At 38.2% G+C, this 130070-nt stretch overlaps 1 protein-coding gene and 1 long non-coding RNA gene across 4 annotated transcripts; one reads left to right on the top strand and one right to left on the bottom strand.

The window, feature by feature from the left end:
* Window positions 1-61434: 61434 nt before the first annotated feature.
* On the bottom strand, window positions 61435-112461 carry ADAMTS5 (ADAM metallopeptidase with thrombospondin type 1 motif 5). 3 transcript variants are annotated; one of them, XM_028845389.2, is made up of 9 exons: window positions 111950-112461; window positions 109793-111641; window positions 99065-99197; window positions 87702-87869; window positions 78388-78671; window positions 76800-76983; window positions 75927-76102; window positions 73874-74049; window positions 61435-68421 (listed from the first exon to the last, which is right to left on the bottom strand). In XM_028845389.2, the coding sequence occupies exons 2-9, from the start codon at window positions 110894-110896 to the stop codon at window positions 67854-67856; spliced, it is 2793 nt and encodes a 930-aa protein (XP_028701222.1). In that variant the 5' UTR covers window positions 110897-111641; window positions 111950-112461; the 3' UTR covers window positions 61435-67853. The 3 variants fall into 3 exon arrangements, with proteins under 3 accessions (XP_028701222.1, XP_028701223.1, XP_077854051.1); XM_028845390.2 differs by having other exon boundaries at window positions 109793-111591; window positions 111950-112126; XM_077997925.1 differs by lacking the exon at window positions 111950-112461 and having other exon boundaries at window positions 109793-111855.
* Window positions 112462-115069: 2608 nt separating this feature from the next.
* LOC144340134 (uncharacterized) lies at window positions 115070-118310 on the top strand. Its single transcript, XR_013415856.1, has 3 exons — window positions 115070-115208; window positions 116265-116369; window positions 116707-118310. It is a non-coding gene; the product is annotated as an uncharacterized LOC144340134 (long non-coding RNA).
* Window positions 118311-130070: the final 11760 nt, after the last annotated feature.

The following is a 130070-nucleotide window of genomic DNA, read 5'->3' as shown; positions in this document are numbered from 1 at the left end:
CTGACTCAAAAGATTACCTACACCCTCTCTGAAACGAATTTGCATAAGAACTGTTGGTTATGGGAATGCATCTTGATGGGGCAGCTGGATTGTTATGAAATACTCAGGAACCCAGCCCAGCTCTAGGACTCACCCCTGAGCACAAAGGCAATGTTGGGCATGCTGGTAAAGGATCACTAGAATCCAGCAGCCCCGACACCTTTCTTTGTGGCCAAGAAAGGCAGGAAAACAGGTGCAGGACTGCTACATTGGTGAGCGTAACTAACCTAATAAGCAGAGGTCCATGGGTGGTTATGCACCCTGGAAAAGAATAAGCATTAGGCCCTTAGAGGATGCTCTAGGACTAATGCTCATTAGAAAATGACTAGGGGTGCTGGCATCCCTATGTTCTTTTTTCAGATAGGAAATGTTCCCCCCACCCCAAGGCAAAAACACCCTAAGATGTATTCTGGAGAATTGGGACCAATTTGACCTTCAGATGCTAAGAAAGAAATGACTTGTATTCTTCTGCATTACTGCCTGCCCACGATATCCTCTTCAAGGGGGACAAAGCTGGCCTCCTGAGGGAAGTATAAATTATAACACCATCTTACAGCTAGACCTCTTTTGTAGAAAAGAAGGCAAATGGAGTGAAGTGCCATATGTACAAACTTTCTTTTCATTAAGAGACAACTTACAATTATGTAAAATGTGTGATTTATGCCCTACAGGAAGCCCTCAGAGTCTACCTCCCTACCCCGCGATCCCCTGACTCCTTCCCCAACTAATAAGGACCCCCGTTCAGCCCAAATGATCCAAAACAAGATAGACAAAGGGGTAAACAATGAACCAAAGAGTGCCAATAATCCCCAGTTTTGCCCCCTCCAAGCAGTGGGAGGAGGAGAATTCGGCCCAGCCAGAGTGCATGTACCATTTTCTCTCTGACTTAAAGCAAAGTAAAATAGGCCTAGGTAAATTCTCAGATAACCCTGATGGCTATATTGATGTTTTACAAGGGTTGGGACAATCCTTTGATCTGACATGGAGAGATACAATGTTACTGCTAGATCAGACACTAACCCCAAATGAGAGAAGTGCCGCCATTGCAGCCCGAGACTTTGGTGATCTCTGGTATCTCAGTCAGGTCAATGATAGGATGACAACAGAGGAAAGAGAACGATTCCCCACAGTGCAGCAGGCAGTTCCCAGTGCAGACCCTCACTGGGACACAGAATCAGAACATGGAGATGGGTGCCACAGACATGTGCTAACTTGCGTGCTAGAAGGACTAAGGAACACTAGGAAAAAGCCTATGAATTATTCAATGATGTCCACTATAACACAGGGAAGGGAAGAAAATCCTACTGCCTTTCTGGAGAGACTAAGGGAGGCAGTGAGGAAGCATACTTCCCTGTCACCTGACTCTATTGAAGGCCAACTAATCTTGAAGGATAAGTTTATCACTCAGTCAGCTGCAGACGTTAGGAAAAAACTTCAAAAGTCCACCTTAGGCCTGGAGCAAAACTTAGAAACCCGATTGAACTTGGCAACCTCGGTTTTTCATAATAGAGATCAGGAGGAGCAGGCGGAACAGGACAAATGGGATTAAAAAAAGGCCACCACTTTAGTCATGGCCCTCAGGCAAGTGGACTTTGGAGGCTCTGGAACAGGGAAAAACTGGGCAACTTGCTTCCAGTGTGGTCTACAAAGACACTTTAAAAAAGATTGTCCAAGTAGAAATAAGCTGCCCCCTTGTCCATGCCCCTTATGTCAACGGAATCACTGGAAGGCCCACTGCCCCAGAGGACGAAGGTCCTCTGAGTCAGAAGCCTCTAACCAGATGATCCAGTGGCAGGACTGAGGGTGCCCGGGGCAAGCGCCAGCCTATGCCATCACCCTCACAGAGCCCCAGGTATGCTTGGCCATTGAGGGCCAGGAGGTTAACAGTCTCCTGGACACTGGCGCAACCTTTTCAGTCTTACTCTCCTGTCCCGGACAACTGTCCTCCAGATCTGTCACTATCCAAGGGGTCCTAGGACAGCCAGTCACTAGATACTTCTCCCAGCCACTAAGTTGTGACTGGGAAACTTTACTCTTTTCACATATTTTTCTAATGATGCCTGAAAGCCCCACTCCCTTGTTAAGGAGTGACATTCTAGCAAAAGCAGGGGCCATTATACACCTGAACACAGGAGAAGGAACACCCGTTTGTTGTCCTCTGCTTGAGGAAGCAATTAATCCTGAAGTCTGGACAACAGAAGGACAATATGGACGAGCTAAGAATGCCCGTCCTGTTCAATTTAAACTAAAGGATTCCGCCCCTTTCCCTACCAAAGGCAGTACCACGTTAGACCCGAGGCCCAACAAGGACTCCAAAAGATTGTTAAGGACCTAAAATCCCAAGGCCTAGTAAAGCCATGCAATAGCTCCTGCAATACTCCAATTTTAGGAGTACAGAAACCCAATGGACAGTGGAGGTTAGTGCGAGATCTCAGGATTATCAATGAGGCTGCTGTTCCTCTATACCCAGCTGTACCTAACCCTTATACTCTGCTTTCCCAAACACTCAGAGGAAGCAGAGTGGTTTACAGTCCAGGACCTCAAGGATGCCTTTTTCTGCATCTCTGTACATCCTGACTCTCAATTCTTGTTTGCCTTTGAAGATCCTTCAAACCCAATGTCTCAACTCACCTGGACTGTTTCACCCCAAGGGTTCAGGGATAGCCCCCATCTATTTGACCAGGCATTAGCCCAAGACTTGAGCCAATTCTTATACCTGGACACTCTTGTCCTTTGGTACGTGGATGATTTACTTTTAGCCACCTGTTCAGAAACCTTGTGCCATCAAGCCACCCAAGCACTCTTTAATTTCCTCACCACCTGTGGCTACAGGTTTCCAAACCAAAGGCTCAGCTCTGCTCACAGCAGGTTAAATACTTAGGGCTAAAATTATCCAAAGGCACCAGGGCCCTCAGTGAGGAATGTATCCAGCCTATACTGGTTTATTCTCATCCCAAAACCCTAAAGCAACTAAGAGGGTTCCTCGGCATAACAGGTTTCTGCCGAATAGGGATTCCCAGATACGGCGAAATAGCCAGACCATTATATACACTAATTAAGGAGACTCAGAAAGCCAATACCTATTTAGTAAGATGGACACCTGAACAGAAGCGGCCACTATACTCAGCTAATTTTTTTTTTTTTCAGACAGGGTTTCACTGTGTTAGCCTGGATGGTCTCGATCTCTTGACCTCATGATCCGCCTGCCTTGGCCTCCCAAAGTGCTGAGATTACAGGCGTGAACCACTGCACCAGGCTGCATAAGTTCCATGTTAAGGAACTGGAGGAAAAGAAGTTTTCTTATCAATCAAAATAAATTTTAAAAGATTGTATAATTTTTTTTTTCAATACTCATTTGTGATTTTTAATTATAGCAAATTAGAGCTAAAAGAGGGCTTTTAAATTGAATATAAATATTCAAGTATAAAAATTTAGAACACATAGTCCAATTCTTCTTTTTTTTAAAATTATTATTATTATACTTTAAGTTATAGGGTACATGTGCACGACGTGCAGGTTTGTTACATATGTATACTTGTGCCATGTTGGTGTGCTGCACCCATCAACTCGTCAGCACCCATCAACTCATCATTTACATCAGGTATAACTCCCAATGCAATCCTTCCCTCCTCCCCCTCCCCATGATAGGCCCCAGTGTGTGATGCTCCCCTTCCCGAGTCCAAGTGATCTCATTGTTCAGTTCCCACCTATGAGTGAGAACATGCGGTGTTTGGTTTTCTGTTCTTGTGATAGTTTGCTAAGAATGATGGTTTCCAGCTGCATCCATGTCCCTACAAAGGACACAAACTCATCCTTTTTTATGGCTGCATAGTATTCCATGGTGTATATGTGCCACATTTTCTTAATCCAGTCTGCCACTGATGGACATTTGGGTTGATTCCAAGTCTTTGCTATTGTGAATAGTGCTGCAATAAACATACATGTGCATGTGTCTTTATAGCAGCATGATTTATAATCCTTTGGGTATATACCCAGTAATGGGATGGCTGGGTCATATGGTACTTCTAGTTCTAGATCCTTGAGGAATCGCCATACTGTTTTCCATAATGGTTGAACTAGTTTACAATTCCACCAACAGTGTAAAAGTGTTCTTATTTCTCCACATCCTCTCCAGCACCTGTTGTTTCCTGACTTTTTAATGATTGCCATTCTAACTGGTGTGAGATGGTATCTCATTGTGGTTTTGATTTGCATATCTCTGATGGCCAGTGATGATGAGCATTTTTTCATGTGTCTGTTGGCTGTATGAATGTCTTCTTTTGAGAAATGTCTGTTCATATCCTTTGCCCACTTTTTGATGGGGTTGTTTGTTTTTTTCTTGTAAATTTGTTTGAGTTCTTTGTAGGTTCTGGATATTAGCCCTTTGTCAGATGAGTAGATTGCAAAAATTTTCTCCCATTCTGTAGGTTGCCTGTTCACTCTGATGGTAGTTTCTTGTGCTGTGCAGAAGCTCTTTAGTTTAATTAGATCCCATTTGTCAATTTTGGCTTATGTTGCTGTTGCTTTTGGTGTTTTAGACATGAAGTCCTTGCCCATGCCTATGTCCTGAATGGTATTACCTAGGTTTTCTTCTAGGGTTTTTATGGTATTAGGTCTAACATTTAAGTCTCTAATCCATCTTGAATTAATTTTTGTATAAGGAGTAAGGAAAGGATCCAGTTTCAGCTTTCTACTTATGGCTAGCCAATTTTCCCAGCACCATTTATTAAATAGGGAATCCTTTCCCCATTTCTTGTTTTTGTCAGGTTTGTCAAAGATCAGATGGCTGTAGATGTGTGGTATTATTTCTGAGGACTCTGTTCTGTTCCATCGGTCTATATCTCTGTTTTGGTAGCAGTACCATGCTGTTTTGGTTACTGTAGCCTTGTAGTATAGTTTGAAGTCAGGTAGCGTGATGCCTCCAGCTTTGTTCTTTTGACTTAGGATTGTCTTGGCAATGCGGGCTCTTTTTTGGTTCCATATGAACTTTAAAGCAGTTTTTTCCAATTCTGTGAAGAAAGTCATTGGTAGCTTGATGGGGGTGGCATTGAATCTATAAATTACCTTGGGTAGTATGGCCATTTTCACAATATTGATTCTTCCTATCCATGAGCATGGTATGTTCTTCCCTTTGTTTGTGTCCTCTTTTATTTCACTGAGCAGTGGTTTGTAGTTCTCCTTGAAGAGGTCCTTTACATCCCTTGTAAGTTGGATTCCTAGGTATTTTATTCTCTTTGAAGCAATTGTGAATGGAAGTTCATTCATGATTTGTCTCTCTGTTTGTCTGATTGTATAATTTTTATGTGACTTCGTCGATTTTATTTTCTCTCCCACTTTTCTTTTCTTTTTTTTTTTGAAACGGAGTCTCGCTCTGTCGCCTAGGCTGGAGTGCAGTGGCCGGATCTCAGCTCACTGCAAGCTCTGCCTCCCGAGTTCCCGCCATTCTCCTGCCTCAGCCTCCGAGTAGATGGGACTACAAGCGACCGCCACCACGCCCGGCTAGTTTTTTGTTTCACGGTGTTAGCCAGGATGGTCTCCATCTCCTGACCTCATGATCCGCCCATCTCGGCCTCCCAAAGTGCTGAGATTACAGGCTTGAGCCACCGCACCCGGCCTCTCTCCCTCTTTTCTTCCCTCCTCTCCTCCTTCAGTCCTCTCTTTTTACATTTTTAAAAATTAATTAATTTATTTATTTTTCTGTGTACTGTGCTTAACACAGATTTTTAAATGTTTATTAAATTCCTACTTTGTGTCAGGTGCTGTACTGGGCACTAATGGTATATTCTTTGCACCCAAAGACTTCACAGTCTTATCAAGAATTGTTAGAATACTCGCTCTTTAGTGTAGCTAGTTATCTACAGGGAAAACAGGCAGAATAGAGAGGTTGGGACCATTAACTTCCTTCAAGGGCATGAGGAGGGAGCAGAGACATTTTACAAAGGGAGAGTTATTGATCTGATTTTCTTCGTTATATTATTTTGAGACTTGATAGATCTATCTTGTATGTGAATAATATTTCCATTTCTGTTCCTTCTCTAAAAAGTTAAGAATATGGAACACTTCACTTCTTTTGGAAAGTTCATGTTTTCTAGAAAAGATTTTTCATTTGAGGTTCTACTGATTTACATTAGCACATTTTATTCTGTGTAGCTTAGTTTCTACATTTTAAATTGTCCTTATTAATTTTTCTTCTGTTTTAAAGCAATATAAAATCTATATGACCATGCACAGATATTCACACATGAAAAGACTTTGTTATTGAAAAACAGCTTAGTAACTTCAGGAAATAACAAAGAAAATTATGCTAAATCTAATTTTAAAATCTAAATCTAAAGGATGCTAAAATCTAATTTTAAAAGCATAGCGAATAGCTATTATTGTTTAACTCTTTCTGCTTATCTGTAAAACTTTTCTTTAGCATCATTTAAGAAGTTTATCAATGCCTCTTTGTTCTCTGAAAAAAAGAAAAATATGAGAGCTTATAAAACTCAAACTCTAAAGTGTCATTCACTACTTAGTGTACTTAGGCATTTTTTCATTGTAAAGAAAAACTTTAAACTTGGAGTCTTCAATTTAATATTAAAATATTTTAAATGTTTTGCATTACTATTTTCTCCTTTACATATGGTTTACTTATTCTCTTTAAAATGATTGTGTATGAGTAATAAGAAAGGCTTTTTGACTTCTTGTATTTTTTGCCTACTTTTCTAATTATTTCTGTTAAGGATGGTATATAATAGTGAAACGATTGATGAGGAGAATCTTATCTTCCTAAGAAAAAACTTGTTTTCACTTTGTTTTTCTTAGAGAAGAGGGAAATGCATATACTAAGAAGTAAAAATTGCAAATGAAAAATAATTTAGTTTTTGTCCTATACTTATTTTTTGTAGACTACATTATATATCTATATTTATATGTATACACACAAACATTCATACATTAGAGCAATCAATATATGCCTTTACTTATATTTTTGCAAATTGTGATAGTCTTACAACCTTGAATGTATTATCTGAATTGGCACTTTGAATAATATATCATTTTTAATGTGTATCATTTTTAATGTGAATCATTTGAGGAGTTGAAAAGTGCCATTTGAATGCAATATGTTTTCAACCTGAAAGGTCTTTTTTCCTCATTCATTCTCTGGTAGATATTAATGTAAATGTTAACATATAGGCTCAATGGTTCCCCGAGAAACCTAAAAGAGTAAAGAAAATAATCACAATGAAAAAAGGAACTTTTCTGTTTAATAAATGGTTCAAAGACAAAAATCATTCACAAAATATTGGACAATCCAAGACAAACATATATAAAATATTTTTAACAATACTTAAGTAAAATTGATTTAGCTATAACTCACAAAAATGATGATGATAGTGGTGGTGGTATAAAAACTCACATTTACTCACTACTGGGGTTTTCAGACACTAAATACTTCCCATGTATTAGTTTATTTCCTCAGAAGAGCCCTATGAAATATTTTCTATTAATTGTTGGAAGCTTAGAAATGTTAATTGAACTACCTAAGGTCCCATAGCTAAGAAGCAGTTTATGTAGTCATTATCAACTGTCTACCAAATATTTCTGGTTCTCTTTCCAAGCACATGTTAGTATTGTACTTCCCCACCCACTTGAAATTAGGTGTGTCTGTGTGACTTGCTCTAGTAAACTGTGAGCCAAGTGACTTAAATTGGCCAATAAAATGAAAGCAGAATATGACTTCCAGTTGGAAACTCTGAAGCCACTGAGTGATTTGCCATGCTCCCTTTATTTTCCTCTGTAATGACAAAGCTTATGTCAAAATCACTGGCTGCTCTATAAGCCTGAGTCTTGGAAGAATGACAATGACAACAGAGCTCACAACCATAATGGACAAGCAGATTCGAGGTGCTGGCACGTTCAGTGTCTGGGGAAGATAGCTCTTCAGTTCACAGATAATTGTCTTCTAGCTGTGTCCTCACATGTTTGAAGGGGCTGGGGGTCTCTCTTGGGCCTCTTTTGTAAAAGCACCAGTCCCACTAATTAGGGCTCTTCCCTCAATGACCTAATCATTTTCCATAGGTGGCTCTTCCTAATGCCATCATCTCGGTGAGGCAGGAGACTAGAGTCTGCAGGCAGGAAACCTAAGACCAATTTATGCTGACTTCCTAGAACTAAATCAAAAAGAATCCCCAACTTTCCATGCCCAAATAACAAAAGGATCAAAGGCTACTCCTTTTACAGCCCTCCCCTTTTGTACTTTGGAGATAAAAAATGGAAAGTACCTCTGATAGGTCCCCTCCTGTAACCAGTCAGAATGGTGGTGGGCCTAGTCTAAATTTGCAGAGGGATGTAACTTTGTAACTTCACTTCAGCCTCTGATTGGTTGCCTTCCATAACCAATCAGACTGGTTGGGGGCCACTCCTTCATTTACATACAATGTATACCAAGTAACCAATGGGAAACCTCTAGAGGGTATTAAAATCCCAGAAATTTCTGTGACCAGCACTCTGGAACCGCTTGCTTGAGTCTGCTCCCACTCCGTGGAGTGTACTTTCTTTTCAATAAATCTCTGCTTTCATTGCTTTATTCTTTGATTGCTTTGTCTGTGTATTTTGTCCAATTTTTTGTTCAAAATGCCAAGAACCTGCACAATTGGTAGTCAAAACCCTCCATCTGTAACGTTAGGGGTTAGGATTTAACATACAAATTTTGGAAGGGACACAAACATTAAGCACATAGCACTATTTTACTGAAAACTAAGAAAATCAAGTAAAAACTATGTACAATATAACAGCATCGTCATAACTTTCACATATATAAAAAGCAAGCAGTTTAAAGATATAATGTGCCGGGCGCGGTGGCTCAAGCCTGTAATCCCAGCACTTTGGGAGGCCGAGGCGGGTGGATCACGAGGTCGGGAGATCGAGACTATCCTGGCTAACATGGTGAAACCCCGTCTCTACTAAAAATACAAAAAACTAGCCAGGTGAGGTGGCGGGCGCCTGTAGTCCCAGCTACTTGGGAGGCTGAGGCAGGAGAATGGCGTGAACCCGGGAGGCGGAGCTTGCAGTGAGCCGAGATCGCGCCACTACACTCCACACTCCAGCCTGGGCGACAGAGCGAGACTCCGTCTCAAAAAAAAAAAGATATAATGTAAGCAAAGCTCCCTTCACAACAATAAAAAATTATTAAAATCTTAAAAAGGAGCATGAAAAAATCTATTAAAGATGTGCTGAAAAATAATAAAGTTAAAACAAACAACTTGTGAGGGATGCAAAATGATTTGATCAAATGATGTTATACCTTACTGTGAAAGGTTGAGTACGTGGAAGACTCAACATTATAAAAATATTAGTTCTCCATAACTTATACACTTAACATAATCACAGTAAAAATATTAACAGAATATTTTTCAGAGGGAACCCAGAATAGCAAGTTTACAATTTATATGGAAGAACTAATTCAAAGGAGTTCAGCTTTTGCTAAGGATGTATAAAACTGTCAGAGAACACTGTTAGAAAAATCTGGATGATAAACAAAATCATAACTCTTCTTGAACTGTTCATAAAGCTGTAGTCATAAGGAACTAACTACACTAAATTCCAAAGTGTAACAAACCCTTCCAAGGTGAGAACACACAATTTTTTTTTCACCATTAGTAGAGCACTAAGAAGAGTTACCTACTGCAAAGGTGAGTAAGAAAAAAAATAAAAAACCAAGTATTAACCAGCATGTCAGGGAGTCCAAACATGAGAAAGTTCTGCACTCACTCACAAGCTGGACGTTTTCCTCCCCTTGGTGATGCTATGTACAAAGCTCTACCTACTTTCTAGAATTATCCCTTATTTGGAGCCAGAGTTGAAGGGGAAGAATCCAGTAACTCTGGGGGTGGAAACTAAAACAAAACTATCTTCCTTGAACAGGGAAAGGGAAAACAAAGTGAAATAAAACATTCCACTCCTGGAGGAAGAGGGAAGAGACCCAGGAAGAGGTGAAATTTCAGTTTGATTCCAAAGGCAGGAAAAAGCCAATGTCTTAGTTCAAAAGTAGCTAGATAGGAAGAATTCTTTCTTACTAGGGAGAGGGCCCACCTTTTGTTCTATTTAAGCCTCTGATTGATTAGACAAGGCCCAGTCACATCATGGAGTTCCATCTGCTTTACTCACTCCATTGATTTAAATGTTAATCTCATGCAAAACATCCTCCCAGAAACACTATGTTTGAGCCCAAATCTGGGCACCCTGTGACCCAATCAAGTTCACAGATAAAATTAACTATCACTATGTGCTTTTGTGTGTGTGTGTGTGTGTGTGTGTGTGTGTGTGTGAGAGAGAGAGAGAGAGACAGGGTCTTGCTCTGTCACCCAGACTGGAGTGCAGTGGTGTGAACATGGCTCACTGCAACCTCAACCTCCTGGGCTCAAACAATACTTCCACCTCAGGCTCCAGTGTTGCTGGGACCACGGGTGTCAGACTTCATGCCCCACCAGCTTTTTATAATATCAAAGAATCAAAGAATGTTCAAACATAAGCAATTTCAGATAAATTAGAATACAGGCATATGATTTAGTGCTATGCTGCATAAAAATGCTCTGAGAAGAAAATTTAAAGTCCTGGTAAATTTTTATGATATACTTTTAACTTATTAAAATGTTTACAGAGGATTATGTTTTATGTGCCCTTTAAAACTATGTAAAAATGCATGAAAGAGACATAGATATGTGTATGTAAATGAATGCATGTATAATATATGTATTATGTGTATATATATGTCAAACAAACCAATTTTCTTGTTATACTGGTAAGATGGCATATTTCCACTAAAATGATAATTATATTTAATAGAAATGCATAGAAAATGCTATAGAAAATGCTAAGTCAAAAGACAGAGATACAATAAAGAATAAAGAAACATATGCATGTTTCATGTAGTCCATCTTCCACAAATTTCAAAAATGACATTTTTGTTGTATGAGTTTGTTTGCCCCTTTGGTACTTGAAACAAAGCTTCCTGGTCATTTAGAAGACAAAATCCAAACTCCTGTCTTTACCCTGGGACAACCTTTCTAGTGTCAACTCATCAGAAGCCCTTCTTGCACTGTGAATTCTCATGGTACCAAACTCTGTTGTTTTCTGCACACACAATGCTGCTTTATATCTCTGTTCTTTTACCTAGTCTGTATTCCCTTCCTAGATCTTGAAACATCCTTTACACTCTCATGAGCCTGAAAAATATTTATTATTTTTAATACTCTGCTCTTCTGGTGATGTCATGTTGAAGAAATCCCACATAGTATCAGTTTTCTCCTGAGAAACAAACAGGCTGAAGTAGGAATATCTTCCTTTCTTCTATTTTTATTGCTATATATACTGCTATTTTATTACCTTTTATATGTATAAAATTGCTGTAATTGTTTAGTTACTGATACAGTTTTCCCACTGGGGTGTAAACTTCCCAAGGACAGTAGTTGTGTCTTATCACCACCTATAACTCAAAAAAAAAATTTTCAGGCACTCAACCAACAAATGTTTATTTCAAACTAATTGAAGTGAAAACTATTAAGATCAATATGGAAATGATGTTTGTCTATGATAGGATTCAGAGGAGAGCATACTTTCTTAAGTAAATGTTATGGTGAAGGAATTATTAGGAGGCAGATTTCTTAACGTCCTTTGTGTTTCTTAGTTTGAAGTAGCAATTGTTAAGCCATATAATTGTTTTAGGTAAGAACCGTTAATACAAGACTTGGCTAACTGGAGGTTTTTATTTAAATTTACAATACAGAATTCAAAAATTAGTACACTTTTCTTTCCATTTCAGGCGGTATTTTGGACTAGATTGCCTTAAGATTCCTCCTATGGAAAAGAGCTAAAAGAGACAGAGAAAATGTAACAATAAACTCTTTATGAGTGCATCTTGTAAATACACAAGAAAGTAAGGAATTTTTAGAGGGCAAAGAATCAACAGAGGAAAACAAAACTCAGATGTAAATTCTCCTTAAGGAAATTTTCTGTAGGGAGAAAGTTTGTTTACAGGGACTGTCCATAAGTGGGGAACACGGGATCAACTCCATGTCTATACAAGACGGATATTCACAGGGAATCACTTCTCTACATCCCATATATTTACCTCTCAGAAGAAGACAAGAAAAATAGTTCTTCTTGGAATTTGATGCTGTATAGAGGAAAAAGAAAAATTTTCTTTCAGACTTTGTAACCATAAGCCATCTGATTTCAGTTTTATAGACAGAATTCATACTTCCTGGGTGGTCTCAGTTCTCAGCATACACTCAGCGTAATGTGGTCCTGGTTACTGGTGTCCCTGGGACCCGCCAGGTCCAGACAAAAGCCCTCTGCCATGAAAACTATCACAGCTTGGAGCTCAAATAATATCCATAGAAATATGAGCTCACAGTAAAAACAAAAGTGAAACAAAGCAAAATAAAGTAAGCAAGACTTGATGAATGAGAGCCAGCAGAAAAAAACAAATCACAGAATCAAATCTGAAAAAAAAAAAAAAAGTTAAATGTTGGAATTATCAGACACAACATATAAAACAATGATTTGAAAATAAGTTACAAGTGAGAGTCTGTAAAAATGACTGAATATAAAATCCAAATATGATGGGTTTATTAGCAGATTAGACAAAGATGAAGAGGAAATTAGTGAACTGGAAAGAGATATGGAGAAATTTTAAAGAATGTAAGAAAGTCCATGGGATGAAAGATAGAGAAGACATGTTAAGTAAAATGAAAGATGGAGTCAGGTTAAAAACAAGAAATTAATATATAAACAGTAAATTTATCATAACAGTAAAAATTTAGGTGAGCAAAGATAAATCGAAGATTTAACCCTTTTCCAGTTTAGAAAAAAAAGTGCAACTCACTGCCAGCACAATTTTACATAAATATGCTCTTTGAGGCTAAAGCAAATCTGACTGATTTTCAAAGTGAAAATAAAATACATAAACTGTTCTCAGAGTTATTTCTAAGCAGAACTAACATCAGAATTGTCTGAATCATGAGAGTCATCTATTTTGGAAAAATCAGATTCATCAAATGAATCTTTGACCAGCAACTCTTCAAGAAAAATGTTAACATCATGTATAGGAATGCTGGCTGGGCACGGTGGCTCACACCTGTAATCCCAGCACTTTGGGAGGCCAAGGTGGGTGGATCACAAGGTCAGGAGATCAAGACCATCCTGGCTGACATGGTGAGACCCCATCTCTACTAAAAACTATAAAAAAATTAGCCGGGCGTGGTGGCAGATGCCTGTAGTCCCAGCTACTTGAGAGGCTGAGGCAGGAGAATGGTGTGAACCAGGGAGGCAGAGCTTGCGATGAGCCAAGATCATGCCACTGCACTCCAGCCTGGGTGACAGAGCGAAACTCCGTCTCAAAAAAAAAAAAAAAAAAAAAAAAAAAAAAAAAAAAAAAAAAAAATCATGTATAGGAATGCTATGTTTTCTAGGATTCGATATTTTTAGCAATAGAGAATTACTATATTTTGTAAATGGAAATACCACTACTAAAAACAGAATGATGTAAATAGAATGCTGTAAATAGAATGCTGTAAATAGAATGATGTTTTCTGTTTCTGAAGTTGATATACAAGAACAATGTGAAAATAATAATACAAGCAAGATATTTTGTGGCAAATTTATCTCGGGGTAAATGCTGCAGCTGCAAGCACTGCTGGCGAGTATTCTCAGAGCAAATGGGAGAAGTGTTACAACCTTACCCAGAAGTATAGACAGCTATGTTCAGTTGGATTATAATTATTCTGAGAAATGATTTCTCCACAGCATCAGTGAAAGCTTGAAGAAAGTGAAATGATGTGTTTAATATCCTGAGAGCAAGTAACTGTCATTGCAGAATTGTATACTAGAAAAATCACGAGAATTAGGGCAAAATAATGACAGTTTCAGATAAAACCTAACAGTTTGTCCACAATAAAGTAAGGAAAACCTAAAATACACATTTCAATGTAGGGTCCAGCCCTACTGGGCCTGTGGATTTTTCTCTTAATGTGTGGAGACGAGAGATCGCAGAAACAAAGACACAAGACAAAGAGATAGAAGAAAAGACAACTGGGACTGGGGGACCACTACCACCAAGGCTTGGAGACCAGTAGTGGCTCTGAATGCCTGGCCACACTGTTATTTATTGTATGCAAGGCAAGAGGGCAGGGTAAGGAGTGTGAGTCATCTCCAATGATAGGTAAGGTCATGCAAGTCATGTGTCCACTGGACAGGGGACCCTTCCCTATTTGGTAGCCAAGGCAGAGAGAGAGGGGACAGCTTACGTCATTATCTCTTTTATGTATTTCTCGGAGAGATCAAATACTTTAATACTTTCACTAATTCTGCTACTGCTATCTAGAAGGCGGAGCCAGGTGTACAGGGTGGAGCATGAAAGTGGACCAGGAGCGTGACCCCTGAAACACAGCATCACAGGGAGATGTTTAGGCCTCTGGATGGCTGCAGGCGGGCACGACTGATGTCAGTCCTTCCTCAAGAGGTGGTGGAGCAGAGTCTCCTCTAACTCCCCTGGGGAAAGGGAGTCTCCCTTTCCCGATCTGCTAAGTAACGGGTGCCTTCCCAGGCACTGGCGCTACCGCTAGACCAAGGAGCCCTCCAGTGGCCCTGTCCGGTTGAGACAGAGGGCTCACACACTTGTCTTCTGGTCACTTCTCACCGTGTCCCTTCAGCTCCTATCTCTGTATGGCCTGGGTTTTTCTAGGTTAGAGTTGTAGAACAAAGATTATTATAATATTGGAATAAAGAGTAATGTTACTAGCTAATGACAGATAATATTCATATATAATCATATCTATAATCTATTTCTAGTATAACTATTCTTATTGTCTATATTTTCTTTTTTATCCTGGAACAGCTTGTGCCTTCGGTCTCTTTCGTCGGCATCGGGGTGGCTTGCGCCCACATTTCAGGAAGAAAGAATATTATCTTAGATGGAAGTTTTTGTCAGGGGGTCAAGCAACAACTTGATTGTTTGTATAATGATTCCAGAGTATATAAAAAGAAAGAAAAAATCAGCTCTTTATATGAAAATAGCATAAGTTTGTTAGCAAAAGCCCCCCCAAAAATGAATGAGGAAGGAGATATCAGGTCATCTCATTGTGACATTGATGCAAAAATGTTTAGCCAAATATTAGCAAGCATAACTGAGCAATGTACAATAAAGAATATAAATACTCTGTAATCCCAGCACTTTGGGAGGCCACGACGGGTGGATCACGAGGTCGGGAGATCGAGACCACCCTGGCTAACATGGTGAAACCCCGTCTCTACTAAAAATACAAAAATTAGCTGGGCGCAGTGGCGGCGCCTGTAGTCCCGGCTACTCCAGAGGCTGAGTCAGGAGAATGGTGTGAACCCGGGAGGCGGAGCTTGCAGTGAGTGGAGATCGCGCCACTGCACTCCAGCCTCGGCGGCAGAGCGAGACTCCGTCTCAAAAAAAAAAAAAAAAAAAAAAGAATATAAATACTTTTTGACCAAGTGGTTTAACTCAGAAGTGCAACAGAGGTTCAACATAAAATCAGGCCAGGTGCAGTGGCTCATGCCTTTGATCCCAGCATTTGAGGAGGCCAAGGTAGGAAAATCGCTTGAGGCCAGAAGTATGAGACCAGCCTGGGACAAGATAGCAAGACTGAGTCTTTATTTAAAAAGAAAAAAGAAAAGAAAATCAATAAATGCAAAAAATGCATTAATAATGTCAAGAGAAAAACTTGGCAATTGTATGAAAAGATACCTAAAATTAGTAAGTCAAGAAAAAGAAATAACAAGATGGCACAAACAGAAAACAAAGCTAATCACTGTGAGTAGGTACATCAAAGGCAACTATACTGAATATTCCAAAGACAAAGATTAAAGATTGTTAGATCAAAGTAATAATAATAAAGAACCACTTGTATAACTCTTACATGGGACATAACTTTTTAAGAAGGATAAAATATAGATAGGTTGAAAATAGACCCTGGAAAGGATATACGTATTAGGCTATTCTTGAATTGATATAAAGAAATACCCAAGACTGGGTAATTTATAAGAATAGAGGTTTGATTGGGCTCACAGTTCTACAGGAAGAATACTACTGGCATTTGCTTCTGGGGAGGCCTCAGGAAGCTTTTACTCAGGGCAGAAGGTGAAGCTGGAGCTTGCATGTCCCATGGCAAAAGCAGGTGTGATAAAAAATTAGAGAGAGTGGGAGGACGTGCTACACACTCTTAAATGACCAGATCTTGTGTGAACTCAGAGTGGTGAAAGCTTGCTCATTACCAAGGGTATGGCCCAAGCCATTCATGAAGGATCTATATCCCTTTGACTCAAACACCTCCCTTCAGGCCCCACCTCCAACACTGGAGATTACAGTTCCACTTGAGACTTGGGAGGGGACAAATATCTAAACTATATTAACATGCAATAAAACCTTAAGCAAATATATGTATTGTGAATGTCTTGTCCCAATCTATGCAAACTTTTTGAAATGCTACATGATATCTTCCAAAAATCAGAAGTTTTCAGTTCTATTGCAGTATAATTTATCAACTTTTCCTTTTAGGCTTAGTATTTTCTGAACTTTGTTTAAGGATTTTTGCCTAATTCCAAGTTATAAAGATTCTCTCTCTTTTTTATTTAGATGTTTATAATTTTACCTTTTACATTTAGAGCAATAATCCATTTCAAATTAATATTTGGGTATGGGAAGTGAAGTAGAGGTCAAATTGTATTTTATTTTTTATATGGATATATAGTTGTTTCAGTACTGTTCTAGTGATCAATTTCTGCCAAAAACCAACCAAACAAAAACAAACAAAACTATCCCAAAACTTAAAAGTTTAAAATAAATAAAGTGAATAAATAAAATAAAATGGGTAAAACGCTCATTTTATTTTTTTCCATGATTATTTGGATCAGGAATTATGGAAAGGCTTGGCAAGGTGGCTCATCTCTGTTCTCTATTATCTGCTAGGACGCCTAGCTTTGAAGGATCTACTTCCACAATGGCTTCTTCTCTTCTATGTGTGGTGCCTGGGTTTCTTGGCCCCTCTCTATTTCTTAATCTTCACATGGTGTCTCATCCACTAGGGCTTCTCAATGTGGCTTGGGATTTTCATAGAACAGTGACCTCAGAGTAGTTGAACATTTTACATAGCAGCTCACGGTTTCAACAGACCAAGGTGGAAGCTACCAGCCCACTTATGACAAGGTCCAGAAATAGCATTATAACCAATTCCACTATGCTATGTTGGTGAAAACACTCACAAAACAGCTCAGATTCAAGGGAAGGGAAACTGACCACATCTCAATGGAAAAAAAAGTGAACAAATTTGTGGCCATCTTTTTTATTATTATTATGCTTTACGTTCTGGGGTCCATGTGCAGAACATGCATGTTTGTTACATAGGTATACACATGCCATGGTGGTTTGCTGCACCCATCAATCTGCTATCTGCATTAGGTATTTCTCGTAATGCTATCCCTCCCCTATTCCCCCACCACCCGACAGGCCGCGGTGTGTGATGTTCCCCTCCCTATGTCCGTGTGTTCTCATTGTTCAACTCCCACTTATGAGTGAGAACATGTGTTCTTTAATTGGCCACAGCATCATATAGAGAAGACCATTCTTTCCCCCATTCAACTGCATCATAGTTATCATAATTTAAAGAAATACTTGCACATGAATCTATTTCTAAATTCTTTATTCTATTATAAAATTAAACATGTACTTACCATAGGACCTAGTAATCCTACTCCTCAGTATTTACACAATATAAATGAAAAGCTATATTAACATAAAAACCACCCCATGAATATTTACAGCAGTTTTATGCATAATTATCCCAAACTGGAAATGATTCTAACGTTCTTCCGTCAGTGAATGGATAAAGAAACTGTAATGCAGTGATACAGTGAAACTTATTTAGCAAATAAAGGAAATAACTATTAATTTACACAACAACATAGATGAATCTTAAATACATTTTGCTAAGCAGAGGAAACCAAATTCAAAATGTCACATATTACTTGATTCCATTCATAAAGTATTATATACAAAGCAAAATTATAGGATGTATACTTGTCAGAGTTCTGCCAAGAAACAGAAGCAATAACATATGTATAGAGATATATAAGATATTTATTATGGGAATTGGCTCATATGAGTTTTGAGGCTGAAATCTACCCTGGTACTCTATCTACAAACTGGAGACTAGAAAGCCAGTGGTGTAATTCAGCCAGAATCCTAAGGCCCGAGAACCAGGGGAGTTGAGAACAGGGAGGGTGGTTCCACTGGTGAGAACTGAACGTTCCACCTCCGAGAGAGAGAGAGAGAGAGAGAGCGAGAGAGAGAGAGAGAGAGAGAGAGAGAGAGAGAATTCACTTTTCTTCTGCCTTTTTGTTCTATCTGAGCCCTCAGCTGATTTGATGGATGCCCGCCCATATGGGTGAGGGTGGATCTTCTTCACTGGGTCCACTGATTCGAATGATAATCTCTTCTAGAAACACCCTCGTTAACAAACCCAGAAATAATGTTTCATCACGGAAACATCTGGGCATCCCTCACCCCAGTCACGTTCACACATAAAATTAGCCAGCGCAGGATGAAAAAGAAGTCTGTAGTTGCTAGGTGTTAGGGTGAGGGGAGATGTTGACAGCAAAAAGTCACCATAAAGGAATGTGGGGGCTGATGAAACTTTTCAAATCACAACTATAGAGGTAGGCCCATGACTCCATTCGTTTTTCAAAACCAGTAGAACTGTATACCACAAAGAATGGGTAATTTAAAGCTACATTTACAAAGAGCATCACATACATACCACATTGCAGTTAGTAGCTTTGTTTCTTATAGAGACATGGATTAGTTATTCTGAAACTAATTTATGTGGACACTATGGTTGAAAACACAAATAGATATATGTAGAAAATAAAAGCCGGGTTTCTTTCTTATTGTTTGAGAACAAAAGTTTCAAAGAAGTAAAGGAGGAAGGTTAGAATGAACTCTGTGCTGCTGGACTGGAGTTGGAAATATCTGTATAAAGTTGTGTGTGTGTGTGTGTGTGTGTGCGCGCGCACAGAAATAAATATACAGTGTGTATGTATGTATGTATGAGGTAGTATACAAACACATTTCTTCACACTCTGTCTGCTGAGAGAGTTTAAAAGCAATGACAACCCAGTAGCAATAAGAACACTTGAAGCCCAGATTTTGATTTTCAAGTACCATTCTCCAAAGAAAGAAACCACGCTCCTTGGTAAAGAGGTTGCTTGGACAAGGAAAATAGAAGATGTGCTTGAAATATCTTGTGGTACCAGAAAATAAAGTAGTTATAAAAATAAATTACTTGTATTAAACATAATTTTTGGCAAGCAAAAGTATATTGCAGAATATATGCAATGTCATTCTATTTGTGTGACATCTAGAAATATCCCAAAGTAGACATATTGTTAAAGGATGCAAACATACATGGCGATAATCTAAAGAAAATTGAGGACATGCAATTCAGAATGCTGGTTTTCTTCTTTGCTAAAAACAAAAACACTGTGGAACTTTCAACAGCTTAATGGCTTCCACAGTCAGAAAAACTTTCACTTCCTTTATCTCACATATATCTTTGTATTGTTACAATTGCTTCCATCTGTTTGAGGTTCAGTAGATCTAGTGATTGCATCCTCTGGGTAGTAGCCAAGCTTAAAATTGAAGATTGATTTTAGCTGTCTTTCTCTAGGGTAAACAATTTTTATATCTTAATGCTCGTGTTCTCTAATCATTTAACCATATTTGCATTATTTCTTTGGTCTGCTCTGAGTTTTCCTCATGCTTTGGCTTGTAAACCTTGTAATGCTGTGGAATTGACTACTCCTAAACATAATGAGTGGATGGCCTCTTAATTCCTTCATGCTGTGCGCTCTACGGTATCAGTGAGCAAATCCAAAATATATTGGCTCTAAATGCAATTTCCAAAAAGGCTTTAATAAGGTAGCTTTCTATTCCACAGTTCCCCAGAAAAACACCCAAGCCTTGAGTTGTTAAAATTATCTGTCCCCGCTCTCTCTAGTTTCTTAGGATTTGAGAGTAGCAACTCTATGCAAATAGTCTATTTATCTAACCCAGATAGTTTTTAGTCATAGAAATACCTCTATAAACAGTACAAATAATACTGTAATGAATATATGAAAATATAAATTTTACTTTCTCAGATTGTGTGAATTTATTATTTCAATATTTTCATATCATTTAATGCTTACACAATACACTAAATGTAAACAAATGCACCATGAGAGCAAGATGAAAAGGATAATTTTACTAGAAGTTATGAAACTCATTAGATACACTTCAAAGTTTTCTCTAAGGTTCATACAACCTCTTGGCAAATAAATGTATTAGATTTATTCTTACATCACATATTTTAATAATAATCAAGTAATATTTATTATATTAATTATACTTAGATATTTATCCAAAATAAATGTAAACATGTTTTTAGAAAAAAGTGATCTAACTAAACGCAATGTGATATCCTGTATTAACTTCTGAAACAGAAAAAGAATTAGAGGAAAAACTGGTGAAATCAGAGTAAAGTCTGTAGTTTAATTTATCAATGTATTGATATTAATTTTTTAGTTTTGACAATTAAGCCATGGTTATGTAAGAGGGTTATATTAGGGAAATCAGACTGAAGAGTACATGGAGCCTCTATGTTCTTGCAACTAAAACTATTCAAAATAAAAAGTTTATTTAAAATATTTTATATTATTTTTAAGTAAACATTTTATTTCACTTAATGTGTATCCTAAATCTTTTGACATTTTTTACTTAAAAGAATAACTTGCACAAAAATCTAAAAATGTAGTTTTTAGGCCAATTATTTAAAAATATAGATTAAAATTAATGGTGGTCTTTATTTAGAATTTTCCTATCACGTAAACTTATATAAGATAATAAACATGCATTTTTGTTTTGAATTAATGCTTTGAAACTGTATTTCCCAGAAATTGGGTGACATTTATTGTCATTTTGTAATTAGAGGTTATATAACTTAAATGTCTTTTATTTGTGCAATATAGAATTTATAATTGCCTGTAGAAAATATCATTCTATCTTTTATGAACAATATTTCTTTTAGATGAATTCAGTTATATATTTAGTATAAAAGTCCTTAAGTACCAAATAGACCTTCTATTACATACATTTTCTGTTAGGAGTCACATGAGCAGTACAGATAACTATTGACATTCTTCAGTAGTTTAAAATATAAATATGTACAAGACAAAAGTAGTACACAATTTTAGTGTGAAGTCTAATGAGGAAATCAGACCAATGAACTTGGGGGAAAACCTCAACTCATTTCTGATGCTGCATTTCCCAATTTGTGAAAGAAGAAAAACCAAATATATTGTACTTCTTAAATATGCTATGAAGACAAATCCGTGGAGGCATTTAGCGATTCTGGAGGATTCTATTTAGGTATAAACAACAAATTAACTAATTTGCCGCATTTCGTGGACAACAAAGAAATAGTACTTTATTATGGATGATGCATTTTTTCTCCATTATTGAAAGTGATGGTTTCTTGACATACTAACAAAATAGAGAAAGTAATAATATTTGCATGGTTTAAATATGTGTTTATTTTTCAATTAATACTAATAATGACTGAGAAGTTGTGAAGTACAGTTTTTCCTGTTTGTGGACATTTATGTTGATTCCCAAACAGAGCTGGCTTCCACTCTATGGAGAGCAGTACACAACATTGATTGGCTTTAAATTATTGTCAGTGTACACACTATAAAGTGGGCACAGTATACTTTCAGAGGACACGACCTTTAAAACAAATTTGCATTTCATCATACCATGTGGCAGACAGTAAAGAATCTTTTATTTATTTATTTTTTTTTTGAGACAGAGTCTTGCCCTGTTGCCCAGGCTGGAGTGCAATGGTACGATCTCGGCTCACTTTAACTTCTGCCTCCTGGGTTAAAGCGATTCTCCTGTCTCAGCTTCCCAAGTAGCTAGGATTACAGGCATGCACCACCACACCCAGCTAATTTTTTTGGTATCTTTAGTAGCGATGGGGTTTCACCACCTTGGCCAGGCTGGTCTCGAACTTCTGACCTCAGGTGATCTGCCCGCCTCGGCCTCTCAACGTGCTGGGATTACAGGCGTCAGCCACCACGCCCGGCCAGTAAATAATCTTAAAGGTTAAGTAAACTCAGTGAACATGTTGTGGTATTGTGTGGAATGTATTCATTTATATAATTGATGAATTCTAGATTTGTACAGCTTCTTTTCTCCAGTTACTCCTTTCTCACACTGAGGCAGAGTTTCTCAAAATGGGTGGGTTCAGGAGGGAAGCACTGAACCACTGGTCAACCATGGGGTGAACTCAGTAGGTGGGTTCAGAAGGAAGTATAGGTACCATTTCTCAAAAAGTATCCTTGCCTTTAGTGGATTACTATCTGTAATTCACTGTCATAAATTCTTAAGTACATGACCAGAATGGTTTTGCTTCCAGTAAGACCACCTGACTGCTACATGGTAAACTCCTGCTAACCCAGCTCTTCAATCAGACCCAGTGGGCTTCATAAGCTTTCTCTTGAGAATCTTTAGCCATGGCTCTGTCTGATTACAAGTCTTCATGCCGGCTGTCTCAACATGTTTGATACATTCTTTTCTCAATTTATCTTGCATTCACTCTCATTGTCTTTTGCTTTACCTCTCCATTGGCCTTAGCTATGACCCGTGAAATCTTGGAAGGCTCTTCCACCCTACTCTTGTCTGATGCTAGCTGCAGCAACCACCTCTTTCCTGGAATCCTTGAATTAACCCCTTTCATTTTGGCACTTGTGCCACATCCAACAAGATTTAAGATAATTTGGAAAAGCAAACATAACAAAAGGCAGAGCAATTTGGAATGAAAACAAAAACAGAACAGAGGTCACCAGCAAAGAGTAGAAAGAGTAAACATGAACAAATACCTGAGATTATTTAATTATCATAATTGGGCATGGAGTTTGATTTGCCTGGAAGCAAAGACATTTTTTAGTTACAAAATTTAAATGATACAAATTCACTTAACAACTTTTTTTTTTTGCAGGAATTGAATGTAAAAGAGGTGCTTTTATAAGGTATATAAAAAATCAATGAAAAACGACTATGGTTTTACCAAAAAGAGATCTAAAATTGTGTTTAAAGAGATGACGTCTTTACTGACCCAATAGCTGAATATTATATTATAAACTTTTCTTATGGATACTGCATTAATATTTTTTAGATTTATTGCTCAATGATCTACTTAATTATCAGAATGGGACTTTGAGAATCTAGGTGAATGGGTGGATAATATGCCAAATAGACTCTTTAATGAATGACCTCTCAATGGCAGATCTTGGGTGACAGTCAATAATATTTTACATTTCTAACCTAAAGCACAAAGATCTTTGTTCTTGGTCAAATTCAAAACTATAGTTTAAAAAACCCCAGATGTTAGTGTAAGTAAGTAATTTTATTATTTTGCTGTAGAATTTTGAGAGGGGATTTTATACCTCACCTGGATTTCAAGCCACTTTATCATGATATGAGTAAGCAAAGCAGAGGACATTTGTTAGAGTTACTATATATATTTTTCAGAATGCGTAAACGTAATTGATGGAGTTACATTGATAAGACCTAGGTTTGATTTCAGCTCCACTACTTGCGAATCATGAGGCATTAGAAAAGCAATTCAATCTTTTCCGGTTGTGTCAATCAATGATACAGATCCTCTAAGCAACCGTAGGGGTCTGCTTATTTTTAAGTTTTTTAAAAGGGAAAGAGTAGGTATAATTCAAAGTCAAACTTTGTATGAATGTAAGTTCCGGGGGTTATATTGAGGGAGCAGGATATAAAGGATGAGATTGGCGGGGGCTGAATCCCACGATTCAAAAAACTCTACTAAGGAAACTTCACAGTTTCTGTTTTATTACAGAAGACAAGTGAAAAATATCTCTATCTAAATAAACTGTGCAGTTAATGTGGACAACTAAGAGAATAAACTTAATATGCTAAAGTTCAATTATAACACACACACTGAATTTCCAGCATTTCAATTTTAATGTTATGTAATAACAAGACCACCCAAAAGGTGGCACTAAAAAAACAGATATGTGACCTCCAAGTAAGTAGAATTTGGTGACATAAAAGAGAGATGGTAGAGAAGCTTTAGTCTTCTTTTATGTTTAAATACTTAAATTGCTTCTTAGCAACTTGTAAATATTAAGCTGTCAATATTTTGAAGAAAAGCTTCTATTTCAGTCCAACTTAAAGCATTTGAAATTCATTTGTCTTGTAGCTGTATATATTTAATTTAATATCTTTCAGCCTACAAAACTAGTGATTTTTTGTGTGTGTAATCATCAGAGACATTGTCATATGCAGGCTAATCTGATTTTCTTTGGAGTCATGCTTGTACCATAAGTTTTGAAAGAACAGATGCTCTCATCTGAATCCAACTTCACACTATTGTGTGCCTCAGGGTTATAGAAAATAGACTCTTTAATGAATGACCTGTCAATGGCAGATCCTGGGTGAGAGTCAATAATATTTTCCATTTCTAACCTAAAGCAGAGAGATCCTCGTTGTTGGTCAAATTCAAAACTGTAGTTTTAAAAATACCAGATGTTAGTGTAAGTGGATAATTTTGCTATTTTGTTGTGGAATTTTGAGATCAGATTTTGTACCTCACCTAGAATTCAAGCCACTTTATCAAGATGTAAGTAAGCAAAGCAAAGGACATTGTTAGAGCTATTTTTCTTTTTTCAGAACGGGTAAATGTAATGGATGGAATTAGCATTCCTTTTGAAAACTGGCACAAGACAAGGATGCCCTCTCTCACCACTCCTATTCAACATAGTGTTGGAAGTTCTAGCCAGGGCAATCCAGCAGGAGAAAGAAATAAAGGGTATTCAGTTAGGAAAAGAGGAAGTCAAATTGTCCCTGTTTGCAGATGACATGATTGTGTATTTAGAAAACCCCATCGTCTCAGCCCAAAATTTCCTTAAGCTGATAAGCAACTTCAGCAAAGTCTCAGGATACAAAATTAATCTGCAAAAATCACAAGCGTTATTATACACCAGTAACAGACAAACAGAGAGCCAAATCATGAGTGAATTCCCACAATTGCTTCAAAGAGAATAAAATACCCAGGAATCCAACTTACAAGGGATGTGAGGGACCTCTTCAAGGAGAACTACAAACCACTGCTCAATGAAATAAAAGAGGACACATATAAATGGAAGAACATTCCATGCTCATGGATAGGAAGAATCAATTCATGAAAATGGCCATACTGCCCAAGCTAATTTATAGATTCAATGCCATCCCCATCAAGCTACCAATGACTTTCTTCACAGAAGTAGAAAAAACTACTTTAAAGTTCATATGGAACCAAAAAAGAGCCTGCATTGCCAAGTCAATCCTAAGCCAAAAGAACAAAGCTGGAGGCATCACACTACCTGACTTCAAACTATACTAGAAGGCTACAGTAACCAAAACAGCATGGTACTGCTACCAAAACAGAGATATAGACCAATGGAACAGAACAGAGCCCTCAGAAATAATACCACACATCTACAACCATCTGATCTTTGACAAACCTGACAAAAACAAGAAATGGGGAAAAGATTCCCTATTTAATAAATGGTGCTGGGGAAACTGGCTAATCATATGTAGAAAGCTGAAACTGGATCCCTTCCTCACACCTTATACAAAAATTAATTCAAGATGGATCAAAGACTTAAATGTTAGACCTAAAACCATAAAAACCCCAGAAGAAAACCTAGGCAATACCATTCAGGACATAGGCATGGGCAAGGACTTCATGTCTAAAACACCAAAAGTAATGGCAACAAAAGCCAAAATTGACAAATGGGATCTAATTAAACTAAAGAGCTTCTGCACAGCACAAGAAACTACCATTACAGTGAACAGGCAACCTACAGAATGGGAGAAAAATTTTGCAATCTACTAATCTGACAAAAGGCTAATATCCAGAATCTACAAATAAGTCAAACAAATTTACAAGAAAAAAACAACCCCATCAAAAAGTGGGAGAAGGATATGAATAGACACTTCACAAAAGAAGACATTTATGCAGCCAACAGACACATGAAAAAATGTTCATCATCACTGGCCATCAGAGGTATGCAGATCAAAACCACAATGAGATAACATCTCACACCAGTTAGAATGACGATCATTAAAAAGTCAGGTGCTGGAGAGGATGTGGAGAAATAGGAACACTTTTACACTGTTGGTGAACTGTAAACTAGTTCAACCATTGTGGAAGACAGTGTGGCAATTCCTCAAGGATCTAGAACTAGAAATACCATTTGATCCAGCCATCCCATTACTGGGTATATACCCAAAGGATTATAAATCATGCTGCTATAAAGACACATGCACACGTATGTTTATTGCAGCACTGTTCACAATAGCAAAGACTTGGAACCAACTCAAATGTCCATCAATGATAGACTGGATTAAGAAAATGTGGCACATATACACCATGGAATACTATGCAGCCATAAAAAAGGATGAGTTTGTGTCCTTTGTAGGGACATGGATGCAGCTGGAAACCATCATTCTCAGCAAACTATCGCAAGGACAGAAAACCAAACACTGCATGTTCTCACTCATAGGTGGGAATTGAATAATGAGAACACTTGGACACAGGAAGGGGAACATCACACACCAGGGCCTGTCATGGGGTGGGGGAAGTGGGGAGGGATTGCATTAGGAGATACATCTAATGTAAATGACGAGTTAACGGGTGCAGCACACCAACATGGCACATGTATACATATGTAACAAACCTGCACATTGTGCACATGCACCCTAGAACTTAAAGTATAATAATAATAAAAAAGAAAATTTAAAAAAAAGAATTATGAGACCTAAGTTTGATTTGAATAGAAGCTGTGAAGTTTCCTTATTAGAGTTTTTTGAATCATGGGATTCAACCCCTGCCAACCTCATCCATTATATCCTCCTCCCCTACTATAAAACCCAGCACTCACATTCATATAAAGTTTGACTTTGAATTGTATATACTCTTTCCTGTTTAAAAACTTAAAAATCAGTAGGCTCCTATGGCTGCTTAGAGGACCTGTCATTGACTGACACAACCAGAAAAGATTGAACTACTTTTCTAATGCCTTAGCATTTTCTAATGCTAGTAGAGAATGTCATGTTCAAACCGATTTTTTTTTTTTTTTGGCCTCTGTGAGCAAGTCACAATAGAGGTAGATTAAAAATAAAATGCATGTCAGGTGCAGTGGCTACTGCCTGCAATCCCAGCACTTTAGGAGGCTGATGGGGGTGGATCACTTGAGCTCAGGAGTTGGAGATCAGCTTGGGCAACATTTCGAAACCCGTATCTACAAAAAAATACAAAAACTAGCTCCACGTGGTGGCACACACCTGTAATCCCAGCTACTTGCTAGACTGAGGCAGGAGAATCGCTTGAATCTGGGAGGTGGAGGTTGCAGTGAGCAGAGACTGCTTCACTGCACTCCAGGCTGGGCAACAGAGCAAGACTCCATCTCAAAACAAAAACAAAAAGTATTTGGGTCTGGTGGCTTGTGCCTATGTTCCCAGCTACTCCAGCAGCTGAGGCCAGAGGATGGCTTGAGCCCTTGGGAGGCAGAGGTTGCAGTGAGCTGGGATCATGCCACTCCAGCTGGGTGACAGAGTGAAAATATGTCTCGGAAAAAAAAAAAGATTATAATGCATTTATATTGACATATTTTACTTCAAACTGGTAACATTTTCTATGAAAAGTTTTGCAGTGGCTACACATTCTAATAATGTATTAATATCACTGAATATCAGGTCTAAAGTAGTAGTTGTTTTACAGTCACAGTAAAAAAAAGAATCGTACTGTAAAGGTTAACAATGAATGTATTTAAGTAAATAAAACAATATGCTACCTTTTTGAGGTTGTTTGGGAGATGCAACAAATTGTGCTCCATTTACCCTTTCAGCTTCAATTAGGAAATATAATAAATTACTTCACATACAGAGAATAAAATATAATCACCCTTATTCAGTCAAAATTGAAATTGGAGAATGTGTTTTGTATCTGGGAGCAGTGGACTTCTGCACTGAAGGCTTGATTTATATAGCCTTATTCACCTTGTCACAGGAGTGCTTGACTGGGCAGGCTCCACCTATGAAAGCAGAAGTCACCCACAGAGAAGTAAAGCAGAACATGGGGGCAACTGTTCTCAAGAGAAACAGTGAAGGAAGACGTGGGTTCCACTTGCCCAGGTCTTCCTTCCAACATCACCTGCGAGATAAGCCCCTCCCAGGTATATAAACTATTTGGAAATGAGTGAGAAAGCAAGGGAGGCTGGGGGTATGATGGAATATTTTCCACAAAGAGGAAAACACAAGGAATAAAGAAGGACTTCCTACCCATGCACACATGGTCTTTCTAATGAAGAGGCTCTTGGCCATTATGAAACAGCCTTGAGTATTCCCTGATGACACAGTGCTGGAGCGCAAGGGAAGTTTATCTTGCACAACGCCTGTTATTTTAGAATTCTCTCTAGGAGAATGAATAGACACTTGAAGCAGTGAAACAGCAAAACAAGTGCTATGGTCTGAATGTTTTCTTTTTTTTCCTACTGCCCTAAATTCATAGATTGAAATATAATTTCCAACATGAAAGCATTAGACAGTGAGGCCTTTGGGATGTGATTTAGGTCATGAGGGCTCCACCTTCATGAATGGGATTAGCACCCTTATAAAAGAGACCCCAGAGAGCTAGCTAGCCCCTTTCACCATGTGAGGTTACAATGAAAAGATGTCTGTCTATGCAGAAGAGAGTCCTCACCAGATACTGAGTCTGCCAGTGCCTTGATCTTGGACTTCCCAGTCTCTAGAACTGTGAGAAATAAATTTATGTTGTTTATATGCTCCTCAGACTTAGGTATTTTTGTTATAGCAGCCTAAATGGATGAAGAGAATAAGACAGCTGCTAGCCTCCACCTTTCAAAGCTCTTCTGGACATTCGAGACAATTTGACCTTATTACATCAGGTGCAATTCTAGACCGTCTTTATTGGTCAGCTTAGCTCACAACCATGAGTGGCAGACTTTTATCTGTGCTAAGGAGAGAATCTCCTAATATACCTGGGCTTTTGGCCTTCAGATTCTAAGATCATGCTCCTATTCATGCTGCTTTCCATCTGGTCTGACAGCAGGCGACATAAGTGGGTCTGCTAGGACAGGCAGGTACTGTCCTCAATTTTTCTCTATAGGTAATAATGTTCTGATGTGAAAAACTGCAGTTCTAGACTTAAGAACTCTACTTTCTGCATAAGCTTAGCTGAAACTATTAATACAAATTTACAGTGATGGCAATTGTAGTGTTAAGTATTCTGTTCACTCCTCTACATTTTATGGCCCACTTGCAAGGTGAGACTGTGTGAGCTGAAATGAATTTTGTCTTCTGATTAGAGGCAATAAAAATTCCTTGAACATTTCTCTAGTTTTTCTCTTCCCTTGCCATTGCAACTGAGCATAATGGAGCACCAAATATGAGAACCTTTGTTTACTGAATATCTGAGTGACAGCACAGTAAAGCTACATGATGGCTCATGTGGGACATTTAGTGTAAGAAAAAAACTTCTGTGAAGTCATTGAAATTCATGGATTTTTTGTTAGTACGGCACAAATTAGCCTATCTTGACTAGTATAGTTACACAGCGCTTTTGTATGCAACATGTGTGTGTTTCATTGGAGGCACTATTAGGAGAAATTGTGCAAATCCTCACAAACATGAGACTGGAACAAGCTTTTAGAGGACAGTAAGATTATAGGATAGGTTGAGAAAGCCATGAAGGCATATTGAGCAGGGAACTCTAGCAAAGGAGTGGGAAGAGAAGTGTGTATGTACAGGAAAGCTGGCTTGAAGAGGACAAGGTGTTTAAGTCATAGAGCTATATAAGATGAACTTTCACGGATGTGGAGAATCCAGAGTGAGAAAACAGCTTGGGAGTTCCCATGCTGTTTTTAAGGAAGATGAGGAGCAAAAGGGGCCAGATGGAAGCAGTAGGCAATAGCTTAGGAAGATGATGTTGGTGATGTTGCTCACAATACCCAGATAAGATGATATTTCACCTGATTAGTTAGTATCAGAGAAAGGTTGGCATGTGCTGGATAATTTGTAACTATAATAATTGATTTATTGGAGCATTCAGTTATAAAGAATAAGAGGAAGAGATAGAGAGGAAACTAAAAAATTTTTTTTAAAAAGGAGTTAATGAAGAATGGCCATGCCTCTACAGAAATAGAAGGTGAAGGAGAACTAACTAGAGTGAAGATAACTCACTTATGATTGAATACATTTTGTTTACAATAAGGGCAAGCTCTCTGGACAGTTGTATATAAGGAAATAAAACAATTAGAAGTAAGAACAGGAGTTACATATTTGGGATTAATGCTAGGTGATGATAATTTGCCTTTAGATTATAATCATAGAGAGAGAGAATTATCTATCTGTACAAAGATGTGCAAAGTGCTAATGAGTGAGACTTGTTCATGGCAGAAAAAGGAAAACAAGTTCTTGAAGAACTGCATCAAGTATCTTTTGTAAACAGCATGTTGAGCTCATTACCATATACATGGTGCCTTTTTTTTTTTTTTTTTTTTTTTTTTTGTTACAAGTGTGATATGGTTAAGCTTGTGTCCCCACCCAAATCTCATCTTGAATTATAATCCCCAGGTATTAAGGAGGGAACCTGGTGAGAGGCGACTGGATCATGGGGGCAGTTTTCCCCATGTTGTTCTCATGATGCTGACTGAGTTCTCATGAGATATGATGGTTTTATAAGCTTCTGGCACTTCCCCTGCTTGCTCTTCTCTCTCCTGCTGCCATTGGAAGAAGGTCCCTTCTTCCCCTTCACCTTCCACCATGATTGTAAGTTTCCTGAGACCTCCCTAGCCATGCAGAACTCTGAGTCAATTAAACCTCCTTTGTTTATAAATTACCCAGTCTGGGGTAGTATCTTTATAGCATGTGAAAACAGATGAATATAAAGTGCCTATGAAACCACATTTATGTTTTTACAACTTTTATTCCATTTGACTCCATCCTAGGAGAATATATGCAGCAATAGTCCACTCATTCTCTGGTTTCTTGTACAACTTTCCATTATTTTTGTCTATATTTATTCGGAGAAGATTGTCCAAAAAAAGGTTGCATATTCTTCTTGGGCTGCAATGACAATCTTAGCTCATTCTTAAATGTTATAAAACCAATTATCTCAGGCTGGATCATGCATCAATATGCATCAGTGTTATCCCACAAAATGAAGAGCTTTACGAACATCTATATTGTTTTGAAATGTCCATGCTTGAGTCAACAGAAGCTTTACATGAATCTGTAAAGTTTGTTTCCTCTACTGTAATACATTTTTTTGTAATTTAGAGTTGGCATTTTGGAGAGACCTCAAACTCTCTAGGTATTAAGATGTTTCTCATGCTTATAAGGAGAATGCCTTAAAATATATTCTCTGGTCTTTTCTATTATTTGGGTCTGTAGAAAAGATACTGCATACATTGCTTCTGAACATATTTTATATGTGTTCAATTAGTCAATAAACATGTATTGGATGATTTCATGTGCTAGGTGTCCTACTAAGTGTGGAGAATACAAAGATGAAGCAGGCACAGTTTCCAAAATCAAATAACAGCATCTGCCTTCTAGAAAGAAAGGCAAACAAAGGAAAATTAGAGTATAAAGTGATAAATATTGTGTTAGAGATAGGCACAGAGGGACTAGCACAGCAATGCAAAGGAGAAGTAGATTTCTTAGACCTGGATTTGGGAAAGTCGGAGCTTGTCAGGTGAAATGGGGGCAGTGAGCAGGAAGGGCATTCCAGCCAGAGAAGCAGCCAGTGCCCAGGCCAGATGAGAGAGCTGTAAGTAGCTCAATATGCTTGTAGCACAGAGTGGTGAGAGATGAAGCCGGAGAGATAAGCAAGTGCCAAATCATGACAGACCTTGCTTCTTCAATTGTTTGTTTAGTTACAGCTCACTCTGTTCCAGAAGAGTTTTTAAGTGCCTTAAAGGGCCGTGAATACCATACTAAGACATTTGGAGCCCTTCCTAAAATGTTGGCAAGCCCCAGGAAGAAAGCAACATGATCAGATTTGCATTTTAGAAGGATAATTCTATCTTCTTAGAGGAGAAGGAATTGTAAGGAACAAAGACAGAAGCAGAGAGGCCATTTAGGAAATTGCTGCAGTCGGTCAGATGAGAAATGCACCATGAGGGGCTAAATTAAAGCAGTGGCTTTGGGGATGGAAAGAAAGAAGAGATATAGAATAAGAACAATGAACATGGTTTGCTAATAAATATTTTCTCAATGAATGAATTGTGACTAATTAGATGTATGGGGTGAGAACAAGAGGTAATTCAAAAATGAATTTCAGGTTTAGACTTGGGAAATAAGATGGGTGACAAGAAAACTCATTGCTTGGATACTGAATGCATTCCTTCTGGGTTCTTTGTATGCCTGGGAACTGTAATTGTTGTGTGTGGATTAATCTTAACTGTGTGGCAAATGCCCTAAGCATAAGTACTGTCTTCCTTTTTTCATATTATTTTTCTAGCACTGAGAATGTTAGAGTTACGTTCACTGAACTGACTATAATTCAATGAACCTGGCTCAGGTCGTTATCTATTTAAGAATGAGTGACAGGTCTTAACTCTGAATTCATTAGTATTCTTTGGTTGTGTGCAAAAGAAACGGACCCTGACTAACATGAACCAAAGAAAACTGTGGTGAGTTATTGGGGATTTTCAGACTTGATATATAGTCTGGAGAAGTAGGCTTGGAAATAGGCAAGCAGAAAAGTACATGCAGCAAACTGATCAAGAACCACAGAAAGTCTCCTGTAACATGAAGAATCCAGTCAGGAAGCCACTGTGGAAAAGGAGAAACCACAACTTTCAGTCTCTTTGTCCCTCTACTCAAGAATCAAATTCCAGAGAGCTCTGAATTATTGCCTATCTTGAGGAACATTTTCACTGCCTAGCCTACAAGAGGTCTGGGCCCATAATTATAGTCCTGACAGAAAGGAAGGAGGTAATTCCTCAAATATTTAGAAATCATGGTGCACTTAGGAAGAGAAAAAGGATGCTAGCCAGTCAAATAATTACAAATGTCTACTTCCAGCTGATTCTAGCTTTTATTATTTTCTGTTTAGAAAGATTCTTAAAAACAAAATTGAAGCCTTATGAAGAATGGGTATGAGATTTATTTTCTGACTAAAAAGAACTTGGAACTTTTTCAACTAAGCTACTTTTTTTGACAAAAAATTCTATTCTGTAGCTTCTAGAAAGTAAAATGAATATTTTTTTAAAGAGTAGGACATAGGCACTGAACTAATGAAATATAATAGAACATTTATACTTGGAAGTAAATATTATTTAGGTTCTGAAGGAAAAAAAAATTGAATAGGTGGGGTAAGAGGAAGAAAATATGTGAGTAAAAGGAGGAACACACACAGAAGAAAAATCCAGCGTTATTTGGATAAGCTTCTGAACAACATTCAAACTAAATCCAACTCTTTAGCATCCGGAGGGAACACTCGCCACTAATTACAGGACTAAGATATACAAGAAGCCACTTCAGGACCATGGGGCCCAAATCAGCCATCCGATTGTAGTTTTTAAGATGTGGCTGTGGTTGTTTGTTTGGTGGTAGGAGAAAGTTTAGATTTGCTTTCACTGGCTTTGGTAGATGTTGATATTTCTTCCATCTCTAATCTCATTCCAGAGCTAAGGAGATACCTGTGCCAACTCTGGCTTTGTTTGCTCTGCCAGACAATCCTGATGCTGCAAAGTCAAATCATTGTGAAGGATGTTTATGCAAATGTGGGAAACAGGACTATAATCCTGCTTGAAGTTTGCTTAGATTCCTGGGAAGGCTCCCTATTCCAACCCTTTTTGGGAAAGTAAGTAAAATAACTGCTTTTATGATTGATTGTAAAAAACTATGGAAGGGTTTAAGTTGGTCTCTGTTTGAAACCACAATTTTGGTGATATTTCTATTTTCTTTCATTTCTAATTTTTTTCCTAGATAACAATCTCTCTCTCTCTCTCTCTCTGTCTGTCTGTCTCTGGGTGTGTGTGTGTGTGTGTGTGTGTGTGTGTGTGTTCAATGAAGAGCTCAACCTTGAGAAAGTCCACATTTCTGCGTAGGACAAGATAGAGATGAGACATTAGACATAATGGGTGAAAAGTACTTTTTGAAAACTGAATGAGTATTTTCTATGAACAATCTGATTCTGTTATTACAAATATTAGACATGTTATAGGATGACTTTATAAACCTATACAGTTGATGTTTACAGCTTACCTTAGAATTTATCAGTTTTTCTTTTCCCAAGCTAGACAGATACCCTAGAAAATAAAATAATGATTATAGCGCTTTTACTTCATTTATTATGGGAAGGGGTAATTCCTCAAATTGGAACTAAAATTGGAAATCAGATAGCGGAGCTGCTTAAGGAGTAACTAAACTATTTGAATTTGTCACACAGAATAAAGATTTGACACATTCCTTTAGCTTCAGAAATGTTTTTCTGTCCTTACTGCTAGAAGAATTGATACACTGTCGGGAATATTGAACACATTAAATACTGGCTTTTGAGTTAGGCAAGACAATTTCTTAAATTCTTTCCAAAAATGAGTTTCTATGTTATCATTGTGACCAGGGATATAGCCAAGGATGTGAGACAAACTGCCTGGGCTTGCATCCTAGCTCTCACCTATGGCATCAGCTGCCATTCATAAATTCAAAAAATGCAAAGAAAAGTGGTCTTTGCAGAGCTATAGCTATATATACTAGTTGATAAAGAAAAACCTGGAAATTTTTTTTTATTAATTACTTTTTCATTTGATGGTTCTAAAGAGAGTTATAAGAGTGCGAGTGCATATGTGTGTGCTTACATATCTATGTATACATATAAGTGCATGTATATATGTGTAAGTGGAAATATTTATTTACTGTATTTTATGTATGTATCTTGTGTGTGTGTGTGTGTGTGTGTGTGTGTGTGTGAGAGAGACAGAGTCTCACTCTGTTGCCCCAGCTGGAGTGCAGTGGTGCAATCATGAGTCACAGCAGCCCTGACATCCCCAGGCTCAGGTCATCCTCCCAAGTAGCCTCAGCCTCCCAAGTAGCTGAGACTGCAGATGTGTGCCACCAGACCTGGCTAATTTTTGTATTTTTAAAAAATAAAGATGACACTTGTAATGAATTGAGTGAATACTCATAATATTATCTAGCTATCCTGAGAGGAAAATCTCAGTTGAGTATCATAATGTTGCTACTCCAATCCATTTCACATGGAATACAGTTATAGCAGGTTTAGACCACTTTGTTTTAACTCCTTTGCCTAGCGTTGTCACTTTTTGTAGTAGAGTTGAGGTGATTAAGTAGGTAGAACCCAACAGAACCCAAGACTGACCCTTATTTACGATGGAGGTGAGTGTTGAGATGCTGCCCCGTAACTGCCATCAAGACTAACTGCTGAGATGGAATATGGAATGGCATGCTGGTGATGAATGCTTAGTAATTCCATTTTTAGAAAGATTTGTTTTAGCATTTCCTTAGTCATCTCTACCTTCTTTCTAGCCTGTCATTTGTTCAAGATGATGGAGGGTATAAGATGATGGAGGGTATGTGATAACTTGGAGAAATTGTTTGAAATGAATTAATCAGACCACTATTGGCAGTAATATTGTGTGGCTCTTTGTGTGTTTTTTAGATTATTTCAGGAGATGTTTGAAATGAAACTTCCTGGCCCTGAAGCCATTTTGAATTACCTACCAAATTAAGAAACGGTATTCCCTGAGAAATGGACATAAAATCACACCGCATTCCTGATTATATTTTCTGATAAATTTTCGCGGAAAGTAGGTGTCCTTGGATTTTATAACAGATGAATAAATTCCCAACTACAAAATGTCATTTCCAGCTTTATTCCAGTTTCCAATACGATGACTGTGATGATTAATACTGACTGTCAACTTGATTGGATTGAAGTGTAAAGTATTATTCCTGGGTGTGTCTGTGAGGGTGTTGCCAAAGGAGATTAACATTTGAGTCAGTGGAATTGGTGAGGCAGACACACCCTCAATCTGGGTGGGCACCATCGAATCAGCTGCCAGTGTGGCTGAATAAAGCAGGCAAGAGAAGACAGAAGAGAAGACTTGCTGAGTCTTCAGCCTTCATCTTTCTCTCAAGCTGATGCTTCCTGCCTTCGAACATGGGACTCCAACTTCTTCAGCTTTTGGACTCTTGGATTTATACCAGTGGTTTGCTAGGGGCTCTTGAGCCTTTTGCCATAGACTGAAGGCTGCACTGTCGGCTTCCCTACTTTGAGTTTTTGGGACTCAGACAGATTCACCACTGGCTTTCTTGGTCCCCAACTTGCAGACAACCTATTGTGGGACTTTACCTTGTGATCGTGTGAGTCATTTTTCTTTAATAAATGCCCTTTCATGTATACATATATTCTATTAGTTCTGTCCCTCTAGAGAACCCTAATGAAATGACCTTGTATGATTTTTATTATTTCAGGGAAAGAAGAGAGAGCAGAAAAAGGAATTGTGGTAAGTAACCACGAGAAAGTTTTAAAATCATACCTTCTTTTTAGCATTTACAGTTCCTGTGTTGCTGTGTCCTGATTTAGGGAGGAAAATACCAGTGATACTACTTGGAGTCTGAGAGGTTTACAGTGGATTTTTCACATATATACATATATGTGTGTGTGTGTGCACGCGCGCGTGCGTGTGTGTATATCTGAGTGATATATATCTGATAGATAGATAGATAGATAGATAGATAGATAGATAGATAGATAGATAGAATCTAGAAGATTTAGAAGAATCTCTAAATTCTTCTCATGGGTTCATCATCTATTCATGCCACAGTGAGAACATCATTCATATATGGCAGCACATCTGGAACTGGGTGGCAAGGTCAGATTGAAGTCATGGAACATTCCAGGGAGGCCAAACATTCTAAATAGAAGCAGCTTAACTCAGAACGTTCTTCAATAAGTGATGATTATTTTGGCTTCTGCAGTAGCCTCGTTGATAGTCTGCCATTAAGAAGCTTTCAAAAGCAAATTTTTCAGAAACTTGACCTTCTGAAAGGAGGGTAAGAATTTCATTAACTGCAAGCATTAGACCATGAGAACATTATACATTAAATTCAATATTTCTCAGAAAGTCTCACATCATCATTATTCTTTGGTTCTAGCATGACTTTGTCGTATAAAGTAGCCATTAGCCACATGTGACTATCGAACACTTGAAATGTATGTAACTAGTGAGACTGAGGAACTGGATTTTTAATTTTTTAAAAATTTTATTCCATTCGATTAAAAAATTGAATATAATATATATCATTAATATTTTTATATTGATCATATGTTAAAATGGTAGTATTTTGAATACATTGGGTTAAATAATATGTATTACTATTAATAATTGTACCTGTTACTTTACACTTTTTTGTTAATGTGACCACCACAAAATTTAAAATTACATATGTGCCTTGTATTATATTTCTCTTAGGCAGGTTCTGCCTTGTACTTGTTGGAGACTCAAAAATGTCTAATTTACTTAGACACATAATCTGTCTTCCTTTTTCCACCTCTAGAGTGATGGTATAGAACTGTTTTCAGTAATTGATTTAATAGCTGGTTGCAGGAGAAATGACTCTGATTCTTCCATCTAATCATCCTATTCTGAGAATATCTCACTTTTTCTGAGAACAAATTCACTAGTATCAAATAGTCAAGGTCACCTAATGCTCTGTTATTTCTTATTCCCTTAGCCCCCTTTAATTCTTAAGGCTAACCCATGCAACAGTCATAGGCATGGCATTAAAAAATATTTTTGTTCATAGTTTTGATTCAATAATACATCCAGGATGTCTTAATTATATCTGCGCTAGTCCAGTTAGTATATTGCTTCCTCCGGATTTCTGATATTCTTGACCTTAAACTTCTTGTCTCATCTCACATGTACTTGTTGATCTTGATCTAAATTACTTCCCATGTCTTTTCTCAGAATTCTGCTTTCTAAGTAATATCCTCTCAATTCCACATCTTGATTGTTGGAACCCAGAGTGGTGCAAAGCTGGATGCAAAGGTGTTGTTGACATTCTACACTATTGTTGGTGCTCAATACAGCTCCATAGGAAGACATGGCATCTGGCCTTATGTGACCCACAGCCTACTCGGGGAAACACAAAGTAAACATGTGTGTTTCTTTTCCAGGATGCTAGAATCTGCCTTTCCTGTAAGCTCGGAGAGGAGAAGTAGCTGGGCATTTTTTTCTCCCTGGGAATAGCCCTTGGCTAATAACTGAAACATGAAGGAATAGAAATATTCCATCCCCTAATCAGGACACCTGTAAGCTGAGAACAACATGGAATGCAAAGTGCCCCTGGATTATTGAGCCTAAGATACATTCTGCTGGGCTATGCTTGCTATCACAGCCTTCCTTGGTCTCCTTCCTCTTCAGGTCCAAACTCCTTCCTCCTTTACTTCTGTCCTAGGAATACTTCAAGCAAGTCACTTTCCCCCAAAATCCTCATCTCAGTATGGTGCTTCTGGGGAATCCAACCCTACGTCAATAATTTTAGGTACTGAAATTGGTTCTAGGAAGCCAACTCTTAGGATGAGACTCAGAATTAAATCACTCAATGCCCAGATGGCAACAGAGAAGCTGTTGTTTGTGGTGAGTGAAGGGGTGATATCCTCTGGCCTGCTGTAGCATTAAGTTGTTGATATTTTTACCTGTGGCGAGTTGGGATGGAATACAAGTGAAAAGGGATGCACTGGACTGCACAGCAGCTATGAAATTTAATACTTTTGTAATTTGATAGTAATTATAAGAAGGATGGGGTTGTTTAGTGGCTGCTAATTGATGTACTGCAGAAAAAAAACACTATGCTTTGGTTAGTCAATTGCCAGTTCATGGGGAAGAAGGAGATCAAGAATTCTGTTTCACAGATATTTAGTTTGTATCTGAGGGTGATTTTAAGGAGAGTTCATCTATCTGCAGATGGGGTCAAAGCGGAAAAATAAATTTTCAAATCATCCCTCTTTACATGGTATTTAAGACAATTTTTATTAATCCGAGTTATTATTAGCAAACAACACTAAAAGGGATCATCTCAATAAGAAAAGAATATTGAATGGATGTTGGGTCATTCAAAGAATTGCCAGGATAGCTCAGGGAATTGTCAGGAACAAAGAAGGCTGGTAAAAGCCAGAATTGCACAGATCATGATAATGGCACAGATTCTCTCCAAAAAGGACACTGCTACTGCCAGCATGACACAACAGAGTATCTCAGCTTATACAATCTCTACTTCTAGCTCTGATTCCTGGATGCCGCCATAGATAGGCATCTCAGCTACTGGTGCCCTGGATGATTAGTGTAGCTGAAGCTGACATTAGAAAGAATTCCCTGTGGCCTGATTGTTCTATCTCACAAGTTCCAAATTTGAAGATTGGTGGATTTTTGTGATTAGACAAGCCAAGGCCATGCTGCCTTGTGTCCCACACAAGTCACCAGTGCAGCGTGTCCTCTTTGAAACTTAGGATAACGTTTTTGAGCTTCAGCCAAATTGTTGCACATATCGTGCAAATTCATTATTTTCTATTGCTGAGTAGTATTCCATTGTGTAGGGACACAACAGTTTGTTTATATCCTAATATATCCTTGCCTTCATTGAGTTCTCAAAGTTTTTATTTTTTCATAGTTCTCTTTTGGAAGCTTAACAGCTTTAGCTTTAACATTTAGGTTTATGATCCAGTCTGAGAAAATTTTCTGTATATTTAATAGTATGAAATATTGAAGGTTTTTTTCCACATAGATATCCAGTTGCTTCACTACTATTTGTTGAAAAAACTATCCTTTTCCCATTGTATTTCTGTAGCACATTTATTGAAACCTCACACCGTGCCCCACAAATACGTACAATTATTATGTGTCAGTCAAGAATAAAATTAAAATAAAAAATAAAATAAAACGACCATATATGTGCACATGTACTTCTAAAGTTTCTATTCTGTTCCATTGAGTTATACGTTGATACAATTGAAGTTATCACCTTATTGATTACTGCAGCTTTGTGGTGAGTCTTAAATTACATTAGTATACTACCTCCAACTTTGTCCTTTCAAAAAATTATCTTGTCTGCTCTGATCATTTGAATTTCAAAATAAATATTTGAATCAGCTTGTTAGTTAGAAAGAAAAAACCCTGCGAAATTATGATCAGAATGATCAATATATCAACTTGGGAAAATTGACTTTTTAATACTGTGTTCTAATGAATATAATACATCTCTTCACTTAATTTTTCATAATTCCTCTCAGCAATGTTTTATCATTTTTACAATAGAAGTCATGCATTATTTATATTCTGTACTGAATATTTTATGCTATTGAAATGGTATTTTTAAACATTTCAATATGCCATTGTTAGTTGCTAATCTATATAATTAAAATTAATTTTTAAAATATTAATCTTCTATCCTATGTCCTTACATTATTTTAAATCTATAGGATATTCTGATTAGATATTTTGTCGCTTCTTTAATTTTCACTATCATACTGTCTTCCAGTAAAGAAAGTTTTATTTTATTACCAATTTGCTATGAGCATTTATGATGAATAGCTACTGAATGTTGTCAAATAGTTTTTTCTCCATTTAGTGAGATAGCATATTATTTCTTTCTTTCCTCTGTTAATATCACAAATTACCTTGATTTGCTATTCAACTATTAGCCAAACTTGAAATCTTGTGATAAACCCAAATTGGTCATGTGGCATTAAATTTTTGTTTTGCTGGATTTTACTTGCTAATCTTTGGTAAAGATTTTTGGGTTTATATCTATAAGGTATATTGGTAGTTTTCTTGTAATCTCTCTTTCTGTTTTTGGTATTTCACCAAAGCCAGTCTCATAAAATGAGTTGGAAATTATTCCCCCCTCTAATTCTAATTAATGAGTTCATGTAAAACTATTGTTTTCTTTCTTCAATGTTTAATAGAATTAAGCAGTGAAAGACATTCTTCCTGCCCCATGCTTCTCTTTTTTCAGTAATATTCAATAATATGATTAAAATATGGCTTCTGTGGTTTTCTTTGTCTTTATTCTCTTTGTTGAGTTTCTTAGAACTGCAGATTTATAGTTGTATTAGTCCATTTTCACATTACTATAAGGAAATACACAATACTGGGGAATTTACAAAGGAAAGAGGTTTAACTGACTCACAGTGGGGCACGGCTGAGAAGGCCTGAGGAAACTTACAATCATGGTGGAAGGCGAAGGGGAGGCAGGCACCTTCTGGAGAAAGAAGCACCGAACTGAAGGGGGGAAGAATCATTTATGAGACCATCAGATCTCATGAGAACTCACTGTCACAAGAACAGCATGAGGGAAACTACCCCCATGATTCAATTATCTCCATGTGATCTCTCTCTTGATACACGGGGATTATGGGGATTACAATTCAAGATGAAATTTGGGTGGGGACACAAAGACTAACGGTATCAATAGTTTTCATCAAAGTTGGAGAAAGTTTCACTATTATTGCTTAATCTGACCTTTCCTCCTCTTTTTTAATCTGACCTTTCCTCCTCTTTGTCTGGAAGTCCAGTTGTCCCACAGGAAACTGAGACTATATTGATTTTTCAAGATTTTTCCTTTCAGTATTTGCGTTTGCATCCTTTCATTGCTATGTCTTCAAGTTCATTGGTCTTCTATTATACAGTCTTTTATCCACTACTAAGTCCATCCATTTATTTTTTTCTCTCAGATATTATGCTTGTCAACTCTAGAAAGTACATTCATTTTCTCAAGGCTTCCACTGCTCTAGTACCTTGTTTTCTCTTAAATCCTTAAGACTATTTATAATGTTTTAATGTATTTGTTTGTTACTTCTACCATCTCTGTAATTTCTGTTTGTTTCTATCATGTTTCTCATGATTATGAGCCATAAATTCCTGCTTCATGTTCAGTAGTTTTTATATGATATTGGACATCGTGAATATTATGGTGATAAGTGTGTGGATCTTGCTGTCTTCATGTAACGAGTATTGAAGTATATTTTGGCAGAAAATTTAATCACTTATGGATTATTTTGAACTTTATCTTTCATCTTTTTAAGGATGGCATAGAGTAGCCCTACTATGAAGTACCCTCTGAATTTTCTTTTAAATGCCTCAGACTTTCAACAAGGTATCCCCTTTTGGCTTGATCGGTGTGAAGTTGTCTCCCATTCCTGTGTGATCTTTGGGAATCATTCAGGTTCCAGCTCGCCAGTAGCTTTTCATTTTTGTCCAGGCTCATGGAGTTTCACCCTATTCATTACTTAGCTTTACCCCATGCATATATTGCATAGTGTTCAACCAAGCTATCAAGGTGCTCCGTACAGATTTCTAGAGCTATTTACTCTTTCTTGCAAGTGCAGCTGCTTCAGCCTCTCTGAACTCTAATTGCTGCTCCATCAACTAGGTGGGACTGTCATGCCTAGCTTGGGCTCCCCTTATCTATAAGCTCTGAAATTAAGAAAGGTGATTCAAGGAAGAAAGTGCAGTGATTATATAGTTCACCTCTTTTGTTTCCCTTTTTAAAATCAATGCAGTCCTATACTTCCAGTTGTCCAATGCCTGAAAATAGCAGTTTTACATATTTTGTCAGTTTTCTGGTTGTTTTTAGTGGGAAGGCAAGTTCAGTTTCTGTGACTGTGTCATGAGCTGAAATAGCTGTCCTTTCTGAACTTTTAAATCTCTATCTTGAAATTTAAAACCGTGTCGGCCGGGCCTGGTGGCTCACGCCTGTAATCCCAGCACTTTGGGAGGCCGAGGTGGGCGGATCACAAGGTCAGGAGATCGAGACTATGGTGAAACCCCGTCTCTACTAAGAATAGAAAAAATTAGCCGGGCGCAGGGGCGGGCGCCTGTGGTCCCAGCTACTCGGGAGGCTGAGGCAGGAGAATGGCGTGAACCCGGGAGGCGGAGCTTGCAGTGAGCCGAGATTGCGCCACTGCACTCCAGCCTGGGCGACAGGGCGAGACTCCGTCTCAAAAAAAAAAAAAAAAAAAAAAAAAACACCGTGTCAAAATAATAATTGGTAATATTATACTTTCAAAATCCACACGGTCATCAAATATGCTGGTCTTAAGGGAAGTTAGTAATCTAGCATTTTATTTTGGGAATGCCTAGATACCTCTGACTGTCAAAATAATAATATGGCTTCAATTTTTTTTTTTTTTTTTTTTTTTTTTTTTTTTTTTTTGAGACGGAGTCTTGCTGTGTCTCCCAGGCTGGAGTGCAGTGGCGTGATCTCGGCTCACTGCAAGCTCCGCCTCCCGGGTTCACGCCATTCTCCCGCCTCAGCCTCCCCAGTAGCTGGGACTACAGGCGCCCGCCACCACGCCCGGCTAGTTTTTTGTATTTTTAGTAGAGACGGGGTTTCACCATGTTAGCCAGGATAGTCTCGATCTCCTGACCTCGTGATCCACCCGCCTCGGCCTCCCAAAGTGCTGGGATTACAGGCTTGAGCCACCGCGCCCGGCCTATGGCTTCAATTTTTGATAGTGACATCAAAAAAATAAAACCTTGTATCAAATAAATCTCCCAAATCAGAATAATAAGGTCTTCCGTATTTCCTCAAATCAGTCAAAGGTGTTTTGTTTTAGTTTTTCATTTATAGTTTCAGAGTAAAATTTATGTTCTTTAGAATATATTTGTAGTAGTTGGTGTTTTCATTTCTTTTTCTTATTTTACATACTAGAATCATACTCTTGCATCAAACTCAAAAGCAAATATACCAAAAGACAGAATAAAAATAGAACATCAGCCAAAACAAACAAACAAACAACAACAACAAAAAACTCCCGGATTTAATCTAACCTCCTTTGCTCGTTTTTCTTGAATTATTTTGCCATACAAGTAAATGAACACAGAAGAGACAACCAAGTATTCCCTGGCATATAGTGTATACAGATGAATTTCAATGCTTCTCTTTGGAAGCTTTAAATAATGTTCAGTCCTGAAAAAGGACTTTAAAGAGATCCCTTTTCATTCACAGTCACATAGAGTCAATGATTTTAACTTTGGCTGTAATCTCATTTTGATCCCTTTGTCTGGTCTCTTACTCCTAAAGTTATGTCTGCTCCCATTCTAAATCAGACCACATATCACAAAGGCAGCACAGGGATTTGTGGGTGGAACAATCTCAAGTTTCCAACTAAGGACTAGCAGTCCTGTGTGCTCGCTGAGTCCCTGAAGCTCAGAGAGGGATTAGTTTTAGTCAGTGTTTGCAGTGGGAAGGGAGGTGACAGGTTGGGCATGGTACCATGCTCACCACGGTAAGGCATGGAGAAGTGTCACATGGAAATGTGAAGCGTTGTGAGGACATCAGTGTGAACTTGGTCTTTTTGAACCAATAGATGAAAGGGTGCTGTTGACAGCGTTGGCAAGTAATTTGACTTCTGGTCATGAATTATTGATCTCGTCCCATAAAAATGCAACGGGGCAGGTGACCACACATTTTTAAATTAGTTTTGGCATCATCAACTTCTGGTCATCTCTTTATGTAAGTGTTTTCATTTTTTAATTAGATTTGGCATCATCAGCTTCTGGCCATCTCTTTGTGTAAGCGTTTTCTCCCACAGGTAAATAAACTGATTCTAGCTGTCTGGCGTGTCAACTCTTCCAACAAGCCTGACACTTAGCTCTGATTTAGCGGCATACAAACCAAGCACTGTCTCCAACCAACACTTATTTTGGCTTCCCATTTCCTAGGTCCATGGTATACATGAAACTTTCTCACGTGATTTTAATATAGTTTTATCCAATAGAGCAAGAATTGAATCAGCACCTACATTGAGTCAGACAAAGTATGATGCAGTATTTGAATGCATTTATAAAAATACATGCTACTATCTTATGTATAAGAAAGGATTATCATTTTTCTGGGGATTTGAGGTTTTAGAAGTGTGTATCTTGAGTGACTGATAACATTTTGTTAGAATTATCTAAGGTCGGGGCATACACTGTGATCATCTTCTCAAGTCTCCTAAGATTCTTGAGACTAAATTTAGTGAAGTGAACAATACATGGTAATAGGTTAAGCCATGATGTGAAACTGATTTAGAGGATGAAGATGTGACCATTTTTCAAGGTATTTATGCTTTCAACACATTTTTTTCTGTTTGGTTTATGTTCCCCACCTCATTTTCCTATTGCTAGTCGGTTATTCATCTTAGTTCAAAGCTAATACTTTGGCACTTTTGGAAAAGGACATAGAGAATAAAGGAATGGTTATCAGAAGCTGGGAAGGATAGTGGGGGGTTGAGGGGCAGGTGGGTATGGTTAATGGGTACAAAAATAGGGAGAAAAGATGAATAAGGCCTACTATTTGATAGTGTAAAAGGTGACTATAACCAATAATAATTGTATATTTTTAAATAACTTAAAGAATGTAATTGGATTGTTTGTAACTCAAAGGATAAATGCTTGAGGGGATCAATACCCCGTTCTCCATGATGTGCTTATTTCACATTGCATGCTTGTATCAAGACATCTCATGTACCCCATAAATATATACACCTATTGTGTGCCCACAAGAATTTTAAGAAAATAACGAAAAATATTAAAAAATACAGAGAAATTAAGAAAATCAAAATGAAAGTATATAGTATGGAACTAAAAACTAAAGGAGTGACTATAATTAAGGCCAAAGGGCTTCTCAGAGGCAAGAAAGTCTAGATCCCATTTGGTTTGATGTTTTGGTTAAGGCTTTGTCATTGTTTGCTTCTTGACTCACCTAGATAGGCCTAGTTAGTATTTAAATTCCAAATTCCAAATCACAAAGTGATCTCACGTTCACTTTGTGACTTTTAACGCTTACATAGTAATAGGTTTATCAACATTTTGATGTCAGTAAAAGGGACCAATAGTTATTGAGTAGATCTAATGGAAATAAAATAAGGGTTTAACTTATTTAGTTGATTCTCTCAGATGTTCAGACATTCATATTTAGCCTAGGGAAAATACATTGGCTAAGTTTTTGTTATAGGAGCCACAGAAATAAACATTTATTCTCTCTCCCAAAGTTTTCTTCTCACATTCTTTCTGTTTTACTCAGTGACTCTCTGTCTCTCTCTATTTTTATTCATGTCTTGATTTTGTTGGTATATTCAGTTTGTCATTCATTCATTAAATGTGAGTGGAAGTGAAGTTCCATTAGAAGTTTAGCACAAACATGACTGGTTTATTTCAGGGTAAGCCCATCAACCAAAGGTGGAAAAAATTCCAAAAAATTCTATTTGCTGGAAAATTTGCTAAGAAGCTTGGATACTCAAAAGACTTGCTCACAATGTGGGATTTGAGGGTGGGGGCCTGGGTGGAGAAAATGCAAAATATAATAAACACAACAGACACTCACTGGCATAAAACTGATTGGAGTGCTTCAGGAAAACAAGTTATGAGAGAACTATGAAAACAGCTTTGTACTTTGTGAAGTGGAACATTTTAGAGATGCAGATTATAAAGACTGGAACTAATAGCAAAGCTCCAAAGTGAGGTTTTTGTTTCAGGTCTGCACATGCACAATTTATTCTTCATTCAGAAAGAAATTTTAGTTTGCAAACAGGATGTATACCAGACCCCTTAACAATCGAAGTATTTCATCTACACAGAGGATTAGTATAAACACTCGCCCTTTTATAGTGAAAAAAGGTTAAGCTAAAATGAAACAAATTGCATTTAACTTATCTTTTTTAAATTAGAAGAAAAAATATAAATGAAGCATTAGGTTTTTTATTAAAAACATATTTTAGAATGTTTCTTTTTTCAGGTATATTTATTTTCTTCTTTCATTTGTTAACTTCACCGTGAACTTAAATAAGTTCTTGGCATGTTCTTGGTTTATTTGACTTTTGACTTAAAAAGGCAAGGGATCAATCTGAGTCTCTAAATTTGGAAGAAGTTCTTTGAAGTGAAGTCCTCGTAGCTTTCTGGAGGAAGCAACAATTAAATTGGCCCTTCGGGAAGGACACAATTTCAGTAACAAAAGGATGGGGTAGAGTACCCATACAGAGGGGATGGGCTCCTAGAATGCAAGGATGTGGGTGACAGCCAAGTCATGTCAGGTGGTTGAGAGTAACCTCAGGGTGAAGGACATAGGCAAAGTGGAAGGTAAAGCAGGAAAGTTAGGCTTGCACACACCCTATCATGTCAGGATCCAGATTTTATTTTAATAATTGACACCTGGTAGCCTTTAACAACTTTAAGTAGAGTTCCATGAAAAAGAGTGAATAAGAAAGAAAGAATCTCTGAAAAAAGGAGACCAAATATTTATGGAGCTATTCCTCTGTGCTATATAGTATACAGTTATGCTATATGCCCTACCATGCAGCTGGGGAAACTAAAGCTCAGAGGTGTTTAAAAACTTGCTAAGATTTATAGATTGAGAATTTTGATCCATATTTATTGATTTAACAAAACCTAAGCTTCAAGAGGATTCAGGATTCAAGAGAGGCTTCAAGATGGGAGATCTGGCCTTAAGCATAAGAGACTGAGAGTGGGGATACTAGATAGTTGTGAGCCACTAGCCTGCATCCAGATGAAACTCATAAACTGTATCTAATGTTCCAGAACATAGGACAAACACCAGAATTTTTAGTTTTATTATTTTTTCTTTCTGGTTATAAAAGTATATGGGAGGCTGGGCATGGTGGCTCATGCCTGTAATCCCAGCATTTTGGGAGGTTGAGGCAGGTGGATCACCTGAGGTCAGGAGTTCGAGACGAGCCTGGCCAACGTGGTTAAACCCCATCTCTACTAAAAATACAAAAATTAGCTGGGCATGGTGGCAGAGACCTATAATCTCAGCTACTCGGGAGGCTGAGGCAGGAGAATCATTTGAACCTGGGAGGTGGAGGTTGCAGTGAGCCGAGATCGCACCACTGCACTCCAGCCTGGGTGACAGAATGAGACTCTGTCTCAAAAAAAAAAAAAAAAGATATATAGGATTTCTGAGTTGGAATACTAGGCATGCTTAATAGTATACCTCCTCTTAACTTCCTATTCAAATTCCCATAATAATGCACAGACAGTGGCAGCAGCACTATAAATTAAATACAAGAGGTGAACAAGGGCAGAATTTTCTCTAATTTCATCTCTGGTGTGACAGATATGAAAAGCATATTCTTGGGTTCCACATTCTAGGTTCCAATCTCTGAGCTTGGACAAGAAAGAAGCCACCAAGCCAGGGCCTGAGGGTGGAGCGAGGTGGCTCACGCCTGTAATCCCAGCTCTTTGGGAGGCCGAGGTTGATGGATGGCCTGAGCTCAGCTGTTTGAGACCAGGCTGGGCAACCTGGTGAAACCCTGTCTTCACCAAAAACACAAAAAATTAGCCAGGCGAGGTGACGCACCTCTTTTTGGCTTTTAGATTATGACTGGAAAACTCCCCTAAATGAAGTGAAACTTGATGGAGCCTAGCTCCTCTCGTTATTGCAAAAATCATCGTCTGGATTGACAATCTTTTTCCACTCAAAAATGAGCAACTAAACACCAAACCAAAGCATATAGTCTATTAAAAAAATTCTAGAACAAGGAATGAGAACATTGTCATAAAGATGTACAGAAATAATTTGTTTCACTGCTTCATTTTGGAAATCTCCTGAGGAGAAAACACCACCACCACCACCACCACCACCACCACCATCTGTGCCTCAACCCAGAGCTTCTGATTTAATTGGTCTGGAGTGAGACCTGGATGTTGTTTTTTGTTTGTTTTTAATAGCTTTGTTTTTTAGAGCATTTACAGGTTCATAGCAAAATTGAAAGGAAGGTAGAGAGACTTCCCATATACACCCTTCTCCCACATATGCACAGCCTCCCTTGTTCCCAGCATCCCCCACCAGAGTGGTATGTTTGTTGCAATTGATGAACCTACAGTGACACATTATTATCACCCTGAGTCCATGCTTTAGGGTTCACTCTTGGTGTTGTACATTCTATGAGTTTGGACAAATGTATAATGACATGTATCCACCATTACAATATCACACAGAGCAGTTTCACTGCCTAATATGGTTTGGTTCTGTGTCCCCACCCAAATTTCACCTTGTAACTCCCATAATTCCCATGTGTTGTGTGAGGGACCCGGTAGGAGATGGTCGAATTATGGGGGTGGGTCTTACCGTTGCTGTTCTTGTGATGGTGAATGGGTCTCACAAGATTTGATGGCTTTAAAAACGGGAGTTGCCCTGCACAGCCTCTCTTTGCCTCCTGCCATCCATGTATGATGTGACTTGCTCCTCCTTGCCTTCCACCATGATTGTGAGGTCTCTCCAGCCATGTGGAATAGTGAGTCCAATTAAACCTCTTTTTTTTTGTAAATTGCCCAGTCTCAGGCATGTTTTCATGAGAAGGTGAAAACAGACTAATACGCTGCCCTAAACATCTCCTTTGCTCTGCATATTTATTCCTCCCTATCCCCAAACCCTGGCAACTAGTAATCTTTTTACTGTCTCCATAGTTTTGCCCTTTCCAGAATGTCAAACATTTGGAATCACAAAGTATGCAGGCTTTCCATATTGGCTTCTTTCACTTAGTATCGCGCATTTCAGTTTTTGCCATGCTTTTTTATGGTTTTATAGCTCATTTATTTTAGCACTTGATAATATCCCAATGTCTGGATGTACCACAACATATTTATTCATTCATCTGCTGAAGGACATCTTCGTTGTTTCCAGGTTTTAGCAATTATGAATAAGGCTGCTATAAACATCTTTGTGTGGACAGAAGTTTCAGTCTTTCTGGGTAAATACCAAGAAGTACAATTGCTGGATTATATGGTAATAGCATATTTAGTTTTGTAGGAATCTGCCAAAATGTCTTCCAAAGTGCCTGTATTATTTTTCATTCTCACCAGCAATGAATGAGAGTTCCTGTTGCTCCACAGGTATTTTTAAAAAGTGCCACAGGTGACTTTAATGCAGCCAAGATTCAGAAACCACTGACTTAGGGCAAGAACATCTGTCAGCAAACATTTCCTCTCACTTAGTATTAGTTTCCTTATCTGGTAGAAGAGAAACCTTCAGTAAGACAATATATCATTGCTTCTCTCTGACTTTCTTGAAAATGCTGTTACTTTAGTGTTTTTATTATAAAATCCTTCAAGGAAGTACATGTTCATGCCAAAATATGAGAGCCAATTGGCAAATGGAATAAGCCAGAATTACCAAGGATCTAAGATTACTTCTTTGTGCTTTTTAAATTTTAAAATATATTGTCATCTAAGATACATTGACTACAGAATGATAGAGAACAGTACCAACAAAGCCGAGATCTTGAACTGGTGCCCATGCATAGGAAAGTTTACTGGGCTCTGTTCATGGCCACAGACCTCTAACCTGATGAAGGCCTCACATTACTGACAAAAAAAGAAGAAAAAGGATGTTCCTAGACTACTTTCTCCTAAACTCCTGGCCCTTAGGTGCTTGCTTTATCTTTAAAATGAGGGGAGTGGATGATATGATTTTTAAGCTTCCTTAATTCTCTAATCTATGCATTACATTATTTTTCTTCAGTAACAGAATTTTATTAGCATTGACAGCAAGTTAAAAAGTATGTTCTACTAACTTTTCATCAGCTACATAAGATGTAATAAACATTCTGGTACTGGGTCTATGATAAGATAAGTGAAGGACTTGCTTCTAGCACCAAATTTGAGCAGGGAGGAGATTTGGTAGACTTTGTTATCAAGAAAAATAATACTTTAGTGTTACAGTTCTAAAAATGTGAATTACTGCACAACAATCCATGATAGATAAAGCATCAACATTTCTAAATAAAGACAGATTGCATTTTTAAATTAAATGTTTTGTTTTGTAAATTATACCTACAATGTTTGTTCTAGCTAATATTACAATACATATTCATGTAATCATTCATACAACAAACTTGTAGTGATTGCAAATATAAGGATGTTTAAAACATGACCTTTGCCCTCTCAAGACTTGTAATGTGGGGTAGTAAAGTTGTCAGGGTAAGGAAGAAACAGACTCCTGCAATTCATTTAAAGTCAAGGCAAAAATAGAAAAGTATAATAATATAGATAACTATAAAATGGACATTTAGAAGACATAGCAATTGTTTTTTACTGGAAATGAGTATGTGTGTGTGTGTATAGTAGTAGTAGAATTAATAGTAGCAGCAGAATTGGGCCATCTGCATGACAAATGAGATCTTATAACTGCATAGAGCTTTGTTAGGAAAGATGATTGAAAGGCAACCCGGCTGAAGAATTATATGGCAAAGACCCAGAGACACGAGCATTTAGAAGAAATCTGGCCTTTGTGTCAGAATCATCAGTGTGTTTGATAGGTATAACAGTTGCACATGTGGCTGGAAAGGTTGGCTGGAATTTAGATAAGTACCTGTCATCTGCTGGATTCCAGAGGAAGGCAGGTACTATGGGGTCAAACACTGAGCTGCAAATATTCTTTAAAGTGTGGAATCCTCACAAGTGAGAATCCACCGCATTTCTAAATGCAATAGTGTTTTGGAAGTTTGTTGCTCTGACTTGGTAAAGTTAGCCAAGAAGATTTAGTTAAACATCCAGGAAAACATGTTGCTTCCAAAGTTTAGCTTTGAACTGAGAAAAGGAATTTTTCACTCTTCCATCTATATCACATGCACAGTGAATCAAAACCAATATAATTTGTTTTTAGTGACTACCCTTCATTTTGGTGGCTTGCGTACTTTAACATACTAGTCTCTGTGTATATCAGGCTTTGAATTGAGTCAAGATTGACTCTTAGGATTGAGAATCATTTCCATGAGAGAAAAGCAAGCACATCAAAGTGCAATCATTTTTCAAATTGTACACTTGCTTCTGGAGATGTAGCATCTTTGGCCTTGACTTGAAAGCTGTGGTGTTGAGTCCCTTAGGAGGTGGAAGGTAATGGCTTTAGACAGCAGAAATAAACAAGAACCTCAGGAATCCTGGTTTGACATGATGGAATCCAGTGGCAAGTACACTGTATATATCTAAAAATGAATAATAACCTCATGAAAATGTAAGTAGAACTTCATATTGTTTTCTCCGCTGATCTTACCTGATCTTAGCCATCATACTGCTTGTAGCCTTCTCTTTCTTTCTCTCCTTTCCCCTCCTCTTCCAGTCTTCCTCTTCCTCCCTCCCTTCTCCTCTTCCTCTTCTTTTTCTTCCTCCTTCTCTTCCTTTCTCTTCATTTGTCTCTCCTCTTCTTGACCTCTGAGATATTGTTTATTGTGGTTCCTTTTTGGTATTGACCAAATTTCTGGCTATTGTGTTACTGGTGACTTTTCTAAATTAGGAAATTGTGTTTGGAAAAAACAGAAAGAAAAAAACTCCCCTTGCTCCCCCAATTTTTGTTTCTTTCATCAATTAGAATAACATTAGGGCCAAGTTTAATGGCCCTAATATTAAATGGCCAAGCTTAAGAATGTATATTTTGGCGTAAATCTTCATGTACAAGCTTTTAAGTAACTCTTACTGTCAAGCAAAAGTTTAAGAATTTTTAAACAAAAATATTATTAAACAAAAAACCAATATCTATACTAAGAAATGCACATTGGAAAATGAATTAGGATTGTCTGTTGTAGTATCATGTTTTCGTACATCCTAGAATTCCCTAAAAACTAGAACATGGTCATTTACAGAGTTTACTATTTAAAAATACATGCTATTTGCACCTAAAATAAGATATTATTTAAAAATGCCATTGAGGAAACAAAACTTTCATTCTTCTCAATTCTTTTCACTTGGCTATATGGAAAACATTCCATTTAGCTCATTCAGAAAATGTGCAAAACTGGCTTTAGGTACAACCCTAATTTTCTAAAATGGATGGGCCAGGGCTGTTTTCCATAGATTTCTTGCAATCAGTTGCATATGGCTGGAAGTAGAACTAATGGTGATTTACAGTAATTGCCTGTCATCAGTCTATGCCATGCTCACCTGCATAATCCATCAATTTTCCCAACAGTGCCCACAGCTCATAACCTACCTGAGGCTATTTGGGTCTCAGGAAACATACAGCAAGTGCCAATGTTCCAAGAATGAAGCTCTGGTTCCCAGATTCTGCTGCTCCAACTTCTATAGCAGCAAGGAGAAAAGAGTAACAGGATGTTGATCACATCTAATTAGAAGGCAAGAAGTATTCCCTTGAGCATGTTTATGACGCAGGCACAATAGGACAGGAGTAGTCTATTGAAGCAGGGTTCCTCAATCTCAGGACTACTGACATTCTGGAGAGGATCATTCTTTGTGTTGGGGGATGGGGGGCTGTTCTGTGAATTTCAGCTTCCCTGGATTCTTTCCATTAGATGTCAATAGCATCCCTCCCACTGTTGTGGCAATCCACAACATCTCCAAACATCATAAATATCCCATGGGGAGAAATTTTTCCTGATTTAGAACCACTCTACTAAGGGAAAATTAAAACTAGAAATTTGTAATTGGTCAGCATTATATACTGAATGCATGAAGTATAAGTAGTATACATAGTAAAAAAAATAGTAGGACAAATATTCATAAAACTAACTTAAAGTGATGTGTATAAACACAAAGCATACGTTGACCTTTTGGAAAACTTTTCATGGGTGAAAGGGAGTGGTAAAAATAAACATCTACAGTTATGACACTTCTGAAGCAACTGTGTTTGGAAGAAAAAATGAAATGTGAGAATGGTAGAAACTTTTTTCTACACTGGTTCTTACTTTGACCAACTCATTGGTTTTCATTGTACCCTTCGGCTTATGTAAAATAATTATAACTTTTCTTTTCCATGATAGCCCTTCAACTATTTGAAAGGACATGCTGTTTTGTTCTGAAGTCCATTTTCCAAACTTTATTTTGTTATACAATATAGAACATAGTTTTAGATCTTCCACCTTTCTAACCTTTCTCTAAACGGAGCTTCAATCTGTTTATATTATTATTAAGATTCCCAAGGTTGAGAATCCTAATTCCCATGAGAAACTGAATCAGTTAGAAATGCTTTTGTCTACAAAATTCAGAATATCCTGCAGTGATTTAATCCTTTAACAAAAAAAGTTCTTACATAACAGGAATTTTAGGGATGATTAATTGTTGATATTGGTTCAACTGCTCAAAGACCTAGTCTCTAGCTGGGCAGATGTTGGTATGGAGCAAAAAAAGCAGGTAGAATGGAAGTTAGCATTGTCAGAATCTGCATACCTTATCAATGCAGACTAGGAAGAGCATCACCATCTATAACTGTATTAATGCACTTTAAGAGCCTCGTTGCTTCTCTGGCTATTGTATTACATGATTGATACTGTATTTACCTGTATCATAGAAGCTATTCTACTGCAGTGTAATTTCCTATATATGCACCCCCTTGGCTTTTGCTTGTTGAATATTGAAACCAAGTCTTATTTGTGATCCCATCCCTATATTATTTTGGGTCATATTACTTGTGTGCTCAAGAATTGTTTAAAGCATCGATGAATACCAAGTATGTTCTAATTTTAGGAGCAAAATTTTCACTTGCGAGAAGTTACTTCCTAGAAAATTTCCATTTACAGCACATTTCTTTTTGTTTATGTTACGTTGGATTTTCTTATTTAGCTTCTGGAGGTATATGAATTCTCTCAAAGTTGTACATAATATTTCGTGCGCATGCTCATTTATTAAGTCAACTACAGTTTTAATAAGCTTCTTAAAGAAGCATTTTTTCCCCTGCATCAGATGTTAAGTTCCTATACAACACAGATTTTTGTTGGAAAAGCATAAATGAAAGATCAAAGTTAAAGGACTTCAAGAGAACACTTATTTTCAAGAAGATGTGACAGCCAACTGGGGCCTATTTTAGAGAGATTTTTGTTTCCTCCTATGACCCCAAAGTGGAAAAAAAAATCTACAATGACAATTCTGGATTTTATGTCTAATTCTGTCACTGAGCTTACATAATGGGGACTAGTCAATGCAAAAATTTTGGAAATGGCTTAGGAGTCTGATTCTAATGGATTATAAAAATAACAATAATGGGCTCCAGAAACACTGAATCAATATTAAAATAGTTTCATTCTTTCAGTATAAGGAGGGTGCAACATACAAGCTGTCCTTTCTGTAGTTTCCTGACCCATTTCCATTTTTAGCAGTAGGTGCCTTTTAAAGTCTGTGTTGAGGGATTTATATAACTCATCCATAATCTCTGATCTGCCCCTGTAAGAGCAATGGCAGAGGAACACGTAGGACTTAGGAGTGAGCTGTATCACTTGAATGGAGCTAGAACTTAATTGTAGCTTCATTAAATAGATCTAAACTAAGGCTATCTACATTTTCTAAATATCACATTTCCCAAGTCTTCATTTTCCTCATTAGAAGGGTTTCAGTTGCTTATGAAATGACCCAGCAGATGATGCCTGAACAATTCATTATACTCTTGCACACATCTGGCTTAATCTGTTTCGTAAAATGAAGATGTCTTATCCAACTTTACATGTGTAACAGATAAAAACTTTCTTTCCAGTCTTACATTTGGGGCCTGCTTACATCCTGATCCACAGAATGGCCCCCTTACTTCCGGTCTACCTTATATCTGAATACCTCTGGTTCACAGAGAAACAATGCCTCTCAGAAATGTTGAAATATTTTTTTCAGGGGAAGACATTCAGACTGGGAGACAAACAAACAAACAGACAAACAAAAAAAAGAATCAATTCATCCTCTCCACCCTCAACAAGGAAGCTTCCCCAGTCAGAGCTGCTGCACTAAGTTAATTACAAGAGTGTGACTTCTCATCTGCAGTTTGCTTATTTTATACCTGATCGCTTCTCAGCCTTTTGGCTAAGAGCAAGTGTTGTATTTTATACTCAAATGGATATAAAAGGTAATAATTCCCTCTTCATTGATAACTATTATGACTTTGTAATTCTAAATCGTGTTGTTTCTGAAATAAAATCCTCATTTTTTTGCCTGTAGGAAAGACATGTTAACAATGAAAAATTTACTTTAAAAAGTTGGTAACCAAAGTATAAAGTGGCATATTTTATAATTTTTCAATTTCTAGAAGAATCAAGGAAGTATCTTTGAGTGTTCTTGATTCACACATTGTGAAATTTTTAACTAGTTATATTACAAAGGAATACTCTGGCACTTCCAAGTCTTGAGCATAAAAAACCTTATAGATTCTACTTGGTTTTCTGGAGACACCTATTCTTAGAACCCTGAACCACTTTGTAAGAAGAGTGAACATCCTGCTGAAGAGACCACACAGAAAGGCCTTGAGAATGCCTGGAGAGGGAGAGGAACTCAGCTGAGACTGATTATCTAGTTGTCCCATCCAAGACACGAGGCATGTGATTAAACCTGTCTTGGACCCTCCAGTCAAGTCCATTTGGTGTGTGGAGCAGAAGTATCATCCAGCTGAGAGCCCTGACTCACAAAATCATAATATTCGATAAAGTATTCCTTTAAACCACTCCATTTAGAAAGTTGTATTAACATCAACATATAACCAAAACACCTTTGTTAAATTTTTGACTCATTTGATTAAAACTGTTACACATTTATTGACTGCCAACAAAGAATTTTTAGCTGTATTTTGGAAAACATTTTTCCAGGCAATAAATTTCCATATCCATTAACTTCCATTTTTCTTGCCCCTGTTTTCTGCCTTGTGTTTGCTTGTTTTTAACACTGTGGCTACAGATTGCTACTCCACATCACATTTTTAACTAATCCTGTCCTGGAGTCAGGGTGTATATATGCAGCCCTTGTTAACAGCTCAAGTGATTTGATATCAAAATTAGATTAGCCGATGGTCTTTTTCCAAGATTTTGTGCCTGATCTGGTAACTCTGAGTTTGAGTTTTCTTGTTTCCACCTTGTTCTGTAACCCTGATAGTGACAGGAGGCCACCAAATGCCTAGGCTGATGGGGCAGGTCCCTGTTGAAACCCCACCTTCAAGCCAAAGACAGTTTAAAGCCTGAAAGCCAAGCTACAAGTTAAATCCTCAGACCGGATTAAGACTTGTCTTCCTGCTTGGCATGCTTTCCTCTGACTGATCACCACCCTAAGCCTATTTTACATATACCTACCCTATCCTAATTGTTTTTCTACACTGTTGTGCCCACCTTTGAGTGGTGTTTTTGCTTCAAACTTTTTTGCATACTCACTAACCAATCAGCATTCACTCCCCATTCTGAGTCCATGAAAGCCCCGGGCTCAGCCATATTGGGAGACTTTCCTGCTTTTGGGTAGGGGAAGCACCCCCCATGTTTTCTCTTTGCTGAGAGCTTTCCTTTCATTTAATACATTCTACACCACTCACTCTCTGGTGTCTGTGTGCCTAAATCTTCCTGGTCATGAGACAAGAACCCGTACCTAGCTGAGCTAAGGAGCAGAAAAAAATCCTGCATAAACCCCAATAACTGGATTGTAATTTTGTTCATTCTGCTTATGGGCCGAACATGATAGCCTTTCTAATAATCCACTCTAGATTGAGATTATTCCTTGTTTTCATGTGTACATTCATTTTCTATTAATAACATAACAAATGCCAATCATTCCGCATCTTTATCAAACCCATTTATAATATCACAGTTTGTAGATATCTAAGCTCAGCAGAGCTCAGCTGGGCCTCTGCTCTGGGTTTACAAGGCTGGAATCAAGGTGTCAGCAGGCTGCGTTCCTTTATAGAAGCTCTAAGGATGAATCTGATTCCAACAAACTCCTTCATGTTTTAGCTAGAATTCATTTGTTTTGAAGTTGTAGAACTGAGGTTCTCATTTCCCTGCTGGCTGTCCCATTGGCCAGGTGTCATTCTCAGCTTTCTAGATGCTACCTGAATCCTTTAGCCTGTTGATCCCTTTCTTCATCTTCCTAGCCAGCAGTGGTGCACGGACTCCTTCTCATACTTGGAATTCCTCTAAATTCCCCTTCTGCCTTTCTCTTCTGCTTTTAAGAGTTCATGTGATTAAACTGGGCTCTCAAGTTAATCCAGACTAATCTTCCTATTTTATGGTTGTTGGTTATTAACATTAATTCCATATACACAATATTTTCACAGCAGTACCTCAATTTGTGTTTGATTGAATGGCCAAGGGACAAGAACTATGGGGGCACATCTTTAGAATTCTGTCTTCCACGTTGGTGTCATACCAGGGGCTGAAGATCTGTCTTTGAATCAAGTAGCCAGGTTCTTGCTATCACCCATCTACTATGGCTCCTCTACTTCTTGGGCCTAAACTTGGCTTGATTTTTTTCTAAAATTTTTTTTTAAACAGTATTACTTGTTAAAAATATTTACATAGCCACATTTTGCCCATTTTGCGGAGACATCATCAACCATTTCCTGAACCCTTTAATAATTATTATTTGACTGGGTTGCCATCAACTTATTGATTCAGTCATTTATTCAACAAGTACTTATTGAACTCTTAATATATGCCAGGTACCTTCTTAGGAGTTGGTAATACAGCAATGATACAAAATAAAGAGTATGCTGTCAGAGTCTGTACATTTCTACATCTGGTTATATGATAGGGATATCAGACTTATACAAATGAGGATATGGTGAAATTTCAGGAACTTGTAAGTGACATGAACAAAAATGAAGGAGGAATGTGTCTATTTAATTTAGGGTGGTCAGAGATGGCCTCTCTGAGGCATAACATTTAAGTAGAGACTTGAAGGAAGACAGGAAGCCAGTGTATATCTGGAGAAGAGTGTTTTAGGCAAAGGATTCTGGACAAGGTTTAAACTTGATGCTGTAAAGAGTAACAGAGAGGCAAAGTAGCTGGAGAGTGAACCAAGGGGTGAGAAAAGGAGGAAAATCAGACAGGTCTGTGGCATCAGATCCTGTGGGGCCTTGAAGCCTGTGGAAAGAAGATTGTTTACTACTTTCAGTAAGTTAGTAAGGTGTTGGAGAATATTTGGCAGAGGAGTTAAATGATCTCACTTAAGGTTTTTCATGATTAGTCTAACTGCTGAAGGCAGCAGGAAGTCCCATAAAGAGGCATTTGCTGTTGTTCAGGATAGAAAAGATTGAAGGATTCTACTCAAGTGGTAGCAGTGTAGAGCTGTGAACTGGCTTGTCTTAATATAATCTTAAAAAAGAGACATCTATTGCTTGTTCTAATACACTAATATTCTGTCTGACACTCCTGTAGCTGGTCATAGTCAGGCACTTCCTATGAGTGTTCAAAGCAACATCTTTGAACAGTCAGAGGGATGGTAAAGGAGCTTGACAGTAAAGAAACAATCTAGGTAGACTCTTTACAATATCTAGTAGGTACCAGACATATTTGGAAGATGAAGAGGTTAATGCTTCTCAACATTTTTGTAGATAAAATACTCTTTTTAAAATCTAAAACTGGCTCAGCCACTATTTTTGGAAGCAGTCTACTTACAAGTGATTAAGAAATATTTTTTCATGTTTTCCAAGATTTAGATGCTTCTTATAGTAAACAACAACAATAAAAAGTCCATAATTCCAATTCAGGGCAAATCCCAATGGAGGCTTAAGTAGGGAGACAAAGCATTGTAGGTGGCTGGAAGTAGAAGGAGAAAGCTATATTGCAGAAAATCTTATGAATGTATGTTGGAGAGAGGTCTTGGGCTAGGCACTGCCCTAGATGGTTAATCATTCTGACATCATGTCTCCTTATGTGACAGACATGGAAGGGAACTAGAAAAAGCAAGGCTATTCTACTATACTCCCTCACCTGTGTCTACATAACTACATATAATCATTTATTTTGTGGGAAAATATGAATTTAATTGAACAGATAAAACACTCAATAATATATCAAAAAAGACCCAACAGAATGTGAGAAATAGAGATGATTTGGACTTCACAAATTTCTAAGCATCTCCTTTGTTCATTCTACTCCTAATCCAAAAGCTACTGCCATTACCACTTTTATGCCTTTGACCTTGTCTGACCCAACTCATTACCAGCTGTGAAGGAGTTTGTAAGGAAAAATACTGAATTTATTTTTGAAAAACTCTTACCGGCAATTTCTTAGTTTTCTAAATCAAATTATCTCTCCTCTTTCCTTAAACAATAGTCGTCCATGCTACCCTCAGCTCCTGACGTTATCCTTACTGCTGGTCTAACTCTCCATAGTTTCCTCACCATTTTCATTGGAATTTTAGGAATGTTCTTGCTTTTACTCAGGGGGCCGACACATTAGACCTAAACACTTCCCTCCATTTCTCTAATCTGGCACAGTCAGTCCTCCAGCCACCCTGCAATCTCTCACTCAGATTCACGGTCCAAAAGGATTAAAGACTCAGTGATTACAGAAACCAACAATTGATAATAACCATCTAAGGTGCTTACAACAGTGATTGGCACTTGGTGAAAGCTATTCTGTTGGTGTAAAAGTAATCTCAGTTTTTGCCATAAAAGAAATAGCAAAACTGCAATGACTTTTGCACCAACCGAATACCTAATACTTAATGGCTATTATATTGTGACTGTTATCTGTAATATGGAATCTTAATACCAGTATCACAAGAGCCAAAGGGCATGGAGAGAAATTTGTGGTAGAAAGTTTGTGGGGTGATTACCACAGGGCCTAACTCAATGAGATGTTGAACAAATCTTAGCTATATTTTGATAGCTAGTGTATGTGTGTGTGTGTATTATATCATCTTTTAAGAAATATAGATGTTTTAAATCATTTATTTAAAAGCATACATTCTCCTGAGGAGAAAATTTAAAGTATCACAATTCTACAATATTATTTGATATAAGAGGGAAATTCAGTGTTTGAAATGTACGCTGAAAAGAAATGATTCCAGGTTTAAAAAGAAGTAATGCTCTTAGGAAGCTTAATGTTATAAATGTTATAAAATAGACTTTTGCTAGTCAATTTCAGGTGTTTTAAAAAAATTTCTATGCTTGCATTATTATCTCAAGTCTAACTTTATATCTGGACTAAGTTTAGATACAAAAAATAAAAATGAAGCGGTAGATTATGCTGCTTGCTGTTTGTAATTTAACACCAAAATTTTAATAGTATGCAATCTTCAGGGGTTGATAGTCTGGTAAAAAGAACTTGAAGCAATAGTTTTCATAGAACTTTAACTAAGATAAAGTATTAATTGTCTATGCCAAAGAGGGTGAGCGATGATAGAAATTACAAAGAGCCTAGGGCTTCCCTGAGACCCAGCTTGGTGCTACCACTGTTATGAGAAAATTAAAAATAAATGAACAATAGTTTCCAACTCTAAAACATATTATATGCAGTACATACTTTAACCTAGTTTACAATTTATATTTATTATGCCCATTGAACCCACAAAAGCAGTGTTTAATTTTACAGTTTAAAGTCACACACAGGGAAATGCTTTACAAAATAGGATATTGTTCCTCAATGAAAAATATTACAGTATAGGTCCCAAACGGCTCAGTTCAAGTCTTTTACCTGAATAACAGAGCTGTTGTGGAATGCAGGCTACAAGACACAGTAATGTTTTAAATACTTGATTAAGATTTGAAGGTTGCCAAAGCTGAGAGACATTTTAAACAAGACCCGTCTTAGTTTTCCAAGATTTTTGGTTTTTCAACTGCATTATATACCATTGCTTCTGGAAAATTGAGGGTAATAAGCAGCTTACATTTTACATCTTATATACAGTATGTAAATCTTCAATGATTTTCTCTACCATCAAAGCACATTTCAAGGTTTAAAAATCTCAGTTATACCTACTTAGGTTTATTACTTTACTCACAGACTCTAATATAGAAACCGAATATTTATGCCATTGCTTCTATCAAATGCAACATGTTTCTTCAGTCTATTTAGTTATCCACAAAGTCTATTTACAAAGCATATGTATGATTTCCTCTGACTAATAGGTCATACAAATACGTAAGTAGTGTTTTTCAACTCCTAACTGTAGCAAGATGAACCATCAATGTTTATAATGTGCCTGAGTGCGTAATGCAAAAATATCATCCAGAGACTATATATTTTTAAATCAAAAGTCTAGCTTTACAAAGTCACACACAGTATGGTCTTCTATTGTAAATATACTCTCAGTATAGGTAGACATGTTTCTAATATAGTATGAGTTGTTAAAGAAAAGGCTGAGATATAGTCACCAAGTGTTTACTAATAACATAAACTATTGCAAAGTTTGAAAACAATGATCAGGCCAAATATACATGAAAGTTTGAATGGAATGCTGAGGACTTAGTGAATGCTGAAATATGACTCATGCAAAAGTCTGCTACTCCGGCCTGATGCTCCTCAAGTTTCAATGACCCCTTAAATGTCCTCAGATGCACATGCAGTTTATGTCACTGACCACTGTTGGTCAAAACCATCATTGGATGTGCTCATTTTTCGAATTTGGAGTATCCAGTTGTGCCCTACCCTGACACAAAGCTTCTCTAAGCTTTCCTGCAAACTGTAAAATCATGTAAAAAAAATAGGATCTCAGAAATACCACATTTGACAATTGGTCACGAAAGATGTTAGCACCTCAATAAAAATTAGAATTGTTCACTGGATATGCCAAAGGAAAGTGGAAAAAAAATGAAAAGGCATGCCCTGTTTTTCATTTGTTTGTTTTTTCCTACCAATCACAGTTCTCCTCACAGTGTTAGACTTTTAGGTCACTCTGATGTGGCAGTACCTTATAGGATGAGGGGCCAGTACTCGTTTTTTTCATTTGACCTTTGTAGTCCACATGGTCCAGTTAGTTGAAGCCACAGAATAAAGACCAGAGAGAGCAAAATTATTGCTAAAGTGCAACTATATTAGTAGAATGCAATTAACGGGGCTAATGAATGTGTATGCCAATGTCTTATTTTTTTTCAAAACCAACATCATCTAACAACATATTCTTTCAGTTTTCCCATAAAACCTGCATTGAGAATGATATCATGGCCCCAGGCAGGCATTTACCAGATTGAATGTTTTGCTGATCTGAACACCACCTGTGTTCCAATTTTTTGGCTAATACATGGTTTTGTATTTCAATATGTTCTCATACATTAAAGAAGTGAAACACAATTATATGTTATAGAGTTTATATGCATCATGATAATATAATTTGAGAAATTATCTCTATAGATTATGCCAACAAAGCATTCTTAGGAAGATTTTTTTCAATGTCCTAGCCAGTTAAGTTGATCTATCTGTTTGATAATCTAAAACTATAGATTGTTGGAAAATGAGAAAAATAATAGGGAAAACATACAAGTTCCTTTTCTGTGTGTCTCAATGATACATTATCTTGAATTTGGTTCTATTAAAGCTTTAGATGACCATTTCTGTACACATGGCTATTTCATTTATTTAGTAGTTTTGAAATGTTAGCAAATATATTGTATTTGTAGAGCATCATTTCATTATAAAGAGATTATTAATATTCACCAATCATGCCAATGAGATTATACACTCTGCCACAGACTACTAGAAAAATTCGATCATTATTAAATTCAATGTTATTTTACAGTGTGAACTCTAAGTAATAGCACAAGTTCTGGACTTTGAATCTGGCTGCTGTCCTCACCCGAACCATTACAATGACCTTGTTAACAAGGAAGGAATCAATGGGGAAGTATCACAACCAGAGATTGGCTGCGTGTCCAAGGGTGCTTTGTCTTATTGCCAGGATCAGACTGTGAAATCACAGAGGCAAGCTGATGTCATCAGAGGCAACTCTGCCTATTTCAAGTCCTAGAATCACCCCAGGGGATTCAACAGTAGTAGAAAAACATCACATTCTCTTAATGGACACCCCTTATTTGTAGAAACATTATGACTATTAACATTTGTTATACAAACCCAATTTATTTGTGCTCATCTGTAGAATCCTACAGACACTAAAGACTAAATGATATTAATTTTAGGAGGTGTTTCTAAACAGACAAAGACAACATTTGGTTTTATTATCATTTGTATCCCTCAGAAGTTGTGTGTACACAACTTTCATTTAATACATCAACGTCAACTTGTCCACGTTTCTCGATGAAGTGAAAGAATCTGATTCTTGGCTGTGTCTTAATGCCTGTAGGAAGCTTCTAGGCTATTTGTGTACCCAAATTTAAAACTTGCACCTTGTTTCATTGAATAAGTGTTTTTCTTATTTGTGACTTGGACAAATTAGTGTTAATGTGATGTAAAAGACCTATTATCATAGGTACAAGTAATGAACACTATTAGTTGTGAAAGATTAAAATTTCCTTGGAAAGAAAAATGATAGTATCAGAATAAGAATACATGAGGAATATATACATATACACCTGTTTCACACAGAAAGCTTTCTGTAAAAAAATACAAAAGCAACCAGTGCTGTATATTATGTAAACTCACAAAGTGTAAAAGTGTACTTTATACACAAACATGAAGCATAAATTAAAAAGTAGGACAACAGCAAAACATTTTAAATATAGAAAAATTTGCACATATTTTTGTTAAATAAGAATAAATAATTTTATCAACAAATTCACATACCAGTTGCAAAAACAATAAATTACTTTTTTTCAGTGCTGCAACTTTTTTTTGTTTGTGATTTATCCCTTAATTCCTAGTTTAGTGGGATAAAACTGTTTCCACAGGAAGGCAAAGAAAGATAAATTTATTGAATAAATTATAACAATGCCCTTATATTTCTAAACAGCAAGGCAGGGCTTAATTTAAATTTTTCTGATCTAGAAGAAATAAATGTCATCTTCTTCTGACTCCCTTTGTACTTGATAAAACTTATTATGGAGTGCTTAGTTATGTAAGTGAGATTAGATTCTTACAAACCTGAGCATTTTCAGACAAATTCTTTTTTTTCCTAAAAAAAGAAATAGCCCCTAGCATCCTGAATTCTAGACATCTTTAAAAATTCAAGATGCAACAATGGAAAGGTGAAAGACAGTACGAAGTCAAAACTGGACTGACTTAGATTGAGTAGTATAGAATCTTCCCTTTGTTCATAATTCTTGGTATCTATTGAACACTCCATTTCTCTGAATTTCAGTTTCCAGTCCATATCACCTTCTCCAGGAATTTAGACATACATTCTTCAGTCAATCTAGTGAGACTCATGAGAAAAAGGTGGAGAAAACTACTTAAAAGCATGGAATAGGGGTTTATTTGCTCTAAGCCCTCTAGGATTGTTTCTATGACATGTGTAAACCATCACTATCTGAGGGAAACATGAATCATTGACAAATCATATTAAAAATTTATGAGTATAGTAAGAGAAGCCGAGAGGAGACAACTACATTTATGCCTCAATTATTATTATTATTATTATTTTTTGAGACGGAGTCTCGCTCTGTCGCCCAGGCTGGAGTGCAGTGGCCGGATCTCAGCTCACTGCAAGCTCCGCCTCCCGGGTTCACGCCATTCTCCTGCCTCAGCCTCCGGAGTAGCTGGGACTACAGGCGCCCGCTACCTCGCCCGGCTAGTTTTTTGTATTTTTTAGTAGAGACGGGGTTTCACCGGGTTAGCTAGGATGGTCTCGATCTCCTGACCTTGTGATCCGCCCGTCTTGGCCTCCCAAAGTGCTCAATTATTTTTTAATGTTGTTGGGAATATAACCACACACACACAAAAAATAAATTTTGTCACATTGGAGTTACTTGATTAAAATTATTTCCAAAATGGAAAAAAGTAACATTAGCCTCTCTCCTAATTCTCTTTGCACAGACAAATGGCACTAGGATTATTATTTTTTTCTTGCCTATTTGACTAGGTTTGTTTTCTGCCCTTGGCATTGGGTGATCTCCATCAAATATAGGTTATCAGCCTTCTACAGGCCTCATTTCTCAAACTGATAATTTATTAAGAAAAAAAATTGCTACATCTAAAGCAAAGTCAGTCTGTGAAAATTCAAAGGATGATAATTGGTTTTGTAAAACAATTATTTGTTTTAAAAGCAATTTCTTAAGAAAATACTAAATACTAAATACAGTGAGACATCTATTTTCCTGGCCCACTGAAATGACGTGACATAGTGATCAGTTACATAATTCTTTTATATTAAAAATATCTTATAATAAAAATAAACTCTCATGAGCTTGTATAACTCAAACAATGGTTCCCTAAGATTTTTACATGCAACTCTTTAACAATAGGCACATTTGGCATGATTACTATGAATTTTTATGAAGAAAAATTGGTTTTGCAGTGTTTCACAACAAAAGAAATCCCAGTGAAATGAAACAACTTAGATTTTCTAAGCTGTGAGGTTGGTAATGGGGGTGGGGTGTACATTTTATCATCTAAAAAGATACCTTTAGGTGTGTGCTTATAAAATAATTTCCATGTCTAACTATTCAAACTTACAACCTACCTAAACAGGCTATGGAAACAAAAACAACAACTTTCTGAAAATCATCACATTTCCTCACTCAGACACTTACAGGTACAACCAAGTGCTTTCCAGTTGGGAAAAATCTTTAGTACAATAGGAATAGACTTAGGTTTTTAAAATTAAGAAATCATTGCCTATGATGTGGAAACAGTCTTATTCATATTAACCACTTTTTGGCATTTACCACATTAACAATGATAACCACTTCTCAATGTGGCTAACTACCAAGTGATCTTTAATGTTTCTAATAAACTAAGTCAAGAAATACAAAACATTGTAGGTCTTACTGAACCCTGGAACAAAACAAATAAGCGAACACAAATGCATTTTAAAGGCTTGCTGGTAAGAGGTATACCAGTGTTGAAGGTGTTGGACATGATAGAAAACTTGCTGTGTGTTTTGTACGTATGTTATACATTGTGAGATATCAGATGAAAGCTCTGGAGAGAGAAAGTAGTTGTGAGAATACAAATTGAAAACACAGTGAAATACAATTTTTTTCCTTTTAAGTTTCCAACACAAGGAAACTAGTTTTCAGACTCTTGAGTACTGATCACACACACACAGGCAAACCCTACTTCTACATCTGAAGTTATGCATTAATTTGGCTAGCTACCTGAAAAAAATACAGGCAGTCAAAGGTTGAAGTAAATGAACCCGTGTATGTATTTAAGTGACTAGATACACTGAGATCTATTTACTTTTCAAAATTTCTCAGAAGATACTTGCTGTCAAAATGGTTTTTTGACTGAAATTTTATCTCCTGTAGTCAAAATATACTAAATCTTATTAAAACAGCAGCAAGTTCTTAATTTCCAGTAAAATATCCACAGCTCTTTCTGGAAACTGAAGGAAGTTGAAATAGCTGCAGACCTACTTTGGTCAAACACTTTTTTTATAGAAATATATATGGATATTTTAATAGAACCAAGGGATATAAAGTGACATATTAAGGGAGAATGTATTTACAAACAGTAAAAAGAAGCTACTGTGTATTATGGGTGAAAATGATTATGATGCCATTAAAGACATTCTATAAGAGGTAGGTGACAAGGGGGAGACAGTTCTGCCATCTTCAAATGTCCCCTGATTTTACATTCATCAGTGTTTCTTTCTTGTAAGCCCAGGGGATGTTCAATAATTCCCAAGTTTTTCTATATTGCAAGGTCACCACTGTCACATGAAGCAGTGCACATCCTCTTTTGGTCACAGAGAGCAGATTCTGCCCATTATTGGACTCCTGTTGACAATGCCACTGAAGCATGACTTTCTGTGAGTTAGGTAGACCTCCTGTTCACCACGACAGCATCAGTGCTGAATCCTCCAGTTATCTTTGTGCATAAGATCATAACCACAGGCTAACATTTCTTCAGCAAGCATTGCTTAAACGCAGAAGGCCTCTGGGAGAGAGGACATCCTTTCGCTAACTTCCGGTTTCCATCCTGGCACTGCACCGTCCTGGTGTGCCAACCTGTGTCACAGGTCCTAGAGCAGGCGAGCCATGGGCCCGTGACCCACTGCAGCTGCGAAGTGTGTGATCCCACTTTATTGCTGCCATGACTAGTGACAGAGTTTACTTTTGGAGTGGACTTCTTGGGAACAAAAAAGCTATAACGGACATCTAATGGTTTCGTGGGATCTGTTGCAAGGATCTGCACTATTAGAATTTCCTTCGTGGCAGAGTAGCCCATGCCATGCAAGAAGTCGTCCCTGTGGCTCCAACCACTATAGTTCATGACTGTTCCATTGATGTCAATGATAGTCTCTGAAGTGGAGATCATGTACTTTCCATTGATAAGGTACTCACCATTTTTCTTTTTCAGGGCTAAATAGGCAGTGAATCTAGTCTGGTCTTTGGCTTTGAACTGTCGAACTTTTATGTGAGTTGCCCCTTCAGGAATCCTCACCACGTCAGTGTAGCCCTTACTGGAAGTAGGAACGTTCACAGGAAGTGGGGGGAGGTGGTTAAAAAAAAGGAGAAAAAATAAGTAAACAGTAAACAATAAACAAGTTCTCTAAAAAGTCTTCTCTTAACACACAGTTTTAATGTCTTTAAGAGATTAGTTTAAAATTGAGTTTAAAAATTGTTTTTTATGACAAAATTGCAATTAGCCAACAGTATTGGATACACTTTAACGGAGGTGTTCAAAATTAGGATGATGCTAATAACCTGCCTTCATTTAAAAAAATTATACTAACTTTCAAGATTTATGAAACCATTTTCATCCTTATCAAATCCTATCACCTTTACAAATCTATTTTACATTCTTTCTGGCACAAAATGAGATATATTTAAATACAAACTGACAAAAGTATGCCTTCACTTAATCTCATATAATTCTTTAATGTTTCTCAAATTTGCCTCCACGTTAGAATCATGTGGAGATCTTTTAAATCTTTCAGAGCCTACCCACACCTCAGACCAATTAAATCCCATCTTCCATGGTTGGGCACAGGCAAGAGCACTTTTGAAACTTCTCACATTGTTCCAATGTGCAGACTAATTGGGAACACAGAATTAATTAGTTTTTGGACTAGAGGCGAGTAGAGTCTCTGCATCCCTTTCTACTAGAACTCTGGATTTTGTGGGACAGGCCACTAAATGAAGCACGCAGTTTCGAAATTGGGTAATGATATTACTAATACCATCATAAAAGGGGAATTTTTAAAAATGACTTAGCAAACGTTTCTGAATTCTTAGTGCCCATAAGATATGATAGATTGAGAAAGGCTTTATGGTGAGTGACATATAAGTCTTCAAAGAGCCATCATCTGTTCAAAAAAATGGGGAAAGACATAAATATCTTTAATACCCATAAGCCTGTGAGGAATGCTAGGATGGAAATGCTAATTAAGCACCAAGTGTGAGGTGAGGAGTCTACTGTTGTCCACATTTTTGCCTTTTTGAGTAATTTCATAATAGGGTCCCTTTACTTTCCTAGTTATTTAAACAGGAATACTATTGGCTTGCACAGTTTGACTGACGTGTGGAGCTGAACTGTCTCATTTCCAGTTCTCATTCACATGCTAAAAATCCAAGTGTGTTTCCCTTACTCCAGAGTTTCCTCTGAATTGGAAAGGAAGCTGATCGCCAAGGAAGCTGATCGTCAAGGAAGCGTTCTATAGTGACAGCCACACAGGCGATACAGCTTCCCACAGTGTTGAAGAGAGATGATGCAATGCTCAGGGCGTTCCTTATTCTGTCTAACTCGATTCATTATTTTTATTTTTGTAGTACATTACAGATCAGACTTTGTTACAGATGTGTTTTGTAGTACCTAATATTAATAAATAATCCATGAAACTATAGTGGCTTCAAAAAAAGTCAAAAGGGATGTTGGAGAATTCCTTGAAGCCAGGAGTTCAAAGGCAGCCTGGGCAATATAGGGGAGACCTTGTCTCTACAAAAAGTAAAAAAGTTCTCCAGCCTGGGCGACAGAGCGAGACTCCGTCTCAAAAAAAAAAAAAAAAAAAAAAAGTAAAAAATTTAGCCAGGGATGGTGGCGCATGCCTATGGTCCTAGCTACTGGCAAGGCTGAAGCGGGAGGATCACTTTAGCCCGGGTCTTTGAGGCTGCAGTGAGCTATGATTGCACCACTGCACTCCAGCCTGAGTAACAGAATGAGATCTGTCTAAACAGAAGGTAGTTGGGGATAAATATGTCATCTTACACAAAAAGAGTATGAAATGGGGATATATGAAAGTATTTGAACAAGTTCATTTTAGAGCTGATTAGTGGCAGTGTTAGGCTTAAAAGCCAGGCTTGGCTGGATGCCGTGCTCACGCCTGTAATCCCAGCACTTTGGGAGGCCGAGGCGGGGGGATCACCTGAGGACAGGAGTTCCTGACCAGCCTGGCAGACATGGTGAAACCCCGTCTCTACTAAAAATACAAAAAGTAGCTTGGCTTGGTGGCCCATGCCTCTAATCCCAGCTATTCTGGAGGCCGAGGCAGGAGAATCGCTTGAACCTGGGAGGCAGAGGTTGCAGTGAGCCAAGATTGCGCCATTGCACTCCAGCCTGGGCAACAGAGTTAGACTCTGTCTTAAAAAAAAAAAAAAAAAAAAAAAAAAAAAGGTCAGGCTCTTGACTCCCAATTAGTGCTCTTTTTCACTATGTCCCCAGGCATAAAATCCTGACCCCTGCCAGCCATATGTTGTAGTGGTTAAATGAAATTAAATTCTGGTTATGTCCAGAGTTCAAATGATGCCCAGTAGGGAGTAGGAGTAAGTAAAATAAAGAATAAAGGGTAAGGAAAACTGTTTTGGGTGTTTACCCTTGTTCCTTAGAGCTTGTCTCATCTTAAGAATTAGTATGATGGTCAGTATTGCTGTAGGTCTTCAAACTAAGTTTCACAAGCACTGGTAAACCTAAATATTAGTGCCCTGAGTTTTTAGTGCCTTAGTAAAAGATGATTCTCTTGATATTCCTGATTCCTTTTCTTTACATCCTGCTTGGTATCATTTAAACTCCAGACACTAACCAGCTTTCCTGACTACCATAAGTGAATGCAATTTTCATATAACTCTTACGAAGTATGGCTAGCAGGGTAAAGGAATCTTGTTTTGTTCAGGGCTATCTGCACAGTGCCAACGGCAATGACTGTCATGAAGAAATGTATTTATTGATATCCAAGCATGCTGTCAGAGAAGGGATGTTTTAGTCTGCTCCCAGCAAACAAAATATGTGGTGATATGAATTGATAAGAGCTGTGAAGAAACACAGTAAGGTAAGAAGTTACACAGTAGTGGTGGGAATGCAGAAGATGCCCTCTCGTTCATGTACAGTAGCCACCATCTGGGCAGATGACATTTGACAGAAACCTAAGAGATTCTGGAAGGTGTACTGCTCATTAATAGTGGAAAGTGTTCCAGGCAGAGGAAACAGCATCCTCATACCTGGTGTCATGTTTTTGAAGTGCCAGAAAGTCCATTCTGGTCAGAGCAGAGCAAGAGAAGGGGACAGTGTAGAAAAGACACAGAGGAGGGAAGGGGCCAGATCTTTTAGCACCTTGGAGATTAAAAAACAGTCTTGGGCATTGACTCTAAGTAAGATGGAAGCCATTGGAGGCTATTGATCAAAGGAATGCAATGATCTGATCTAGGTAATAGCCATGGCTTTCCTTGCTTGGTAAGACAAGATTGAGGGGCAAAGAATCCAGAGGTCACGAGAAAACTGCAGTGTTAGTCCAGGCAAGATCTGATGAACACTTGGATTGAGGTCACTGTGGTGAGGGGCACCCAGATGCTGGAGATGTGGTGGAAATAGAACCGACAGGATCTGGTGATGGATGGATGTGGGGTGAGAGAAAATGAGACATGAACCATGACTCTAGAGTTTTGGCTTCAATAGTAGAAAGACTGAGTTGCCATTTACTGAGATGAAGAAAACTGAGGGAGGAGCAAGTTAGGATTAGGGTCATATTGTGTAGGCTTAAACTTGATAAAATATTTTAGTATGTATTATCTCATTTCACCTTCACAACAGTTTTATTAACCGTATGATAATAATTACTAGCATTTCCACTTTACTTTTGAGAAATCTCACGGTAAAGAAATTAGGTGACGATTCAAAGATCACATGTCTAAGCAATCATTGAGCCAAAGCTTGATTACAGATATTCCAGTATGAGATCAATTTTCCTTTTTATAAATCATATAAATTTCTATGGCCTCCCTAGGTAATAACTTTGAACTACTCAAACAAGTCGTTTGTACCATAATATAATCTTGGTCAAACCAATTTTCGAGTGGTTACATTGCATACCATTTGTTGCTGTAATGAATTTCTTCATCTTTTCATGTGAAAAAAATGTGCAGATATTAGTTGTCAACACAAAAATACTTAAAATGCTAAATTTGGCAATTTGAAAAGTGGTTTATAACTTTATATAGATGAGAATATGTACCATAAAGTGTATAAGGTATTACTTTTTAAAAGTAATTTTGTTTCTAATCTGATTCCTGAATTCTCTCTCTCCCTCCTTTCCTTTTCCTTTCTTTCTTTTCTCTGTCCCTCCCTTTTCTTTCTTTCTCTTTCTTTCTTTCTTTTTCTTTCTTTATTTCTTTTTCTTTCTTTTTCTTTTTCTTCTTTCTTTCTTCTCTTTCTCTCTCTTTCTTCTTTCTTTCTTTCTTTCTTTCTTTCTTTCTTTCTTTCCTTCTTTCTGTCTTTCTCTCTCTCTCTCTCTCTCTCTCTCTCTCTCTCTCTCTCTCTTTCTCTCTTTCTCTATTTTTTTTTCAAAGTGACCTGTGCATTCTAGGATTTCAGTTATGGTGTCTGTTCTTCTCTGGCAGTCATCAGCCGTGGAGAATTGACTAACTCCTATATTTGCAGAGTCCATCTCATTTTTAAAACAGAAAGTTGGACTGATCATCTCCAAGGTGTTTAATACCTTTGAAACATATAAAAATGCAGGCTATAATTGGGCATGCAGGGTTTTTGACATAGATGGTCTAACACAATTGGGTGAATAATTATTTCATTAGCAAATAGAATTAGTAATGCCTATTTTAACTCAGAATAAATTTTTCAGCCATATAGTTTCAAATCGCATCAGAGGAAATTTACAGTTTTTACATTAACATTTTAAATTATTTTAATAAATCCTATTGTTAATTTGGTTTGCATATTACTCTCAAATTACAGACAACAGAGCACGTCCATCAAGAATACAGATACCTTTGACTAATAACACTCAGCCTAAGAGTGGTTTGGGAAGAAAAGCAAGCCTGTGTTTTACCAGACTCTAGTCAACCCAGTCATCCTACCTGATAGCATGTTTTATGCCAGAAATTGGTACTTTATAAACTTGAATATTTAAAGCAAAAGTGTAATCTAGGGCCACAAGAGGAAGCAGGAGACAGACACTGCTGTATGTATTTCTTTAGAGAGCAGATATAAACCAGGATACTTCACTAGGATTGTTACCCACACCACTGCCATGAACTTACATTTTGCAAGGAGAAATGTTTTCTTAAGGAAAACACAGTGTAAGGAGAATTTGTTTTTGAAACTACAGTTAAGATCGAAACCAGCCAACCTTATCTAAATTATGTTTTAGGAATAACAATAGATCTGCAACATATCACTAAAGTGGAATGTCACCCACTCTTTCTTTTCAGTTTTCCGACTCTGCCAGCTATTGATTCCCATGGCTACTGCAGTTTATCTGCTTCCAGAGGCGTCATGAGTTACCCCTGAGCAACCAGAGTTTTATTCATCTCCTGTCTCTTCCTTCTCATGTTTAAAATGTGTTTCTAGAGCCACGTTAGACCTCCTTGTACACATAGCTTAGGATGTAATATGAACCCCCCTTTACCAATTTTGCAAGCGTCTAAAGCTTTGTTCAATTCATACAAAGGCAAAGGTTCTATCATTACCTTTTCTTATTAAAGGTTCCAACAATCTTTGTACAGCTGGAGTTGTCTCCTCCACATACCCCGCACTTGTCATACTGCAGCTTTGAGCCGATGATGCTGTCACAGCCAGTTCTCACACACTTCCCCCGGACGCAGACAGAATTGCTGTACGGCCTACATTCAGTGCCGTCGGTCACCTGAATCACGGCAAACACATTAGCAGTGGGAAACGTGTGCGTCAGTATTTGCTCCTTTGGTCAACTAGTAAGGTCTCATTTGTGATTTTTTGAGTTTGATGGACATAGACAGTTCATTGAAAAAAAAAAAAGCCAAAAAACATAGTTTCTGGAAGTATCTAACTGAAAAATCCTTGGCATGTTGCCAGACAGCAGATTACAATAAGCCTAGGTTACACAGTTTCTCTCTTAAGCTTACCTCTGAATGTGTTAGGAGACACAAGGTACTTATCTTCGTTTTTGTATGCATAATACATTCTCACGATACCATCTTGGCTTTTTATGATAGAAAAAAGTGTTTTGGACTTAGGGTTTTGGACTATCATTTGTTTGCAGAACTGAATATAAGCAGGCTTGAGAATGCAAAGATCCTTCTTGTTGCATAGTTGTTATGATAATGACAAATTCGAAAATCTAAACTTGCCATTCAAAACTATGTCATGGTTGGAGAGCATTCCCTATTGTGTGTTGAACTGTCAGACACCGAAATAGAGGCAACCAAATTAGTATAGAAAAAGGAGTCTGGAGAAGTTAGATGAACGGACTTACTGGAAGAGACTGAATATATTTTGAATAAAGGGATTAGTGTATAGTTTAAAAGCTAGTTATAAAACAGTGTGTACATAGATTGTGGCTTGTGCATGTGAGTATAATATATATACACTCACATACATAAATAAGCCTGTAAATTTCATAGGTATGTATATAGAAAACTCTTTTTATACATGTGTGTATGTTGTGAATGTGTGTGTGTGTGAATTGAAGTAGAATATACTTCATCAGGTTAATAGCTCTGTATATGGTGGTATTTTCAGGTGATTTTATGTTTTTACTGCTGTGTAATTTTTTAAATGAAAATGCATTATTTTCTAATAAAAACATGATATTTAAAAAATTACATAAATTGGGCATTAGCTTGTTTTTCAATAACATGTCATAAATATCTGAAGGCCAAGTTTCAGAGGTAATTTTTTTTCTGAGACAGAGTCTCGCTCTCTTACCAGGCTGGAGTGCAGTGGTGTGATCTCAGTTCACTGCAATCTGTGCCTCACGGGTTCAAACGATTCTCCTGCCTCAGCCTCCCGAGTAGTTAGGATTACAGGCATGCACCACCACACCCAGCTAATTTTTGTATTTTTAGTAGAGACGGGGTTTCATCGTGTGAAAGCCCGCCTCGGCTTCCCAAAGTGCTGGGGTTACAGGTGTGAGCCATTGCACTCAGCCATAGGTGATTTTAAATGTAGCAACTGTTTATAAATGTGTAAATTGCTGTATAACACTGACCATAAGAATAAAACTCTGCTATAGATTTAGAAAATGCTCACTTGTGAAAAATAAGTCATGTTTCATACAAATATTATACGTAACTAGAGGGATATTGATTCATATTAAGTGTTCTTGACTTATTCAAAAGCCTCAGGCAAAGGTATATGATCTTGAAACCCATCTCCATGGCTCATGAAAGGAATTCTTAAGTAAATCATGGAAAAATAGAAAAAGTTTTCTTGCCTTGGAGTCTCCTTTACAATGGTGCTTAGGAAACACTAGTTGTTTTTATGGTTACTTTAAAGTTAAGGCCACACTTTGCCTTCCTTGACAGGGAGTTACACCTTTTAAATATAGCTTTTAAAACATTTACTTGTTCTGTTTATAAAATAATTTTTATTCATTGTGTAAAGTTTGAAAATATAGAAGTTATAGAGATGAAAATAAAAACCTTCCAAAATCTAACTGACCCCAAACTAATAGCTGTTTACATCTTGCGTCCGCAGGCTTCGTTCTACCAAATAATTTCCACCAGTACACCCACCGCTTCTGCACAGTTGGTGTGTAGTTACCTTTGGAGAAAATACCACATAGTAGCCAGTGCCCTTGGCTCTGCAGGTCAGCTTGCACACATCCGCTGGCAGGACGCCTGCATATTTGGGAACCCATTCCACAAAAGTTTTGACTCCTTTTGCATCAGACTGATAGCCGTTTTTGGCCTCACACTGTTCATGACGAAATGATTTACCTAGAAAACAAACATGTTACAGTATTATTTGTCAGTTCTGAAACTTAGATCTATTCTTGTGGGTTTAAATAGTTAATTTTAAGGGTAAGATGCAAAATTTTTTTTTCTTTTTGCACAGTCTCTTTACTCAATAGTACTGATGGATTTTATCCATAGATAGAGTTCAAAATGGTGATTCTTTATTCCAGTTCTCTGAATACTCTGTTGCTTATAATAATAACTTAAAAATCACATATATGGATGGGCATGGTGGTTCATGCCTGTAATCCCAGCACTTTGTGAGGTTGAGGTGGGCAGATCACAAGGTCAGGAGTTCGAGACCAGTCTGACCAACACAGTAATACTCCATCTCTACTAAAAATACAATAAATAAATAAATAAATAGCAAGCCAAGTGTGGTGATGTGCACCTGTAATCCCAGCTACTCAGGAGGCTGAGGCAGGAGAATCGTGTGAACCCAGGAGGCGGAGGCTGCAGTGAGCCAAGAATGTGCCGTTGCACTCCAACCTGGGCAACAGTGCAAGACTCCGTCTCAAAAAAAAATAAAATTCACATACGTGTTTGTTATTGATCTGCATATTGGTGGAACTGCGCAGTTTAAGATTAATATTATTTCCCCAGCCTCCTGTATTAATTATTGCTAGAATACAAATGACATGTAGCATGTGATGGTTGCTGACACTTGGGAGCAGCGTACCATTGGGCGGGCAGGGCATGAGACCGCAGGAGCGGTAGATGGCTCTCTTCCCTGTGCAGTAGCGTCCGTTGTTTCTGGGAGCAGGGTTATTACAGTGACGATAGGCAAACTGCACTCCTCCTCCACATGAGCGAGAACACTGGCCCCAGGATCCCCAAGACCCCCAGTTGCCATGGCTTGATGTCTGAAAATAGAAGATATTTTAACTCAGATGAGAGAAAAACAATCAAAATGTGCATTTGGAAATCACTTGCTTTTAACGACAAAGTAGAAACTTTGTCACAGACACAGTTATATTTTCACTGAATTTAACATGATCATGCTTTGGAAATGCAATACATTTCCAGTGTTAAGCAATCCATCTTTTCTACCACCCCCACTCCAGCACTAGAAGATCTGAAAGCGTCATCCTAAGTACTGAGCACACCACAAAGATTACCTCCTGGTTTCTATGGGCCATTGTAAATTATGTCTTCTGATTTGGTCCATCTCTGTTAATATCACTGAAGCATGGTAACTTTTTGTCCACTCTGATCTTGGATCTTTATTGAAACGTATAATGCTGAAGGATCTGCATGGAACTGGTCATTATTTGTGTTTGCATCTGTTTAGCAGTAAAACTCTGCGGTCCCTTTGTTGACAACCCACATCCTGTCTGTGACCGACTCCGTGACGTACATAAATGTACCGGACCCAACTTGGTTTAATTCCTAATTAGATGTGACAGATACTGAAGTGCGCTCACGGCATACATGCAGACACACCCCTTAGGGAAGGAAGAGCCCTTTTATGGCAACCCGAGTCTATTTCTCTGGAGACATTCCGGGAGGGAGCTTAGAGATTCCGAAAGGAAGAATCTGATCAGCTGCTTTGCTGAGGGAATCTGTGAATTGCCTCTGGCTGACTGTGTCAGGTTATCTGATGGTGCATGGCTGGGTGATGCCCCGGAAAGATACAGGCAATGGGCACATGATAATTCTCTTCTAGGAACTTTGCAAATCTTGTGGGTTGAGAGCGAGCACCTATTTTACTCAGGTCTTGAAAATTAACAGGGCAGTTGCTGATCTGAAGTGGACTGTGTATATGGTGGCAGATGTGTTTTCCCGGAGCAGCCATAAGTTACTTTAGCTCCTAAATTTAGATGAACTTATTGTCAAGGGGAAAAAAGTGACCATTTGGAGCTCACCAAATATGTACAAGGACCACATGTATCAGCTCTGCTATTACCTCCTTACTGAATTTAAATACTTATATTCTGATAACTTCAGCCAGAGAAGTTTGAAAGTAAACTTTCCAAAGGCAATGAATAGGCTCCTGCCTGGGGTCTCAATTAGACAGAATCTGAGTTACATGAGTATTTGTTAAAAGATGTAAACTGCAAAGAAATCCCTGGTATCTGCATTTTCCCCAGTAAATCTCGGATCACTGAGAATGGCTACTGCGAGTAAAAGAAGCCGTAAATAAATCTCAAAATGAAAAGTTTTTAAATCAGAAAATAAAACCTTCTGAGGACAGTGACCATACCCATCACAAGAATGCACTTCACTTCTTGGGCCTCCAGGCCCTGACTGATGAGAAAATCACTTACTGAATAATATTTTTTCTTGGTTTTGTCCACACATTTGCCCTGCAGGCAGATTCTCCCCTTTCCACAAGGCGTCCCTTCCACAGCAGGCAGTTTCTTGGTAAGACAGACCATCTGGCCCTGGCGGACCACGGCACACCACAGGCGAGCGCAGACATCCATGCCGGGACACACGGAGTACTCGGGCCCGAATGTCAGGTTACACTGCTGAGTGGCATCATAGGTCTGTCCTGGGAGTTCTTCGGGGCCCAGGATCTGCTTTCGTGGTTGGTCCAGCAAACAGTTACCTACAAGAATATCTGAGATTGACCACGGCTCTGTGTTTAGATTTCAAACCGCTAAAGTCATGGATCTAAAAATAAAATGCCCTGGCTGGTGTTGGAGCACGAGGCACCTACGGATCTGCAGTGTAATGCTCTGGAGAGGGACTCCACGGGGACAAGGCTGGGCGCCTCCTCCGACGCACAATACCCTCCAGGGTTCTCAGGAGTGATACGCTCCGGAGTGTCTGTGACAATAGAGGTGAGGTTGGCAGGGGTGTGATGAAATAAAATGATTTTGTAATGATTACTTGTGAAAATAGCCGTTGTGCTAAGGCGCTAAATGAAATTGGGATGGACCTAGAGGAAATTAGATGGTGAATTTTAATAATAATAATAATGATAATGAAACATTGACTACTTCGAGAAACAGAGTTTGCCTTTGGCACTCTATTTGTATAACCCATTACCCATTTCTAACTCACCCCTTCCCCATGTGCCTATCACATGTCTCCTTTCCACTAATTCCATAAATAATAGCCAAGCTGGATCCTCATTCATTCTTAGTCACTCGACAAGCATTTGTTCGGCACCTACAATGTTCTAGAAAACACACTAGGTATCTGAAATACAGAAAAATGACCCAGATCTACCTTTGAAGGCCTCCCAATAAAGTCAAGGAGATAAAGTATTTCTCCCAGACTGATAAAAATTTTAATAAAAAGCTTTCAAGATTCACAGAACAAAGGAGCAGTGAAAAAAGAAAAAATAGTCTTTGATCATTTAGGATTAGGCTAGTCTTTATACTCTTCTCTTTGTATCTATTTAATGGAATTGGTATTTGTTGAGTATTTGGAGCGTATCTGCTGAAGCAAGGTGGGCATCTCATTGCATCATGTATGAGGGTGTACAGGCAGAGGGGTGAGATGGGGGATTCATAGAAGCTGGAACATGGACGATGAGAATCCAAAACCTTAAATGTGCTTCCTCGTCCTCTCCTTCCCCTCCCTGCAAAAGCTTCCTTAAGAATCCCTGTCCAGTGAGTTAACATCATTAATTTTCTTTTGTCACACACACGTGCATGCACATTGTCCATCTGTTTCTGTATTTTTCTGTTTACTTGATTTTAGGATTTACACAATTATTATAATAGCAATTAAAAATAACAAATATGTGTTACACACACTATTCTCCATTCTTTACACGTATGAGCTCATTTAATCCTCACCACAGCCCCATCAGGCAGGTTCTAGTGCATATTTTATTTATGCTACAGATAAGGAAACTGAGGCCCGTAAGAGGCAGACCAGTTACCCAAGGTCACACAGCTGTTATGGTTTCATGCTCGGAGCCTGCCCTCCTCTTCTGATGCCAGATGGCTTCTGTTAGCATGTGAGTAGCTGCCTGATTGTATTGCTGAAGGGCAGCCATGTGTAAGGATCCTTTAAGCAGTGGATATTGAGCTTAATGGAAGAAACACCCGGTCTGAAGTCTTACTCTGGTGAAACACTAAATGGTTGAATGCTGCTGGCTAAGTTAGCTAACCTCGCCTTAATTTATTTTCAAGATCTGCATAATGCTTCTCTTCTCACTGTGATACTGTACATGTGAAATTACCTAACAAAGAGATTAAGGGTGACCAGAAAAATACAAAGCAATGGTAGTTCTATCCCAGCATATTTCACAGTCTTTTAGATGTATTACAGTTATTCTTTTTATTCAACAAAAAGTCATATTCAAATCCTTATGCACCACTGAGAAATCGAATATTCAGCACATTTTCAGTATACCATAAATTTTTAAGGACTGCATTCAAATTTCTTCAAAGTGAATACCTTAGAATTTGTCAATCTGTGTTGGGGGCATTATATGAAAATGAATAAAGAGCAAAGTTCCTGTTAAACTTCTGAGCCAGAATGTTTGGAGAGGTAAAGCTTCTTAAGGCAAGCCAGGAAAAGCATTAAAAATAAGTATCCAGCCAAAGAGAACTTTGGGAGAAAAACACCAAGTTAAAAGAAAAACATCAACATCAAGTCAGTAGGAAAGAATGATAGTAAAAGCTCACTAAGCTCTGTTTATAAGACAGAGTGCGATTAGGGCTTCAGAACCCCACGAAAAACATTATCTTCATTGCAGAATCAAAAAAGAAGTACTGTGTACACCAGGAGATGCCTGGCAGATTGCTGATGTTAGAAGACTGTCAACAAATCTCTGAGTCTGCAAGAATGTTTTCCAGTTCTTCAAAAGTGCTGTTTTAAGAAACTTTTTTTTTTTTTTAAGTTTTACTAAAAAGCACAGACTATAGGACTGGGTAACTAAATATTAGTTAGGAAATCTTTACCATGTACGCATTCACAAGGCATGGATCTACCTCATTTTTCTGGAGTCAAAATAACTCACCACCTGACTATGCATACACAGTCACTGACACCTGTTCTACCTCACTAGTAGATGACAAGTGAAAAGAAATGTGTAATGCAAACAATTTGAAATTGGCTTCCAATAAGGAGACTTCAAGATGTGGCATCTCTTTGAAAAGCTTAACTTAGAAGTATAAGTTTTAAAAATAAGTAACACTTTAGCTTTCCATTAAAAATAAGATGTATCAGCTCTATAATTTTCCCTTAGAGGTCATACATGTGGAGATGACCTTTTCTTGCTTAAAATGAAATAACTTATTTCAGAATTGCAATTAATGTGTTGTGCCAACATTCTCAGTACTAGGATTTGTAGCTGCATCAATTTCTGTTTATGCCAAAGTATATATGATTTCATTTTTACATTGAATTACATCCTTTTGCAACACAATAGGTACAAGCATCTCTACCAAATGACAGAATGATGGCAAGAAACAATAACACAAATCAATACAGAGTCTAAGTCTGAATCTCACAGTATAAAATGTTTAAAATCTAAGTAATAACAGATTGGATATACATTTTTCTATGTTTAAAAAATGTATACAGTTTGGGGAAGGAGTAAAAAGGGAAACTGATCAACCTTTCAGTATCATTTCTAGTGACCTCTGGAAGCATCCAACCTACTGCTGATGTTTTTCTTAACCTATTTTACTTTTATTCTCAACCACTTCTTCACATCTACTTCACATATGTTTTAATTCATCGTAGTCTGAAATTTGATCTGGGCCTTGCTGCGAACATTTTGTGTTTGGTCTGTTCTACAAATTGGCAAGTTTCTTCTTCTCTCCTTCCCTCCCTCTCTCCTTTCCTTCCTTCTTCCTTTTTTTCTTTTGTTTTAACATTGTGTATATGTAAATAGATAGACTATAAAATAAAGTCAAGCCGGGTGCGGTGGCTCATGCCTGTAATCCCAGCACTTTGGGAGGCCGAGGCGGGCGGATCACCTGAGGTCAGGAGTTCACGACCAGCCTGGCCAACATGGTGAAACCCTAGCTCTACTAAAAATGCAAAAATTAGCTGGGCATGGTGGCGGGCACCTGTAGTCGGGAGGCTACTCGGGAGGCTGAGGTAGAAGAATCACTTGAACCCGGGAGGCTGAGGTTGCAGTGAGCCAAGATCACGCCATTGCACTCCAGCCTGGGCAACAAAGAGCGAAATTCCATCTCAAAAAAAAAAAAAAAAAAAAAGAAAGAAAGAAAGAAAAGAAAGTCAATAGGAATGTGTGCATATTGCATATATGTTTTACCATTCATGTTAAACTAAATGCTTAAAATAAGACAAAAAAATAAAAAGTAAAACGCTGTGATTTGAGATGAACCAGTAAGAAAACGTGTTGGCAGAATTCCACTAAAGGTGATGGAAGGAATGCCATGCCTCCAGGAAATGTAACAGAAAAATCTCTAGTTTTGTATATCTGACTTATAGTACTATTTGTCTCTCATATTAATGGTGAACCAAAATTATCAGAGTTGTTGTTCTTTTTTGTTGTTGTTGTTGTTGTTGTTGTTTTTGATGGAGTCTAGCTCTGTTGCCCAGACTGGAGTGCAGTGGCACGATCTCGGCTCACTGCAACCTTCATCTCCCGGGTTCAAGCAATTCTCCTGCCTCAGCCTCCTGAGTAGCTGGGATTACAGGGGTGCGCCACCCATGCCCAGCTGATTTTTGTATTTTTAGTAGAGACGGTGTTTCATCACGTTGGCCAGGCTGGTTTCAAACTCCTGACCTCAGGTGATCCGCCCACCTTGGCCTCCCAAAGTGCTGGGATTACAGGGCTTGAGCCACCATGCCTGGTCTCAAAGTTGTTGTTCTTTATTATTTTCAATTTTTTCTTCCCTATTTCTAGCACTACAATTATTTCCACCTTCTCTTCCTTTTCAATACTCAGGTATGAAATTGAGCATGACCCAAATATTCATGATCTAGGAGAAATCAATTAATGTTCCTAATGAAACTCATCCAAAGAAGCCTAACACCACTGCTTACAATCTCCCTTTGCTTCCTTTCTTCATCTCACGACCCTTGGCCCTCTGCTTTTAGGTCTTTCCTTGAATGTCTAACGTTAAAATATAAATGGGTACATTTGCCTGCTCTTTGATCACTCATTTTGGACCCAGTGATATAAGAATGAACAAGAGCACTTCCAAAAACCAGACAATTGTTGTCAAAAAGTAATTCAAGGGGTCTGGGTGTGAAGCTGTTAGATGCATTAGGTATACTGTTTAGCAGATGTAATGGCAAGGAAATTAAATTAAAGATTCCCTGTGATAGAGGATAAAGGAATGTTTTTAAAAATAAAAGTCACCGTGGCCTTAAACTATATGTCTTATTTGCACACTCTATTAAAGAGCGTATTTAGTATGAAAATCAAGATACAACCATAGTGTTGGCTTTGAATTTTATTAACTCCACCTTAAAAACTGATGTTAAGCTCTCCTGGCTGGCTTTATAGTCTATACTTAACAAAAGATTCAGAGAACTGGTTTTCCAAGATCATTTTATGTGCAAATTTCTGTGTTCAGTAAGTGGCTGTAAACTTAGCTCTTTACACTACATGACGAATTTTCAAAACCATCTATAGATTTTCCTTAGCAACCTATGTTGTGAGTGTTCTTGAGCTGTATCTACATAAGTGGTGGCCTTTCTCATCATCTGGCACCATGGACTCAGGGATACAGCAGGCACAGCTATCTTTTCTGGACTCCAGGTTAGTAAGCATTTGAGAAAGGAAATTCAATAACCTGCTTTCACTGCACAATTTCTTTGCCAGTGCTTACCTTTATTTTTGAGGATCATACTCCTAGCCAGCTTGCCTAGAGCTAGCTTGTATAAACACTGCAGAATGTCTACAAGTATCTTGGCCAAGGTTGGGAGTAGGGGGGTCCCATGAGACATGGCTTCTCCTTTTCTGAATCACAAATCTGCAGACACAGTGACTTTAGAGTGAGCACACACTGGTTTTTCAACCATAACCTAATTGCTGCATATTTCTTGTTGGAGCTAAATCAGGAAACACTCAGTACTAATGAATTTACATTTGGCAGTGGACAAGTGCTACAAATGTCCAGCTACTTATGGCTAATAATTTTAAAAATAAATCAAATGCTTTGAATTTAATTTTACTCTCTGACCTCATTTCTCCAGTATTACTGAAGGTGAGAGGGGGAGGGATAAGATATTAGACATAAATGGAATACCCATTTATAATGTACTCTTTAGGTACCATTAAAAAATTGTATATGTGTTGTGAGATTACCTGCTTAAAAAATAGCAATTGCTTTTCTGCCTTTATAGGGGCCACAGTTTAACTTTCCTAAATAATTGAAAATCATTTTTTTCTGTGTGTCAGTTATTGTATCATGCTGAAATATAGCACTAACTTGAGGGACCGTGTTGGTGAGATAGGGGTTTTGACCTTTAGAAAATGGTACTAGACCACTGTGCCTTTCATGTTCTCAGGCTGCTGTTTACAGCTTTTCTCTTATTGTCAAATAATATCATTTCTTCCTGTCTAAAGTCTCCCTCACCCCTCATGACTATTTTATTGCTTAAAAAATTGAGTGGCCTAGAAAATTAGAACAGAAAAATGGTAGAACTGTAAAATATGAATAAATGGGCTCTGAGTGGAAGCCTGCGTATCTTCCTACGGGTAAAGTTGAAAGGTTTTATAATAGAGTTTTGTGACATCGTTTAGTCTTCTAACAAAGATGCATCTGTTTGTTATTCTATCATCTTGGGCTTTGACTGTCTTCTTAGTTCTCTCCTATGCTCTTCAGTTGAAATGTTAGAACCTCAATCATCTCTAAAGTGGGTTTAGTAGTTTCTTTCTTTCTTTTTTTTTCTTTGAGACAGAGTCTCGCTCTGTCCTCCAGGCTGGAGTGCAGTGGTGTGACCTTGGCTCACTGCAAGCTCTGCCTCCCGAGTTCACGCCATTCTCCTGCCTCAGCCTCCCGAGTAGCTGGGACTACAGGCGCCGCCACCATGCCCCGCTAATTTTTTTGTATTTTTAGTAGAGACGGGGTTTCACCATGTTAGCCAGGATGGTCTGGATCTCCTGACCTTGTGATCCGCCTGCCTCGGCCTCCCAAAGTGCTGGGATTACAGGCGTGAGCCACCGCGCCCGGCCGGGTTTAGTAGTTTCTATGGTCACACTTTCACTTACATTGACTTAAGTCAGCTTTTTGGTTACAATTTAAAAGTTATTAAGTTATTTCAATTCATCTTTAAATAATAGCACTACAGGGAGTATCACTGTTTCAATTCTGAATCTGAGTATGCTCTTTTGAAACGAAATAAGATATAACTGAGCTTTGTCATTGTGCCACACTGCTTTTCTTTGGTTTTTGTTATTCTGAAATCACTTTATTCACGTTATAAGCTACTGATAAAATAGGATTATTTTTATCCAAACAAAAGGCTGCCTAACCAAACCAACATATTCAAAAGTGAGAAAGTCTAGATTGGAGGAAATAAATTAAATAAGTAAACTATAAGCATTTTCTGTTCAATGAATTTTGGTAACTGAATTTATTTAATATATATGAGAAATTTAGATACATTTTTATTAGTGCAAATGAATAAGATCTATTTCTATTAAAAGTATGTCCTTAATTGTTCTCTATCTTGAGTCCTTTGGAACAGAAACAGAGACATAAAAATATGTAAATTTGTTATAAAATCTTTAAAAAATCAGAGCATGGACTCCTTTAAATATAGAATTAATGTTAAAAAAATGAAGACAATGCCGAAAGCATATTTACTGCATAGAAATTAAGATCACAAATTCCATAAACATGAAATAAATGAATCATTTCAAAATTAGGAACAAAATTCTCCCCAGCATTGTAATTAGCTGACCTAATACTTGCACAGGGAAAAAAATTTGGTCTCATTTTAGCCATAAGTATTTGCTGCCTTAGCAACTAAATCCATTCATTTAGTGATTCAAGGTTTAGCTCAACTTCTTGGAATGTGTAACGTGTGATTTTGAAATAAAATATTAATGTTATTTTATTTTCAGAAAACCTGAAAAGAAGTAAAACAGAAAAGCAATATTATGAGTGGAGACTTAAGATTCCACCCAAGAAGGACTTTATGAGACATTGACCTGATCAACATAGATAGGATGATAATAAGGTAACATTTACTTTAGGACTTTATGGGCATTTAATCCACAATGTAAACTGAGCTAAACATAAAATTACCATTGTATTATTGGTCTAAAAGAAAAGCTTCATACACTAATTCTTATTGTTGTTTCCAAGTCTTTAAATTATTGAGATATTTTTTTCAGCTAAAAAAGAACTTTTTTTTTTTGTATCGAGATATATTTTAAACCAAGTTGGACCCAGATTGCTTTTTCAAAATGAGACATACAAATATATAGTAATAGGCGGCTAAATCTTTACCTGTTCACCACTAATGGAGCAAGAATGAGTTAATGAACATATTTTGGCTCCATGGTATCAGAGAACTGTGCAGCCTTTATGTCTGAAATAATTTGAATTTTTCAATTGTTCTGGTATTATGTAGCCACAATTCAAAACAGTCAACATACTAAAAAGTTATGGGACATTAAGTCATAAACTTTGTGGAAGTGGGAAAAAGACAGTTTTCATAGATGATTCAACTTTGAACCCTATATAATGAGATAATTTTGTAGAAAACTATTATGATCAATAATTTCTGTCACATTCAATTTAACTACTGGTTTTAGAAACACAAATTTTAAGAGAACACAAAATAAATGAGAATATGTCCATTTCTGTAAGATAGGAAATTTCAGCTACATAATGTCTGAAGATTTTTTACAATGCCAATGCATCTATCCTCCTGTGTTTTTATTATTTTAAAGTACTAAAGAATGCTAGGAAATTTGCAACAGCTTGTTTCAAAGATTACTTAGGGGTCGGAATTTATTATTTCTAAAAATTGTAACTTCCTCAGTATTTTAATATAATTTACAGCACTAATCCTAGTCTTATAGAATTTAATAAAATATGCTGTGCTCCTGAATTGTATTGAAAGGATAAAGCCAAGAGTTTCTTTTGAAGTTCTTAAAGTGTTTTCCCATCATTGAGATTGCTTTTCTATTTCTGTTCTGCAGTTTTTACTCTGCTTTCAGGAGAATCTGCTATCAGGATAAAACCAAATTCTTCTAGTCAGTGCAAATCTAGAAAGCTTCCTCTTCTAGGTTTATGTTGCCATAAAGAGAATCCAGTAGAATTGTCACCTACACCTTAACTGCACCCCTATAATAGGCATGTAACAAATAATTCTGAGAGTCATATTAATAGCAGGGAAACCAAGATGTCTGCCAAAGTTCTCACAGGAAGCTAGTGGTAACAGAAGGAATAAAAGCCAGACTTTCAGGGCACTAGCTAGGCATTCTGTGTGGTCTTCCACACTGCTTCTCCTTTGAACTTTTTCAATTCAAAAGCCAAAATACCATAGCTAAAATGCCACCAAGGACGTTGGCAGTACATACCCACATATGATCAATTTCCTTGGTCTTTCTTCTGACATTATCCAAACAACTATTGTCTTAGAGGGCAAGGTGAATATTATGAGGATATAATGAAGTCAAACTCCTAAGAATCCCATATTTTGTTTCTCAGCCTGTGTTCTAAATGATACCTACCATGGCCATCATCCAGGAATTCTGTGATGGTGGCTGAAGTGCATTTGGACCAGGGCTTAGACGCATCAATACTGGTAAGGATGGAGGACATTAAGCGCTTATCTTCTGTGGAACCAAAGGTCTCTTCACAGAATTTGGAATCGTCATGGGAGAGGCCAAGTAGATGTCCTAAGGGAGAGAATAGAGGAAGTGTAAATAATCCGTGATTGTGTATTTCTTTTTTTCCATGACTATTATGCTAGGGCTTGATTTTTTTTCCTAATTGTAGATGAGTTCACTTTAACTGCTTTCTCACCCAGAGACGGGACCTCCGGGGAAATAACAGTTGCATGGAGTTAGTGTAGCAGTTGCTTTTGCTGAACATTTCGATGGAAACTGAAAAACTAAAGAGTAGATGTTCCCATAATTCATCTGGATCACATATGCTTAATGACATGTGGAAACAAAGCCTTATTTAGAATTAGAGTTTGCGAGACAATTGTGGGATTATGTCATAGCCCTCACCACATATCATTTGGATTGTCTAATTTTCTGCCTTCTCTGATCAAGCCCCATGAGATCAAAGTGCATTTGCTCCCATATACTGTTGAAACCTCTGTATTGAACTTAGTGCTGTGCAAGTTGCAAACACTTAATAGATGGTTTTTGAATGTCAGTGACTTATTTTCTTAGTCAAGTAAATAGGTGGCTAATAAAAGGGAGGACTAGGGGAGACAAAGAAAGATAAGTGAAATGAGGAACTTTCCTGTTTCATGCACAACTAAGCTTGCTTCATCCGTTCATTTCTTTTGGTGATTTAGAGAGTTATGAGTTTACTGTTGTCACAAACATACAGCTTATTTTGAAAACATACCCATTTACATTTTAAAATGTCTAAAATACCAATAACATGGAGTTTGAGAGCTTGAAGAAAGGACACCTGGGTTTCCCCAGTGATTGCTGTGATTGTTCAAAACCACTCAGCCAGGTAATATTTGCGCTTAAGCCTCTCAAACATGTTCTCTGCAGTTCCAGTCAAGCTAGATATTATTTTACAGAGCCCATAATCACATTCTTATAATCCAAGTAAATTGCTTTTTATTACATAAGATCAATTTTCATGCAGTCTAAGGATAAAATGATATTCCCCAACAAATTTACAATGCTATTTAAAACATCTAGGACAGTAGTTTGAGCAATTACATACTCTAAAAAGTAGACAGCAAATCATCCTAGGGTAGTGTTTTTAACAAAGCTTTCTAGAATCATACACAAACCACTAAAACAAATGCAGGAAACACTGTAGCAAATTGGTGACTACATTCTCCTTGGGTTCTTGAATGCCAAAAGCAGAAAACTTTGGCCATTCTAGCAACAGAGTCCAGTGTGCACCAATAAAACCCAACAGAGATGAAATCTTTCACTTTAGATTCCGACTACTTTGGGCCAACTTGTTAAATCACCAACACCTCATAACAAAATTGTCCACTGAGCAACTGATTGCTGTTACGGATGAAAATAAATGGTTAGGGCTTGGTGACCTTCCAAGTCTCCACATTTTTATGTTATTTATTCAGATATTTACTTCAACAGTACTTACTAGGCTAACATGTTTTCTCTGGGAAGTTCTCCCACCATCACTTAACATTTTGTTTGTTCAGTAGCATAAATGTGCATTATAGTCTATACATAAAGTATGTCCCAACTAACTTGCAAAGGAAATTAGCAGTGGCTCATCTAATTTTTGAGTGGTTTGTTAAGCTTTTCAAGAAACTCACAGCTCACAGAAAAAAAAAAGAAAAGAAAAGAAAACCAGAATCTTTCATTCATATATTATTAGAAACGACTTAAAGTTACTTAGTACATGAAATACTTGTTGATAATGCACTCTACACTTCCTGAACTTTTCCGAGATAGAAGATTTATCAGTTAACACTGAGGGATATGGGTGGAAATTTCACACTTGAGTTTTTTCCTCTGGCATAAGAGAGAAGAAAAGTGTCCCCAAGTGACCTCTGCAACATAATATTTATTTGAATCCAGGTTTTATACTTAAAAACTGTGACTTATGCATTCTACTTCATATGATATTTATATTTATTTAATGGAGTAATTGTCTTTTCCTCCAAATCTATATAAATACATAGCACTTTCCATATGCCTTTTTATTATTGTATCAAGAGATTTTCACTTCATTTGGAGGGTAGATTTTAGAATTCTGATTTAAAATATAGGAAACATGGCAGACACGAAATTCACTTTGAGGGGCCTGAGAAAGTACCTACATTTTGTCTTTCAAACTGAGAGATGAAACATATAATTTTAAAGGGTTCAATTATGTAAGCAAGTCAATTTAATTTTTAAATATTTTGGCATCATTTATGAATCTTTCGGAATGCTTGTTAATATAATATTATGACTTTTATGCTCCCCAAATGGACTCATTTTACACTGAAACTTAATTGCCACTGAAGATGCATAAAAGAAATTATACTGGAAAAGACTGCCATTCAAGCATGAACACATCTTCGTTTCACCTCAGCAAGGGGATGTGAATTTTGTAAGATCTCCAAAAGTCAGGCCGAAGCAGACTGCTTAGAGTCAACAGAAAGAGATGGTCTCTTTTGAGGGCGAATGAACATTCTGTCCTCCATGAAGAAAGCCTGTCAGCTGTCTGGGAGAGGCATGCTCTCTCAAGGGCAGCGAGAGTCCTGCGCAATGTGAAGAACACTTAAGCACCCAAAGTTAACAGGCAGCCAGTTCCAGCATAGCTGGAACCAGGGCATGGCGAAAGAACCATGTGACTTCCCTTCAGGAGCTGGACAGGATATGAAAGGGAAGATCAATGTGAGAGATGTTTGGATGCTCTTCAGGAAAGACGTGACACACATTTTAAAGGCTGCAAACAGCCAAAGGAGTGGTATTTTCTAATTCGAGCCCTCCAATCGATTACGCTAAGACATTTACTGTTAGTTGAAATCAGCCTTGAAAAAGCAAAAGTATACAAAAGTATAAGCAATTTTAAAGGAGTGCTCACGGTAAAGATGGCACGCTATGATACTGAAAGCTAACTTACTAGAGAAAATCCAGAATCCAGGGAATTTAAAATACAATGTCACAGCTGACAACTGGGTATTTCAAGTAGGGATTGTGGAGGGGAATTGGAAAAGCTAATGGCTTTGAAGACATCTGCCTTTTCAGGAAGAGGTTGTTCATAAATCATTCACAGAGATGTTTAAAATGAATGGTGTGGTTTGGAGATTAAGCATTTCTTGGACAAGCAGACCCCAGGAGCATTAGCAGCAGAGAGGATTAGATATCCCTGTCCCAGAGAGTAAAAAACAGCACACGAAGAATATAAAAGAGTGTGGAGAAAATGTGTACAATGCCAAAACTAATTTGTTGTTTACATCAAATTGTATTACATGATGAGTTTTTAAAGCAATACAGAGCAAACAGAGTTAGTTGCGGGTGAGGTTTTAGAGGAGGCAGGGGATGAAATTGAGATATCCACATAGAATGGCAATCCTTACCCTTGGAGAAGGGAAAGATTTCTTTTTGGAGAGTCAGAGTGCTGCAAGGGAAGGGTGGGGAGGACTCAAAGCCATTTTGACAAAGATTTGAGAAAGCTCCCTCAGTAAAATAGGACGTGAAACTCCTAGGGAGACAAAAGGCAGAGGTGGGTTCAGAGGTAACTATCTGCTGTCAGGATTTAAAGCAGAGGTAGTGAAGTCTTGCTTTAGGGAAGAGTTAGTATTTGTGTTTAGGACCATTTATAATCAGCAGACATGCAAAAGATCGAAAAGCAGCTTGCCTGAGCAATTTTGTTTACAATACTATCTTTCTCAGTTATCCTTAATTCTTGATGATGTAATTGGAAGCCTTTCACCTAAAACCCTGAGGCAATTAAGGACCAAACACACTTGTGTAATAGATGCCCTTATTAATGGCCTCTGTATTTATATGCTAAATAAGGTTTTAACTGGGTAGGGGAGACAGAAGCCAGAGTGAAATTCAGAGAATAATGCAACCGTCTAATCCACGAGTATTTTCCAAGTGGTGCATGCTTCAGAACTGTATTTTTTTTTTTTTTTTTTTTTGAGATGGTGTTTCTCTCTTGTTGTCCAGGCTGGAGTGCAATGGCAAGATGTCAGCTCACTGCAATCTCCACCTCCCGGGTTCGAGCGATTCTCCTGCCTCAGCCTTCTGAGTAACTGCCGTAACAGGTGCACACCACCATTCCCAGTTAACTTTTTGCATTTTCAGTAAAGACGGGGTTTCACCATGTTGGCCGGGCTGGTTTCGAACTCCTGATCTCAGTTGATCCACCTGTCTTGGCCTCCCAAAGTGCTGGGATTACAGGTGTGAGCCACCGTGCCCGGCCAGAACTGTATTTTGCTGTTTGAAATAATTAGTCAAAGCTAAGGTGTAAATTGTGTTAGATGATGTTGACCTATTCTTAATAGATGTTAAATCACGTCTTAAACACAACAGACAACAGTCATGCTGAGTGTCTGTCAGCAAGTAACACCAGAAAGGAGTTTATTTGAATTAATCTAAGAAAATAAATATAACGATAAATTATGTCAGAATAAAGTCTATAGGGCTGAGAGTTTGAGTTACGTTGTTAGCTCAGATATAGCAAACAAATTGCCACCTGATAACTTTCCTGGTATGAAAATCCTTTTTTCTAATTGGCAAAGGGGTAACATTTTGTAAAATAAATGTCATCTTTGATATTCCCAATACAGATTTAAAGGACACCTTGCTTTCTTGAATTCACAAGGGAATCTGGTATTAGAAAATCTGTGATAATGTGTAGCCAGATGAAGACACATCATTTTAAAGGAAACTGTTGGTTCAGCTTCTTATTCAACCCAGGTATTACTGTACAACTAGAGCTGACTTAGAACATTAACCTCAGGAAGGAAATTGTTTGTTTTTCTAAACTTTGGTCTGCAAATTAAACAGAATTTCAAGCTCTTGTCTCCTGATCCCAAACTGACCAATGGTCAAGGGGACACAGTACCACATCCTGAAAAAATGTCACAAGAAGCTCTGTAATGTGTTTATTTGGGAAAGCACTGCTCAGATGAAGCATCTGTTTCTTAATGAGGTCATGTTTTTACTTTACCTAATTTTCCAGCTGGGATTATGGAGGTGCAAGGTCTTGCCAGGGGTTGAAAAGTGAGTCAACTGCTCACATGGGATCAGAAGCTAGAATTCTTGAAGAAGGGAACCATGAGCTCCAATCATTGGATCATGCATGCTTATTCAAACACGAATCTTTACATAGATGTGATAAAACTCTTTGACTCCCATTTCAAAACATTAAACATGAACGGTAAATGTGGTATCAATTATGTAATTTGGAAGGAAGAAACTCTAACTTTTTCACCTTATAACTAGCTGTGACAATATCCTTTTGAATCCATTTCAGAATTATAACCTTTAAAGTAAAAACTGTCTAAAAAAACATTCTAGAAGGGTATAAACATCTTGAGCTCTGAAGCCAGATGGATTGGGTTTGAATCTCACTTTATCAGTATATTAGTTGTTGACCTTAGATGGGTTTCGAAATACCCTGTGTGTTAACTTCATTCTCTCTCTTGGGTGACCCACTAATGGTACTTATCTCATGGCATTTTGTAAGAATTAAATGATATAAAACATGCAAAGTGATTAGAATACGTGCTTGACATATATCAAAGGACCAGTGGTTGTCAGCTAACCTTATTGTCCTCATTGATATTCTGGGATTGTTATATACTTTTACTTATGAGTATTCTAGTAATCAGTGGTGTGTGTGTATGTGTGTATATATATATACACACATACACACACACATACAGAGAGAGAGAGAGAGAGAGAGAGAGAGAGAGAGAGAGTCATACTCTATTACCCAAGCTGGAGTGCAGTGGTGCTATCAAAGCCCCCTGCAGCCTCCATCTCCTGGGTTCAAATGATCCTTATACCTTCTGACTAGCTAGGACTACAGGTGCATGCCACCACCCTTGGCTATTGATTGATTGATTGATTGATTGATTGATTTTATTTTACTTTTTGTAGACACAGGGTCTCACTATGATGCCAGGGCTTGTCTCAAACTGTTGGCATTATAAGCATGAGCCACCACACCAGCCAAAAAGCTTTGATATTACTAGACACTCTTTATGTGGGAGGCAAAAGGAAATTTCCTAAACATTAAGAAAAAAAAATCACTCAGCAAGTGTGTGATAGATTTACTTTTTATGCCAACTTCAATTTGCTGGTTTCCACACATGTGGCAGATAATCTATAGGTTTCTCCCTAGAGAAACATGAATTGGGATTAAGTTTTTAAAAAACTGACAATAGACACAAAATATCTCAATATTGTTCAACATATAGCAAAAACTTATTCCCACATTTTATTTGGGGGCCAAGAAAGACATAGTGTGGCTTTGCTCCAAACTGCTTGTTGATTAAAGCAATGGGTTTGTGGGCAAATATCAAGTTTAATCCTAGTTTCCTTCTCACTTCACATCTTACAGCCAGCCTGGACATCTGAGTCTGTATTTGGATTTGGTCTGTGGTGTTTCAAGAACCTCTGCAGCTTTTCAAAATATGGCCGTGTTTAATCTCATCATCTACAGAAGCAGAGTCACACACAGATCAGCACAACCAGGGAACACCTTGGAACCACACCAAAACACAGGCGGCTTTGCTGTTGCGTCTCAACCACTTCCTAAGTCACAGCTGAATATTTGGTCTTAACTTTTTAAGTTGCCTGAGTTTAGCTTAGGAAGCACACTGGAGTCTTTCACAGTGGAGAGATTCACTCAGTGCATTTTATAATTAACTACCATAAAGCAAAGCTTCGGCATGTTTGCAAATTATGGATTTCATTAGTCTAAATAAAATCAGATTATTCCTCCTAGCATATTAGAAGTTGGCCCAACATCAATAAAATTATTGTTTTTAAGAACCATGTGTGCAGCAGGTGAAATCTTTATTATTACAAGTCAATAATAAAAGTTTGACAAGTTAAAATATAAACTCCAAATGTAAACTTACATTAACTTGAAAACTTTCTGCAGTTCACATTTGGACTGTAAAGTGGCTGCAAGCACATTCCTGCCTCCACTCAAGGAACATGGATGGAGACTGTGTTTTTGATAGTTTGCAATTTAGCCAACATTTACATGCATATAACACAAGAAGGAAAGCACTTTATGACTGTCTATCCAGAGTCAATGTCAATCAATATCCATGTTCCAGAAGTCTGTATTGGCATCAGTTGATTAGTTACCTTCAAAATCTAGCAGCTTTTCTGAAAGAATTAGCAGAAAAAAAGAAGTGTTCTAGTTATCAAATGGTATATGAAAAGAGTAACTTTTCATAATTGTTCATTTTTAACCTGTGTCATTTTGACTTCAAGTAATCTAATGCCTTGGATAGAAATGGTGTCAGATAGAAACTTCAGCTCCGCCTCTACTTACCTTATGTGTTAATTATCAAGATAAGTTTTTTTTTAGGTGGGGGGCTCACTCTGTCACCCAGGCTGGAGTGCAGTGGTGTAATCATAGCTCATTTTATCTTCTATCTCCTGGGCTCAAGCAATCCTCCCACCTTAGCCTTCCGAGTAGCTGGGACTACAGGCATGCACCACCATGCCCAGGTTTTTTTTTTTGGTTTTTTTTTTTTTTTTTTTTTTTTTTTTTAAATAGAGACAGGGTCTCCCTATGTTGCCCAGGCTGTTCATAAACTAAAAAGAAAATTTTGATTCAGTTTATTCATGCACAAAATAGAAATGACTTTCTATTTTAAACCACTATGAAGAGAAAGAGGAAACAGTTGTGCACTTCCATGAAAACCTGTATATAGATTAATGAAAGTGTAATTCTTGCTCAAATATATCCTTTTACTGCTTATAGAAGAAATGAAGTAGAAAAATTATGGGAACTGCCTGGGAATCTTCTCCTTGCTTGTGTTTTGAGCACAGTAACACATTCACACTGTTTGCATAAAGGAAATTACACATTTTGGAATGAGGCTAGAGCAAATTTAAAACACTGGAAAACTGAGCATTCAAAATTTCATTTTCATCACCATACTTTAACCATATACACAACTTCCGAATCTAGAAAGGCACAAATGTCTAGTAAAAAGGAAGAGGGATGGTGAAACCACATCTCTACTAAAAATACAAAAATTAGCCAGGTGCAGTGGCGGGTGCCTGTAATCCCAGCTGCTTGGGAGGCTGATGCAGGAGAATCTCTTGAACCTGGAAGGTGGAGATTGCAGTGAGCTGAGACTGCGCTGTTGCACTCCAGCCCGGGCAACAAGAGTGACACTCCATCTCATAAACAAAAACAAACAAATAGGAAGAGGGAAGACTGCAGGAATTGAGGGGAATTAAAATTGAGAGCATGGTTAGCTCAGACTGAGAGCTTCACACAGCAATCCAAAAAATACAGCAATGGGAAACAAAGCAGCAAGCTGCATTATCCAAGATCACACTGGCTGGAGGGGCAAGACTCTGTAATAATACACAGATGATCAGGAAATCTTTTGTCAGGCTATGTTTCCTAAATGTTGAAGGCTTATTTTTTATAACACATGTTCATAATATTTAGGCAAAAAGTGAAATTAAAGAATAATAAGGAGATTAGAAAATAAACTGAATGAAAGCCAGATTCTTTTATGAAAGCAGAATTGAATCCATATTCCCCCACTTCCAGACCTTAAATAGCTCAGATTAGCCCATATGTAATACAAAAGGGAAGTTAAGTAGAGAGTGTTTGATTGGACAATGAATTACAGGGACTTCCAAAGAAATAAACAAAGATGATCCAACCAAAAATTTTAGTGGATGCAACGGCACAATCATATATCAAAGATTTAGGTTTGAGTTTTCATATAGAAGTCCACCTTTTTCTACATTGTTTCCTTGTATAACTATGTCTAATATTCTTGTACTATTGAGAAAAATTCTTACTGTGTGTGTACACACACATGTATATATTTAGTTTTAATATAACGTTTGTTCTTATCAGCATCTGGCTTCCTGCCTCTCAGACTGCTGCATCAGCCCTGTAACACAAGATTGGCTTAGGAATTCAGGCGAGCTGGGAAAGGTGACCCTGCACGGCTCTTCCTTCCACCCTAGTTAACTTGAGGTCAAAGCAGCTCTGAAGAAGCTGCATTTATTGCCACAGTGTTTGTCTTACAGGGAAATCTCCCAGATGCAGTCAATGTGTGAAAACCAATCACTAGAAAGGAAAGAAACTGCCCTTCCTTTAAAGAATGTGGAATCTTTCCTTTTGAAGATCAGGATTTGGAGCCCATAATCCTGTGGATGGATGATGCCAACATTCAACTCTGCTGCTTATTCCCCATAATTTCGCCACTTGACCTGTGACGAATCAGCTTCTGCCTTTCCAGGGATTTAGAACCTTTCTTATGGGACTCCTCTCACTCTGAATGATGGTGATTAATTACTAGTGTACTTTAAAAGTCTCCTCTATTTAATTACATCCTCCTGAGTATTTGGACTAATTCCTCTTAGTTTCCGCTGCAGATCTGAATGTTGCCTTGAGCAAGTTTCGTGTTTCTTTCTCCCGCTTACTCACTCAAGCACATACATAGATATGTAATAAATATTGATTAAGGTTCCGTATTAGGCTCTGTTTTTATCAGTAAGGATTAATAGGTATAAATGAGAGACGTAATCTCTGCCCTGGAGCCTAAATGGGATGTGTTATAAGGACGCTTTCAGGCTGACCAGTTCTTCTAGTACAGCTGAGAAGAGAGCCATGCCTCCTCATTAGCCCACCTTATAGGGAAGAAATGGAGACTCAAAGTATCTAAATCACTTGTCTGAGATAAAACAGAGAACCCATAGACAGAGCTGGGACTCCACTCAGATCTTTGACTACTGAAGCCAAAGACACTTAATCAATAAAACACGGAATTATTCTCAGTGATGCTATTGGATAGTTATTTACGTTTAGGTTTTATGTTTGTGTTTTTCTGCTTAGGAGGTAAGAAATGTGTCAGGAACATTAACGCCATACTTAAGAATTGACATTTAACTACTGAATTCTGTTTTACTGGGGCAATATTGTGAATCATGCAATTACAAAGTACCTTGGATTAGAAGTTATTTAACTCCCCAAAGAAAACATAGCACTTAGAAATGGATGCTTTGTGAAAATACTCTCTGCCTATTAGGAATGTAAGAAAGTAGTTTTAATTCCCATTTAAAAGTTATAATTTTAACCTTAAAAATCAAAATCTGTTTAAATCAAAATCTTTTTTGCTATAGATGGCAAAAGGCACAATAATGATCAAACCATGCTTTGCTCCCAAAAAGGTGATGCTGAGTTGATACACACATTTACAAAGCAAATGAACTATTTAGCTAAAAAGCAAAACATAAGTATATGTGAATATAAACAACATTTACTATCTAAACTCTACCCAATTTACTCTCCAAAACAACTCCTTGAAATAGGCACTATCATCCCTATGTTTCAGATATGAAAACTGGAGTTCAGAGAGCTTAAGTAATTAGACCAGTGTGACATAGGTAGAAAGTAATTTAGCACAAATTGAGCTCATTTAGGACTAGATGTTGGAATTAGACAGAAAAAAAATAAATTAGACACAAAAAATTGTGTCTGATTCCAACATCTAGTCCTAAATGTACTAAGCCAATTTCTCATACACTTAGTAACCTAGGTCAATAATTAGGAAGCACATATTCTTTATTTTGGGAATATTTTTTAGCAATCAACTCAGTCCTGTATTTATAGATGTAGGATTTAGATGTGTTTCTTATAGCAAACAAATTAGGTAAGTGACATTTTAAAGCAAACCCTGTTGAGTGTCATGCTTGGTTTCCTTTCCTTGCTATTAAGAACCAGACAGAAATATTTACCATAAGCCATTGATGAACTTTGACAGGAGCCTGCAATTACTACTGACAATGAAATAAAACACATGAAATTTCTGTGGAAACTGATTAGCCCTGGATGAATCAATACTGTCTCCAGTAACTTCTAAGAAGGACATCTCTGCATACCAAAGTTGCCTGTGACAAATTTCATCCAGGGGTCATTTAGGGATGCTTAAAAAGATAGTAAGAAGGCAGTAGCAGTAGTAAATTTCTCTTGAACTTTTAAATGACACTGTCAGAAGAAAACATCCACTGTGTTGCTGACTTTGCCTTCTCTCTTGCTCATATTAGCTAACCTTAAAAGTGCAAATATAAACAAATTTAATCCCCAATGGTACATCTGAACCAGGAGAAATCTGGAATTAATTGCCAAGTATTTTGGTTCCTGTTGCAGCTGTTGCAAGTGTTTGATTTGGTGAGGGAAAAGAAAAGGCGCTGCATACCGATTTCGTGAGCCACAGTGAAAGCTGCGTGGAGGCCATCGTCTTCAATCACAGCACAGCTGCGCTCTGGAGAACATATGGTCCCAACGTCTGCCATTCCCAGGGTGTCACATGAATGATGTCCACATAAATCCTGCCCAGGAGAAAGAAAGAAATCATTAAAATCAATTTACATCCAGAAGGAGCCACCACATAGAGCCACTTGCTTACCCCAAATGGCAACAGGGATATGTTTATGGTATCACCTGTTCCTCTCTGGAAAGGTTCCAAAGACAAACTCAAGGCAGAGACTCTTCTAAACTGCTCTGGGACCCAGAAACACAGAAGGATAATGGAATTTAATTACATTTAAAAAGATGTCTTAGGATTGTATCTTGTCTGTTACAATAGCGCCCGTAGCCTTAACAAAGCTGTAATGCATATACGTCTCTGATCACTTTCCCATATGGTCATGCTTAGGAAGGTCCTAAAATTCTGATGGAAATTCATGCTAAATTTATCAAAATCTGGCCTCATAATTCATTTTCTATTACAGGGGCAAACTGCAGCCAGATGTCTGCAACAGAGTACAAATTTATCAGAAATTTGGATAGAAAACTAAATTTTAATTCATAATTTGATGAAAGGTCATCTTTTACTCCCAAAATGAGCTGTAATTTCATAGGTTGTGTCTTCTGAAATCTGTGCATTCTTACTCATAACATTTAATGTAGCATTTCTCAAGCTGACCAACCTGCAGAAAATATATGTCATATATAAATTTTGTGTACATGAGTATATGCATTTTTCTGGTAAAAAGTCACAGCTTTTCATAGATGTCATATAATCTTTTAAGAGATTCTCAAATAGGAACATGATTCCACCCCACTAATGGTGAAAAATGATCAATTTACATGAAAAGGACATCAACAAGCCTCTTGAGATATGAAACATAAAGAGAAAATATAAGCCGCAACTTTTTGACATGACAGATTCATAATGATAAACTTTCCCTTTAAATGCTATTTGAGTATTAATGGACATTAGCATTTCTTGTGCTTGACCACAATTTTCTATGAAAATTTACTAACAATGTGCCCATTTATATTCCCAAAGAGCAAGATCGTGTTTCTAGTAAGCCGTAAGTTAGTAACACCAAAAGGAAAAGGTTTTAAAATATATTAATTATTTTAAAAGGCAACTGTTTATTAGTTAAAATAATAAATGTTTCTGTTATACAGCAATCATCTTTGTATGCCCAACTTCCATACTCTCCAGCTTATATAGTAGGAACTCAGCAAACATTTGCTTCATCGAGTTGAATTGTCATCTACAGTCAGATACCTTAGAGGGCTCCCACATCTTTAATATGGTATGCTAGCAGGACCTCAGCAGGCTCCAGACAGCCAGTACAAGGCAGTGCGACTACATAACCAATGCTGCATACTCAATGGAAACATATTCTTCTAACCCTTTCCTATCTTGCTGCATAAAAATCCAACCAAGCTGTATTCTCTTCTCTTACTACGTTCTCAGGTCCTTATTGTGTTCTGTTTAGTATGAGTTCCCAGCTAAGATAAGTTACAGTGTGGCCACCATGTTACTGTAGCTTTAGACAGTGGAAATCTCAGCCAAGTAGCCTTGGTTAATCATGTCACAAAACCAACAGCCTTCCAAAGTTTCCTATGTATCCCCACATGTCATCCCATGGGATGCCAAATTACAGTGGTTGAGAACAAATTAGTAGTTTTTCAAATTGAAATTGGAACACACTTTTGCATAATAATCAGTCTTTGAGATAATAATATAGCACAATACATTTTTAAGCCCCTCCCCCACAATCATTTCAGTATCTCTAGACCAAAAACCTAGGTCATGCCTTAAGGGAGTTGCTAGACACTGTAGGTTATATCTGCACACATTTTTTAAAAACAAGATTTATGTTTCTATCACAATTTGGGGTCATTATCTTTAAGTAATAAAATCCAAGAATTACATTTTCCCTTCTTACTCTTTATAAATAAGCCAGGATGAAGAGCCACAGCAAAGGGAAATGACCCTCCTGTTCTAGAGAGAGATTAAACTAGATTCTTAGTATCTCTGTATTTACTGCTAATCAATTGCTCATTAGAGGCCATCAACCCTCCTTGTCATCCTTGAATTGGATTAAATGCATTTGGCCTTTTGCCACGGAAATGTGGCAAAATTATGAACAGAAGCACTTGTTATTTCTTTAACCACACTGATTAAACTCCTTGACTACTCAGCCACACTATATATTTCTGTAGCTATAATTATGTAAACTGGCAACCTTTCATTTTCACTCACACAATTTCAAATCTTGGCAAACAGTTACAGTTTCAGCCTCAAGGCTTATAATGAACATCTGAATTTCTTTGTGAACGATGTTCGTTTCAATGAATTAAAACGAATGTGCATCGAATTGTTAAGAATACAGCATATCACATTCATGTCTACTTTCTGGTGATGATGTAAACCTTATTTGAAGTTTATAGAATACTTCCTTAAATTCTTAAATTCTGAGCAGGAGTAAAGATATTATTGGGGCAATAGCATATATATATATATATATATATGGCAGAGACTCTTCTAAACTGCTCTGGCACCCAGAAACACAGAAGGATAATGGAATTTAAATACATTTTAAAAAGATGTCTTAGGATTGTAACTTGTCTATTACAATAGCACCCGCAGCCTTAACATACATATGCTATTATATATGTGTATGTATACATATATATGTGTGTGTAGATAGATAGACGATTGATAGATAGATAGATAGATAGATAGATAGATAGATAGATAGATAGATAGAATCTAGACCTGGAAGCAGGAGATACTGGAGAGATGTGAATCACATACATACCATGTAAGAGGTAAATGAATTAAAAGTGCTGACAAAAGCTTATCTGCTTGTTCAGTGTAGATCTGAAGATAAATGATATCTTTGTCATATCAAATAAGGCTTGTTTTATGCAGGGTCAGCATCTTATCACCACTGTGTGGAGAGTAATGCAATGGAAGATTGAGTAAAATATAAAGGCTGCAGAGATTTATCTAGTGGTTTTGTGGTATGGTGTTGGCCAGGATACAAGACTGAGACATGGTATCTAACTCAGAAGTGTATTCATGGTGGTCTGCGTGACCAGCAGAGATTTGATAGGAAGGTCATTGCCACTGTGACCATTCACCAGGTATGATCTTTTAGAAGACTGTAAATATGGCAAAGCTTGTGATTGATCACAGAATTCTGAAGCCGTAATAATACCCAAGACCTACTGGGCACTTCTTGGGGATGGGATGGGGGACAGGGAGCGGGTAAAGCATGCTGCGTTGAGAAGCAGATGCTCAGAAGATAGTGTGAACCTTGAAAATCCCAGTGGGCAGTACTGGGTGGCGAAAATGAACCAGTCAGACACGAATGTCCTAAGGTGGACAAATCACAGGAATCAGGATTTCTTGTCTTGACTGAGAGATTGTTTCTTGCATGCAGTGCAAATATGCTGAGGGAGGGAGCCAGAGGCAACACCAATGCTGATACAGGTAGATACCATCACAGCTGCAGCAACAGCAGCTGAAATTAAGGAAGAATACCTTGTATAGGAGTTAAATAATAGCAACTTTCTTTCTATAGATCTTAACCCTTGGTAAGGGCAATCATGGAGCTCAAGGGAAGAGCATAAAAGAGAGTTTAACTAGGTTTCAGATATCTACCCATCTGTCCACACAATTCTTATTAAAGAGAGACTAGTGATAGAAGAATTAATCTGGTGTGGTACATGTTTTAGTCATAAGTATTATCTACACACACACACACACACACGCACACCCACACACACACATACACACACACACACACATACACACATGCATATTTGTTCTGTGGGTCTGATTCTTGAGGAGTCCTTTGCCTTTCTGGCAACCTATCCAGTAATCCCCAATAATAGGGGTTTTAATTTTAGACTTCAGCAGAGCCTACATTAATTGGAACTGTTAGGCCAACCATTACAATGACCCATTTTATACAATCTCTATCCTTGTCTCTTGATATACTAAGGGATACCAAACACAGAGCCCAAATGGGTTAGGGGCCCAGAGACCCAGATGTGTTTATTCCTAAAACAATTATTGTGTGCCTCCAATCTGCCAGACACTGTGGAAGTGCTGACACTGTGGTAAATAGATGAAATAAGATTTGATCCTGAGCTTTAAGGAACATCACGCTCTAAGGAGCAAAACAGATATGTCAAGAGCAAAGCAAACTGTGACTTCCATTACGAACAGATTGTTGAGGGAGAACAGAAGAAGTATTGATGAACTCTCCTTGAGGGAATCAATAAAGGTGTCTCCACGGAAGTGAGTGGATCTGATAGCCTGGGAGGAAGGATACTCTGGCAAGGAAAGACTAGTGGAAACATAATGGAATGGGAAAAGGCAGAGTCTTTTTGGGAATGACAAGAAGTTTGTTTTGGCTGGAACACAGGATCTGTCGAGCAGAGGGCTAGCAGGGAAGTTGGAAAGAGAATCTGGGCCCAGAGTTCCAAGTCAGGAAGCTTTCTCTGACAACTTTGAGGTCAGAAGGGGAAGAAGAGATGGAACAAGTTGGAGACTGGGGGCAGGGGAGTAGATGCTTGACAGTCATTTTGGTAAACAGAAATGGAAGCCGGTTAGAGATAGTGAATGGAAGGTAGACTGCTTTTTAATTTAACGCTGTTAGTAAGAAGCACTGTGTAAATCATTTACATGCTTTGAGACAAAGTTCCTTCATCATTAACATCAGGAGTTTGGTCCAGGTGATCTCTAGCATTTGTTCCAGCTACACATGTCTTGATATTAACTAAAAGCATTCCAATTTATAAAGAAATTAAAGCTCAGGGACATTAAATGCCTGAAATCTCAAGCTTGTACTGAAGCTGAAATTCAAACCTATGTCTAAACACTTAGAATCCTGAACTTACTTCACCATGGTTTTGTTAAATCATCACATGTTATTCTTGACATAATCTTATCTTTTGTATTCACAATCTGCACTTGGTTAAGCGAATTTCTTTTTTTCAGCAAATAAAGAATATCCTGGTTTTATCTCTATGCTATGTTGGAAAAACTAGATAATTTAGAGTTATATTAATATGTAAAATATACTGTGAAAGATATTCCAGAAAACAAGAAAATGGAAGCACTGGATAAGAAACCTGGTGACATCATTAATTCACCTCCTTCTTTCAGCTGTCACATCTAATTAGCCACTGTAAGTCACTGTAGTTGTCCTCTATTTCTCATTTTTTTCCATTATTACTTCCTGCCTGAATTATCAACTGAGATTTCTAACTGGTCCCTTTTCCTCCTGTAACTTCCCTATCTATATGCTCCAGTCAGTCACCTTCTTAGCACACAGATCTTACTAGATTCCTCCAGTCCTTCACCTCAGTCTTAGCCTGGCATTCAAAACCTTGCACAATACAGCCTCAGTCTTTCTGTCTGCCTCCATTGTACCTTCTTGCTCCATTCTGTCCACTATTTCGTGCATATCTCATGAACATTTTGGCCTCTGAAGCTCAGCCTAAGACATTCCTTCTGCTGCAAAGAATTTTTACCCACATCCACCTCTTCCTAACATTTCTTGACCCAATCTATGCCTCTCAATTCCTAATGCCACTGCTTTAGTTTAGACCACCTTGAGCCTCCTCTTGAAGATTTCTGAAATAGCCTGCTCGCCCAGGATCCAGTCCACTACTTAGACCAGAAGGCTCATTTCAGAACACAAGTCTGATCATTGCTATCTTCCTGCTAATGTTCTTTCCAATGATTGCCATTGCACTTAATTTATAGTTAAAACTTGTCAGCATGGTGGAGTACACTGAATTGTGTCCTCTCAAAACTCCTCTGTTTGGAGATAGGGCCTGTAAGGAGGAAAATGAGGTTAAATGAGGTCATGAGGACAGGACTCTGATCAGATAGGATTAGTGTCCTTAGAAGAAGTGATACCCAAGAGTGTTCACTCTGTTTCTACTTGCAGGCAGTGGAAAGGCTTAGAGAGAGGGTGGCCACTTACAAGGCAGGAAGACAGCCCTCACCAGAAATCGAATTGGCTGGAACCTTGGTGTTGGACTTTCCAGCCTCCAGAACTGTGAGAAGACATACTTCTGTTGTTAAAGCCACCCATTTCACAATATTCTGTTACAGTGGTCTGAACAGACTCATAGACATAGTGTGTAGTTTTTCTTCCCATAGTTGGGCTGTTATTATCTTCTCCAAACTAATCTATTACCATTCCCCATTGAACATGATGGTTTGCTGATGTCTGCAATGCCTATCTCCTCCTTATGTATCTGGCTAACTCTCACTCTTTCTGCAAAATTGAACTCAGATGGAGTGGCAACCTTCTAATGCACTTCCATAATACCTGCCAAATACATCTACTGTAAGAGTCATCATGCTGTACAGCAATGACAATTTCCCTGTCTGTTTCCAGGAATAGATTCTTAAGAAAGGGGTTACTTTTTAATCCCTCTCTGCCTATGAGGAGCGTATTAAAGGTTTGAATGAATTTGTGATAATGCTTTTAGTTTACAGAGTACTAGACAGGACTGTCTTCTCTGTCTGCCATTTGTTAGCTGTTACTCTAAGAAGTTTATCTTTGTTTCTCTTCACATGAATTCTGTCAAGATAATTATACGATGGTTGCAGATTGTTGAAATGATTAATTGTAAAATAGTTTGTGGCCATGGATAGTACGTAAGAAATGCCCAATAACAGCTGGCTGAATCTAAATCCAATCTGTCAATCCTTTGAGGATTAATTCAATTCTACATTTGCAATGAGACCTATATAAAGGTCCATAGGCAGAATTAACTGTTACCTTCCTTTTCCTTTCACAGACTTTGTTTATATTTCAGCATGGGAGTTATCAGAGTTTTGCTAACATCAGAGCGATTTCCACACGTATCTGTTTCCTCTCTGCCAGGGACATGCCTAGTGGGCAGGGAGCAGGTATTTCTATCTCGCTACCTAAAACTGCCTACATGAGTCTCACACGTAGGAGGTGCATATAGGCAGGTACTGCATAGATTTTAGATTTGCATAACATCCCTCACAGTTTATTGCAAAAATGTTAACTAGAGCTGCTTAGTCTGCTACAGTCTCCCCATTTCTGAGTTATTTATCCTTTTATTGATTAGGATTGACCTATAGGCTCTGATACCTTGACAAGGGTTCACTTTTGACTTTAAATGAGATTTCAACTCAAATATGTGACTGAATTAGTCAGTCTAGGCAGCAAGCCAATAAGGAAAAGCACATCCCTCTCCCTCTTCCAAACTTCTGGTCTTCCTCTAGTGCCCCCTGTTGTCAGAATCAAGCCAGGAGCCACGTGGTAAAGGAGAAATGCCCTGTGTGGTGACCCGGCCCCAGCACTGTAAGGCAGAATGTAGAGAGTTTTAGCTGAGACAGTGATCTATCAACTGGCATCTCAATAGTTAAGGAAAAGGAATTAGCTTTTTATATTGCACAATCTCTTAGTTGGTTCGATTTTAATTCAATGTTTCAATCTATGAAAGAGTCAGGGTTTTTGCTGCTTTCATGCAGGGGTGAAGGGATGTTAAACAATTTCCTATTTTGTTATCAAGCAGGTAGGCTTTTGTTTCTAAAGAGCAAATGGTCTATAAAAAAAAAAAAAAGACGACTGTAAGAGTTTGTCTTTGAAGAAATTATCTTAAAATAAAAGAGGACGTCCGGAACAAGGAAAGGATTCTGGAAAGCAAAGTTAAATCCTGGGGAGATTGGATTTCTACTGTTTGATGGCAGAAGTGGTGTGAATTCCAGCATTAGTGCCATTTCAGAATGAAAACAGCTTCTATGCCAGGAAATTGACTGGTGCTAACTCTCTCTAATTAGAATAGTACTGGAGTGCCGGGTACAGTCCTGACAGTGAAGTGTGTTCCTTTGATAAATGAGTTACTAGCTCTATTCTGTTGACTTCCAGATGCAACTTTCAAGGTGGCCTCAGCTAGTAAACAGAGGTAGAAAACATATCCTCATACATTCGCTTCATGCTTGAAAAACAAGCAATTTAGGAGAAGACATCTGGACCTAAATTTGAACAGGACTCAGAGCCCATCAAAACATGGATTTCATGGCTTGGCGTCTGGCTGCTAAGCAACGCACTTCTTACATTCAAAACAGAATTGTAAAAGTAGAATCTTGGTGCCAACTCTGGGTATTTCTCATTGAAAAGGAAATAGCTCTGAAAGTTTTATTTCGGGACTTAAGATACTTGATTTTCATGAGATGGAAGACCTCAGATCATCTCTTCTCCAGCCTTCTTTTTTTTTTTTTTTTTATGCTCTGAAGTATTAGGCAGAGATTAACTTTGCATTGTGAAATACTCTCAAATGAATGCTGCATAAATGCCTTGAAATATTTTTTTCAGCCCCCTAATTAGTAACACTCTTTTAAATTGGGCACATCTATTGAAAATACACACGCATTTCAAATATTTGCTTCCTGCGAAGTTAGATGTATATACTACAGGGCCAACCACAAATGAAATTTGCTTTCCTAAAAGTATGCTTCTGCTTGGCAAGGAGGCCAGAGAGGGCCCATGTGAAATATTTTCCGTGTGTAGTCTAGTTTGAAAAATGCATGTTCTTATAATACTGACAAAAATTAAGATGGGCCATTAATTTATTTGTCCCTTGCTTTTTATCTATTTAAAATATGCTGTTAGGTTCCAGACTTTGGAAAAATAAGGACAGTTAACTATCCAAACAAAAAACAAATTCAAGAAAAGTAATCGACAAATCGTTGAGAATCACTGAGTAGTTTCCTGTTTTCTGGGAAACAATTAGTAACATTATGGGGCAGGAGGTAGGAAGTAACAGACCTTCTATTAATTTTTATTTATTTTAAAATTATGAAATGTGGATTTGTATTTAAAAATGAAAGTGAACTACTAAAATGACCCACTTTTTGGTGCAATGTGCTTACAAAAGTATTTCTTCCTCTTCCTTTAGAGAACCTCCTTCCATAAACTCTCCAAAGCCTCCTTCTTGGCATCCTCTTGTGATGTAGCAGAGCAAGGAACCCTAGATATGGAAAGTTGCTTACCAAAAAAAAAAAAGGAGCTTGGAAACCAAACAAGACATGGATAGTTTTACAGAACTTTGCTTTTCGCTTTGCAAGGAAGGCTACAAATGAATGTTCTACCGCTTCAAAGACTAATGTTGTGCAGAGGAATTAAAGGATGGCTTCCAGAAAATCACTTAATGAGGAAAAAAATTTTTTCCATTGTGCACAGCACTGAGCACTGCCTGGCTCTCCCTAAACTGCCGCCCTCCAGCATCTTTGTTTACATGTGGTTTACATTAATGTCCACCCTACGAACCACAAGTGTTTCTCTAGTCCAAATTTATCAACACTTTTCCTTCATACCAGGGGTGCCTTGGTAAAAATAGAAGAATTAGGTAGTGAAGCTGTGTGATTCTAAAGTCTCCTGCAATCCATCATTTAATTTCCTATCCTTGTTCTGTTTGCTTCATTTCATACCATGATTTTACATAATACTTCAAAGTTTGTAATCCTTTATTCTGGATGGGTCTGAAACACTTAAAGAATGAGCTTTAGAAGTCAGTTCTTACCAGGCATTTAAGAGGCACGACTTAAAACTGCCAATCAGAGTAGAGTTGTGACAACTGAGGCTTAGAACTATGCGCAAGCCAGGCCCCAAACCAACCCAGACTTTTTGTGTAAATGTCACACTAACGTGGTGGTCAAATACTGTGTAAATAGATACTGCGTTCCTCCCAGAGCCTCTGAGCCTTAAAGATCCTTTTCTTTCCTTCCCCATAACCATCTTTCTTAAAAGGGGGAAATGCTGAGAAAACATTTCTTCCTCCTGTCTTGACTCTTCGCCCAGATCTTCTGCACTGGGGCTTCGGAAACATATTCATCCAAAACCCAAACACGCAAACGGGATGTGACCCTCCCTAGGCGGCGGAGTTGGCCTAGGCAGTGCTTGCGACGCACTGGTACTGGTGGACTAAGCAAAGGAGCTGTTAAGGAACCTCACAAGTTTGTCCTCTCATCTGATTGGGTCTCTATACCCTGCTGGCCCGCCCACATTCCTTCCTTCCCAGGAACTGAGATTCCAAGGTGGACATGTAAGAACTCCATTAGGAATCCAACCCGGAAAAAGAGTCCTTGAGAAACTTTTCCCATCCTTTGTGTAACACAAGGGATTCTAGTAAAAAGGTGTGGACACTTATAAAAGAAGGTCATCGGATAACAGTGACTACCGTAAATGAACCATCCAGCCCTTTCCACTAGGTTGAACAAAGTTATATTTTATTTTCACTGGAAAGAAGACCCATGATCCCAAAGGCAACTTTGTTTTCCTTTCTTTTCCCCATTCAACTGTATCATTTCCCCAAGCATCCTAGTGCCTTCTTATGTTTACGTTCCTATGCCACAGCACCTCAGACTAGATGACATACAGCATGACTGAGTCTTCATCATTACCTAAGCACGTCTTGTCATTTCAGGCAAAAATTTCTGCGGGGCTAACCTGAATACAGGAGCAGAGTTGAAGGCTGGTTGGATTTCCTGCAAGAAGCAGTTAAACACATCCACAGCTGCAGGAGGTTTGAGGAAGCAGCAAAGCTACCAGCAAGATTCCCTTCCACCTACCTCCTAATCCCAGCGCTGGGACCCCCGCATCCCGGCTGGACCTACCTCCCGAGTAAACAGGATAGCTGCGTCGTAGTGCTCCTCATGGTCATCTCCCAGCTGGTTGTGTTGGTGCTGCCACTTGCAAAAGTTCTTGAGTGTGGTGGCCGCGTTCTTGCTCACCTCCAGGCTCTTATCCTTGTCGCCTAGCACCACCACCTTCACCACGGCCAGGCGGATGTGGTTCTCGATGCTAGCATGGCTGTACAGCCTATTGGCGATGGAGGCCAGGGTCAGCAGGTAATGCTGCAGGCCCCGGCCATACAACCGCGCCATGGACGCGTCAGCCACCAGAAGCAGCTCCACCTGGCGGGCCCGGGAGATGGAGCGGCGCCGCCGCCGCCACCACGTCTGCGGTCCTGGGCCCCCAGCGGGCGAGACAGCGGACTGGTCCAAGAGCTGCGAGGCCAGTGCTGCTCGTCCGCCCGGATTGCTGTGCGCCGGAGGACGCTCATGGGGCTCCGGTGTTGACGCGGGGGTCTCGCAGCTGGCGCGAGGCTGCAGGGCCTCGAAGCTGAAGCCCTCGCGGGTGTAGACGTGCAGGATCCGTGCGGACCCATCCCCGTACACGCGCCCGGTTTCCTCCTCCGCCCAGGGTCCACGCAGCAGCGGCTTCAGGGTGTAGCGCGCGTGCTTGACCGCGAAGAAGCCGTCGAGACCCCCACAGAGGTCAAAGACAGCCAGAGAGCGGGGACTGCCGTCCACTGTGCCCCGATAGAAGCAGTGGCTCCGGTGGCGCCAGGGCGCACTCGTCCCGCCTCCTGTGGGCACGAAGCCAGCAGTGCCCACCGAACCATCTCGCTCCAGGTCCAAGAGGAACCTCCGGCCGCCCGCGTAGACGAGGTAGCCCACCTTGCCGCCGCCGGAGTAGAGTTGGTCGATGTTCTGCACGAGCCCCTTGCTGCTGCGCCGCTGCGCCAGGGGGTGCGGGTGGCCGGGAGGCTCGGTCCGCTCCTGCACCTCCTCCCCCTGCCGCCGGCTGGGCTGGGCGGCTGCTGCAGCAGTCGCAGGCTGCCCGGCTTTATCCTGGGCAGGTGCTGCGGCGGGGCCGGCCGCGGCCAGCGGCAGGCGGAACGCGCACAGCAGCAGGGACGCCCACCCGAGCAGCATAGTGCGCTGCCCACGGGGAGGGGCTGCGCGACTGGGACTTTATGGGTATTTGTTATTTGCTATGAAGTTAACGGGGCGGGGGATGGGGACACACACACACTTGCTTGCAGGATTGAGTCAAGTGTCGGAGGGAGGGGGGCCCGGCAGCAGCGCCAGCCTGTCCCGGCTGCGGTGCCAGCGTGCGAACTTTTCTTTGTTGCTTGGGAAAATGTTTGGATTCGTGCTCCAGAAAGAAGAGGAGGGAAAAAAAAAAAAAAAAAAGATTAAAGAAAAAAAAAAAGTCGGATAGTGGAGATTCAGCAAATAAGGGAAAAGGAAAAAAACAAAAACCAAAAAACCACCAAATGCAGGCACGATCGCTGTTCCAAGAAAAGTAAGGAAAGGTACCGCGCACCGGGTTGGCAACTGGTGCGCGCAGCCTCCCGCCCCCGCGCTGCGCTGGACAAGCCGGCTGCGGAGGTTCCAAGCTCCGGGGCCCACTTCCTTTCTTATTTTGTGGGTTTCCTTGGCTCTGCTGGGACCAGGAGGAAGGGAAGAAAGAGACGGGGAAAAGCCATAAAAATTAAAACAAAAATGCAGGGGGCAGCCTGAGGCGAGCTGGTGAAGCGGCGTGTCTGTGTCCCTTCGGCTGCGGTGTCTTCCTGCCCGCCGTCATCCCCAGTCGGCCGCTGCGAGCGCCGAGAGCAGCGCGAGCGCTGTGAAGATGCGAGGAGGTGGAACAATGAATTTATAGCGGCATGCCATCCTGCAATGGCAATTTCAACAATTCGTCACTGCACGCTGCCTCTTAAAGGGAGAGCTTCCCCCACCACTCCCACCCTTCCCAGACCGCGCCTAATCAGATGGGGGAGGGCAAAAGAGGAGGGTGATCGAGGAAAGGGAGACGAAGTAGGAGAAAGGGACTGGGACCCGGCGAGGTGGAAGGAGGGACGAGGGGGAAAAAAAAGTAATGGGGCAAGAAAAACAGATTTCCTTGGCCACTTTTAAAGCCACAGCGGCTCCGGGTCTGTCTGATATTTCACAACCATTTGGGGTTGGCTAACCTTGGCTTACCTCATCTCCTGAACGGGTGTTCTGGTGTGTTTTTAAAGTTATTGAGACGTTTCAAGTCTCTCCCTGCCTCCTTCTTTCCTGCTTTCCTCGCCCTCGGTGGGAAGTTCCTGCCGCAAGTTTTTCCTCTTTGCACACCCGTGCGCTCTGACCTCGCAGATCCTGCAACTCCACCAGCCAGAGATTTTCAGCTTCACATGCGTCCCCTACCCACCGCGTTCCCTTCGCTTCCTCCCCTCCGTCCCGGCACCCGGTTTCCTCCCTCCCCATTCTCCAGCCTCTTAGTGCTTTGACGCTCGCCGGATTCGGGCTCCGGGTGACTAACTTCTCCCGGCCACCAGCAGAGAGGTGAGCCCAGGGCGCTTCCTGGCGCTTCGCGGAACCCCGGGGCAACAACGCCCGCCGCTTGGGAACTCCGCAGCTTTGTGTGCAAACCGCGGGCTCCCAGCTTTTCTCCAGCACGCCTTTCGTCAGGGTCCACAATCTGTCCCTTAATCCCAGCCCACTGGAACTTCCTTTGCTCTAAAAAGGCAGGGCGGGAAAGAGTTAACTCTTAAAGGGAATTCCGCTCATTTTTTTTTTCCCGAAAGATTTTAAAATTTTGCGCTCACACTTTTATTTCTTTGCTTAAATGATAATTTAATAATAAATTCCTATATCTGTTTTTGTCTCTTCTAAAGCAACCGCTTATCGCCATAGGCCTTGACCTGCCTTCATTCTCAGAAATTCCTTTTAGAAGAAAAAGAATACTTTCGGCGGAAGGAAGATTGGTGCTTATTAGTACGCGGGTGGCATTATCACTGCTAGTCATTTTCTCTGACCTCTTTGTTTCCTCTAATTATCATTCTAAGAAGGGAGAAGGAAAACCCCACGACTTATGGTTAGAAGGTCTACCTTCTACTGTAGGGGTAAGAGCTCCCTCCATCCCCAAATTATTCTTCAGGCTAATTAACTAATGCACCAGTGAAAAATGAATGTGGTGTAATTTGTACATTTCCATCTTTTTCTACGTTTAACTTTGGTGATGCTGGAGATAGCAGGGCAGGGGATAGCAAGGCCCCAAGCTGATCACTTTCTCTGGGACGGAAAGATCAGGGTCCAGGGCTGGATGGAGGTGCTTAGAGTGGCAATAATCCTCTGGAAGGAATTTCAGAATTGCCTGGCGACAATGCCTATTGCCCTGTGCCTGAAACACCCTCTGGAGTCTTGTGAGGGGCCAATGTAACATCTTGTTTTAACTTAGAAATTAAGAAATCATTGGGGCCTTAGGGACACCCAACAGCCCCTGATGGATTCTGAAACACATCAGGACCAGGGAGGAATTTACTATTGCTGAAGGCCATTGCTTTATAATTCCACAATGCCTCAGCCTCTCAGTGGCCAGTTGCCCCAGGCCAATGCTAACAGCTGGATGGGTCAGCATAGGAGGTTCCAGCCATATTCTCTATCTCACCAAGGCCTGTGAGCCTTGCCTTAACCATTCTCTCTCGTGGTCTTTGCTTTGCACCTACAAATAGCAAACTTTATCTTTTTAACCAGGTACAGTGAAAAAGGGTCCAATATTTGGCACTAAGCACCATTTCTAATACAACCTTGATTCAATAAATTTAATCATTTCGTCATTGTTCATGTCAAAGAATCATTTTGATAGGCATTTTAGGCGACAGTGGTTAAAATTTGTTAATTACAATTATTTTCACAGACAGATTTATTATTTAGGATTTCAGGAAATTCCAACAGATTATCTTTTCTTTGATGGTCTTGAACTCATAGCCTCCAGGGATTCTCCCACCTCAGCCTCCTGATTACCTGTGATTGCAGGCATGAGACACAATGCCAGCTTGAATTTTCTTCTTAATGGAGCTTTTCTCCTCTTTCACAAGCACTGTGCTGAATCCTGAATCTGAATTTTAAGCCTTTAAGTTTAATTACATAGTGACATGTGTACTCAGTTTATGCAAATATTTAAAAATACATGGGGAGAATAGGATAGACACAGATAAAGTTCCAAACATGAATATCAAGCACAGAATATTTACTAGAGCTACATATTCACAAGGAAATAAATACTAAATCTTATGAATACAATGAGTAAATTCTTATATCTCAGAAAATTTCTACTTGGATATAATTTTTTTTTTTTTTAGAAAAGAACTTGGACACTTTAGAAACTTCATTTGGTAGTGTTTTTAAAACATTACACTAGTAGATTAGGATGAGTTGCTACGTTGTGGGAAAAATTACTATCTGTCACTCTAAGGAAGTGATTTGCACTGGATAAAAGTAGCTGAACTTTTTATTTTTACAGTAGAAAGAAAAATATATTAGCAGTCATGTTTAAGTAGACTAATTGCTACTTATTCTAAGTAACAGTTTTATTTGTGCATATTTAACGAGAAATTTATACAGTATATGATCACAAATACCATTGATAGATGATTGTACATTTCCCAAAAGGAAGAAGGACTTACTACTCCGGAATGTTAGAATTTATCTTGGAGATCAGGTAGGGCAACTTCCTCCATCTAACAGTGAAAAGCTGAGACCTAGATGCCAAAATGGCTTGCCTGTGGATAAAAAGTCCAGTAGCGGCCGAATGTCCTGAAACCTAAATCTCCCAGCTCCTAATGTGGGCTCATTCTACAACACCTCTTACGACGTATCCAGCTTAACAAGTATCTGTCAAGGTCCTACTGCAAAGTCCTTTATGAGGCTCTCTGGAGGCATGAGAAGATGAACAAGTCATGCGTAATGTTTGGAGGAAACTCACAGTTTAGAGATGGAGCCATTTGTGTAACAGATGCACAGAAAACAAACTGGAAAATGCAAATATAGAGGGAGAAAAAGCAAGAGAATTGCTCCTGCAGGTGCTCTGAGCCCTGTATTTCCAATATAGCTCCACTCCATAGATTTGTATACTCTTGTAAGTAGTATTTTCTCAAATTTCCATTTGCTAAAGTGTCATTTCCTACCCCCACCCCAAACTGTGATTTTAATGGTAAGAGTGAGGAAATATCTGACAGTAAAATATTCCCTTCCAGCCAAACACCTGCTCCCTACCTCCCATGTAGAAGAATTACAGTCTCGACTCTGCGTTTTTCTTTCCCACATCAAGATCCCTACCCTAGGCCTGCTGAATTGGAAACCCTTTTAGTATCAGCCCCCTTGGTGGTAGCAGGGTGTGTGGATTCTGCGGGTAAGATCTCCACTACTAAGCTCCACTACTGCGTGGGACCATTAATGAATGCCTTAAAGACTCTGGGTGAGCTTTTTCCTTTCGTGACACTCGCTTTGCAAATTCTAGTTTTTAGAGGGCTTTGCTTCAAAACCAAAGGTTACACTTTGGGAGCAATTCTAGCTTTGATAAGAACTCTTCATTTCTAGAGGGTGAAACTACACTTAAATAGTCCTTGTTCACTCCTTTCCCAGCTCTTTTCCCCCCGTCCATCCCCTCTGATATTTACAATGGCAGAACATGTATCCTGATGCACTAATGCATGTATACCCAATCTCATATGCATTGGTACACACAATACATGTCAGCACGCATGTGTCACACACGTACTCACTTGAACTCACGTTTCCCTCTAGGCTGCACTGATGGCTTGATAGAAATCCTAATTAGAGCTCAGATAATAGAAGAGGGGATCAAACCAATCATCCTCTGCCTTCACGAAGAAAACTTTCTAGAGACCTGTGTTGTAGAGATTCTTTTATTTCCCCCCTCAGGAAACCTTACTGAATGCCTGATAAAACTCGAAACCATCTTCTCTGCTATCTGATTAGGACATGTTACAAAACAATCTATCTATTGTGAGGGATAACATATGCTTTAGAATCTGTTTTACTTAATATTATAGAAAATATATTTCTGGAAAAGCCAGATTTTCATTTTTTATGCACAGTAATTTTATACTATATAGAAGTCTTCAAATGAATAATGTACATATGTATTATTTAAGACATACAGGTGTTATCTGTAAAGTAAAACCGACAAGTCATTTTTTATGCTGACCAGCTGTGAAATGTTGTTTTAGCTTTTCTCACACAATTATGCACATATTACTTGCTTTTATGAGTTACTTGAGTTCTATTTTTTCTTTATTTTCCCAAAATCATCAAAAATCAAACCTTACTAGAAACACATGGAAAGTCAGGAATTTCCAGCAGAAGTAATTTGAAACATTTGAGGTTTTCTTTCCTTTCTTTCATAATGGCAAATTTCAAGCAAAGTGTTCAAATTACTTACTGAGTAGTAGCTGTAATTGTAGTAGGAGTTGTTTCTCGGTTCTATAATTGCATTTTTGTTTTTTTACAGTTAAGGTTGTATCTTAACATCGCCTTGCTCAAGCTCTAGAATATTACCATGTTCCTCAAAACTATTTGGTCTCTCCATGTTAGGTATATTCTTCTGGTAAATAAGGTAAGAACTTGCAGTAAGTTCACACAAAGCTGATAAATATCAGTTGGTTACAGTCTCACCCCTGGCAAGTAGGGAAATGGAAACTGTAGCTTCTTGATAAATGTAATTATCTCCTACCCATGATGTTGGGGTCATTGCAAGTTGCTTATGTAGTCAGTGGAAGACAATATACAGTATCTTTTTTCAGACTCTCCATACACTATTACATAGCTCTCTCATACTACACCTTTCCTAGTCAGGGACTAACAGGTGGAAGAGTAGTTACCTGTGTTACACTCCTAGACCTGAGTTCAAGTAAATACATTACAGTTTTTTCTCACTTTTTTATTTGACTTAGGAGGAGTTGCTCTTCCTACATCTCTGCTTCTTACTGTGTTAAATCAAGTTGGAAACAGGAAGTGATAATGCACTGTCACTGGCTGAATGAAGATTTGACTCTAAGTCCCAGGAAGGAACCCTCTTCCAGAAACTCACCATCAACTCTCCCCCTTTTCTCCTTCCAGCTGACCCAACCTGGACCTGTTGGAAACTTCTGTTTCACCACTATGTCCCAGGGTCCCAAATGCCCCAGGGTCCCAAAAAGATTGACCCCTCTGACCTTTGAAAATATGAGCACATGAGCTTGAGGCAGCAGGAAAAGAGGAAGTGGGCTTTGACTGATTTACAATTCGGGGAACTAACTCTTGCCCATAGCTTCTAGTGTGGTTCTCTCCAAGAGCCAGACTACCACTTTTGCTCCTCTCCTTTTCTCATTTCAGGACCCTCTTCCAATCCATCTATACCCTTTCCAGTTTATGTTAGTGATAAAACAAGACTCCCCCATCCTTTAAGGAGGTGGAGCATCAGAATCTTTTCAGAATGGAGGTGGAGAGGAAAGGATTCAGTTGTGGGACCCTCATTTGTGAGACTCAAGCCCTTGTTCAAAATCATCTTCTCAGATAAATCCCCACCAGATCTGCCCAGAAAGTTTATCAGACCCTCGATGGCCCATGTCATTTTGGTTCCAAATGTTGCAGGTGAATTTTGAACGGCACCTGAAAAAGTTATTCTGACTTGTGACACAGAATTCATTACCGATAGTTGGCTATAAATTACTAAATTTATATTTATAATTAACTATATAATCTCTAGCGTGTTTTTTTGCACCTCAGACTCACACTTATTTCTGATAAGCATTAATCATATAAGCAATTATTTCATTCATCTATTAGCTTAGTAGGTGTCTTCCTTTCTTTTAGAAAATTCAATTGAGGAAAATGGTGCAGATTGAATCTAAGAAAGGTAGAGGCATTAACATAGGGAAACTGGCCAGTATGACACAGAGAAAGTCTCTTAGATATGTGGTATAGCTAAACTCCACAGAAGTTTCAGATAATCCATAAATAACTTGAACAAATTGCTGGTATTCAGAGCATTAAAGAGCAAAGTAACCTGATTAGAGTCTCTGCTAGCTTCCAGCCAACCAGTTTACCTTCCAAAAAATGCAAAACAGTGTCTTGAGATTATGAGATTCTTTTTCCCCTCTTTTCTATCATAAATTTCACTTTTGCTTTTGGTTGTTGGCAGGAGTCTAATGGTTGGGTCCCTCCTACATAAGTAAACTTTTTGCATGCTAAGGATAATAACGTCTCAGAATTATTTTTGGCTAACGTCTCTTTCTTCTTTCCACATTCTTTTCTTTTCTTCCTCTTTTTCTTTCCGTCTTTGCCATAGAATGTATATTCTATGAAACCAGGGACCATGCGTGTCTTCCTCACCATGGTATCTCCAGTTTCTAGTTCAGTAACTAGCAAGTTGGAGGCATGCCTGGACACATGTAAAATATGCAAAACACATATGTTAACTATTTTTAAAAATTATGTATGTGGGTGCTTACTGATATTTTTCCTGTTGCTCTTCGTTACCATCCTTTTTTCTAATAATAAAAGCACACCTTTCCAAGGAAAGTCAATCCATGTGTTTGAATAAAGCTGACTGCTTTTCTTCAGATCTGGATACTGGATACCAAGCCTGACAAGTCAGAGTGCCTCGTACATCTGGCCAGAGCTGATGGTTCTGGGAAGAGCTCTGCCCACTGGACATTTGCTCAAACCATTAGCCGAAAGCACTTTTTCTCCGGGGTCAGACAATCTAAGGATCATGCATTAAGAAGGGAAGTCGAACTGCTGTACCAAATACCTTTAAATTCTCAATGGTTTCACATAAAGTGTATTCTTTGCTCCTGTCACTGTCCCTTGTCGGTTGATGGCCAGCACAGTAGTGATCCATGCGGTAGGAGCTCAAGCTTGCTCCATCCTGTAGTCCTTCCCCCCAGCTGCTTCCAAGGCTGATGCAGAAAGGGAAGAAAGAGAAAGAGATAGTAGAGAAGACACACTCTCCCTTGCCTGCCCTTTCCTGGAAGTAGCATACTTCTGGTCCATTGGCAGAAATACAGTCCATATGGCAGTAATAGCCCTATGACCCCACTCAGATGTAAAGATGGGAGTGGGAAGCTGAAAAATACAAACCAGTAGTGAACCAAGAAGAAGAAAGAGGGGGAAACATCTAGCCGGTCTCTGCTGATGCCATTTTATCTCAGAGATCCCACCAAATGGGAAAAGTCTAAGAATGAAGTTGAACAGAGATAAGAAAGGGAGAAGGCAGGAGAAAGTAGAAAAGAGAGGAGAGAAAAAGGAGACGATAAATAATCAGAATCCTCGAATCCGGTAATGTTAATAATATTCTTTTGTTTAAGTAAGTTTAATTAGGGATTCTGTCACCTAAAGCAGAAATAACCTGGTTAACATACTACTTTGTCCTGACCATGTTATGTCTAGCCCCTAGCTCAGTCCTTTGCATGTATTAGATAATCTAAATATTTTTGGTATCAAAGAGCATAAGAACGAATACTTAATATTAACAGATTGAGCTGAAACTGTGTGTAGTTATTGGTGTGATGTTAACTAACAAGCTTATCTCTTACATTATTCCTAAAAAGTGTAGTCTCAGGTAACTAATAAGTGTGCAACATTTATTCTATTATTGTAGTTCCTGTTTTTCTGTTGTCACTTACCTATGAATGTCACTTACCTGCTGGTCTATGTAAAAACTGTCAACGCCTTTTATCGGGGTGGGTATACTAAACATAGAATTTTTACATTCATAATTAATCAAAACCGAGATTTCCACTGTAATTCTATCATTCTAAGCTTGCTTAGTCTTACTAAATACCATAATTATCTGTAAAATCCTGGAATGTAAGGACATTAACCTTCAGTGTTTATTCTGAAGAAATCAATTGGCTAGCCTTCCTCATCTCAGTGCGTGACCTTGCAGTATAGAAAATCGTGGCTCTTAAACAGTGAGAGCTAACTGCCTGGCTGAACATCATAACAAAATTATTCTACCAAACAACAAGGCATGGAAGGAGAACATTCACTATGTTTTAACTTTCTGTATGGTTAAGCACACCTTGCCGAAACAAGCAGCCAAAATGCCTGAGTTTATGTCCTAGCCTAGGCACTATCTGGGATCCTGGGGAAGTTATTTAGATACTTTGTGTACTTTTTTCCTCATCTGCAAAAGAGTGATAGTTATAACACATGCCTCATTGAGTTTTTATGAAGGTGAGCAAGGTTAAGAATTTGAATATGTGTGAAATACCTAGAACATGGCAAAGAAATAATAAATGTATTATTGTTATTTTAAATTACTCACTATAGCAGTTAAGGGTTTTAACTCTTTCATATTCACTTAAATTTTGCCTCAGAGATTACCTCTGACTTTGTTCTGATAGAAGTTTTTGGAAGAGAATCACTAAGGCTGTGAGGAATAAAGAAGCTTAAGACATTCCAGTTACTAAGGCTAGAGAAAAGTCTGATGCAAATAAGTGGAAAATCCAAAAAGGTGTATAAAGATGCACGACTTCTATGTGGACTACATATAGAGAAAAATTTTAAAAAGCAGTGCATCCTTTCCGTTAATGTCCTTTTGTATTTATAGTCCCTGATAGTGTTAAAGCCATTTGTGTGCTTATTTTTCTGTTGCTCCTGTCGCATGCCAGGCTACCGTCACACAGAGCATGAGGACTCCATCTACACATGCCTCCAGTGCCTAGCACATCGGACTTTACAGTTTTTTGACAAACATTGGTTTAATGATTTTTGATTAAATCAATCTCATATAGTCCCATAGAGTCTAGGTGAGGAGAGAGAATATATATACATATATTACATATGTATGTAACATATGTACATATGTACATATGTTACATACATATGTAATATTGGTTTAACTTAAAGAAAAAGAATTATAGCTTAAGAAAATAATCATGACTATCTATAACTCAGTTTAATAGAAACTTTTGTGTTCTAGAGCTCCATACCTCGAAGAAAACTCAGGTAGTGATATGGTTTGACTGTGCTCCATCCAAATCTTGAATTGTAATCCCCATGTGTTGAGGGAGGGACTTGGTGGGAGGTGATTGGATCATGGTACAGTTTCCTTCATGCTGTTCTCTTGATAGTGAGTGAGTTCTCACAAGATCTGACGGTTTAGAAGTGTGTGGCTTCCTTTGCTGTTTCTCTCTCCTGCTGCCATGAAAGATGGGCCTTGCTTCAAGAAGGCCCAAAGATGGGCCTTCTTGTGACTGCAAACTTGTGACTGCAAGTTTCCTTGAGGCCTCCCCAGCCATGTGAAACTGTGAGTCAATTAAACCTCTTTCCTTCATAAAATACCCAGTCTCAGGTAATACCTTTATAGCAGTGTGAGAACGGACTAATACAGGTAGTAATAAATGGTATTGATTGCTTTTAACTTGAGGGAAAAGTCAATGACTCTTATCTTTCCCATCACATAATGTAACATTTGACCCTTAGGATTAGTGTATATGGTATTCACATTTTCAGTCTCTGAGTGGTTTCCTGAAGATCTTAGATGCATAGTACACAGCAATTCATATTTGAAATGTGATCAGCCTATGCAGTTGAATGGCATTTCTTGTTCTAGGTTTTGTTGGTTTGTTTGTCTTGGTTTGAATACTCATTGTCACATAGCAAGCAGCTAAGGTAAATAGATTAAAGAAAAGCTAAAGCCACAACTCTGTTCCTTTGAAAGAGATATTCCTCCTAAAAAGGTTAGCTATTATTGTTGGGGGTGGAAATGATGAGAATGTAAATAAGTACAAGACAGTTGTGTTTTAAGACATAAAGTAAAACAGATAGATTTAAAAAGGGAATTCAGTAATGGCTCAGATCTAACATGGGAATAATCTCAATTATACTGCCGACAGGTAGAAGAAAAGGTGGTAGATGAGATAGCGCCTCCAGGCAGCTCATCCATTGCAGAATTCACTCATCAATAAATGCTTGGGAGAAGTTGTAAAATGGCCAAATGTGTTATTACACACAAAAAACCACATCTGTGAGGTTCCGTTAAAATGAGGTTGAAGAGAGAGAGTCAAGAGTGCAAACATTTCAACGAAGCTACAGTTGGTAAAGGCAAGTTGTAGGCAGCTAAACTAGGGATACCTGTAGTAAATGTTGCTTTTAGACTTCCAGAAACATTTTATAGTTTTTGCCACATGTGAGATCAACAAATGCATTGTTTGACTTACTGCCCCACATGTGTTCTCTTGACGGAAAGAAACTCATAGAAAAGAAATAATACGTTTAATAAAGAAAATACTGGCCTATGTTACAAGAAAATACTTTCCCAAATATTCATCCATGAGATGGGTAAGAAAACACCAGGATTTATGGAAGCCAAGGATAAACTGACTCATCCACTTTTGTGGCAATGCAGCATATTTTGGGATTAAGACTCACTTGTTTCCCTGTTCTGCCATTTCCCAATATTAAGGAACTTGAATAGGAACTCGCTGAATGTTTATTGACATTCCATTAAAAAGAGCATAAGACACAGCCAAAATTTTTTTCCCTTCAAAAATGTCCACAAGTACGTTGAGCTAAGGTGGTATTTTAAAACATGTGGGTTCTCAATATTTTCTTGACATATCTGTAAGAGTAGGAGAGCATATTTTCTCTTTCTTTATATGTGTATTGACCAAGGAGAAATAAACTTCCAGCCTCTAGAAAGCAGTGAATCTCAAATATTTTGGGGCCCTTTTATGCCTTTAAAAACTCTCAAGGACCCCCAGAACTTTTGTTTATGTAGATTGTATCTGCTAATATTTACCACACTAGAAATTACAACTGAAAAAATAAATATTTGTTAATAACAATACCACAATTATTATATGCTAATGTAGGTAACACTTTTATGGCAAATAATCATATTCTCCAAAACCAAAAAGAATTAGTGAAACAAATGGTGGTGTTTGATATATGGACAAGTTTCTTTATAGAAGATAGCTGGATTCTAATATCTTATCCTGTATTTAATCATTTTAACATCACATGTACTCTCCAGGAAACTCCACTGTAATATCTTTGTGTTGTTACAAGAACTTTTTTTTTTTTTTTTTTTTTTTTTTTTTTTTTTGAGGCAGAGTCTCGCTCTGTCACCCAGGCTGGAGTGCAGGGGCGCGATTTCGGCTCACTGCAAGCTCCGCCTCCCGGGTTCCCGCCATTCTCCTGCCTCAGCCTTCCCAGTAGCTGGGACTACAGGCGCCGCCACTGCGCCCGGCTAATTTTTTGTATTTTTAGTAGAGACAGGGTTTCACCGTGGTCTCGATCTCCTGACCTTGTGATCCGCCCACCTCGACCTCCCAAAGTTTTTTTTGTTTTTGTTTTTTGTTTTTTTTTTTTTTTAAATCTTGGGGCTCTCCTGAAAAAGCTTCACAAATCTTGCTCTGGAAACTCGCTACTCAAAACCAGCATCTGCATGACCTAGAGCTGGTTAGAAATGCAAAATTTCAGGCTAGACCCCAGACCTACTGGATTTGCACTTTCACAAAACTTCCAGGTAATTATCTTATACATTAGTAAATAGAAGGATGCTGTTGCTTTGTTTTCATCTCTTACTGACTTCTCCCCAGGGAAAAAGTAGGTCAACTTTTCCCACTTTGGTGAAATGATTGGTGAAATGAAAAGGTAGACAAATGTTGGCCTACATTTCCCAGTGGAATGTAATTAATATGGCAAAAATCATTGAGCATATGTGGCCTTTTGGGTGTCCAGGTGGATGGAGGGTGGGATGGATCCTCTGTGCTTAAAGGTTCATGTAGCAGACCTGCTAAATGTCTTGCTCTTCTCATAGCAAGTCCCAAGGCTAACCAAGGAAGTCAGAAGGATAGAGAATCAAGTTAAAGCCATCCTTCAATTAAGCTTTACCGATTATATTTTGATCTGTATCCTGTTTCTAAGTTGGTTCAGAAAGGGAAGACTGTAATAATTTACTATTCACACATATCTCTAAACCTAGCAAATGTCTTCTGCGCAATGCTTAGCCCAGTCAGTATGCATACCCATTATATGTTGCTGCTGCTATTGGATGTAGAAAAATAGTCTAGAACTTAATATTGGTTCAATTATTCTTTTTCTTTTTTTCTGAGACAAGGTCTCACTCTGTTACTCAGGCTGGAGTGTAGTGGTCCAGTTACAGCTCACTACAGCTTCAACCTCCTGAGCTCAAGCGATCCTCCCACCTTAGCCTCCAGAATAGCTGGGACTACAAGCAATGCCACCACATCTGCCTATTTTTTTTTTTAATCTTGTTGTGGAGATGATTATGTTGCCCCCAGGCTGGTTTGGAACTCCTGGGCTCAAGTGATCTTTCTGCCTTGGACTCCCAATGTGCTGAGATTATAGGTGTGAGCCATGGCACCCAGACTAATTATTCTTTTACTTTGAAAAAAATAGACTGTAAATATTTTTACAAGATTAGATATGAACAGCTAGGATCCACAAAGCACATAAAGTTTATATTTTTACATCTAAGTTACAATTAAAAACATATAAACTTACATTTTAAATGTATATTTATGCTTGTTTACATCCCTCTACTCAAACATGCAATGAATATGGGTAACATAAAATATGAAAAGAGAAAAATAGAAAAACGCATTCTCTAAAGCCTATCTCTTTAGATCAGAAACAGAAACTCAAAGTTATGAAGTCAGAGGCTTTCTGGACTTTGTGATAAGCAGGCAGTGTTTGGCCCCTGCGAGCTAATAGAGGCAAAAACAAACAAACAAACAAATAAACAAAAAACAACTCTATCACAATAAATGGAGACCCGAAGTCTGTCTCATTACTTAAAGCTCAAACTTAAATCTTACCCCAATCCCTAGATTATAGTAGCAGGCTTAGGAAAATGGCAACTAACTGTTACCTGCAACAATGTTTTGTAGCAGGCTATGGTCCGGGTCAGTAACAACCAAGCTCAGAAACCATAAACTGAACCAAGAAACCTAGTAGACTAGTGAATACATCTGTGACATCCCTAGTGCCTCCTCTGGCAGGAGCACTGAAATCATGAAGTATTAGGCTGTTAGAGCTAATGACTGCTAAACAGAGATGGGTAAGTGCAGAGGAAAATAAAATGAAAAAAAATCCCCATCCAAGTGCACAAATGATATTACACAGAAGTCAAATGCTAAAATTACAGCCAACAAAATCAAAATCCAAAATATAAATATAATTTCAGTGGAGATTGACAAAAATTTTAAGTAAAGTTTCTGAGGATGTTTGAAGAGATAAATGAAGAAATAAGTTGGATTAAAAAGAATAGAATATTAGATAAAATTAAGGTGAAACAAAAAGTAAGAGGGCCGGGCACGGTGGCTCATGCCTGTAATATCCCAGCACTTTGGGAGGCCGAGATGGGCGGATCACGAGGTCAGGAGATCAAGGCCATCCTGGCTAACATGGTGAACATCGTCTCTACAAAAAATACAAAAAATTAGCCAGGCGTGGTGGCAGATGCCTGTGGTCCCAGCTACTTGGGAGGCTGAGGCAGGAGAATGGCAAGAACCCGGGAGGTGGAGCTTGCAGTGAGCCGAGATTATGCCACTGCACTCCAGCCTGGGTGACAGGGTGAGACTCCGTCTCAAAAAATAAAAAAAAATGTAAAAAAAGTAAGAGGAAGTATAAAAAGAAATAAAGTCGAAATCTTGAAAGTAAAAAAGTATATTTTAAAAATATAAAACTCTTTTAATGGATTCCATAAATGGTGCATACAGTTGAAGGGAATTAGTGATTTGGAGGAAGGTACCTTCATCTAAAGTTCTTCATAATAGAGGCACAAAAGGCCAGGTAAAAGGTGTATAGGTTAATAAAGAGGGTAACAACAGAATAAGGGATTGAAAGGAATGGTAGAAAAGCAGTACTCTAATAGAAAATACTTGATAATTTTCCAGAATTTGTTGGATAAAAACTTCACTCTGAATGCAAAATGAATTAATAAAAAATAATTTTAATTTAGACTCATTGTGTTGAATTTTACTAACAAGAGGGATAATTCATTTATCTTAATGGCTTCTAGATTGAAGGGAAACCCAGATTAATACATTTTAGGCAAATTTTTTTGTCAGCAAAAGTAGATAACAGAAAACAGTAGATTCATATCTTTAAATGACTTAAAATTTAAACTTAAATTTTTATACCCAGCTATATTATTTTTCAAAAATGAAGACAAAATATTCTTTAAAAATTGTTCACAACTAAGAAATTTTACCATCAATTAGTAGGCCTTTATAAAGGAATTGTTAAAAAATAAAATTTAGCAAGAAGGAAGGTCAGCACAGAGGGAAGATGATGAATGCATAATTGATAAAATATGTTGATAAATACATTGAATTTTGACATAGAGGCAAAACAGCCCAGCTTGTATGCTTTTTCTTATTTTGTTCAAGGTAATAAAATGGGAGAAATTATTATGAACTTTAATATAGAAGCTATCCTGAAAAAGCTTCTAACGGCCAAAGATGGAACAATTTGAAGAGCAAAATAAATGAGGTAGTATAGGATTGTAACTCAAAGCAAAAAAATAAAAAAAAACCACCTATAAGTCCATGTTGATATGAACACATTATTAAACAAATAAAAGAAAGAAAAGATATAAATCTCCCATACAGAAGAATACTATATAACATGTTAACACTCCTTTTCTTAAGGAGTTGGAGCTTAGCTCTCTGTCCCCTGAAAATGGGTTACATTTAATAACTTGCTTTCAATGAATACAGTGTGGAAGGGGAGAAAAGTGTCTTTACAGTAAAAAAACCTGCCAACACCACCTTGCCAGGGGATTGAGATTAACTACATCATTGATAACTAATGTGGATAGTATGTACCCATCATATGATATGATGAAAATGACACTTCATCTCTACTGTCTTCCTTCGAAAAAACCTTAGTCAAATCATGAGAAAAACACACTGAGAAAACGAGGCTAATGCTGCTGGAAATTTAGGAAGGAATAAAAAGAAAGGAGAGTTATGAGGGGCCCAGAAGGCTTTTTAGTGAAATTGAAATGTAAATATACGAAAATAAAATGAGGGAAAATGAAGGCTTGATTCAGACCCAAGTGGAGGGACTGAAAGGAACCAATTGGAAAGAACTAGTGAGCTTCTAAAGCTTTAATAATGAAAAGAGAATAGGCAGAAAATTGTCAAGTAATGTGTGGCAATATCCAGACAGGATTTAACTTTAATGTTAAAACGTGAAAACTACCCTGGACAAGTTGAAGGGAAAGAGAAATAGATTTTGTGAATGGTGATGCTATTTTGGAAAGTTTGGTTTTCTAAACCAAGTTTGAGTGCCTACACATGGGACAGAACTCAGGCTAAGTAGGTAGGATAAGGCTCCCTCGTTTATGATTTATACATGACATTGATGGGAAATGGTTCCCTTTTTTAATTTCTATTTTTTAAGCGCAATCCATCATCTACAATGTTGTATAGAAGGCAAGTATACATAATCTAAATATAGGGTGACCATAGGTGTCTCAGAGTCCAGATCTCAGTTTTCTCCAAAGAGGAGGCTTGGAAGAGAAGATTTTACCAGATACAGGTGTGGTAAGAGAGAATTCCTAGAAAGTACTGAAAGCAAGAGTTGAGGACTACGTACTTTGCATCAAAGAGATCACTCTTAAATGAGTTTTCTCATGCTCCAATAAATTCAATGAGACGCTTGTCTTAACTACAGGTGGTTCCCACTTACAGCAATTTGACTTATAATGAGTCATAGGCTCTGTGCTCTGCCAGTTACTCAGAGCCCTGGCAGAAGGTCACACACAGCTACATCATTGGCACTGTCTTCTTTCTGACAGGCACCAATGTTTAAGACCCTTTTGCCTGGATCCTTGACTTTAGATGACTTCTCGAGAGCCTTGCAGCTTCCTCAGTGTGGGTTCTCTTTGGTACTTGTTTTCAAACATTTTGTTAATAATCAATAATAACAATGTAGAATATATTGTATAAAGCTTTGCTACTTACCCTTGTGGACATGTTCTTTTATTCTGTGCTAACATCAACAGTCAAATGTCTATTGAGCACTTACTATGTGACAGTCACTATAGTAGTCACTTTAAATAGATGAGTGTATTTAATCCCTTAAGAGACCTATGAGGAAGACATTATTAATTGTATTTTGCTTAAAAATACTGATATGGCTTGGCTGTGTCCTCACCTAAATCCCATCTTGAAATGTAGTTTCCCTAATCCCCACGTGTTGTGGGAGGAACCCAGCTGGTGGTAATTGAGTCATGGAGGCCGTTACCCCCATGCTGTTCTCGTGATAGTGAGTGAGTTCTTATGAGATCTGATGGTTTTATAAGAAGCTTTTCCCCCTTTTCTCAGCACTTTTCTCTCCTGCCACCATGTGAAGAAGGTGTTTCCTTCCATTTCACCACGACTGTAAGTTTCCTGAGGCCTCCCCAACCATGAAGAACTGTGAGTCAATGAAACCTCTTTTCTTCATAAATTAAATTACCCAGTCTTGGGCAGTTCTTTTTTTTTTTTTTTTTTTTTTGAGACAGGGTCTCACTCTGTCGTCCAGACTGGAGTGCAGTGGCGTTGGGCAGTTCTTTATAGCAGCATGAGAAATGACAAATACAGGGAAATTTAGGTTTGAAAATGATGTCTGACGTGGGTAAAGGCAAAGAGTTGGTATGTAGGAGAGCTAGGACTAATATCTAAGTTTCCTGATTCCAAATACTGTTCCTTTTTTACTGTATAATTTTGCTTCTCCTCAGGAAGACCCTTTATTGTTAATTTTTAGCTACAAGTCCTTCTACCAGTTATACTTTCAATCACATTTGTGTGTCTTATTATCGCATTTGTTCAAGTATATTAGCTTCTATATATGTAAAAACCTTTATACTATACAGTGTATAAATTTATGCTTTAGTGACAAATAATTTTGATAGGCTGTGATTATTTTATTTACAGATTGAGCATCAGGCTGTTGATTAGGAAATAATCCCTTATTACAACATTGTACCTGTAAGAAAACTAAAGTCAACTTGAGTCATTTCATTTATAGCTTGATTAATTAGCTCTACATTCAAGCACTGTCTTAGAATGATCTAGGAAAAGAATAGAGGGCAAGGTCTGTGAAAGAGAAATATCTCACTTCTGATTCTTGGATTTAGACAGTATGACATTAACTTGAAAGAGACTAAGACATCTAGCTATTTTATTGTACTTTGAAGCTACCCTTATCAAGGTCAACTCTTAATTCTGATGGGTTATCATTTTGAGGTGTGAGTGGGCTGTATTTTGAGGTCAGCTTACTGTTCACCAAAAATTCTCAGAGATTCTTATTACCTTGGTGAATTTTCGTGGTCTAAGGTCTAGTTATTAGCCTTGAAGATAAGAAACTGGGTCTTTTATCTCCCAACTCACCCACTGTTTTTGTGCTGACCACCCTCCTTGATATGTACTTTCTTTGGCATATTAAATTTGCTGATAAAGTCAGCAGCTCCTTTAGTCCTGGAAAACATTTTTATACTCTCTCATTTTGTATTGAGTCCAATAGCAGGGCCAGCAGGGAATAACCTTTTATCCTGGCTAGTAGTAAGATTTAATATATATAAACATACAAAAGTATGTGCTTTTCCCTTTTGCCACCACTGAATTATTTCTTTTTAAAAACCCTTAAAATATTTTCAAAAATAGAATAAATTACAAAAGAAATTGTTTATCTTAAAGATTCAGTGGTAAATTATGAGTTATCTAACATGGAAAAAAGTTGAGGAAAACATGGTAATTACCTAGAATAACACTTTAGTTGTTAAGCAATGATAGTTTTTACATATTTTTTCCAGCCTTCAATTTTATAATTTTGTTAATTATATTTTTTATCACCTAGAATTTAAAAAAATGCTAAGAGGCTTAAGGTGAAAAAATAATGTCCCCAGGCACCTCCAGACCCACTAGTTTTATTCCTCAGAAGTAACATTTCCATTTTCAAAGTGCTTTAGCTCTTTCTTTTGATATTTATTTTCATATTATGGGGTGTATATTCATAGTGCTCTTTCTTGATTTATCAGTTTTAGTCATCACCCAGTTACTTCTCACGGTAGCCAAAGACTGATCTTATATACCCTTCCCACTCATTTATTTTCCCTATATATACCCAACATAGATAAATAAAAATTTTGGAAAAAAAACAGTAGTTTTCAGAAGTCCTGTTTTTGCAATAACAGGGAGCAAGGGTATTGGCTGAGAGTGAAGGAAATTCGAGGTCTGAGGTGAGAGGAGAATAAGAGGAAGGATGGTCTGGGAGTAACGGAATAAATTGGTTAATGATTCATTTCAGT

This window comes from Macaca mulatta, chromosome 3 (genome assembly GCF_049350105.2).
Source record: "Macaca mulatta isolate MMU2019108-1 chromosome 3, T2T-MMU8v2.0, whole genome shotgun sequence".
NCBI classification, from domain to species: domain Eukaryota; kingdom Metazoa; phylum Chordata; class Mammalia; order Primates; family Cercopithecidae; genus Macaca; species Macaca mulatta.
The sequence above is the reverse complement of the archived record's forward strand: the minus strand, read 5'-3'. Positions and strand labels throughout refer to the sequence as shown.

Coding starts and splice junctions, on each gene's coding strand:
- ADAMTS5 (XM_028845389.2), bottom strand. CDS start 110,896: ATGCTGCTCGGGTGGGCGTCCCTGCTGCTGTGCGCGTTCCGCCTGCCG. Junction 78,672..87,701: donor ATTCCTGGATGATGGCCATG/GTAGGTATCATT, acceptor ATATTCTTGTAG/GTAACTGTTTGCTGGACCAA. Junction 68,422..73,873: donor GGAACCTTTAATAAGAAAAG/GTAATGATAGAA, acceptor TCCTACTTCCAG/TAAGGGCTACACTGACGTGG.